Source organism: Delphinapterus leucas, chromosome 19 (assembly GCF_059928025.1).
Source record: "Delphinapterus leucas isolate spDelLeu-1000000601 "Yukka" chromosome 19, BTC_Dleu_Yukka2, whole genome shotgun sequence".
In the NCBI taxonomy this organism is placed as follows: domain Eukaryota; kingdom Metazoa; phylum Chordata; class Mammalia; order Artiodactyla; family Monodontidae; genus Delphinapterus; species Delphinapterus leucas.
Genome location: NC_143147.1, coordinates 60351695 through 60495873, shown reverse-complemented (window position 1 = coordinate 60495873; position 144179 = coordinate 60351695).

Here is a 144179-nt window from a genome sequence, read left to right as displayed (position 1 = left end):
CTTGATTGCCCTGCCCCACTACCCTGAAAGCAGCCAGAGGACCCGAGCCTGGCCCTGAATTGTACCAGTAGCACTGGCACATAGAAGGTTCTCAATAAATACTGAAGGAATTAAAATGTTAGTCTATAATGATAATATATCTATGCTCACACTTATACTTGGCACTGTACACACAAACACACACACACACCATGTACTGCCCCCTAGAGGTGTTCAGTGCTTCAGAGGGTAACACTGGGCTTCTCTCACTGCATAATGAGAGAACAGCAGTATGCCGAATGCTTAGAACAGATATTTTTGCTTTCTTTCCTCCGCTCAGTTCTGCCACCAGAGACCTCTGACTATTGTATTCTGATTCCACCAATGTGAAGCCGCATTTGGGGTGGGGGCAGAAATCGCCTGCTCCCTTTATATTAGGCAAGTAAGAAGCAAATAGACTTCATTTTGGAATCTGGCCTTTCTTTTGGGAGTTGGTATAAAAGATAATTCCTCTCTGAAAGCCTTCCTTTGGCTTTATGGGGTTTTAGATTTTCCCTCGTCCTTGATCCCCACCCCTGAAAAGAGGCCCCTGAAGCACTTGCTTGGCTGGAACATCAGAGATGCAGGTCTCAGGACCCTCTTCTCTTTTACGATGCTGCTATTATTAATGCCTTACATTTACATTACATTCCACAGTTTTCCAAAGCCACTTAAAGGTATTGCCTCATTTAAACCTTCCAACAACCCTGTAAGGTTGGCAGGGAAGGTCCCACCATCTCCATCTGATAGGTAAGGAAACTGAGAGCCTGGGGAGATAGTGACTCACACAAGGTCACATAGGGATCGGCATCAATTGTCCCAGTTCCCTATCTGCTGCTCACGTCAAGACACTCTTTGTTTCATTAACCTGCTGCTTCAGGGGGATGATGAATAAGCCAGAGGGCTACTCTGTAGCAATGGTGTGGTCCCCAGATGAGCCAGAGGGATGAGACGAGACACATGAGGAGGGCTGTTAGGGAGGTATCCTCATTAGAATTTCAGCCTCAGCACTGATTCAGGATGCGGAACTGAATCAGGGATGAGAGAGAGAGCCCTCAGCTGGCATGGAGTTGGCTAGAACTTGGGAGGCAATGACACTGTCTCACATATGGTTATCCATCCAGCTGCCAGGACAGGTAAGTATTTATATTGCAGGCCACTAGTGTCTCCAACTGTGACTACATGGCTGCCTCATAGAAAAACACAGCCAATTGAACTAGCTTTCTACTCCCCTTCAACGGGTCACTGCTTTTTCCTAAGTTTCTCCACATTTGAAACCCCTCGGCAGAATTTTGGACTGGAGGGCCATCTAGAAGATTAGAACAGGCACACCTGTCATCAAATCCCGGCATCAGATAGCTGTACCCTAATTCTGTAGATGCCTTCACTTCCCAGAGAAACAAGGAAGGACACGGGGTGTGAGAGAACAAGAGTTCAGCACCACGGACAGCGACGCAAAGGGGCCTCGGGCTGCCAGCCACCTCCGGAGCTCCAGGCTGGGGGCTGGTGACACGGCCTCCGCTCATCTCTGTCCCATGCCTAGAAGCACATGGCACTCATTTATCACCTGGAAACAGCAGACAGTGCTTATAAAGGCTCATGTCACCACTGATCTGCCTTCAACAAATCTGAAACACGATTGCTTGTCGCTTGTTTTAATTCATTTCCCCACCAGCCCTCTGTTTGAATAACTTCCTAAAGTTTTGTTCATCAGGAGGAAGAGGTTCTTCCCTGGAGGTAGGTAGACTAAGATTTGCTATGGAATAGATCAATACTCAGTACAAACAGCCTGATTTTCTACTGGATAATGATGTGTGTAAGCTTTGCTCAGAGCCCAGTTCACCTTTCCAACCTCACTTGTTCCATGTCAGAGGCTCCACATGAGAGAGAATGGTCACTACGGGACATGCTCAGATTGGGGGATCTTCTTGGAGGCTACAGTTTTACCTGACACCAGTGGCTGGGGCCCGTGAGACGTGCAGTATGCAGATAAATTCTGCCGTGTATGTGCCGCAGGGTCTCAAATGCTAGAAATGCATTTGGAGGAAATCCTGCCTGCCCACAGCAGATTTTCCAGATCCTGGCAACTGGAGCATGTTAAGGATGAGATACAGCTGCCAGGTCTGATTTCTAAAATCAAGATTCGTTTTGTGGGGAGGGCAGGAGGAAAAACTTAATGCACAGCCTGGCAAGGTGAGGGAGGGAGGATGCCTGCCGCCTTGGCCACTTTGTACATTTTGAGTGGGAGCCAATTATTTTCCAGCTTGGGGAAGGGGGAGGGGCTTCCATGAAAATCTGGGATAAGCATTGCCTGACTTCAAAGTCAAGACTGTGGGGTCTGACTAAGATACGGTGCTGAGCAAAGGATCAGAAGTTGTTGGTTTACGTTTTGTGTTATTTGTTCTTCCCTGAGTTTTCAGCCATCCTGCCACTTCACTTGGTTTCCTGACCTGCCCACCCCCAGCCTTCCCCACTGCACACCATGCTATGTCCATCCCATAGGGGACACGTGGGCCAAGCAGCTGCCCAGGGCATGGCTCGGGGAGTGGTCTGGCACCTATGCCCACCCCGGCCAAGAGTGATGGAGATTGTGTGAGAATGGCTATGGTGTGTCCATGTGTGAGTGGGTGACAGTGCTTTATGAGAGTGCTGGGAAGTGTGGGATGCATGGGCAGGTTTGGGGGTATCCGTCTGTCTGTGGCAGGGCAACGAGAAAGTGCAGCTATTTGTAAATAATGCCTAATTTTTTTTTTTTTTTTTTGCGGTACGCAGGCCTCTCACTGTTGTGGCCTCTCCCGCTGTGGAGCACAGGCTCCGGACGCGCAGGCTCAGCGGCCATGGCTCACGGGCCCAGCCGCTCCGCGGCATGTGGGATTCTCCCGGACCGGGTCACGAACCTGCGTTCCCTGCATTGGCAGGCGGACTCTCAACCACTGTGCCACCAGGGAAGCCCAATAATGCCTAATTAATGAGGTTTCACGTAATAGATGTGCCAGCATCGTTCCCAGTAGTGATGGCCATCTCTATTCTTCCACTTTTCAGTTACAGCTTGTGAGGGTCTGGGGGGACTGGGGTGGGGGCGTTGAGTGAGAAGGGGTTAGAGGAAGGCAGAGACAGAAATGAGGTGAATAGGAGGAACTTGCGTTGCATTTAATATCAATTCATTTTGCAGACTGCTGACACAGCCAGATTCCACAGCTCAGAATTTATGGGACTCCCTAGTGCACAGACTCAAAAAGAAAATACAAAAGAACTTTTAAAAAAATGACCTGCCATCAGCAAAAAAAGTTTAAAAGTTTTAACCCCCCCAAAGGTACCAACATCACCACACACACACACACACACACACACACACACACACAATCTGATTTTGATTTTCTTATTTGGTTTAGGGCATTTAGTCTCATTATGTAATAATCACATCATTTGCCAGAGTCATGCCATGTTTCATTACTTTATGGCAGACTTTATATTAGATATATACCCCAAAATGATTAGTATAATGAGAATGTCAGGAAAAGGAATACACTGAAGAAAGGGCACAGTCTCCTGACCTGGAGGAGAGTGGTCCTCCATCCGTCCCCTCCCCAGGGAGCTGGGCTCCTGGGAAAGTGCCTGATGGAAGATTCCATGCCCAGACTGAGCCTCATGCTTCTTCCGCAGCCACTTTGCCATGGCTCTCTCCCTCCTTCTTTCTCCTCCACCACCAGCTGTGGTTCTTCCCCCCGATCTTGGCCAGCGTCTCCATTTCCGGGTTTGTCCATTTTCCTAAAGTGCCCTCCAAAGTCCACTGCCTTTCTTCTCTGGGCATGCACAGAGTTCCCTTTTCTCCCCTGAGCAGCCATGCTTGGGTCCCAGGCTTCCCGACCTGGAGGACTAGAGTCACATCAGAGTCAAATGCGAATGGCTTCCAGCAGATCTCCGACACCCTGGACTCTCTCTCGGGGACTCCGTGGCTGCACCTTCCACAGCTGCCGTGGGATCCCATTGCCAGCTCATCCCTGGCCAAGGTGTCCTCCACCATCCCGGAGCTGTCCCCTTTGAGGTAAAGGGAAGATGGAATCCATCTCTCCAGGGCCATGTGACCTCCGGGAGCCATCCCCGTGGCATCACTGAGGCCCTTCCTAATTATCTCCGGCAAACCCAGGGGGTTCTTGGGAACAGGCTGGGCTATGGCCTCCACGAGAAACAGTGATTGATGTTGGACAAACACATGGAAATCTGGTGGAGCTGTCATCTGTCATGGTGCTGGCCACAGAGCAAGGTGGCCATATGACACAATGGAATGTGTCTTTTCCAGGATGGAGGATTAGGCCTGAGTTATGTTTTATTTACAGCAGGCAGGGCTGGCCAGACTGACCCATGTGTAGATTCTGGCCCACCTGGGGTAACCTTCAAAAAGCTGAGCCTTTGGAATCAGGGACCACAGAAGCTGACAGGGTGACTCAGTGGCCCGGGACGCTTCCTTCCACCCACTCTTCAGAATTGTTCTGGACAGACAAGCAGAAAAGCCCATTTGTCCTACTATATACAATGGTCACACCGAAAAAACAAACAAACAATAAGCATACAAATTACAAAGCAAAGCACGTGCCCAGGAAGGCGTAATGGGTGTTATCGTCCCATTCCGGCAGCTTCTCCTGGCGGAGAGCTCGCCACAAGCAGATATAAAATGCATTTGAGTTAGGTCACTTGAGTCAGCAGTGCTGGAGCAAAACGACAGTAGGAGGAAGATGTGGACAGGCTAAGGCAGTCTGGGAATGTGGAAAACGTCTTCTAGGAGTGGACCGTACATCATTGGCAGTACACCACTGAGTGACACCGTGGAGAAAAGGAACTGTGTCTGCATTTCCCCAGCACCAAAAACATGCTGGGCACTGTGCGCATGCGGGGGGGGGGGTGGACAAAAACAAGTTTGAACAAAATCTGTGTCCAGTTGCTCCCACCCGGGTGGAGAAGACAGGTCAGGAGCCACGGGGTTGTTTCATGATGGGTGAGCACGGAGCCACAGTGACACCTGCAAAGCAGGGAGAAGGGAGGGCGAGTGCCAGGATGGCTTCATGGAGGAGGTGATGTTTGGGTTCAATATCAGGGGACAAGGGGTCTTTGAGGGAGAGAAGGGCATTCCAGGCAAAGGCACAGAGGACAAGCCAACGTTTCATTTGACAGCCAGGGTCGAGAAGATTGTGTCATCCCCAAGTCAGTCCTTGGTGAACATGGCACATCTACAGGGCAAGCTTGGGAGGTATGGAGACCCACCTCTTCTTGTCTCCGCCCCACACTTACACACCCTGAGTGTGAGGTGTGCGGGGATGTGGGGGTTGGAGTGGAAGAGGGTGGAGGTCTTCCATGGGGCCTGTAGCACCACACCATCTGATGCAATTGACCTTGATGGCAGGAGAGACAGGAGTAAACAGCCTGTCCCGGTGGTGCGGATCGATCAGAGGCGGGGTGGCTGCATTTGAGCACCAGCATCTGCTGACGGCCAGGCTCAGAGGCAGGAGGGCAACGCCTGTAATCAGAGAGTTTTGTCTGGATTCAGCATTGTTGAAGAGCTGCCTGCAGCATATGCAGCTGGACTCAGGGAGACGGGGTAGACATAGGAAATGGCCTAATAAATAAGAGGCCGGGTGCAGGGTCCAGGTGGCTGCCACGCAGAGATGCTGAAGAGAGCAGGATGTGCCATTGGGGAGCCATTCCCTGACACAAACTCGGCGGGACAGAGCAATGGCTCACCTGGGTGCGATGCTGATCAGGGTCAGGCCCTCTTATGGGATGAATTATGTCCCTCAAATTCATACGGTGAAGGTCTAACCCCCAGCTCCTCAAAATTCAAATGTATTGGGCTTCCCTGGTGGCACAGTGGTTGAGAGTCCGCCTGCCGATGCAGGGGACACGGGTTCGTGCCCCGGTCCAGGAAGATCCCACATGCCGCAGAGCGGCTGGGCCCGTGAGCCATGGCCGCTGAGCCTGCGCGTCCGGAGCCTGTGCTCCGCAGCGGGAGGGGCCACAACAGTGAGAGGCCCGCGTACTGCAAAAAAAAAAAAAAAAAAAAAAAAATTCAAATGTATTTGGAGACAGGGTCTTTAGAGAGGTGATTAAGTTAAATGATGGCATTAGGATGGGCCTTTGTTCAATGTGAGTGGTGTCCTTATAAGACGAGGACGCAGACATGCACAGAGAGGTGATCGTGTGAAAATACAGAGATAAGATGGCCATCTGCAAGCCTGCAGATGTCCAGCTTCCAGATCTATGAGGAAATATTCAACAGATGTCTGTTGTTTAAGCCTCCCAGTCTGTGGTACTTGGTTATGGCAGCCCCAGCTGACTGACACAGGCCCTGTCAGCTCAGTACTGCTCTAGGAGCACCAAGAATCCAGTAGAGATGGGGAATCAGAAAGAAAAATGGGGACTTCCCTGGTGGTCCAGTGGTTAAGACTCAGCGCTTCCACGGCAGGGGGCGCGGGTTCAATCCCTGGGCGGGGAACTAAGATCCCGCATGTTGTGTGGCGTGGCAAAAATAAAAAAAAGAAAAAGAAAAATGGGTGACATCACTCTAAAATGGGAGCTAGGATCCTGCTAAATTGCAGCTCTGAGTTCCAACAAAAAATATCTTTTGTATCTTAATAAAAGTGAAATTAATTACATTTATACTTTGGGCAAAAATTCTGGGGGAGGGGAGAATCCACCTGTAGGTAAAATGAGGCTAAAACATAGATACAGAAAAATCTACCGAACAGAGTCATTTATGGATGAGACGATCAGGACAGTGGGCGCTCTGCCTGGACAGGTGGAGAAAGCACTTCAGCTAAAGCGTGTATTGTTATTGTTGTCATGTAATTATTATTCTTTTGCATGGTGATTAACCTCTCAAGGTGTCTTAGTCTCCAAACCAGTGTTTTTAGGCTCTGAGGGAAATACCAGGAACCCCCTTTGACTCAAAGCCAGAGACCCTGGTGATTTAAGGGGGAAGTGATATTGGTTTTTTTTGTTTCCAGAAAAGATAAATAGGCCTCAGGAGAGAACAAACTGACGTTTCAGAAGTTTCCAACTTACGTGGCTACATTTATAGACAAAATCCCAAACAGAAGACTCACGCATGTTGGGGTGAAGCATGGCCCCTATTTCCTGCAGTTACATTTGGGGAACAAATGCTTTCTTCCTCACCATCAGCTCCCGAAATCCTGTGCCCACCAGACCACACCTTCCCGGCCCCTGCCCATAGGTAGTTTGAACACATGCCCCAACCAGTTGGTTCCGGCTGGAAGACACTCTCTCTCCAGGGTGGACCTGGGAGAACCCTGAGGGAGCACTCTGGGTCCCAGCCCCAAGATCCAGTTCGCATTATGTCAGGACCCATGGATGTGCTCTAAGCCTTTCAATCACTCTGGCCCTTCTGATTCCCCAACTCATCCGTCTCGGCTGTACCTGGACTTGGAATCTAGCTAAGCGAGCAGTTAATAGAAGACAATGTCCCAGGGTGACATATGGCCTCATAAGCCTCGTGCAAAGTGGGGGCAGGGGAGACTGCCTCCATTGGGTACATTTTTTCAAGACCTAGAGACTTAAAAACGCTCCCCAAACAGACGGGTGAAGACGGTCTCCCTCACAAGGCTTCAGCCCGCCATCTAAAGGCCTTTCTTCTGCAGATTGATTTCACAGGCCTGTGTTTGTGTGTGTGTGTGTGTGTGTGTGTGTGTGTGTTTGTCCTTATGTGTAGGAAGGGAGGTAGAGGAGAACCTCTACTGGAAAGTGTTTCCAAGTCAATTTAGTTCCCATCTCGCCAAGACAGATGAATAGAAATGCACACCAGCAGAGAGCAGAGGGACTCACAATGGCCAAGCGGTGGGAACAACCCCCAGTGTCCATCGATGGATGAATGGATAAATATAATGTGGATAAACACAATGGAATCTTACTCAGCCTTAAAAAGGAAGGAAATTCTGACGCATGCTACAACATGGATGAACCTTGAGGACATTATGCTCGGTGAAAGAAGTCAGACACAAAAGGTCAAATATGGTATGATTCCACGTATATGAGGTCCCTAGAATAGTCATATTCATAGAGACTGAAGGTAGGGTGGTGGGTGCCAGAGGCTGGGGTCAGGGGGATGGGAGCTAGTGTTTAATGGGAATAGAGTTCCAGTTGTGCAAGATGCAGAAGTCCCGGAGACGGATGGTGGTGATGGCTGCACAGCAACATGAATGTACTTAACGCTACTGAACTGTTCATGTAAAAATGGTTAAAATGGTAAATTTTGTTCTGTGTATTTTACAACAATTAAAAATAAATTTTAGGGCTTCCCTGGTGGCGCAGTGTTTGAGAGTCCACCTGCCGATGCAGGGGACGCGGGTTCGTGCCCCGGTCCAGGAAGATCCCACATGCTGTGGAGCAGCTGGGCCCGTGAGCCATGGCCGCTGAGCCTGCGCGTCCGGAGCCTGTGCTCCGCAACGGGAGAGGCCACAGCAGTGAGAGGCCCGCGTACCGCAATAAATAAATAAATAAATTTTAAAAAGATTTGTACGTACACTGAGCTCTCACCGTGCGCCAGGCACTGTCCTCATTCCTTCATATACAATAAGTACCTCTTTTATCCTGTCAACAGTTCTTCTAGAAAGATGGTATTAACCCATTTTATAGACAAGAAACTGAGGTATAGAGATTAAATAAATTGCCCAAGGTCACTGGCTAATAAGAGACAGAGCAAGGGTTCAAACAGGGTGTTTCTAGTACCCGGCAGGCACTCCATAAACAGGCGCTGAAAGAATGAGTGAGTGAATGAATTATGTCAAACCCCAGACTGTTACACTGTTGAACTTGCCCCGGTTTCTCAAGTTTTTGTTTTTAGGGGAGAGGGAGGGAGAGGGTTGTTGGTAGTTGGGGCACCTTTAAAATAAAGTAACTCTAAACATATATATATTTTAACAATAAGAGAGATCATTTAGTTTACTACATGCCAAGTATTGTGCTATAGAGCTAAGCTATCCTCACATATGGTCTAATTTCAACATCAGATTAAACCTATGAAGTTTTTTAAAAAATTTCCTTCATTTAATATATGTGAAAATTAAGACTATAGGAGAATAGTAACCAACCCATAGTCATGTAAGCAGTGACTGGCAAAACCTTAATTTTGGCTTAATTTTGTATAACTACAGCTAAATTATGCTGATCTTTTCTTATAAGTTTTCATATGTTCATACCTAAAACTATAAATATTAATCAAAAATATACCTGAGTGAGGGGTTTTACTTTGGGACTATGGAAATGTTTTAGAACTAAATAGAGGTGATGGTTGAACTACATTGCAGCTAAATTGTTCATTTTAAGATGGTTAATTTTATGTTATGTGAATTTCAACCCAATATATTATTTAAAAATACATATATGATATATATCCATAAACATAAATAAATAAATAAATAAATAAATAAATATATATATAGCCTGAAATTGAATACAAATATACCAGAAGTGTGTTTACTGGTGGCTCATTTGGTATATGGTTGAATAAACACACAACTGCCCCCTGTGGGCACCACTCTCCCATGGCTAGGCCTTGCTCTCTTCTGAATGGTCTAGAGGAAGCGGCGAGCCTGGGGGCGTGGCCTGCAGCTGGACTTGTCAGGGCAAAGATGCTCTTAGGGGAGCTTACAACATCACTTCATAGATGGTGACACCATCATGGACCGCCGCCCCCCGCCCTCCATGCTAAGCCTGTGGACACTAGCCTGCAGGCTGGGGGTTTGGGGCTTTCAAACCTGGTTTTATTAAAAGTTCCTAAGCATTTTCTCTTCAGAGGCTTGTCTGTCTCATTAAATAATAAGTCACGTGGGCTGGGAGCACTGACCTGCCTCACCTCATCAACATCCATTTCCCTTTATCTTTTAGAGAGAAATGATAATTTATTCCTCAGTAATGGTTGCTGGGAGCAGACCACCTGATAAACAGATGTGATTAATAATGAATTAAATTAACATCACCTTTCAGCCGACAGTGGGGAAAAGCTTCCAGAATCTGTGTGTAGGTGCACATATGCATGTGCATGAGTGTACGTATGTGTGAGTGTGCACAAGCACGTGTTGTGTGCATGTGTGTGAGCCCGTGTGCATGTGCATGAGTGGGTGCACATGTACACGTGTACGTGTGTATGCGTAGGCACTACTAGTGTGTGTTCACATCCACACACACATTCTGTGGACCTGAGAAGGACATCCATGAATGAAGGGACATGGATGGGAAGCCAGATGTGGCACCCTCTGTGCAGTCCAGTGTGAATGGGTATTTGATACGTTGTACCTGCAATAATACCCTGGAGGAGCCCATTTCTCAAAGACGCTCTTTGGAGGGTATGTTTGCAGACACCTTTACAATGTGCATAATCATCTCCTAATTCCTGTTTGGAAAATTAATCTTCTGCTTTCTTAAAGTGTGGTGCAGGGTTTTAGAAATAGGGTCAGTGGCTAAAGCCGGTTTTAGTCTTTGTAAACCCACCTGAGGAGACTGGTTAAGGAAATTAGGGTACGTCTATACAGTGAAATAATACTCAATCATTAAAAATGAGGTGGCTATCAGCCTAGAAAGAAGTTCCTGAAAATACTGTCAAGCAACAACAACAACGACAACAAAACCCAGTTACCAAACAACGACTATAGGGTGAAATAAATGTGCAAGCTCTATGTTTGCAAACTATCTGGAAGATAACAAAACACTTAGGTGTAAACAGTGGTTGTTTCTGACAGTTGGATTGTGGGTGTGTGCTCTTCCTTCGTTTTTCTTGTCTGTATTTTCTACAACAAACATGTATTGCTTATGTAATAATGAAAAGGTACTAAGAGATTATTTTAATTTGAAAAGAAAAGAAACGATCCCACTGAAGGTCTTTAGACCCTGACAGCCCCAGGGGAGGATGGTGAAAGTGTTTTTGGAAGCAAAGACGCGGGAGACAACCAGAGAGCCAGCGCTCTTAGCTCCCACTCTGTGAACCTTCGAAGGTGCTGGTGGCTCTCCCAACGAGGTCACCCTGAGAGCGGAATCGTGTTCTCAGAGTGGTTGTGCTCACACCTACTAGTGTCTGTGGGAGAACCCAATCCCTCACCCTTTCATTTGGTTCCTGCCTCACACCGTTTCTCTTGATAGGTGACATACTCATTCCTAGGACACTGAGAGAGTCCCCTGAATTGGGGACCAGGCACCTGCCCAAGGTGGCCCCCACCGTCAGCCAGTGCCTACTCAGCAGGGCCGCCCTCCGCCCACCCAGGGGCCTGAGGCACAGTCAGGGCAGGAGGCACTGCTCTGGTGGTTTCTGACCAATCATCAACTCCCCCCCCCCACGGCCCCACTGCCCAATGGCTGGGGGCTCAGTTCCTGGAAACAAGGCAGACAAAGCACTCAGCCTCTGACCTCACCCACTCACCTTCAGGAGCACAGGGACCCCTGTGAAATTAATTCACACCTCCACCTGTCCGGTCCCAACGGGAGGACCAGGTGGACAGGAGTGCCAGTCACTGAAAGTACCACTTTTACTCTGATGGTCAGTGAAAGTAACACCATGCCTCAAAGGTCCTGAGTGGGATTCGGGAGAGCTGCCTCCACACTTGGCTGAGGGTCTTGGGGCCAGTTATGGGTCTTTCAGACCCCAATCTCCTTCTTGGTCATAAAAGGAGGGAGTTGGACAAGAAGGTCCCCGGCTCCCTCCCCGCTCAGACATTTGACAGCAACTGGACCACAGCAACACCCTCTTCCTACTTCCTTCATATTTCAGGATTAGGAATAGATTTCTGAGAAGGAAACTCCTTGCCAGCTTGGAGCGTGTCTCTCCCCCTTGCACACACACACACACACACACACACACACACCCCAGTGCCACAGCACAACTCCGTGAAAGGCCTCCAGTGTTGACTCCAAACCAAGGACACAGCAAACTCCGGTGACAACGCCCTCACTCAGCTCCCCAAACACTGGGGCTCCTACCCCGGGGATCCCACTCTGTCCTGCACGAACCGCTGCCCAAGGAGGCCAGTCTGGGGCCGACACGCCAACAGTCAGACAGATGTGTTCCTCCCAAGGCAGTTCATGGCCAAACCACTTCCGCATGGCACACAATGAGTGAGGGATCAGAAGACCCAGAAAATGTGAGTCCCAGTCCCAGCCCCCCACAGGGCCCTCATCTGCAGTGGGGGGTGACGGTTCTGACGGGGCTGGGTGAGGCTCAACCATGGCAGCAGATGTAACCATGCAGCGTCACAAGACTTGTCAGCACGATGCTCTGAACTGGCCTCTCAGGAGAGGTGGAGTGTCCGCCTCCCCACCAGGCCCCTTCCCATGGGTGAACCAGCCTGCTCTGTCCCTTGACCAGGTGCTGCGGGTCCCAGAGCACGGGATGGCGGCAGGGAGGCCTGGCCCAGCCCTGCTGTGATGCCTTTCACAGGGGGAAGGGACCGTGGACCAGCAGTTTGTTCCTGCCTCTGATTTATTTTTTTTTTTCCTTTCCACCCACCCCCAAACAGAAACAGATGAGAAACCCTAAAAAATGCCACAAGACGATCAGAAAGGCCAAGGAGATGCAGAGCTGCTCCGACAGGGATGCTCTTTGGTTACAGAAAGACTTTCTGCTTTCCCGGCGCCTCTCTCTCCTAACGAAAGTCCTGTGCCCTTGTCTGCCTGCTCTGGACAGAACATAATTGAAACAGGCTGGGTGGCCACCCCTCCAGCAGGCCTCCGAATTGCCAGAGGGAGGAAGCGTTTGGAAAAGACGCCCGTCAGCGCTTTCTGCCTCCTGGCCCGTCTTCCTCCCACTCAGCCTGCGTGGGCCAGGCAGGCAGCAGGGCGAGCGGCACAGCTCTGAGCTAGACAGACTCCTGAAAGGGCAGGGAGCCTCTGCTGGGCCATTTTTCAGACTTTAATTCCATTGAGTGAAGCTTCAAAAGGCTTTCCGCTCAGTCCAAATTCCCTCACTGCCTTGGGCGAACACTGTCCTCCGAGGAGACGGGCCAGCTGACCGTCTGGAGGCCTGCAGTAGACACCAACATTAGGCTGGGTAGTCCCGTTGTATAGAAGCAGCAACACCCACGGCTCAGCTTTATTACCAACTGACGAAACTGACGGAGTCAAACAACAAGGCGCAAAGCTTTCTGACGCAGCAGCCTGCTGTGGCCATACACGTAGGAGCTGGTGGCAGTGACCTCCCTGAGCCCTGCTCCAAACCTGAAGAAGCACAGATTCTAGGAGTGTCCCTTACAGCACCATGTTGAGAACAAACAAGGCAGGGACTGAACTGTTCCCAGCCCCAGGCCCTCAGCAGTGTTCGCTGATAACCCCCAGCCCAGGACGCCAGCAGCCAGCACGCACCTGATGCTCTCGAATTTCAGCTGTGGGCAGACCCTGGGTACACCCGTCCTTGGACAGCTACCCTGTGTCCGCCCTGCTCTGTTTCCTGGGAGTCCATTCTCCCCATACAAATGTTTCTAACTCAGGCTGAACTGTTCTTGCCTCAGACCCCAGGAGTTGGGGACAAGACCAGGAGGGAGGGATCTGGCTCAGTGACCATCCTGAGGGCCTCGTCCCCTTTCTCTTCCACGTATCGATGAGTCGGCATAGAAGGCCAGGAGCAAAATGATGGGGAAGGGGTGCAGGTAGGAGGGGAGGCAGGGAAGCCAAGGACACCCTCCCTCTCGGTCTCCTCCTAGATGCCCGGAGGCCACACCTAAGCCCCCTCCTCTGCCCCATGCGGATGGCAGCCTTTCCCACCAGGGCCCCCTCCATCCCAGCTCCGTGGAAACCTGGGAGCACTTCTCCACGTTGGTCCTCAGACCCGCCAGCTGCGCACTGGGCCTCTGTAGGGGAGCAGGAAACTGGGGTGAAGGGAACCCCATGCCCTGTCCGGGTTCGGCAGCCACGGCTCTCGGAGAGTCTGGTAGAGAGTTTGGCCCCAGGCCCTCTTTTATATTTATTAACCCACTTTCTCTCTTGGCCTTCGGAGCAACGAGGAAACCTCAGCCAAGGCTATTAATAGGCCGAAGCCGTCCCAGGGGAGAACAATGAGCTCAGACCTACAGAACAGGTGCCAAGCATAATAAAGTTTCCCCAGTTGCCTAAATATAGGTTGTAGTCGCACCGGGGCCCTGACCGTGGTCTGTCCATTGCCACCTAGCCCTGCTCCCCGGGCAGAGCTTTCCGTCACCTGTGCCAGACCAGGCCCTGCCTGGAAAGGACCTGCTGTCACCCACGTGTCCACCCCAGGTCAGACCTGGTGGGTGCCGCTAAGGAAGTGGGGGAGGGGTTCGCAAAATGACATGCAGTATAAATGATGCCTGTAAACAGAGCGTTTAATAAAAAGGCGGTGAGGGATTTATGGGCAACCCAAGGATCATTAAAATTATTTATCTGCTTACCTCCCTTGCTGGCTGATCAGTCTATTAATTATCTATCATACAGTCGCTGATTTGCATTTCAGTGAAAGGACAGGATGAGGGCAGGTGAAAAACACAGAGGGGTCCGGGAACCAAGTGGTGGGGACAGGTGTGGACCCTCCTCTCTACTGACCACAGCTCCCCAGTGGACACCCCTCCAGGCCACATTGCCGCCCATGGCTGTGCCCCCCACCCCTAGCCCCCCAGGCCTCCGAGATGCTCTGGGTTTGAGAACCAGGTCAGGTGGAGCAGAATGTATGCTGGAAGACGGCATTACAGGAAGGGGGCACGCACCTGTTTGCAGATGGGCAGCTCCTGGGAGAGGGTCCCAGCCGAAGGGGCCTGCAGACTAGCTCGAGGGAAACGTGGGCAGAATCTTCCTCGGGCGGATCTGACTTAACCCTGCATTGAAAAGAGAAAACGTGAGAACAAAACCATTTTAATCTCTGAATATCTGGAGTGCATCAGACACATGCTCTCCCGTGCTCTTGATTAAAAATATCACAGGACAGAGTGTCATGGGAACCGCATCCTTTGAACACAGTGAGGAGGAAACATTAGGCTGAGGGGAGTTATAACGGAGTTATAATGAGGCGTCCCCGCTTACCACCTCAAGGCAGCAGATGCTCCCAGCTATGCGGCTCCCCTGTAGTGAGACTCACCATAATGGACGGGTCCCTGGAATGCGAGGAGATGGGGGCAATAGGCCATGGGGTCTGGCTGGCAATGGGCAGACTGATGGTAGCATGGCCCATGTCACCCATTCCCAACTCAGGCCCCAACTCTTTGCTCAGGTCAACAGAGCTGGGTTGGGGATAAATTATCAGCATCACCCCATTACCAGTTGGGGTTCCCCAGCACCAGGCTAGATTCCAGGTGTGTGGGGCTGACCAGGGGCTGCAGCTGGTGCTGACCTTGCAGTTTATCTAGACATTTAACCTCACTCGTCAAAACCTATAGGGCTTGCCACAACCAGCTTTGGGAGCCAATTCCTTGAAACAAATATCTTTTCTCCCTTCCTTCCTTTCCTCCTCCCTCCCTCCCTTCCTTCCTACCTATCTCTACATGATATCTACCATCTATCTATAGCTACAAGATATATCTTCACGTAGCTGTAGATAGATACATACATGCATATGTAGGTAGATAGATACATAGATCATACTGATTCCATTTTTCTGGAGAACGCTGTCTGATTCAGGTCCTTTATCTTGCACTGCAAGAGATTGGCCCTGTCCCCTCACAGAACCAGAAATGTCACTGCCTCTGCCCCCATACTCCACCCAGCAAGCAGTTCCCACTCTCAGGGAAGGAGCTGTGCCCCTGCAGTGACATCGAAGCAGGAGGGAGAAGGAGGCAGCGAGGGTCTAGCCGTCTGCTTGGGAACGAGCCAGGAACGACCTGGCCCTCGTGAGTCTCTGAAGTGACACCCCAGCCCCAGCCCCTGCTTCTGCCGGGGCCTCAAAATCCATCCCTGCCGTCAGAGCCAGGCTCCCTGCATTTGCAGGACAGTCGTCTCCATGCCCCCCTCCTCTGTGCATCCACCCAGCTGCCCTCTCTTCCCCTGCCTGACGATGGCTTCTCAATTCTGATGATGTATCAATAACTGCAAAGCAAAATGCCACAGTTAGCAGCGCTACTGTACTGTTAACTAATCGTTTTTGGAATCGATTCGCAGGGTTGCGTGTGCGCAGCGAGGTGGGCCCACGTCCCCAAGGCCGCTGCAGCCCCCAGGAATTAGGCACACCAGGAAAAGTCCCAAGAGACAAAGAAGCGGGGCGGGAAAGGAAGGGAAGGAGACCAGGAAAAGAGCAGATTTTTCAAAAGATGAGAACTGGAGATTCTCAGCTGTAATACAGAGAACAAGGGGCGGCAAGCTGCACCCCGACTCGGGGCTGAGTGAGGACATGGAGGGCGACAGAACCCTTCCTGGGATGGGGACAGACCCCCCCTACCCCCAACCGCCGGTCCCACGCAGCCCACAAACCTCAGGCCTGGAAACTCCTCCAAGCATATGAAGACCTCAGGGGTCCCTGGGGCTCATGTACTTAAAAGATTTCATTGGCTTAATAAACTGTGTTGTCGCCTCTGCCAGGTCAGTCTTGGGCCGAGCACAGGAGAGGACTCGGGGGGTGCTCTGGGGCTGCTCCAGCCTCCCCGGGGAGGGGAGATCGGGCAGGAGGGAAGGACAGGGGCTCAGGCAGGGCCATATCTCTGATCATCAAGACTCTCAGAACCTTCTTCCTGCTGTAACACGTGAACCCTTCCTGAGATCCTAGAGGGAAACTGAGGCACGGAACCCTTGAAGAGCTCCTCAGCCCCAACCGCTCAAGGCGCACAACCTGCATATTGGCACGTCTTGGACTCAAGTGAGCCCAGGGAACCTGGAGCCTGGAGCCTGGCTTGTGACTGCCACACTGCGCTTGCTCTTGCTACAGTGGCCGCTGGGTGACTCGGTTTCCCATCTGCGATGTGAGCTCGCAGCAGTTAAAACAGCTGCCCCCTCTTGCACAGCACCCCTGCCCCACCCCCCCGGGGCAGGACCATCAAAGGAGGCAGGACAAGTGGGGCCACATAACAGGGGCTAGTTTAGGAAGGTGCCAGAGAGGGGACAGGGGCCTCTGTGCACTTCCTGAGCACGAGTCCCAGGATGGAGCATTAGTGGGTCCAGTGCCCTGGGTTCCACGCATCAGTCATTCACTCATTCATTTAGCCATGACACCCTGGTCCTGTTTACCTCACCTCTTCCCACCCTAGATCCCCAGCAAATTCCCAGGCTGGACCCCAGGGGCTCAGGCCAGAGCTGGGCTGTCTGGGTGTGGAAGGGGCAGAGAGCCCCAGGCAGGGGGGTCCTGACAGTGGAAAATGGGAAAGGTCCAGTGACACCCTCAGAGCAGCGAGGGAGGGAGGGCGTGGCGTCTAGTCTCTTCCTGCAGATAAAGTGCCAAAGCCAGGGCAACTTGGCCTGAGATCTGCTGTTTACTTCACTTGCCCAGAGACTCTGCTTCCCACTGGCAATCCCTGGGGGCCCCTGTGGCTGCAGCATGTCCCCTGGAGAAGGGGGTGCTTGAGCCCAGGTCTTGAGCCACAAGATGCTCCTTGGACGAGCGGACACCCCTGCCAATTCTCCTACCTCTGGGAGCTACCCTGAGGCCAAATGTAAACATCTCCAGACCTCTGTTCATCCTCACCTGCATCTCCACCCCTCTCCCGGGATTGCTTTGAGGGTCCGAGGGTCTGTAGTCCGGCCTGCCCGGGCCTGAAGGCTCAGCAGCCAAAGAGACTTAGAGGGCAGGGAGGGGTCAAGGCCCTACACAGGCTGCTCAGCGTTTTGGCCGGGGAGGTCAGGGGTCATGATCACTCCTGAAGTGGGGTGCAGGCATTGGGGGCCTAACAAGGAGTCCAGACATTGGCAAATGGTTTTCTTAATTTTTTTTAATAAGTAGAACAGTTTCAGGTTTTGCCTTAAATCTTTCCGGGGTACAGACTGCTTTCCCAAGTGGGAGAGTAGAGGGTGGAGTAATCCACAGTTCCCCAGGAGTATGCAGAACCCCAAGCCTGCCAATAAACAGGAAAGGTGTGCAAGAATTGGGAGATTCAGAGTAAAGTAAGCTGCCACCTCAGCTCTCATGTGGACAAAAGGAGACGCGACTAGCAATCTCAGTGAGGGTGGAGGAGACGGCTGGGGGAGCACAGGCAGGTCCAGACAGTTGGAGAGCTGTGGGCAGGATCTGGAACATTCTAAGACCAGCCACTCACAGACCACTCAGGGGTACCATCTCCAGTGCAAGAGGAGATGGGCACAGAGACCCACGCCGTGGCATCCTCCGCGATAGCAACATTTTCCAAACAACCGGAATGTTCATAAAGGACAGAGTGGATAAAGATGAAGCAGTAAATTCCTAAGACAGATTTCTACACAACAGATAAAAGGAGTAGATCAGAAACGCACGGAGAAGCTGCAAAAACACAAAGCTGAAAGAAGCAAGTTGCAGAAAGATGTCACGTGCGTGCACTTTAAAAAGACAAACAGGGACTTCCCTGGTGGTCCAGTGGTAAAGAATCCGCCTTCCAATACAGGGGCGCAGGTTCAATCCCTGGTCGGGGAACTAAGATCCCACATGTTGTGGGGCAACTAAGCCCGCGCGCCACAACTACTGAGCTCGCACACCTCAACTAGAGAGCCTGCTTGCCACAATTACAGAGCCCATGTGCTCTGGAGCTTGCGCGCCACAACTAGAGAAGTTAAAACCCACACACCACAACTAGAGAGAAGCCCGAGAGCCACAACTAGAGAGAAACCTGCACGTTGCAATGAAGACCTATCACAGCTGAAAAAAAAAAAAAAAAAAGACACAGAACTATGATCTATTTATTGTTCATGGTTACATGTGTGCAAGTGTGTCTTCAAGGGACAAAAAGGATGGACAACAAGTCGACGCTCAGAGCTACCTCTGGGTGTCTGTATGTCGGGGGGGATTGAGGCTGGGAATGCAGAGGGGACTTGACCTCCATCTATAATGCTTCATTTCTTTCTTTTTTTTTAAACTATGCAGTATAACTAAATGTTAACCACTGTTAATTGCAGGTAGGAAAATATTATATTTTACCTTAATTATCATATCTCCAAAAAACTTTTGAGACAAGCATGGTTAGATTATAAGCCCCTTGAGAGAGTGAGAGACCCTGATGACGTGTATGGTCACTCAGCCGGTAGCGCGGTGTTTTACACCCTCAGTGACTCAGTAGAATTCCTCGGCCTGGATGGCGGAACAGATGAATGACGCACGTGGCAGTGACTCTGGAAGAGTCAGATCTGCCCTTTCCACTCTCCCTCCATTTAAAGGACAATAAGGTAGTCTAGAGTTGTTTCTTCAACTGCCCACTGAGGTTTTCTTTAGAAACCACCAGCCTAAGTAGGCAGGAAGCAGAAGGTGCTGCATTCTAAACGAGGGTCATGGGTGTGGGGACGTTAAGTCCCCAAATGTTCTGGAGTGTAGACCATCCGTGTTTCCAAGAACTCGAGCTCTCACATTCCTCTCCCCCAAAAATGCAAGGGGAGGGCACAGAGCCTGGGGATCCAGCGGCCGACTTCTGAGCAGAGCTTCGCCACACTGAGAAGGGTGCCATGAGGTCCTGGACGCTCAGAGGGCTTCTCCCACTCCTTGGCAAGCAAACGTCTTCAAGCAGACAAGGAACCCAGAGTGACACAAGAGGGGTCAGCAGGGTGGCTGTTCTGTTATGAGGGGCCAAGTCTGCAAGAGAGCTGGAGACAGGCCAGTCCATGGCCAGAAGCCCATTCGAGACGATTTCCCCCAAGAGCTGCCATCTGTCATCCACCAGGCTGCACATGCACACTTGCCCGGGTCCTCCAGGGCTGGTATGCCATGGAGGGCAGGTGTGTACGGGGCTTGAGTGTGCCACGGTGGGCAGATGTGCCCCCGGCTCTGGCTTTGATCGAACACGGTTCCACTTACAAGCTAGTAAAAGCTGCATGATCAAATTCCAGGTCATTACTCAAGGAAAGGGACCCCTCTGTGGTCACCAGCGATAGTTTTGAACCAATTAAAATAAGCCTGGCGTTTCTGCGGGCTGCCACTGTGCCCGCCACCCCCGAGGTTTTGGAGAGCCCATGCTCGCCATGAGCAGATGCACGAAATGTTAATGGAGGTGCTTAAATGCCACGTCGAGGGGATTCTGGTAAATAAGGCCACATGGAAGAGGCTGGGGGAGAAGTCTCCTGAGCTAACCCTGGAGGAAACTTCAATAAAAACGAGATTGGATTGAAAACAATTCACTCTGCAAGGGATGGGTCTGCTGGCAGAGCTGGGAGGGGTCTCCGGGGGAGGAAAACTATTTTATTTCCCATTAGTTCCCCTTTGCACGTGTATGTGACCCCTGCCGACAGCAGCAGAATCTACCAGGGTGACAGCACCAACTGAGCAGCCTGGGAGAACCAGGGTGTAACTTGCCGGGCTGGGGCACAGAGGGGCAGGCAGTGGTTTAGTGAAGGTGGAGGGTTGGGGGGTTGGAAGACAGCTGCAGGGGCGGCGGTGTCTTGGGGCTGAGAAGGCAGAAAGGCTTTACTGAGGCCTTGGCTTGTGCGGGGGTCACACTATCTGGTAGCTGCTCCGAGCTCTGTTGGGTCCTGTTTCAGGAAGATCAAATGTCACCCATGAGACAAATGGATAAGGTTCCAGAGAACATTGCCCAGCACCCAGGTCAGCAAGTAGATGGAGCCTGGTAAGCAGCCCAAGCTGGTACTGTGTCGCTCAGTGTAAACTCGGAGTCAGCCCTGAGTCAGGGGCAACCCCATTGGGCCGAGACTTTGGTTGCTACCTTGGCTCCCAGCTAAGACTGTCTACTGCTCAAAGTTCTGCCTGATGCAATTGAAGGACCCCCAAAACAAGAAAAGGAAAAGACGTCACCAGGCCAAACAGAGACTCAAGGAGTGCGGGCTGGGGGAAGCGTGCCACACCCCAAGGCCACCATAGTCTCCCTGGCACGCCTGCTTCTGTCAGTCCAGCTTTACAACCAGAATGACAAACCCTGTTCCAGCTAGGGTTGCCAGATTTAGCAAATTAAATTCCTGGACGACGAGTTAAATTTTAAATTTCAGATAAACAACAAATAATGTATTACACTTTTTTTTAGTATAAGTATGTATGATGCAATATTTGGGACATACTTATACTATCAATCATTCATTGTTTATCTGAAATTAGAATTTAACAAGGTATCCTGTATTTTTACTTGGAAACACTAGCTTCCATCTGTCTGACTGTCCAGCCTAAATACACACACACACACACACACACACACACTGACATACATGCACACACATGCACATGTATACCCGCACATCCTTCAAAAAAAGGAAGGAGCTAACACTTCACAAGGATCAACTGCCTGCCTGGTGCTTCCCCTCTGTTCTCTCCTTGAGCCCTCCTCCCATCCGCCTCCCTACCCCCCCACAGCTGCCCCATCATTCAGACAAAGAGACTGGGACACTGGGATTGTCACTCGTCCAAGGCCGCATGGTCAGCAGGCAGCGGGGCTGAAACTGCAGACCCTGGCCATTCTCATTCCAAAGTCTGCACTCTTTCCACTAAACCAGACCCAATGCGTCATATTTTAGATGTTTATCTCCAAACAAAATGGCCATAAGGAAGTTGCTATTGATTCTGCAGTCAAGCCAATGCACAGCATTTGAGGTCTCGGCTCAGGCCCACGCCAAGCTCTGACATCTGAAGATGCCATTACAATCCTGGGAGGCCCCTGGTGGGGAACTCACCCAGGACGGGGTGTGGGTGAGCACACCTGGCTTCCTTTCAGAGGGCTGGTGGTTTGGGTCTATCCGGAAAGCTCTGCTGGCAATCCCGGCCCGAGCAAGTATGGAAAGCAACATTGGTGTGTGTGGCAGAGCATTCTAGAAAAGAGGATCTCTCCCCTGGATACCGAGGAGGGGACAAAACTTGTGCCTTCCTGGGCTGAAAAGATAGACCTGAGGCTGTCTGCAAATTGGCAAGGTGTCCCTGAATGCTTGACTTCCCCTTAACAGCTAGTTGCTTCCCAGGTAACCAGTAAGTGGTTTTGAACCTTGCTATGTGGTTAGAGCTGCAATCCTTTAAAGAAAGAAAAAGAAGAAGAATTGCAATCTTTGATGAGGCCAAGGTGAGTCACAGGGCGGCCCAGGTAGATGAGAGACAGGGAAAGAGATTAGATCTGGCTGACAAATCTTGCCCTTTACAAGACAGTTATCACACCACACACTAACTCCCAAGTCTTAATCACTTGGTTTCATGATAATTTCCTGAGAATGAAAGTTAAGCTTTACCACTTTGTCATATCTAGAAATAATTTTTCCCCCCTCCTCCTTTAAAAACAATTGTCTCGTGGATTGGAAAAACCTCCAGCACATCATTAGTCAGTCTCCCTCCTGTGAACTGCTTGCCTACTATTGGCAAAATTTATGAGAGACAGAAGGTCCTATCTGAGAGCTGTCAGCCAGGTCCTTGTAAGGACTAATTCCTGTCATGAGTGAAAGAAAAGCATTCTGGGCCTGAAGATCTGGGTGGTCCAGGTGTTATTTGCTTACCCAGTGGCCAAGAAGAAACCCAGCATGGGGTTGAGGAGGCCACAAGAAAGAGGAGGAGACCGTCGTGGGTCATCCAAAACTCCAACCCAGAGGACACCACCAATCACATGTTAAAATCCAGAAAACAAAACTGCAAGGGCAAACGAGACAGGCTCTACCTGAAAAGTACAGCCAATGCCTCCTGCTTTCGTATCCACGATTAGCACCTTCGCCCCTTTCAGTTTCCCTTCTCAATAATGCAGTCAAGAGGCAGTCAGAGTACTAATATTGTGATGTTTTTATTATTTGCCTGATGGAGTTTTATTGGAAAAATTTCTGTCAAGTGTTGCATCTTGAGATTTCCCTTGTAAGGAGGGAAGGTGTAGGGGGTCGGAGGAGGAAGCTGCCACTGGATTTTGGCTCTTCTGGGGACAGCCCCCTGTAAGGAGCTGGTTTAATTATAGGCAGGTGGTTGTTTTTTTTACATGACCTACTTCCCAGATGGTTTTCCCTGCATTTCATTTCTACCACAAAGTTTGGGCATACTGGAGCCAGAAAGGAAGAACCGTCAAACCTGTGTTACCCCAAAAAAGGAGGGAACCTGGGAGCCTGGCGGGCCTCAGCAGAAGGCAAGAGACGAAACAGGTAAGAGGCTGGAAATGAGAGAGGCAGGTGAGGGAGAAAGAGCAACAGGGAGGCTCTTCCTGGCCACTCAGAAGATACACGGCAACCTCCCTGTGCAAAATGCCTGGCTGCCAGAGCAGCAATTACCCAGGAGGCCTCTGCCCAGTTTCTGGGTACAAAGTTGAAGATCAGCTGGTTGGAGGGCCCGGGGCAAATTACCGTCAAGAGCAGCCTGGGCTGGCTGGTATGTCCTGTGGTGCTGGACCATTTAGGTGGCCTGTGGCTCCTGAGATGTGGGAAATTTCCCACAAGGCTGTGGTGGGTTTGCTGTCTGACCACTGCAAATGTGGCCTCTGGGGGGTGGTGGCTGGGATTCACTCCCCCACAGAGCCCTCTTGGTGCTGACTCTGACCCAAAGCCACAAGACAAAGAGGCACTGCTGGCAGCCCAGCCCGTCAGCAGAATCAGGGCCCCATTTGCCCCAGCTGGCAGCAGGACCCCAGATCTTCCTGCTTGGCGAACAGACTTGACAATGCTCACTCAGTCATTCTCCTACCTTCAGGCAGAACCCTCTTTGACTGCCCTCATCATGAGAATTGGTACAATTTTTAAATGCTTCCCAGTAAGGAGCTCCCCATGCCCTGTCTCCCTTGGCAAACCAACCCCACTGCCGGAAAAAGTCCTTCCTCTGATCTATCCCAAATCCTGCACGATGAACCCTGAGTTCACTCCCCACATCTTACCCTTGGTGGGTTTGGAGAACAGCAGCTTGCCGCTCTCTGCTGAGTTGCCAATAGAGCCTTCGACATGAAAATACTGCACCTCACAGCTGTGAGCTCTGCCTGCCTGTTCTGTGCATATCTGTCTTTCCTCCTAAAATCTTGGAGCGGAATTGCTACTGTTTGCAGCTGGAATGGCTCCGAGGAGCTGCCCCACTTCTCTGTGTCACAGCATGACTCTCGCCAGCACTAATAGGTAAGTGGAAAATGGATTCCTCACGGTCCTGGGAAGCCACCTTCTCGGCATGTTCAGGGAATTTGGCACGTTCTGCCAGGAGCCCGCATTACAGCACCATCTGGTCCTAGATGTAACTGGTGACACAGCTGGGGGAGGCCATCTCCAGAGGCACTAGGGTCCCCGGAGAGGAAGCCCTCACAGGCCAGCAGTGCCACTGCCAATATCCAGGTGCCATGAAACACCACGCATAGATTTGATTCATGGCCTTTGTTTTTCAGATTCAAATGAGCTGAAGAAACAGGTGGGCTTAAAACTTATCGTGCTCAAATGAGGTGCTGGAGCTCAGGGCACAGATGGACCCCGTCATCTTCTAAAGGCGCATCCCCACCTACAAAGGTCCAGGGACCTCAGGAGCCCACATCACGTTCTCCCTGTGTGAAACGCCAACTCAACGTCAGGGAAAGAAAAACACAAAACCAAGAGGCTCTCTTGCTACTGCAGCAGGTCTTAGGGAGGTCACGGTCACTAGGCCAAAGCTCGGGCCCCTGCCTCCTCTGGACCCTACCCAGACACACCCCCTCAGCCGAGCCAGCACACAAAGGCACTTCAAGGCAAGAGGTAGAAACTTCCATGCCTACTTTTCCCATGGAGAGCAGGTGAGTAAGTTCTCATCAGAAAGTGCTGTGTGTGGGCCCTGCCTTGGCCCGTGTGCTCACGGAGAAGACACGTCAGGCAGATGGAGGGAGAGAGAGAGGCGAGAAGGAAAAACAGAGTTATGAGTATTTTCCAGGTGCAGAGAACCCAAGTGGTGAAGACTAGAGGATGCCAAAGGCTTTAGGAATCTACGTTCTAATTCAGGAGCCAGAACTTACCTTCGTGACTTACTCAACTTTGTATACGTGTCTACAATTATTAAAAAAATGCAAAAGGTGACACAGAAGAATGTCGGTGTAAGTAAAGAAGAGGTGGGTACAGGTAGAGATACCAGGGAATATGCTGGCAAGGATGGTTTCCAGGTGTGCCTCAGAAGTAATGATAAATATGGGGGAGGAGAAGAGAGGGCACCCGACTAAGAAAACGAGAGGGAGAGGGAGAGCGTTTCCACAGAGCCACCGCCGTGAAGCTAAGGCAGGCAGGTATGGTCTCACCGAGACTGCAACGCTGAAGGGCTGGCGGAACATCAATCCATTCAACGAGCTGGTGCGGGCAGCGTGCCCAGGCACAGTTCCCAGCACAGAGCCTGGCACCCAGCAAGCTCTTAATAAAAGTTAGTTCGCTTTCCCACGTGGAGCGGAACCGACTGGGGGCAGTGGATGGAAGAACTAAGGACCTGGCTTCTAAGTGAAACTTGTTTTCCCAGGAATGATGAAATGCACGTCACGCTGTGTCGAAAGGCAACGGCAGGTGAGCGTGATGCCCAAGGGTTGGGATGGAAAGGAGACGGGCCCAGGTAAGCACCCACTGAGACGAGCATCCCTAAGCACGGTCCAGGGGTCTCAAAGCCCCGAGTGCACCTGTGTACACACATGCATCTTCTGGACAGAGAATATCCAGGGTTGTCTTTGGGTCCTTAGAGGGGGTCTGGGACGCTTTGTGAGTTAACCGGCAGTGCTGTGTTTCCAAAGTCCTTTGCCTGGAAGCCCCCTTCCCAGCTCCAGCAATTGCAAAGCACTCAGGGAAGCATATGAGACTGGCTGGCACTGGGTGTGGACAACTGGCCCCATGCTCACTTGTCGCTCACTTGTCGAAGCCATTAGTTTGAAAGTAAGAAACAAGGTGGGGGGGAGGAGGGGAGGCAGTAGTGTGCTGGAGGGCGGGAAGTTGGGGCTGGGAACCAGGCAAGGCTGAGTTCCATTTCCTGCCCTACCTTCCCTGAATGTGGGGCTTGGGCAAAGCTGTCAGGCTCCCTAAACCACGGGGCCATAGGTGTCAAACGGGGATTCTTGTCATTCCCATCCCATTGTCATTGGGACTGGAAAGAATGTGTGTGAAAGACACAGAACACCGGTGTGTAACAACAGAAGATGGTGAGATCAAGATCTTGGTAAGAGAAATATTGGACCAGGACTTTTCAAAGAGGCTCCACAGGCATGGAGAGTCGATTCCAGGAGACAGCATTTCTTAGTACTTGGGTTAAGTCATTGCTGCAGCACAGAGGAGGGACAGTCCCTCTCCCATCATCACCACTGACCCCAGGGCAGGTTTCCCTGGGAGGGAGATCTGAGAGCTGTTTGCTAGGTGTCAACCATATCATCAATTGAGGTTTTAAACCCCTCTCCTAGTCCAGCACGTCGAGTGATGGTGAGGGCAGCACATTTTGCAGCCAAGAAAAGAGCCTGTAATGGCAGCTGCGAGGCCACCAACAGACATTGGCACCCTGTGGCTGCATGTGCCCACCCACCTGGACCCCCTCTCCAAGCCTCCCTGTCCTGGGAGTTCACACCCCATCGTCTTCCTGCGCTTGATGTTGCCAGGATTGCAGACGAAGCAGTGCCCCTACTCAGCGCTCTTCTGCCCTGGCCAGAGACGACTGCTTGCTGAGAGCTGGTGAGAGAGACGCATTCAGCCCGTGGCCGGTGGTGCATGGAATGATGCACCAGCGTGAGCCCAAGCCAGGCTTCATTAGTGCACAGATGCATACAGCGAAGGGAGGCCAATTGTTTGGACAGTTTGCTGTGGAGCTGTCGAGGCAGGATGAGAACTCAGGACCTGGCATTTGCAGGCTATTTGCAAATCTTCAGGTGCCCATTTCTAGGAGGAGCTGAATCACCCAAGTGCCTCTGTGGGAGCTGCAGGGAGAGGAAGCCCACTTCTTGCTGAGCCCCTCACAGGCAGGATGCTGCTTGCTGCAGTGACATAGCTGGCCCCTCTGCTGCGTCCTTCTACCTGCCATGCCACCCACGCCATGCCATCCAAGTATGTGGGGCAAGCCCGGGGACTGATGGGTGGTGGGGTCCCTCTCTGGACCTCCCCTTGGCAATTTCCCCTGGCAACCCCCCCCTTCCTGAGAGAAAGGCATGTGGCTCACCTCCTGCCTGCGGGGGGCAGACCCGCTGGTGGGGGCAGGCAGCTGATGCCGGCAGATATCTGGCCTGTGCCCTCAGCTCTGTGCTCTGAAAGCCTCCCCCCACCCGGAGTTCAGAGCGTCTGGGTGGACGGAGGGAGGGAGGTCCTTGGAGAGAGTCAGGGCTGTGGAGAGGGGAGAGCAGGCAGACTTCCTGCTGCCGCGCAGCTATAACGCACCACCTGGCAGAGCGAGTCCAGCACCTGTAGGGGGCAGACGCTCATTCATCACCCTAGCAGCCCAGTCCTGGCTCCTCTGCCTCTGGGCAGGCAGAGAGGAGTGGGGAGGGCTGGGCAGCTGTGAAATGCTGCCCACGGGCCAAGGCAGGGTCACGGTCCCAGGGACTTTCCTCTGTGTGCAGAGAGGACAAGCCCCATAGTGAAGGCTTGTATCAAGGAAGAAGGTCTGTAGGACACGCAGCCGTCACGTTTAGCACATCAGGTACAACCGCTCTTTGTAGACAACAATGAAGCCTTTCAGGAAAGCTGAAGTCTCAGCCGATCCCCCATCCTAGGCAAAAGGCAACGGCACTCCTGCCCATTCCTTCTGTTCGAGCTCCGGCACAGGGCGGGAGCAGGCAGGAGACACTGAACAAGAACTGGGTACAGGTGAGCTGCTTCACGTGAGCCTCCCCAGGGGAGACAGAGTGATGGGCTCATCACTGGGAATTCCACAGGTGAGGCTGGGCAGCCTGTTGGGTTGGGCCTTCCTGGGCCCATGTGTGGTAGGAAGTTCAGGGACAACTTGGGCCATCTCATCAAAAGATACAGCTTTAACCTCAGAGGAACTTATCAGTGAGCCCAGTAAGATTTCAGGGAATCTACTTATCCCTAAATATCAACTACCCAGTCATTTACATTTCCCCCAACTGGACGGCCCCTTGAGCTCAGTCCTCCTCTCGTTCTTGTGATAGGGACAGAGAGGGAGCTCCTTAGAAAGGTCACTCAAGACAGGCCCCTTCCCAGGATATTACCACCTGCTGTCCCTCTAAAATGAAATAAAATAAAATTTAAAAATAAATGAAAAGAACAACAAAAATATAAGTACAGCTGCAGAGGTGCCTTCTTTGCCTCCCTGCTCTGAGCTCCAACCTCTCAGATATTTACTGTTCGTTCCCCCCTAAATCATTCCTGACGGCTGGACTGCTTGCACTCCATCACGAGGAGGGGCTGTGCGGAGCCGCAGTTCCGTTTAGCTTGCAGAAAAAGGAGCCTCCTAGGAAAAACCCACGCGGGAGCTGTCCGGTGCTGAACTCCTGCGTGATGGACGATTATGGACCATCTGCACTTTCAGAGGGCGATAGATTTATAAGCAGGAGAGACAGCTAGAAGAGTGTCCATTACTATACTCACTGCCTCTTCAGAGATATTCTAATCAGGCATCCTTTCCTCTTGCTGAAAGCCCAGGTTAAAAACTGGCAAGAGGGGCTTCCCTGGTGGCGCAGTGGTTGAGAGTCCGCCTGCCGATGCAGGGGACGCGGGTTCGTGCCCTGGTCCGGGCAGATCCCACTGCCGTGGAGCGGCTGGGCCCGTGAACCATGGCCGCTGAGCCTGCGCGTCCGGAGACTGTGCTCCGCAACGGGAGAGGCCACAACAGTGAGAGGCCTGCGTACCGCAAAAAAAAAAAAAAAAAAAAAGAACTGGCAAGAGGTGAAATCAATTACATATTTCTGGGGTGTTTCCTTCCCAGAGCAAGGCTGTCAAAGGTGCTGGGGGCAAGGGTGTCAGAAGGCTGGGGTGGGGACCGCTGGTGGAGGGACCCTTTGCCTGTCAAAGCTTCCCTGTCGCATTTCCCAGGGCTCCCCGTCTCACCTCGGCTCCTGATTTCTTGCAACTGGTGTTGAAAAGATAGAAGAGGCCAATATGTCTCTCCTTTCTCAGCCCCCGCACGGACCTACTTGAGATTTACTGACAACCAGGAATCGTGCATGGGTGCAGCAAACACACCTGGATCTTCCTGGTAGGCCATGCAGTTTGATATTTATGTGCATAGGGGAGAGGAAAGGAGTGCCTCAGTGGAACCCTGGGTCAGGCGCTGAGCTGGATGCCTTCTGTACATTGATTCACAGTAATCTTATTCCTGTTTTACAGGTGAGAGAACGACAGCCCATGGAGGTGCATGATGGGTCCAGGTCTCCTGCCCAGGTCCATCCAACCCTCCCTAGCCTGCTGCCCGAAGGTCCAGACGGCAAGGCAGAGATGCACAGGGAACTTCTCCCTGCCAGAGGCTGCTGGCCCTCTGAGGCCGACCCCACCCCCCAGCGCCCCTCCAGCAGGACAGCACCTAATGCTTCTCCAGTGAGCTCCCACTCCTTCACATAGCCCTGCAATGAGGAAGTGAACTGACCCCCTGGGCCCCAGCTCCCCAGAAAAGACCCTTTTACACAGACAAACAGTCCCCTCATTTCTACTTCAGAGTTCATTTCTTTCTACTTCAGAATTCACAGAGCATATTGACACTTACCTAATCTGACCACAGCTTTTGCATTAGATAAAAACATTTATTTTTAATCCCCATTTTAAAGATGAGGCAGCTAAGGCCCAGAGAGGTTAAGTGGTTTTCTCGAAGCCACACAGCTAACCAGGAGGCAAGCGAGAATCAAGCCCTCATCTCCTGGCTTTGTGTCCAGGGCCTTTCTGGCCTCTGCCTGCCTTCCCAGGAGGCTGCACTGGGCACAGCCACCCTTGAGAATTTCCGTCCATGGGGACCTGCCCTCTTCCAGGCTCTCCCTCTGTAATATCTGAGCTTCTCTGACGGATCCAACCTGCTCTGGGGAAGGTTAAATCACCCAGCTCACTGGCAGAGCCTTTGAGAACTCACCCTGGGTATAGGCTCTGAGACTCTAAACAAAGACCCTGAATATCAGGCAGTGCCCCCCTCCTGCCAGGACCCTGTCATTCTCTGAGAGGGCAGATCAGGGACCCACGCAATGATGCTCAGCTCAGAAGTATGACCGGCTGCCAAGTGTTCTGGAGTCAGGTCTTAACTGGGGAGAACAGCAAAAGTTCAGCTTGTTCTTTTGTTGTTTTTATTTATTTATTTATTTTAACTACAGTTCTACCTGCCTCACCCTGGGAACTCAGCTGTGGCCTTTTCACCTGGAAAAAGCCTTCTGTTCTTGCCAAGCCCCCTCCATCCCAGTCTCTCATTTATTCCATCACTCACACGTCTGTGCAGACATTGAGGGCAGGACCCTACCTCACGCTGGGAAGTCAGGAAAAGCATTTTGCAGGAGGTTGAATGTGAACTGACCTGGATCTTAAAGGGCATGGAAAGTAGTCAGGTGAGGAAGGAGGGTGGGAGGGCTCTGTCTCATGGATGCAATGTGGCAGGAAGCACAGCATGCCATCCGCGTATGGAGCAGACAGGGGATAAGTTCGGATTGGCGAGAAAGGCAAGCACGCCCCCCCCTTTTTTTTAAATATAAAACCTTCCCATAGGCCTCTTGCTCTGTAGAGTTAGCTACTCTCTGCTGAGCATTCAGGGCCCAGGGTCGCCCCCGTGCAGGCCACCCTCTCCATCACAGCACATCTGATGGAGGATCTGCCTCTGGACCAGTATGTCCAATAGTTGGTGCCATCACCGAGATGCTCTGTGGCTGAGACTTCTCGTTTCATAGCCACTACCACATGTGGTTTTTGGGCAACTGAAAGGTGGCCAGTGTGCCTGAGGACCTGAATTTTAAGCTATTTCATTTAAATTCATTTAAGTTTAAATGGCCACTGTTTTAAATAGCCCAGCTCTGGGGGGTGAGCTGCTCAGACAGCCTCAGGGTCTCACGCTGCCTGACCCCACTGGCCACTGGCTAAGGGCATGTGTGGCCAAGACCCTCACGTTCCAAAGCTTCGTTCTGGAGCCTGAGCCATGGGAGGGGCACGTATCTCTTTCCAGCCTGAGACGTTTTGCTTCACCTGTGAAAACAGCATCCAATTGATGAATGGCCAGTGCCTGCACTTTGTGAAATTAAATTCTTTGCTTGGACAGAACAGCATGGGGATAACCATGGCTGCCCAGGGACAGGGACAGGGCACCAGGGTGCTAGGCAGCAAAGGGCTCAGGATCCTGGCCCTGGCGGTTGCCACATGAGGGCCAGGGGGAGGGCAAGGTGGGCAGACAGCTGCATCAGCAGGTGCCCCAGGCAGTGGCTGGAGGGGAGCAGGGAAGAAGTTAGGAACGCTAGCGCAAGAAAGGAGCCACGCAGCAGGGAGGGACAGTACCCACGCCTGCCCATGGTAACCCAGACCCTGACCCCCAGGCACTGTCACCGCAGGTCTCTTCAGGGCACGTTCACACCAGCTCTGACCTTCCCACCCAGCTCCTCCTGCCTCAGACACAGGAGAATTTATGGGCCCCTGTTGTTTCCAGCTCAGCTCTGCTCTCCATGGAAAACAATTCCCCTCCTGCTTCATTATTATTATTATTATCTTCATTAATGCTTGACAGAATGCACCATCCTCTATGGCCATCCTGAGGACTCCCATAAAGGGCCACTTCCCCAAACCCACCCTCCACCCCAGCCAAACTCCTGCAGGCGATTCCTCCCTCAGTGGCGGGGGGAGGGCAGTTGGGGTGATTAAAGTGCCTCATCCTTCGTGCCTCTTCTCACACAGTAAAAATTACTGCCAATGATATTATATGGTCATGCCGTAAACTCAAATCACCCCTGAGAACTTGCTTCATTACGACCCTCACTATATAATCCTGCAGTTACTCCAAACCTGGTGTCCTCTCTTCCTTCTCCCTGCAAGGAGGCTTACAGAACCCCTGGGGGCTCTAAAGAGCCGCCCCTGGTCCCTGACTCTCACTCACAAAGCCAGGGAAGCCAGAGGCCACCCTGGCCCAATGGCCATCTCCTGGGTGCATCTTTGGGAAATGCAGAGAATCAGAATGAAAACTCAAGTGCCCCTGCCCACTTTTGCTCTAGATTCACTCCTTGTTCATCCCAGAAGGCTCCATCTATGCTCTCCCACCCCTGTTCCTCCTTTAAAGAAGTGGCAGGTATGTTACCAGCCTCTGCCCACACCCCTAAGTCAGAGCCAGAAGAACACCCCTACCACACCTGCCCCCACTCAGAGGGTTGTGGGCCTCTGACTCTCCTCTCCATTTACAGCTAAGGAGTCAGGCTGTCCTGAAAGATGGGCCTTCAGATGAACCGCAGAAACTCTCTGTGTGTGCGTATGTGTATACGTGTGTTCACACGTGTCTATGTGTGTGTTCACTGTCTGCCCACCTGAGGTCAACTCCACCTTGGGATGGACCATTGCCTTCCCGTTCTCCCGTCTCACCTCCCCCCCCATCCCTGCCCTCGGTATCCCATAGAGGGGCCAAGTGGTTGACCCTCATTTAGACGAAAGTAAAGCGTTTATTTAGGGTGTCAGGCTGGTTTTGCTGCTGGGCTGGGGTTTCACCCCTTGCCCTGGATCGTTCTGGAATTGCCCTAAGACCATCCAGAAGTCCCCTTGGCTCGGCCTGGTTTTCCCCACACAGACCCCAACTGTCATTGCCAAAACCCCCTCTGTGTGCACAGAGATGCCCCCTGCTGTGGTTTCCTTTGAACTCCACAGAATCTTGGATCGTCCCCATAGATTCTTTAAACTGACAGGGTGATGGTGTTTCAGGGGATGTTCAGGTTTGATGTCCTCCTCCATCTTTCATAGGTGGGATTTTCAGGGTGGAATGAGGGGTCAGCCATCTCTCTAGCCCCCTAACTCTCACCAGTTCTTGGTTCTCAGACGGGGAAAGCCCAGCCCACAAGGAGGTGGCTGCCGTGCAGTTTTTGGGTCATGAAGTTGCGTGGCAGGTTTGTGCCCAGGGAGTCTTCTCTGGGCTTGAAGGTCCTGCGGTGCCCCCTGCCCACTGTGGCCCCTTTCTGAGCCCACTGTCTCACAGCTGGTACTGTCACTGGTCACTTTGTCTTGTTTTCACTCATGCTATCTCTTGGGTCCCTGGGTTATTTCAATCTAGTGTTTGGTTGTTTTTTTTCTTTCCATGAGTGTGTGTCTTGTCTCATTAACCTGTCTACTTATACTTTTTTAAAAACTTTCAAAGAAATGTTTTTATACCTCACATCTGTATTACCCAGGCTCTAAGCCTCTATTTCCCAATATATACGGGGCGTGTCCACCCGATGGCCTCTTGACACCCCTTCCCAGGGGACCCAGCTCATCATGTGTGAAAAGCAAGAGCTGCGTGCAGGGCTCCTGTTTCTGCCACATGGACTCCCATTCATCTCCTCCTGAGTTCAGCCTCAAAGTCTTTTCTTTGCATTTTCACTTTCCTCTTCAATTCCACCTCCTTCCTCACAATTGGACCCTGGCCCCCATAGCGGCCCTACCTCTGCCCATGCCATTCTGTGCCCATCACCCCGCATCAGCAAGCTCTCCCTGCCCCAGGGCCTGGAGGGCTTCACTGCTTGGAGTCAGAGGGTGGGTTTCTCACCCCCATCGGCCCATGCAAACATTTCCCCTGTCCCTTTCCTCCTGCCTGCAGCTTGGGGTTTCACCACGCACCCGCTCAGCTTATGACTAGACGTTTTCACAAACCGCAGACTCCTGATCCCCAGAGATATTGGAAGCCCCCAGAAGACATGTATGGCGCCACAGGCTTTCCGAATTGAGTTCGTGTTGCTGCCTGTCCGCCATTCCCATGGCTCCCCGGTGTCTATCTGCTGGAGACCATACACATTTTAGCTGTGGTCCTTTGTGGGCATTGCAGGGACGATCACAGAATCCCATTTCCCTTCAACCATAGTTCCTAATGCCCATGTGACGGAGGAGGGTCCAGACAACAGTATGGAGAGTCCCGAGGGGCTCCCGGGCTGGTCCTCCCCAGCCTGGCCTGGTCCCCTCCATAGTGACATCCACCCCCTGACTGACAGTCACTTCTTGCTGTCTTAGACTATTCTGTTTTCAATTCTGTCTCAGGTCTGAGCAATCCTGGGTCCAGACAGGGTTGTAGGCTTCATGAGATGCCCACCACTCACGCGCAGCTCCAGAAGCAGGCTCAGGGCTTCTGGGAAAGTCAGCTCTGACCTCTGGCCCCAGAGGGCGAGGGAGTAGATGGTCCCCCGAAGCCCAGAGCAGGGGGAGACCAGCACCCTCAGTGGCCTGTCCCCACCACCCTTCACCAACCCCCGGGCCACCCCCTCATCCTCACCTGCTGCCATCTAGGTTTGAATTCTGTCTCCAAACTGGGAATCCTCCAGCCATTCAGGACCGGAAGGAACCATCTGTAGCTCTTTTATTTTTTTATGCTGCTGAGCAAAGCAGGGGTCAGGCTGAGCACAGCTGTTGGGAGGTGTTTTGTGATAAATCAATACAGAGCCCAAGGTGGGGAGCAAAGGGGATGAACTGGGAGTCCAGGGCACTGGGGACAAAGGCCAGGTACAGGCCCGAGGCCAGCACCTGAGTTCATAAGTTAAAATGAGGAAGAAGTAGGGGGAGGGCGTGGGGGAGGGAAGGGAGAGTCAGAGAGACAGAGACAGAGAGACAGAAGGAGACAGAGACAGAGAGGCAGGGGGACAGAGACACAGAGACAGAGGAGGGCGGTGGGTTGCAAACCCTATCATGGAGGAGAATGACCCTCAGAAACCCCATTACGATGTGGCTGATCATCTCACAGCCTCAGTAAGGGCACTGTCCATCATCAAGGAGTTGGGAAGAATGTTTTCTCTTCTCCAAAAGTGTTTTCTTTTTCTAAGAAGTTGCCATCCTGGCTCTTCTCATCGAGAAGCCCACGCTGGCCTCCCCAGGCATTGTGAGCTGCAATGGTTTCAATTTCTTTTGTTCCAGAGACACAGAACTGTTTAACTCTCATCCCTTAAATCAATACCTGATGTCATGTCATCCAAAGCCGTTATTTTTATACCAGAAAAAAAAAAAAGGAGACTGAGTAGAGTCTAAAGAAGAGAGAGAGAAGGCAAAAACCACTGCTTAGGAGGCTGCAAGCAAAACTCCTGCTCAGAGCCATCCAACCTTAGCATCACCCAACTGGCTCTGCGACAAAAGTGCCTGCAGGGGAGGCAGAATGAGAAGAGGAAAGATCCTTGGGAAAAGAACGTGCCATGACCCCAGAGGGTTTGTCTGATAGCAAACGACTTCACCCCGAAGACCACACCGACCGTCAGCCCACACACATGAGAGTTCTACCAGGACAAAGTCCTCCACACCTTCTCTGACCCTCTCTCCCGTCTCCCCGTCCCTCTCGCCCTTCCTGTTCCCTGGATCCTTCCCTCGACCTGCAGGCACAATCAACCTCCACAACCTCAGAGGAATCCTTTCTAGGACCTTCCCTCAACGGGAAGCCATCTGTAAATCCCTCGGCTTAAGGGTCTGCAGGGCTGAGACAGCTCTCCAGGGAGGCATCAAGGACCATCACAGTCTGTCCCCAACACATCTTCCCAGTCTCAGTTTCCTTATCTGTAAAATGAGAGCAGTGACAGACCCACCTCAGAGGGTGTGTGTGAGCCTGAAGGTGCACGTGTGTAAACGATGTAGAGCTGTGCCCCACACAGAGCCCATGTCTTGTTCCTGACCAGTCACGCCAACTCGTCCTACGCAGACACGCTGGCTTTCCTCAATGTGCTGGGCTCCTTTGAACCAGTGAACCTTGGGCGTTCCATTCTGTCTGCCTAGAATATGCTCTGCTGGAGAACTGTCACTTGTCCTCCAAAACCCAGCTCAGATGTCACCTCCTCTCTGATACCTTCCTGGCCTCCAAGGCTGTCGGCCAGCCCCTCCTCAAGGCTCCTCGAGTTATTGGTGACGTACGGCGTCTGCCCTGTGCCCAGGAGCTGTACGGGAGGGCTGTGTTCAGTGGACTGGGCTCCGAGGGATGGGGCAGCTGTGTACTGGCTCTCACCTCGCTGGTGCCCAGGGCAGGTATTCAGTTTATGAACAAAGCACATGGAGCTCTGTTTGTTACCCAGGGGAGGTGCCTGGGACAGAGTCTGGGAGAACCGCTGCACGTGACTTCTCTCTTTCACCTGCCGGGGGCCTAGATATAAACTATCTAGAAAGAGAAACAGGCGTGCACCTGTCGTCAGATGCACGGTTTATTATTCACCTTAACATACGCCCGGCCCTGGGCCAAGAACGGCGCCTGTATTGTCTCATTTGATCCTCACTCCAGCCCCCTCAGCAGACGTTATAATCATCACCCTTGTCTCACGGTGGAGGAGACTGGGGCTCTGAGAGGTTAAACACCAGCCAGACTCTCATCCCTGATGCCAGACCCCCCTGCACTGTCCGTGTGCGCAGGCCCCTGTCTGCACTCCCGGGCACAGCGCCCCAGCCTCCTAGGCCTGGCCCCTGCTTCCTGCTGTGGCGTTACCTCCAGTGACGTCAAGGACCGAGACTGCTGTTCCCCAGTGCCCCTGGCCTGTGCTTGTGCTCACAGGCACCGCGGTCATCCTGGAAGCGCCTCCTTCCTGTTTGCTCCCGTCTGCTCTTCCTCCAGGTCTCAGGTCCCCCAAGCCTTCCCCGAGCCCCCCAGACCCCAGCAAGATTGCCTTCCCTGAGTTCCATGCTGCCTGCAGCACATATCTGGAACTTAGAGTCTCCTGTCCAGTATTGGGATTTTCCAGAAATCCTGCCCCGGTTCTTGTTGTTATACTATTCAACTGGTTCTTACAGAAAAAGCAAGACTTGCTATTTCTCACACCGATCGACCGGCACCATATCACAGTGACGCATTTCTCCTCGTCACTCTTACCTGTGAGCTCAGACAGATTCACCTGCATTTCTTCATTTGCCCTGTAACAGCCCCTTCCGTTGTTCTTTTAAATCCCAGTTTCTCAGATGGGACAACTGAAGTCCCAAGAGCTGATGCCCCGTGACCAGCAGCCCATGTAAACAGGACAGTCAGGGCAAGGGGCTTCACGCTCCGGTGTCCAGGCTCCCAGGAGCAGACTCTCTTCTGTGGAGGTGAGCCTCCAGCCCCATCCTCTCTCCTCTGAGTCGGCCCTTCAACTTCACCCTGTCACACAGAACAGTCTGGCCTTCGGGTGTACCGCAAGCCTCTACCACCCAGCCCAGCTCTGCAGGAAATGGGCTCCCAGGGGCAGCTCATTCACCAGGACATCCAGAGGGACATGGCTCTGAACAAGGAAATGCACATAATGAATAACAATGGAGAATTCTCTGGGGCTTTGGGGCTATATCGGTGGCTGCTGGCCTTCAGGAGGCAATTAAAAAGGCACGATAAAAAAGTGAAGTGTTACTATTTCAACAGTCCTGACTCTCACACTGTGGGGAAGATCTGCGTCATCCCAGCGTCTCCTAAGATCAGGTTCAGGGCTAGAACTTTTCCAAGGAGAAACTGTGCTTACTTGGCAAAAATGTTAGTAACAGCTGGGATAGAGCCACAGGTGCTAACAAGCTTCCCTTCATATCCCTAGCACCATCCGTATCTCCGGAACCCCTTCTCAGGGCCTAAGGTGCAGGATCCTTGACAGTCTCACTGAATCGGGGCATCTGCACCCTTGCATGTGAATTGCATGCATAACTTCACACGTTCCTGTGTACACATGCATGTTCAAGGAAAACGCGTTCATAAGTCAGATTAAGAAAATGCACTTGTATTTACTGTACACATTCTCTCTCTCTCTCTCTCTCACACACACACACACACACACACACACACACTTCTTACTCACATCCTGCCTCTGAAAAGCAAAGAAACTGGCAAATATGTATATTCCTTGCTACATGTTCACACCTTTCCCGTGTGTTTGCTGGCACGCCCCTCCAGATACCTTGCAATGGAGTGGAAGGAAATGGGGTTTCATCTTGATCAGCCCAGTCATCCCCTACAATGGTAGCGGCAAGGAACTAGGAAGGTGGTTGTGTAGCTATCCACGACGCTGCAGTGAGCAGAGAATATTTATTAAAGTATTGTGACACTTCTATGACTGTAGTCTGTGAAATTTCTCTTCTTCCGTGGAATTTCAGGGAGATTGGGGTGAGATGGAGAACAGTTCCCGCGAACAGCTTTTCCAGAATTGCATTTGGAGCCGTCGTAACTCACGTCCCTTGAGCCCTACCCCCACCATTATTATCCCAAGAACTTCATTTATGTAAAAGGTGCTCTCCATCTGCATCCATTTTCAGCAGTCTATACTCACAGAGAGGCTGAAATACACCACCTAGTAGTGGGATCCATGAGTATAGACTTGACCATCCTTTCTGGAATTAAAAATGCTACGTGGGTCCCCAAGCATTTCATTACCACGGAGGGAAAATTCCTGTGTGACAGATGCTTTTCCCATGAGCCCTGGATACAAAAAAGGAGCTAGCTACAACTCGCTTTGCTGCTTTTTTCTCTTCTTCACCCGTGGGCTATTATACGATTCTGGCTGTTTGGTTTCTGGAACATTTGGAAAACCATTGGGCTAGGGCAGTGGTTCTCAAAGTGAGGTCTCCGGACCAGCAGCATACGCGTAACCTGGAGGGAAGGTCGAGCAGCAGACTACTGGGCCTGTCCCGGAGTTTCTGATTCAGTAGGTCTGGGGTGGGGTCTGAGAATTTGTATTTTTAACAAGTTTCCATGTGGTTCTGAGGCTGCTAGCCTGGGCACCACAGCGTAAGGAGCACTGACCCAGGGGGACTCAGCCTATGATAGCACAGCCCGTGTTGGCTTGAAAGTTGGGGTCTGGGTCCTAGTTTGGCCCTAACCTGTGTGACCTCAGATAAGTCGCTTGGGTGTTTTCTTCAATTGAGTCACATTTTTTATCATGAGTGAAATGAGCGGATTGGGTTGGATGACCATGAGGGTCCTTTCAACCCCTATGTTCTACGGTTCTAGGCACTGATGAAACACAGCAGTAACCAGTACCCGGGGTACTAGGGGTGACACAGAGCCTGTTTTACTGTCCCCCATCCTTCTACCTGCTCTTATACCCCCTTCTCCCCCCCACCTCCTGAAGCTAAACTTGAACACAGTAGAATCTGTTTTGGGAAACAGGCAGCCGGCAGCTGCCCTGCACGAGCCCAGCTTCCCAGAAATTAAATCTCAGGCTTGTTTCTTTCCACATGGGGAAGGCCTCAGAGGGCTGGGTCCCAAGCTGCCCTCGACACCCTGACCTTCAGAGTCAGTATAAAGATGACACGTGGTCCCCCTCAGGTCTCCCCTGCCGCACGGGGCAGTGTGACTTTACAGCATGTCCCAGCACATCTCAAAAGTGACCCAATCTGGGGTGATTAGAGGGAACCCACACGATGACGAGGGTGTCATCATTGGTGCTTCCCGACATAGGCCTGGCACTCAGAAACCAAGAGACGGAAAAGCTTGCAGTTTTCCATGACAGCCTGAATTTATGAGATGAACGAAAAAGGAAAAGAAAAAGATGAAAACATCTGTAATGAACATCTGGATTCTGTTGCTAACCATGAAAGCAAATTCCCTCAGAGTCAGCATGTTGGAGAGGGCTGGGAAAGGGTGTATTTATAAACAACTGCAATATTTAAATGGGAAAAAAAATGCCCCAGCACCACAACTTCCTGTTTTAAACCCTTTCAGGATGGCGAGGCATTGAGTTCAGTTCTGTATCTGAGCCACAAGGGAGATGGTTATACCCACAAGTCAAGCTCTGGACTCAAACTGGCATGATTACAGCCTCTAGATTTTCGCAGTTGGTTCCCCAAAACAGTCATTTGAACAAAGTGTTAAATGCACCTCTGTGTGTTTGTGGGTGTGCATTCATGCACTCGGGGAGGCAAGCGTGTGCACACATGCACACGGGTGGCTGGGTGTGCACAGTCATTCACACGAGTCCGTGTGTGGGTGTGTGTAGAGTCATGCTCACAGGCGTGTGTACACGTGCGTCTGTGGGCCTGTGCACAATTACACACAGGTGTGTGTCTGTGTCAGTGTGTGCATGTGAGTGTACATGCACAGAAATGTCCAAATAAAAAAGTTTACATATTTATAGGCTACTCTTTTTTTTTGCAGCTTCCTTTTTTTTATCTCCTCACGCTTTTCAACAGCAAGACCCCCTCCACGCCTTCCAATAACTAACAAATCTGTCTCCGAGTTGTGCCCTCCTCAGGTGTAACTAATGTGACTTTAGAGGCGTCGTCCCTGGGCGACCAGAGACTGGGGCGAAGCATCAGGGAGGGGAGTCGGGAGCTGGGTGTGAACAGTCACCTCCGCCCTGTCCTCACTGCCTGTCTCTCGGGCCACCTGAGCTGTGCACACAGGGCATTAAGGATCCATTTCTCAGCCCGAGAAGCGGCTCCTGTCCCTCGGCGCATCAGGGACAGAGCCCGGGATGTATCACCTTCAATCCTTCTCCGGGTTCTGGGCTCTTTGCACAGTAGTCTTCATAGGGAGAGGAGTGGAGGGCCTGTCTGCCCTCACGAGCGACGCTCCCTGAAAATCCCTAGCCAGGGCCGTGGGAAAAACGATTTGCTGCTGGTGGCTCCTAATGTACGGAAATCTCTCTCTCAGTGGATGCAGGTGACGTCCTAATACGAAAGAGCTGAAAGAAATGGAATCCATTTGGAAAATTTCACGTTTGGCCCCCGGGAGCTGGGGCGAGAGGGTGTCCTCGGTGGTCTGCCCCCTCCTCCGGGTCCTGGCGAGTGGGCGGTTTGCCAAACGGGTCACCTGGCATTAGAGGCAATGAAAACCACACACTTCCTAACCTTGTTGTGTGGTTCGTGTTTAGGGCTCTTGCTTTATCAGTTTTTATTTCGTGTAATATTCATCACACTGGTTTATTTATGGGGCCTTCGTTGGGAAGTTATTTTTCAGGCCTGGTGAATAAAACATTAGCCTTTGCGGCTTGTCAGGGTGACTGCAGCTCCTCTGATGTCAAGCTGACGAACTGCCTTTTCTTTTTCCCAACGACTGCACTTTTAAAGAAATTTATTTGTATTTTGTTGGGCGTTTGTTGTTCTTTTCTCTTTTGGCTGGTGGATGTTGGTCTGAGTCGGGTTCTTTTCTGTTCTGATGAAATGCTAAAACCTTCACTTGCTGAGAAAGGTAATACGTCGAGCAGGAGGGATGAGAACTGAAGTCCTGGGCTGGAGGAGAAACACCCTGAGAATCCCACCCCTCAGCGGGCGCCACACTCTCCCAAAGCACATGTTGATGAATGAGGGACTTTTCAGTCATGCGGATAAAGGGCCAGAGCCCCACCCAGAGGAACCATGGGGATGCTGACCCAGCTTCATCTGTAAGGCACTGGGGGCAGGGGTGTGGAGTCCAAAGTCCCAATGAGAGTCCCAGAGAAAACAATCTCAGTACGTTAAAAAAAAAAAAAAGCTAAATGTGGCTTTAAGCAAACTCCAAATAAGAAAATCCACATCTACGATAAAGAAAACTAGGGTGAGAAGATTCACTTTACAATTGGATTGTCATAGTATTTCTCCAGTAATTCTTCTAAGTCCATTTAAAATGTGGATTACTTTACATGACTTTTCAAGTTTCATTGTGAGGAAGGAAGGAAGGAAGGAAAGTAGGAAGGAAGGAAGGAAGGAAGGAAGGAAGGAAGGAAGGAAGGAAGAATCTGGCAAGGTAATGCTGTATTTCACATTAAAGAGTGCCAAGCTTTTCTTTTTCTTTCTTTCCAGAAAACAAGATAGGGGCTTAGAAGACCTCAATCAGTAAAAACCCAGCCAGATGCTGGTGATTCACTAGAGCTTGTCTTTTGGCAGAGGCCTGGCCTGGCCATCTCTTAATTGAGATCAAACTGGTCATCCTCACCAACAGCACAGAAGCTCAGCGGCTCTTTCGAAACCGAAGGAGGAAAATGTGCCTTAACTTCTTGGGCAAGACCACCATTGGGCCAAAGACATCTGCTTCCCTCCTTGGTTCCTCCACGGGATCCAGGGTCACTTGGGCTGGATGCAGATGGATAATAAAGGCTGCCATCTGTGGGGTGTGGACTACACATATGCTAGGCAGTAATCATCCCCACAACCCCACGAGATAGGCACTATCAACCAATCTCACAGATGAGGACGCTGAGGTTCGGGAAGGTCACACAGAGGAGAAAGCGGAGAGGATGTGGACACAGAGCCTGCACTCCTAGCTACTGCACTGGTGAGGCTTCCCGCTCACAATGTTGCCACCCTGAGCAGGACCAAGGGATTGACCCTGCTCCTCTGCTTTCGGGTAGTGATGTGAGATGCCAGGAAGATGCCTGTGACTGGTTCATTTCTATAGAGAAGGAAAACACTAGAAATGGAAAATCAGATCTCTGAGAAGTTTTTAAAAATTGGTTTAGAGAGCTACACGGTCCAATTCAGAGGTGCAGGCAGAAAACGAGGATGCTCACGCACATCAGGGCTCTGTGCTCAGGGACTTGAGGCCAACACCCCCTCCTCCAGATTTCCAGGGCTCAGAGCCTAATGGAGACATGCACATGCATTAAAAAAAAATTCCTTGAATCTTAGAGTCTTAGGTATTCTCAGCTGGCTAGTTTGAGTCTGGGTAAATGAAAAACATCTCGAGTGCTGGTGAGTGCATCCTTAGAAGAGTCCACCATGCCCAGCAGCTTTCAAACAAGCTCCAGGTACTCCTGTCTCAAAGCATCCATTAAAGCAAGGATGACCAAGAGTCTGTCAACTCCTCTCATGTGCTGGAGCTGCTGCCCTCTCTCTATTCTCCTTCCTAGCCCAGTGTCTCAGTAGCTTGTCTACATAGGATTTACCCACTTTGTCACCTTCCATTCAACTCTTCAACCCACTCCAATCTGGCTTCTGTCCTCACCATTCACTCCATCAAAACGCTCTTGCCAAAGTCACCTTGACCTCCTAACATTGTGAAATGTTGAAGTCACAGTCACTTGTTGTCCTCAGACCCTATTTGACCACCCCCACCCTCCTTCTGGAACAATTTCTTTTTTGCGGTTTTGTGACATGATGCTGGTTGTACCTTGGCTCTAGGGCTGATCCTTCTTTGCTTTTTCTACCTGACTCTAAATGCTGGAGTCCCTCAGAGCTCCAGTCCAACTGCTTTCCTTCTTTAATCACGGTATTCCTCTGGATCCTTGTGTTTCTTCAGGAGTCGGTCTATTTCTTCTAAGTTGTAGGATTTATTGATACATGCATAGGGTTGTTTGTAGTATTTCCAGATTATCTTTTTAATGGCTGCAGGGTCTATAGTGATATCCCCTTTTTCATTCCTGATATTGGTAATTTGTGTCTTTTCTCTTTTAATCTCTGCCAGTCTTGCTAAAGGTTTATCAATTTTATTGCTCTGCTCAAAGAATCCACTTTTTGTTTCATTGGTTTTTCTCTACTGCTTTCCTGTTTCAATTTCATCCATTTCTTCTCTTTACTATTTCCTTTCTTCTGCTTGCTTTGATTTTTTTTTTTTTTTACTTTTCTTTTTCTAGTTTCTTAAGGTAGGGCTTAGATTATTGATTTGAGAATTTTTTTTCAAATATAAGCATTTAGTGCTATAAAATTCCCTCTCAGTGCTGCTTTAACTACATCCCACAAAATTTGATATGCTGTATTTTCATTTTAATTCAGCTTTAAGGGTCTTTTAGTTTTCCTTGGAGACTTCCTCTTTGATCCATGAATCTAGAAGTGCCTTCAAAAACTTTCCAAATGTTTGGAGATTTTCCTGTGATCTTTCAGTTATTGATCTCTAGTTTGATTCCATTAAAAACAAAGAACATATTCTGCATGATTTCAATTTTCTTACATTTGTTGAGGTTTGTTTTATGACCTTGGATATGGTCTACCTTGGTGAATGTTTCCATTTGGAAAGAATGTGTATTCTATTGTTGTTGGGATTAAATGTTTTATAAACAACTATTAGATCTGTTGGTTGATGGTATTGCTTGGTTCTCTTGTATCCCAGTTTACTTTCCAACTAGTAGTTTTATCAAATGCTGAGAGTGGGATAGTGAAGTCTTTAACTGTAACTGTGGATCTGGCTATTTCTCCTTACACTTTTATCATGTTTTGCTTCATGTATTTTGAAACTCTGTGCTTGGTGCACATACATTTGGGATTGTTATATCGTCATACTGTATTGACCCTTTTACCGTTATGTAGTGTTTCCTTTTGTCCCTGGTAATTCACTTTACTCTGAAGGCTAATTTATGTGATAATAATATTGCCACTCTTGTGTTTTAAAATTAATGTTTGAATCTTTTCCCACCTATTTACTTTCAACCTACCTATATCGTTATATTCGAAGTGAGTTTCTTGTAGCTGCATGTAGTTGGGTCATTAAAAAAAAAAATCCACTCTGCCAACCTGTCTTCTAAAAATTCTCATTGTTTTAAACTTTATAAAAATAGTACAATGCTCAGAGTAGTATTTGGGAGCTTACTGTTTTGTTTTTTAAACTTATTATGTAGCTCAGATTCATCCATATTGTTGCATGTTGCTGTAGTTCAGCCGTCTTGATTTCTACATAATATTTCATTGAATGAAAAGACCACTGTAGGACTTCCTGGTGGCACAGTGGTTAAGAATCCGCCTGCCAATGCAGGGGACACGGGTTCGAGCCCTGCTCCCGGAAGATCCCACATGCCGCGGAACAACAAAGCCTGTGCACCACAACTACTGAGCCTGTGCTCTACAGCCCGTGAGCCACAACTACCGAGCCCTCATGCCACAACTACTGAAGCCTGTGCACCTAGAGCCCGTGCTCCGCAACAAGAGAAGCCACCGCAATGAGAAGTCCACGCAGGGCATCAAAGAGTAGCCCTCGCTTGTCGCAACTAGAGAAAGCCCACGTGCAGCAACGAGACCCAATGCAGCCAAAAATAAATAAATTTATAAAAAAAAAATAAGAAAAGACCACTCTCTCATTCATGGGCATTTTGGTTGTTTCTAGGTTTTTGTTATTATGAGCAGTAATTCTACAAACACTCCTGTACATGCCTCTTACTCTTAGACGTATGCAAATATTTCTCTTGAGTGTAGATGGAGGAATAGGATTGCTGAATCATAGGGTATGGGAATGTTCAAATTTGAGAGATAATGCCAAACTTTCTTCTAAAGGGTCTGAGCCAACTTATGCTTTCCTGCAATGAATAAAAAGCCTAATGATGCTCATCCTTTCTGACATTTGGATCTGTCAGACTTTTTAATTTTTGCCAATCAAGTGGGGGTTAAATTCTTCTCACTGAGGACGTGATTTACATTTCCCAACTCCCTTATGAGGCTGAACATCTCTTTTTATGTTCATTTGTCGTATATTTCCTTTTGTGTAAAATTTTTGTCTTCTGCCTTTTTCTCTAATGGGATGTTTTGTACTTTTCTTCTTGATTTGTATTGGTTCTTTCAGTGTTCTTGATACTAATCTTTTGTCAACTGTATGGGCAGCTAATATTTTCTTCTAATTTGTAAATAACCCAAGATCCACCTATATTTTCCTCTAAGAGATTTCTGACATTTAACTTCTTGTTTCAACCTGAATTGATTTTCAAAATATGATGTGAGGTAGTGATCCAGTTTCATAATTTTTATAGAGTAATGACACTATTTTTTCCAACTCATTTTATTAAACAACGCTTCCTTTAACCAATGATTTGAAATGCTATGTCTATCATAAACCAAAATTCCATGCATCTGTTTCTGGGAATTTGGGGAATTGATCAATCTTTGTGGCAACATCACATTGTCTTAATTACTAGAACTTTGTAATGAGCCTTGATATGTGGTAGGAAAAGTACCCACTCTGCACTCTTCTCTTTAGAAGGGTACTGGCTATTCTTGGTCCTCTACTTTACTGTATAATCATCTTGCCAAGTTCCATGAAAAGTTCTGTTTCGATGTGGACCAGAATTGCATTGGCTATAGTCAGGATAGATCAATATGGGGAAAATGATATTTTAATGATATAAAGTCTCTCTTTCCTTTATTAGAACTCCTTTACTTACACTTAGTAAAGGTTTATAATTTTACCTTTATAAGTCTTAAACATTTAAAAATTTATTTTTAATAAAAAAATAAACATTTTTATTTACAAATGTACTTGACGTTTTCTGATACTATTATAAATGGCATTTTCTCATTAACTGTGTTTCCTAGTCTGGGTTTTTTTTTTTTTTGCTGCTGGTATATAGAGTATAACTTATTTTCATATATTAATCTTACATCAGCCAACTTGCTAAACTCTCCAATTTCTAAAAGATTTTATGTAGATTCTTTGGGACTTTCTATGTAAACAACCATATCATCTGAAAATAATAACAATTTTTTCCTTATATCTCTAGTTTCTTTTTCTTCTTCTATTGCACTGTCTAGGACAATGTTTAATGGGAAATTTTGCTATGACTTCACATTTGAATGACAATTTGGTGGCATATAAAATTCTATGTTCTAAGTTCTTTTTCTTTTGTACTTTGAAAATATCACCCCATTGTCTTCTTGCATCTGGTGTTGCTGTCCCTATGATTCTGGTTCTTTGTATGTGATCTTTTCTTCCTCTCTGGAAAACTTTTAGATCTTTATCTTTTTTGCTCTTAAATTCATTGTAAGTGTGTAGGTTTGATTCCCCACCCCACCCCCGCCCCCCCCATCTTTCCTTTTTGGCAATTTAATAAGATCTTTTCAATCTAAGACCATTCATCCATTGTTTTTAATCCCAGAGATTTTATCTTCACATTTTCTTCAAATATATCCTCTGCTATATTTTTCTTTTTCTTTTTTTGTGGGACTTCCATTACTCGGATGTTAGTACTTTAACTTCTTTCTTTCTTGGGTTATAGCTTTTAAAAAACATTTTCTTTGTGCTTTTCTTCTTTTATGGGGGGCAGATATATCAAGCTGGTCCTTCATTTCACTAATTCATTCTTCAGCTGTATTTAGTATTTATCCCCTGCACTGCTCTTTTTTTTTTTTTTTTTTTTTTTCTTCAGTACGCGGGCCTCCCACCGCTGTGGCCTCTCCCGTTGCGGAACACAGGCTCCAGACACACAGGCTCAGTGGTCACGGCTCACGGGCCCAGCCGCTCCACGGCATGTGGGATCTTCCCAGACCGGGGCACGAACCTGTGTCCCCGGCAACGGCAGGCGGACTCCCAACCACTGCGCCACCAGGGAAGCCCTGCACTGCTCTTTAACTAAAACATTTCAATACTTACACTTATGCTTGGTTATTTTGTATATTTTCTTGTTCTTGTTTCACTTTGCTTATAACGTCTTCTATCTCTTTTAGTATGTTTATTAAGCTGAATTTTAAAATTGGTCTCTCTGTTCTAGTATTTCTGCTTCTGATGGAATCTGGAATGATCTGTAACACAGTCTGTTGCCTTTTTTTTTTTTTTTTTTAATGCATGTGCTTCTCAAATGTCTTGTTATTTTGCCTGTGAGCTCATTTCCCTCTGGTGGAAATCTGCTACTCTGCCCTGCAGTGCCTCTGGAGGAAAGCCAGCCCAGGGAACCCATGTGACCTTAGGGGTGGTGGTGGATGCTCTGTCACCGGAGAGGCTCCAGAAGATCATATCAATCACCCTTCACTCCACCAGATTTCCCCTTAGGTCAGAGCTGCACCTTCCCCCCCTCCAGAGAGAAGCAGCATTAGGATGAGCCCCCCTCCACCCCCACTGCCTTATCCTGCAGTAGTATGATCTCCAGGTAGTCTGCAAGGAGAGTGGTGGGAAGTGACTGCTGAGGTCAGGTGGTCCACACCTGTTTTGCTTGGCTCCCCATGAGCACAGGGCTCTTTGCTGTTCTGATGTTAGGCCACCTGCACATGAACTCTGCATGGCCACAGGTGTGGGGTGTGGCCACAGGTGTGGGGCAGGCCCTGTTTGTCCCAAGGCAATGGTAGCAGGACCTGGGATAAACCAGAGCAGATCCCAACAGTCCCCTTCACTCTGCGTTTTCCCGCAGCTCTGCTCAGCTACCTCCTGCCCCCAGCCACAACCCCAGCCTCACGCACATCGATTTCAAACCCGTCTAACCCCCATCTCATCAATTTCCCTCTGTTGTTCCCCAGGGGTGATTTTGGCATAAGGAGTCAGTGGTTTTGCTAGTTAAGCATCAGAACCAACACCAGGCTTCAAAAGAGACGTGTCCAAAACAGAACTCTTGACCTCCCCGCTGTCCAGGAACTTCTGCTCCTCCCTCTTGTCCTCATCCAAGTAAACAACCCTTCCAGGCAGCTGGCTGGTCACCTCGAATGGAAGGCCAGCCTTGCCCGGTCCCTTTCCCTCTTCCTCTGCATCCAATTCACCAGCAAGTCTGGTAGCTTCCACCTCCAAAATGTCCCACCACGTACTCCATCATCACCTCTGCATCTGAGGCTTGGTCTTCCTCTGCCCTGGCTGCTGCGTGTTTCCTGACTACATTCCCTGCTTCCCCCTCACCTCTTCCAACGGACGCTCACAGGGTAGCCAAGCTGATCTTTTATTTAATAAGTTTATTTATTTATTTATTTTTGGCTGTGTTGGGTCTTCATTGCTGTACGCAGTCTTTCTCTAGTTGTGGTGAGCGGGGGCTACTCTTTGTTGCGGTGTGTGGGCTTCTCATTGTGGTGGCTTCTCTTGTTGCAGAGCACTGGCTCTAGGCGTGCGGGCTTCGGTAGTTGTGGCACATGGGCTCAGTAGTTGTGGCTCGTGAGCTCCAGAGTACAGGCTCAGTAGCTGTGGAGCATGGGCTTAGCTGCTCCGCGGCATGTGGGATCTTCCCGGACTGGGGCTCGAACCCATGTCCCCTGCATTGGCAGGCAGATTCTTAACCACTGCACCACTAGGGAAGCCCCCAAGCTGATCTTTTAAAACACAGACCAGCCCTGTCATTCCCTGCTTAGCCCCTGCACATGCCTTCCACGGCACTGGGGCTGCAGGGCCAGGCACTGTCCTGCCTATGTCCCCTACTGCCCATCTCACGCAGCTCTCTCCTCCCTGTCCACCCGGCCACATGGGGCCTTTAGTCCCTCTAACTGTTGAGCTCCCTGTTGCCTTGAGGCCAGTTTCTACTTCTTCGCGCTGTCCTGTCCCCACCCCTTCACCCAACTCCTACCCACCCATCAGGTGCCTACTGAAATTTCCCTTTCTCAGAAAAGCCACCCCTGACCCCTGACCCAGGCACATCCCCATGACACCCCCGAGCACCTGCACCCTTCTTTGACCACGTTTACCACTCTGTGAGATTTCTATTTATTTGTGTGACCGTTTGTCTGATGACTGTCCATCCCACCTTTCCTGCTGTTGTCCAGTGTCCAGCACAGCCCTGAAATACAGGGTTGTCCATGTCCATCTGGGTCACACTGCCCACGGAAACTGAGACAACCAGGACAGAGTGGCCCAGGCTACGGGGCCCACGTCTGCCGTCGTTGCCCTCTGCCCCAGGTGCAGTCATCTCCTGTCCTTGGGGGAAGTGTCCTTACTCATCCTTGGTGTAGAGGGAACCACGCCTGCCGGAGCCTTGGCCCCGTTTCCAGATGGGAGGCCAATGGAGGCACAGGCCTGGGGAGCTGGAGAGAGACGGGGCATCGTCCCCTGTCTACAGCATTGCTCTGGTAGCTGCATCCTCCTGCCCCAACTCCACCACACAGCCCCTCCTACTCGGCACTTCTGATGGGTTACTGGCTCCGGTGACCCACTCCCCACCCCGCTGCCTCTGCAGCCCTAGGATTTGAGGTGCTGTCTCATTGTCTGTGTGTGTGTGTGTCGTTAGTAGACTTCATTTTTTAGAGCTATTTTACGTTCACAGCAAAACTGAGCAGAAGGTACAGAGATTTCCCGTAGAGGTCCTGCCTCCTGTCTCCACACACAGCCTCCCCCATTATGAAAACCCCACACCAGAGTGGGGCATTTGTTACAAACAATGAACCTACACTGACTCACAATCCTCACCCGGAGTCCACAGTTTACATCAGGGTTCACTCTTGCTGCTGTACATTCTGCGGGGCCAACAAACACGAATATCATGAGTCCATCCTTACAGTAGCCTACAGAGCAGTTTCACTGCCCTAAAATCCTCCATGCTCCAACGTCATCCCTCCCTCCCTGAGAACCCCTGGCAACCACTGATCCTTTTACTGTCTCCATAGTTTTGCCTTTTCGCTCTTGGTGTTTTGAACGTTCTCCTCAGAGAGAACCTTATTTATGAGTTCTTAGCAGACTCACAGCACAGGGATAGAGGAAAGAGAGGCCGGTGTGTGGAGGTCATCGGAAGACGACGGAAATAAGGGCAACAAAGCAGACAGCAAATTCAGGGCAAGGGACAGTCCCATCTCCTCTGCTTCCAGCCTGTGAAGAGAAGCCTCCTCCAAGACGCTTCTCCCGGAGGTGAGCAAGTGCACGACGCTTAGGACCCTCACCCCTTCCCCTCCTCTCGCACAGGGGTTAATTTCCACATTGCACTGTTAATCGTTATTATAATTATTTTTCTTTCCATAGCACTGAAAGTAGCTTGACACGCTCTGCATTTTTGCAATGTATCCATGATCCTTTGAAAGTAAAATTAAAGGATATAATTAGCTAATTTAATAGAGATTGCACTGAGTTCGCCACCACCTAATGGCCTGCCCCCCTCCCCTGCTGCACGGTTATTAATGGGTGTTCCTGCTAACAGCCCGCCCCATTGATAAGGGCTCATCCCATCGGCCTCGCCTCTTCATGTCCCCACATGAGGTCATTCTGCTTCATGCATTCCACCTCCTCACGCACTTCCACACAGTTTAACACAGGACCCTGAAATGGACGTGGTGTATTTTTCAGGTGGAAACATACAAAGTAATAACTCAAGAAACACGGGGTGGGGGGCAGTAGGGAAGGAAGTGTGGGCAGGGGAGGGAAGGGCCCCCGGATTGGAGCCGACTCTTCCCAATGATAAAGTGGCCCCACGAGGGAAGACATGAGGAGCTGGACTCTGAACAAGTATGTGCATTTCTTCAGCTGCATCAAGCCCTTTGGAGAGACATGTCGTTTGCCAGGGGGATTGAGTTCTGTTTGCAGGCCCCCAGGCAGGAGTCCTATTGACTTCACCAGGCAAGCACTTCCTCTCTGCTTGGGGTGCCCACCACATTTTTCTGTGCTCGAATGGAAACCCAGGGGCCCCAGTGACTGCAGAGGAGGCCGCTCTCCAGGTACTGCTGGCTGAGGAGACATAGGCCCCTGGACCACTGATTTCAAGTCACAATGAAAACTAAAAAGCTGAATATGCCCAAGTCCGTTGATGAACTGTTTTTTTAAAAATTACGTTTCTTGTAAGTGCAAGGAAAATTCCATCTCTGCTAAATGTCTTACAGGAGGCAGAACAAAATTATCTAATATGTGGTTTAAGAAATTTCCTGCAGTGGGACATCCTGGCTTGCTGCCAACTCCAAATATTACTGAGTCTTTACAAACTCCTCCCTCCCACCCGGAACTTGAGTGTAAACTTGGGGATACAGCTTTGGGGCATTCACCCCAACTGAAGCTGAAACTCAAGCGTCTTCGGTTCTTGACTTTCTGCAAGAACTTAAACAAGAGACCTGTCCCATCTGTGGTCCAAGCGTTTCTGTCTTTGAAACTGAGAGATGTGTTCTTCCAGAAACAGGAAATGCTAGCAGACCTACGGACTGGGTGGGAAAGAGATGTGTGCCCCAGGGACCCCACTTGGGCACTGCCGAGGGGTGCCTCTCTCGAAGGGCACGTGCTTGTCCACTTTGAAATGAGAAAGTTCCTATTATTTTTATGCCACTATGAAAAGACATGATATAGCGGCAGGTTTGAACAACCATTCAGAAAAAATCAGTTTATTTCCTGGAATGTGATCAGAGACGAAGATTAGAAAACAGACCAAAAGTAAGAACTGGTTGGGAATTGTAGGGAAAAGTTCAGTTCTCGGGACTTCCCTGGCGGTCGAGTGGTTAAGACTTCACCTTCCAAAGCAGGGGGTGTGGGTTCGATCCCTGGTCGGGGAGCTAAGATCCCACATGCTTCACGGCCAAAAAACCAAAACATAAAACAGAAGCAATACCGTAACAAATTCAATAAAGACTAAAAATGGTCCACGTCAAAAAAATCTTTGGAAAAAAAGTCAGTTCTCACTTCCCAGTTAAAAAGTGTTACAAGGGCAGACCAAGTCCTTTTCAGCCAGGCCCCCGAGGCCTGAGCACCAGGCCTGGTGCAGCTGCCCCCTCCTTCCTCAGCTAGCTCCTGTCTGGCTAAGGGGCTCCCAACTGCGCACAGATGGGACCCCTCGGCTACTTGCCTCTTGCTCGAGACGCTATTTTCTAAAGTGTTCACCTGAGTGCTCAAAACAGAGACTTGGCAACTGCACCTTGGGAGCAGGTTCTCCCCCCAGTGACATTCCTGCTCTGATCCAGCCCCACCTTGGCCCCAGGCCCCGGACACTTCCACACCTGCCGGCCACAAACACATCCTCCCCAGGTGCTGTAGCTGCTGCTCTGGAAAACGTGTGCACATTTCCTAAAACGCAAATGCAAGCAGGCTATAAATATATGTAGTGGTTTGTCTCTTTTGGGCAGCACCTGGCTGGGTGCATCCGTCAACACATCATTTAATCCTCTCAACAACTTTATTTTATGAGTGAGGAAATCAAGATTCTGATATGTTAGGTGGACTTAAATTTACTCTAAATTTACCTCTGTAAAGGTGGTCCCAAGAGGCTCAGGGCAAGAGGGGAGGGGTGACTTGGCTGATAAACAGTACCTCCCTGCTAGGGCCGCCAGATTTAGCAAACAGAAATGCAGGATGCCCAGTTACATTTGAATTTCAAATTAACAAGTAATTTTTAGTATGAGTATTAGTATAAGTATGTCCCAAATATTACACAGGACATATTTATGCTAAAAAAATTTTTTTTTTGTTTATCTGAAATTCAAGCTCAACTAGGCATCCTGTATTTTATCTGGGACCTACTCTCCCCATCCTCCCCCCTAAATTCCAAAGAGCGTATTTTTGTTGAAGGTGAGGCGTTAACCCCTGCAGGATGGGAATGGTACTCATCGCTGGCTGCTAAACTCTACACGAGCAGGACTGTTATACTTGAACAGTCCGGTCGACATTTTTTGACAGAGGGAAAAAAATAACCTCTCCATACAGACAAGGTTGGCCTGACAAGACTGAGCTGAGGCAGGGCCCGTTCTGCCACGTCTGCGCATCTACCGCATCTGGTTCTTTGGGTCATTCTTATTTCTTTATATATTTTTTTCATGTTGGCAGCCAGTGTCTAGGTGACTTGGGCTTTCTGATCTTAATGCACCTTAACTAATAAACCATTTTAAGTACACTGAGCCAAAGAAGAAAAATATTTAAGGATGCTGGGAATTTCAAAGGGGCATGTAGACACACTTTCAAAAGCCCTAAGCACTAGGTAGCAAGAGCAAAACAAGGATGACTGCAGTGAGATTGGAAGCTAAGAGAATGGCTGGTCAGCCTCAGTAGGCGGGGAACCCTGAGCCTGGCAGGGAGCATGGGTCAGACGGCCACCTGAACCTCACCAGCCCAGTCCAGTGCCAAGCCCTGGGGCTACCCCTCAGCCAGGTTCTACAAGGGTGCTGGACCAGGATGTGAACAGCTCTCTTGATTCTGCATCTTCATTGAACTAAAACCCATGCGATCGGCTTCAGAGACGATGAAATGGGAAAAGCTCTCATCAGTGCCAGATGAGTGGTTCCTGGCTTGGACTCAAAACCCCTATTACAAAATCATACCATTACAAAATCGCAAGGAAGAAGCCAGGAGATTTCCCTCCACCATCTGTTAATTTATAGGGTTATTGGTGTCAGCAATTTAGGAGAAGGTAAATTATATCACAGCCTCACTCAGAACTCTGCCGTGGAAGATCAGAAATGTAATCACAAATTTTAATTGAGAAAAATTGCTCTGGATCAAATTCCTTGTGTGTGTGTGTGTGTGTGTGTGTGTGTGTGTGTAAGAACCAGATTAAATTATGTGTTTTGGGGGTGCGGGAGAGGAGTGGCAATATGAGTTTTAAATTAGTTGTGATAAAATCGAGGTAAGATTGTAAACCGATTTGTGTATTGTGTATTGTGAGCAATTATTGGGAGCAGACGTCTTGTCTGGGTTGTTCCCGCTGAACACAGGAAAATGTCAGCTTTTGGTCACAGGGGGACGAATTCCCCGCACACACATTAGAAAAGACCCACATTTGGCCCCTAAGGTTTAGAAGACGGTGACTGACAGCCGTTCCCCAGTCCACCATCCAGACGCCCCCACCCCGTGGACGGCAGTTCTTCCCACACAGTTTACCACCCCCACCGTTTCCTTGTCCCCAGGTGACAGTTTCTGTCAGTCTCTATACTGACCCACCTGTCAAGGGGGTGACCTATGACCAATCCATGGCTCCATTCAGCTCACACAGGCCAACGTTTCCCCTCTGCCTTCGGCATACAGAAATTTCCACCTCCTTCCCGATCAAACATCCCTATGGTAATTAGGAGACTCCCTCTCAGGCCACCCTCTTTGTCAATGGAGCCGTGAGGATTCCCAGGCCCTCCAAGCCCCACACAGCCCCACCTCCTGCCCCCAGAGCCCACGTGTCCTCTGGGCCCCAGCTCCTGGTGCAGGGCTGGCCACCAACCGTGCACAGCGCAGCTGCCGGGACTTCCGTCCAGGGTGGTTCCTTCCTCTCCTCCTCCCTACTTCCTCCCTCTTTCATTCTTCCCCCTCCCACCCTTTCCCATTTTCCTGCATTTCTTAGTCTCTGGGCTGAGGCTATGTGTGTGTGCACACGTGCGTGCCCGTCGGCGGGTGAAGCTGTGAGCACTTGCTTATTTATTTCGAGAAGGAGAGGAAGTTGAGGTGTTGCTGGTTCTTGCCATTTCATCTTGATTTAGTCGTTTTTATATGGCTCGCAAGGCACATGCAGATTTCTGTTTCTTTATTTGTTCATTAAAACTTCAATAAAAACGTTATAAAAATGTCTTATTTTGGTAGTTAATTGTCATTTCCATTTTAATATGCATATGCATGCAGTGTCTGCTCTCCCCCGAGATTCCCCGAGCTTCTCTAAATAATACAGCTGCTGTGGATGGATGAATGTTCCCTGCCTCTGCGTATCTACTCAGTCGTCAGAGCCTGAGGGCCTGCCCCATCACTTGCTCGCTCCTCAGGCCAGTCGGGCGATGGCTAACCGTTCAAATCCTGCCACACTTGGGGGTCTTTCAGCCCAAGGCGGGGCAGCCCGAGGAACTTTCTTTGGTTCTCAGATATTCTCTCACTTTCGGGAAAATGCACCTTGCCCTCTGCATTTTTCTGAAGTCAGAATTATCAGCTCATCGCTACTTTAAATGAGGCGCTCCAGGACTTGGCTGAGATCCCCAGCCCGAGTCCAATGAGGACAGTGGGGAAGGCAGCGTCTCCAAGAGCTAAACAGGCCCCGAGCTCCCAGCGCAGGGAGAGGATGGCCACCAGGGGATGGGGAGGGGCGGGCATGGGTAGCACCTGCACTGGGCCTGGAGCTGGGCTGCAGGGACGGTGCCAGGCTGCAGGCGAGCATGCTGATGCCAGCTGGACATTCAAGGGGAAACAGGAGCCTTTTATGTTCTGTGTGCGGAGGCGCCCAGAGGCCGCTTTTCCAGGCTTGAGATACCAGATATGCCTGGAATATGAGCGCCGGCCCGCTGGGTGATTGCTCCCTGTGACCGAGCAAGCTGCTGGCGCCACATCCCCTGCACCAGCCCTGACATGAAGAAAAGGTGACTCAGAAGCTCTGCCACCTGCCCAATGCCGCCGATCTGGTGTTTGTTGCCCCGGCGTATGGGATAGGGGCCTAAATGCCCCCTTTCGTGTCCCATTAGCTCAGAGGAGGTGTCTTTGGCTAATGCAGAAGCATCAGAGAATCCTCAACGCCTGCCTCTGGGTGTGGAAACGCTTCTACCCTCTGAGACCCCACAGAGTCCAGGGGACCTGCTGGAGAGAGGCTGCATGCTGCGCACATCTCACAGGGCAGAGTATCATCGGCACTCAGGGGAAATTGAGAACCACGTGTAATTAAAGACGCAGAGGAGTGATGTTCATACAGGCTGTGGGGTGCGTGGCAGAGACTTGAAGTCACGTAGCAGCAGGTCCTGCCTCTGAGGAGGCATCTTGTCCTTCTGAGAGTGACCAAGGGTCCTGCAGCCCAGAGAAGGGTGAGTGACGTTTGGTTTGATGTGCCAAGAACTGAGGGACTCGTGAAAGTGCAGATGCGCTGTGGACAGAGACTCCCGGAATACTCGAGGATACGCAAGGGATTCCTGCAACGTGCAGGCAGATGTGGTCTGTCCCGTGCAAGTGGACGGGGAAGGCAACTTCAGCCAGGCTCTCCAGATGCTAGTGCCTCTGAAAGGTTGTTCCCAGCCATGACCCCACCAACTGCCCCAATGCCTGTCTTCCAGGCTCTTCCATCTGGCTACCTTTCTGGCATCTCCTGAAAACCCCACAGGAGTCTCAAACCCAATGTGTTCAGAATATGACTCCATCTCCCCTGCCCGGTTCCTGCCCAGGCTCCCTCAGGGGTCCCCGTAAACAGCACCCCACTCACCCAGTGGCTTAAGCCAAAAATCTGGGAGGCTTGATTTTCTTGGTGCTATCAGGTGATCTCAGAGCCCTTGGACCTGGCTGCCCCACCCACCCAGCAGCCTGGGTCCACTTTAGAAAGGTAATCAGGTCTCATCACAGCGGCTCCAGTGGCCCTGACCTCCCCTTACACCTCCCTGGTGCCCACTCTGTTTTGGCCACTCTGCACATCAACTCAGAGCCTCTGCTCGGCCATTCCTGCTGCCCTACTGTGCACTTCCGCCTTCACACGGCCGCTCCTCTCCACGCCCCCCTCCAAGCCCCAGCTCAGACGCCACAGCCTCAGAGATCCCGTCCCCTAGGAAATGGCCCCAGCCCCCCACCCTCTTGGATTCTTGGGACAGCATGTGATCTCTGGGGTCCTTCACTTGTTTGTTTAAATGATCCCGTGTCTAGAGGTGAGCTCTGGGACAGCAGGTGTAGTCCTCTGCTCCATCCCGTGCCCGGGGCAGGCCCGGCACAAAATCAGCACCGGTTACCTACTGGCTGATGGGATGAATAAATCCCAACTCTCCAGTTCCTGTCTGGGCAGCTGTTGGCCCAAAGCTCAGAAAGGCTGCCCAGGGCTGGGAGGCAGGTGCTCCCTGAATCAGGACGGGATGGCTGGGCTGCGCAGACCCAGAGTGAGGACAAGGGGAGGTCTGGAGGGGCAGGGAGTGGGAAGCAGGGCTCTGAACATAAAAGAAGAGAAAACAAGATTCCATCAGTCCTGGCTGTATCCAGTAGACCTGGGAGTGGGGAGGCTTGTCTCCTGATTTTTGCTGAGCCTAGATGAAGCCCACTCACGTCGAATATTTTAATTTCCACTCTGAACACACGGTATTTCTGGGAAAAATTCTCAGCTCCTTGCTCTTTTTAGCTCCTTTTAAAGAATCACTTTGGTTTTCTCCAGTTTCATTTTCCTCCAAACAAAATACTCACTCCAGCAGAACCTAAAGGGACAGCTGTAACTATGGGGGAAATACAGCACCCCCTCTGACGTTAAGGAACACAACAAACTCCCAACCGAAAGTCCACTGAGAAAAACGAAAATAGGAGGCTGCCTGGGCGTCAAAAAATCACAAAATGAAACTGTTAAAGAATAAAATCATTAAATGCCTGTGATAACACTTTATTTTAATGGTACACTTAATTCATACTTAATTCCAGTGGTGCCCCAGCAGCGGTCCCCTCGCTCCCATACGAATGCCAGATAAATGGATTACGGCGAGCGGAGAGACAATGAGGGCTTTGCCGAAGCCAGCTCCCGGCAGATGAAGAAGGTTGTAACAATATATTTCCTATACATGAATCACCAGCACATTTGATAACACCTTCTGAAAAAATAAAACTGAAGGAATATATCTTCCTCACACTGACAACGTAGATTAAACAGTTTTGCCCCATATTCTATACTTACATCTGCTATCTGATTTAGAGCTCATGAAACCCTCCGGGTAAGGAGGCCATGGTCAGAACCCAGCAGAGGCCACAGGGATGGGGCAGGGAGGCTTGCCAGGAGCACAGCTGCCACACCTCCACGTGGCCCGTATCCATGGAGACAGGTCCTCTCCTGGGTACCACCCTCTTGCACCAAAGAGGACGTCAGCATCAACTGCAGAAGTTCTGCCACAGCACAGCTCTGATCAGGACCCATAAGGCAAGAAGGACCGCACTCAGGGACACTCCTGCCCACCGTGACACACACAAGAGGGGTTTGTCATAGCTGCTAGCTGACTTGCACTTTAGAGGAACCACCTGCAACTTGGGATCCCTGTGCCGAAACCAGCACTATGGAAAGCAAGGAGGTGTGAGTTTGCAGGCAACAGAGCAAGAGTGAAGCATCCCAGTCTCTAGTAGAACTAACTAGATGGCTGACAGAAGCAACCCCAGGACCACCCTGCAGTCCAAGCAGTGACCAGGCACTGTGCTGGCCTCCCTGACAGGTGGGCCAGCCACCTCTCAGGCACCGTCGTCAGTAAAGCCGACACTTCACACGTGTGAAACTGACAGCACGACGGGCCATTGGCATCGTGGGTTGTGGCTCTATCTTCCCCAAGCTTTATTTTTTCTTGCAAGTATTTAATTTTAAAGGAATGGGTGGACTCCAGCGGCTTATGCCTGCTCAGGAAGTGAGCTGTTACTTTATGGTATATTGTGCTAGCGCCACATCTCGATCTATCAAAGTCAGTCTCCCCAGAGCCCGAGAAATCAAAACATCATGAATAGAGTGCCACTCTCCAGCTCCCACTGTCTGCCAGTGTGCGAGCCGTCCTCCCAACACGCAGTGTTTTATTGATGCCTCCATCGCACGCAGTCAATGCTGGCCTGCTTCACCGCCAGCCCAGCATCTGCTCAATTAGAGTAGGACAAATGCAGGGATGCACCAGCATGTGGAGAATATGTACATGGAGCTGGGAGGCTTCTGACCCCAGGAACCAGCCGGGTCGACCGTCCACACTGGTCCTCCCTAGTGGGCACCCCCTCTTCCCTCACCTCCTCTCCCTCCTCCTCTTCTCCCTCCTGTCCTCCTCTCCCTCCTCTGGTGCCCTGATCTTTGCCCACTGCCCGATTCTTACTCAAAATGCTAATCACGTTGGGCAGATCCACGTGTTTGTCACCCAGCATTACTGACCACCAAATGTGGGCCCTGGGCTGCAGGTGCCGGGAGGGAGAGAGAGGAGAAGACAGTAAATAGAAGGCAGCCCCTCCCTGGCTTGGAGCTCAGGTGGTGTAGGCAAGCTGTACTTGAGTGAACAACTCGAAACAATCCCTCCAGCAACCTTGCCCGGGGTCCCGGGGAGGAGAGGATGGAGGCACCGTGCACCTGTGTGGAGAAGCAGAGGGAGGCATGGCTGGTGTGCACCGAGGCAGGCGGGCAGGGGGCTCTGCAGGCCACAGGAGATGAACCAGAGCTACCCCAAGGACGCCGGCAGCCCGCAAACACTTTAACCATCGTGCTGGGAGCGGGCACTGAGATGGCCCCCAGGCAAACGTTCGCCGTGACAGGGTCTTCTGCCTCCACGTCTGTGACGCCCTGGGCACATCTCTGTGTGCATTCAGGGAGGGGAATTAGCTCCAGCCCAAGACAAACAGCAGTGAAGATGCACGGACTCCTGAAATCCTCACAGGAGGTTCTCAGCACATGGGAAGAGGAGTTTCAGTGTGATTTGTGTTCATTTCCTACTAATGAGATGGGAGGTGTGGGGACAAAGGTTCTCGTTGATACTATCCTCTATCACGCGTGAACTGTCTCTCCTTCTGGGGCCCCACTACGTGGGTTCTCTTTCAGGACAACTTTCCTTCTTTCCACACCCACACTCACCTGTTCTCTGGAAGGATCAAGCCTCACATAAAGCAACGGGAGCATGAAGCTGGAGGGGGCCGCCACCCTCCCAGCCCAGGTACTAGCAGCGCCACAGCCTCTGGGATGAGGATCAGAAAGCCAGCAATCTTTGGAGTAGTTTGGCCTCCCCAGCCCCATTACCCAATGGGGAGGGGCTCAGAGGGGAGGTCCACTCATTGGGCATCTGCCACGTGCCAGCACTGACGCTGACACTTGACCAACAGTCACGCTCGCCCTGCACGGCCCCTCTCCCCAAACTCCAGATGTGCACTTTGGGGGCACAGCCAATGTCACGGTAATTAGTGTTCAAAGCTATTTCACATGCAGCATGCCCGCCACCACAGTCTGGGTTCATTCTGCCCCCGGCAGTGACTGTTAGAGCTCAGGTGTGTCCCCGCTGCTGACACGCCTGTATCGTCTCCCCTTCCTGAGAGCCTTTGGCCAAAGGCTCCTGTGCTCTCCTGTGTTCCAGCCCAGGGGTCTTCTTTTGTGGCCCTGGGTGACCGTGTCAACAGCATTGGAATGAGCATCTATCTTTGTCTCCTGGCCTCGTCCCTCCTGCCCCACCTTCCCCTCCCACAGGAAGCCCGCGCGGAGGGAGGATCCACAGCATTAGAGGAGGTGGTCTTGGACATCAACGAGTGGGCCCTCCAGGACCGACGGACGTTCCCTTCACTTGGATGAAGTCCGGGGTCCCCCCACAAGAGAAGGCTCTTGATCCAGGAGAGAATCTCACATCCAGGGCCTCCCTGGGCTGCACAGGTGAGGGGGCAGCCGAGGTCAAGCCCCTTTCCTGGTGCCCCCTGCTCCTTGGTCACACGTGATGCTCACCCCCCCAAGGTGTCTCGTCAGGAGCAGAGCTAGGAGGGTTTGAGAGGGAAGAAGCAGCAAAGAGGGCGTGTGTACATCTGAGGGAATCTTCCAGACAGCCTTCCCATGGAACCGAAGTTTGGGAAGTCACCGCCACGTGGTGCCCCTCATTTCCCTGGGACGTCAGAACCCCTTGCTGGTGCCTCAATTCCTGCTTATGGGGCTGGCCTGCTGCCGCCCAAACAGCGGTGGCCAGTGTGCAGAGCCCACCCACCTTTCACAGGACCACTCACGGACACACACCCTCCTGTTCACACTCACGCATCCAGGACGACTTCATGCACTCCCACACTCACACAGGCACAGTCACACACTCTCACCCAATTCTTTTGGAAAAGCTTGAGGAAACGATTCAGGCTCTCAGTTCTCAGTACCACGCACTCTCCGTGCAGAATCTGATGGCACAGGTTAAGCCGAGACAAGCACACTGGGCTCCTGGACTGCGGCGGCATCTGCCCTCCCCTCACCATGTGAGTGTGGAGAGGGATGGGCATGCGGGCTCAGGGATGGAGGGCCGGCGGGGGCCGGCCTGGCCGGCTGGCACCTCTCCTCCTGCTCTGCACAGGGGCCCCGACTCGCACGTCTGCCATGAGGGGCAGCCATGGGCCCCGCGACCCCGCTGGGCAGATAGGCCCACGTCACCCTGCCTGGTTTGGAGGCAGCTGTTAGGTTCTGAAGGGCTCTGAATACCCTGTAGCTTCAAGGGAAATAAGGAGGCCTCCCTCTGATTTCGTTCCAGGGGAACCCAGGGCCTCCCTTATTCCTCAACACAACGCCGCTCCCCGCCGGGCCGAGAAGCTCTGAGCCAGAGCCGGCCTTCACCTCCACACTCCGTAGTCCCCTAGCCAATCAATTAAGTGTTTGATCCCAGAAGGCACCCCTTGCGGGGCCGAGACACTGGATATGAAAGGGGAAATGGAAACAGCGGAGCCCACGTGCTCATCACCCTCCCGGGCGCCCAGCGGCCTTCGGGGATGGGGGGCACTGAAATATGGGTGGGGGATGTGTGACACCTCCAGGCCAGCCCGAGGGACCCCCGTGCTCTTTGTTCTTCTCACAGATGTGGACATCATGTCAGATTCCACAAAATGGAGGGAACTGGGGCTCAGAATCCCCAGCGGGAGCAGAGGCCCCTGGTCAGGAACGCTCTTTGGGAGTTTCATGTGACGAGTAAACTTCTGTTGCGTTACGCCACCAAGATTTGGGGGGTTTGCTGCCCCAGAAGAAAGCATTTCCCCAATTAATACAGAAACAATGATAAAATAATTGAAGGCGTTAAGTGGGCCAAGGAGACCTGTGCATCAACCAAAACCCACAGGCAAGGTTCAGGGAGACATTCCTCAAGACGCTTTGCTCGGGGCTGGCACAGAGCACGTGCTCACCAAATACCAGTGACCATTATTATTAATTATTATTATTATACCCTTTCAGCAAGTATTCCTCCCTCTGTTGTAAAAGGCTACTTCAGGGCTTCCCTGGTGGCGCAGTGGTTGAGAGTCCGCCTGCCGATGCAGGGGACGCGGGTTCGTGCCCCGGTCCAGGAAGATCCCACATGCCGCGGAGCGGCTAGGCCCGTGAGCCATGGCCGTTGAGCCTGCGCGTCCGGAGCCTGTGCTCCGCAACAGGAGAGGCCACAACAGTGAGAGGCCCGCGTACCGCAAAAAAAAAAAAAAAAAGGCTGCTTCACCATAGGTTGCCCCTCCAGACAGTGCCACTTTCTCCCAGATTCTGTTCATTGCCCCATGCAGCACAGACCCTATGGTCCCCCCTCCAGTGTCTAGGTCCCCCCAGGTCCTATGGCTCCTCCTGGCCCTATTGCTTTGCCTCTGTGCGAAGGGTGCTCCACAGGCCAGGCCTGGCCCAAGCTCCCATTCATGGGATCCTCCAGCCCATGCCCCATGTCAGGATGAAATCCTACAGGAGCTGCCCCAGGACCCCAGGCCCAGCCACGTTTTCCTGGGGATGTGCTTCCACCCACAGGGGCTGGGAAGGAATGGAGGAGGCCAGACACACTGCTCCAAATCCCACCCCTAACACAGAGAAAGGGAGCGCTGGGCAAGGGGCATTTGCCCACCCTCAGTAGGCATCAGGAGGGACCAGAGGACAGCTGAGTGTGGGCGCTGGACTGGCCATGGATACAGTGAGAGCAGGTGTGATGGTCTGAGCGTTTTTCATCCCCACCCCCAAATTCATTTGTTGAAACCCAACCCCCAAGGCAATGATACCAGGGTATGGGGCCTTTGGGAGGTGCTTAGGTCATGAGGCTGGAGTCCCAGGAATGGGCTAAGCACCCTCATAAAAGAGGCCCCCAGGAGATCCCAGCCCCTCCGCCACGTGACCAGGGTATCCCAGGAGAGAAGCCGTCCCCCGACCATGCCGGCTCCCTGGTCTCAAGACTCCAGCCTCCAGAGCCGTGAGCTATAAATGCCTGTTGTTGATAAGCCCCCTGTCGGTGATATTTTGTCATTGCAGCCTGAATAGACTAAGACAGAAAGCTAACCTAAGTTAACGTGAGTCTGTTCCTACATTTTCTTCTGGTCAGAGTGTGGGAAGTTGGATGAGAGTGAATCAGCGATGCAGAGACTCAGGGTAGAGAAGGTGCGGGGTGCCGGCTGCAGGGGTGGAGCTCAAGGGGTGAAGAAGATGGAGGGGCTGGTGGGGCCTGGAGCCCCTCTGCCACGGCGAGAGCCCAGCCCCTGGAGAAGATGGGGCAGGCTCGCCTGGACTTTTATTTGCTCGTTCGAAGGGGAAGCTTAGTGTGAACTCTTGTCCGGCAGATCAGAGGCCTGGTCTCCAAAGCTCAAAGCTTCCTAGTTTTGCGGGGTGGGGTCACCGCAGGGCTCGCACCCTATTTCCATGTGTTGTTTATTGATGCATTGGCCCATCCAGCTGTGTTCCCAGGTGTAGCCCACATCGACTCACAGCCCTCCCCATTCTCCCCCCTCCATGGCCCCCATACTCTCTCACAAGCGGCCCCCTAAAATCCTAGCCAATCCCCACTTCCATTTGGAGGAAAACCCCCGAGAGAGGAGGGGACTGGCCATGGACCCAGCCCACCTGCTTGCCCTGCCTGCCGAGGGCACTCTGGAATATCCATGGAAGGAAATAATTTGCCCAAAGCCTCTGAATGACAGACAGCAAAGCCAGCCGCAACCCCACCCTCACTGCATCCTGAGCTCTTGAAATAGTTTCTTCTAAGTTTACGCAAAATGGGTCGGAGGGGCCAAAAGGGTGCTTGTTGGCACAAGCCTTTGGGGCTGAGCAAATACTCCACCGGAGGACTTGACAACACAGGGCTGGTCTGACTGTGGCCAGGCCGTTCACAGCCTGAACAGGAGGCTCTGCAATGGGGTTGGTGTCTCCCCACGACCCCAAAATGAGGCCCGCCTGGAAGGACACATGTGGGACGACGGCCCACCGGCCCCTCCTCCCTCCAGATGAACCGGCTCCTCCCTGCCTCTGTTCTGTGATGGGTTTTAAGCTCACGGTGGGTCTGCCTCCTCCACACCAGGCAGGTCCCAGGAAGACGGGGCTCTGGAGAGGCAGTGTGAGGGGCTGCGGGCAGGTGGCAGCGATGAAGTGGAGAAGGCCGGGCCTCCTGATGCCGGGCTCCCCCTGCTCCTGAGCTGGGGCAGGGTGGGGTGGTGAGTAGGGAGGGAGGGGCTGGTGCGCCGGGCGAGAGGGGACAGGGGGCTCTGCGTGCCAAGTGCCAAGACCCTCTCCTTTGGAAAGGACGTGTTTCCATGCAGAAACATGGTTTGCTAACAGCCGAGAATTAAGAAAACTCATTAAGCTAATTAGTTGCTGAAGAAGACTTAGGCCAGCAGATAAAAACTGGGAGGAAGGGCTTTGAAACACTTGCTTTACTTTAAATCGCACTGAGCAACGAGAAAATGCCCTCACTGACTGCACCCAGGTACACGTGAGGGAGGGTCTGCACACACTGACACACACACACATGCATGCAGCCTTTTTTTCACATTTGCAGGATTTGGGGGGGGTGGGTTGCTATTTAGGTGTGCCCTGCTTTAAGAACACCCCATATGAAAACACATGAATTCAATAAAGAATGATGCTTTGCATCAAGCAAAAGCATTGTTTTTTGGAAAAGACTTCTGGCGAGGTTTCTTTACAGACTTAGCTTCCCTCAGTGCATTGAAAATATGATTTGATTTAAAGGAACTCTATTTACATACAACATCCCATAGATCCTCCACCTGCTTCCTGGAGAGCCACCGGCCCCCTCAGCCCAGGGCTTCCTTCTCTGAACAGCTGCAGGCTGCTGCTTCCTCCTCCCTCCTGCCTGCCACAGCTATACCTGGCTCCCTTCCCCTAGTTCCTATCTCAGGCCCCTGCAGCTCTGCCAGCCAATGCCCTGCTCGTGTCTCTCTGATCGCCACCTACTTTCACAGCCAGGCCCCCAGCCCCAGGGGGCTCCCCTTGAGCCGTGGAACCACCTCCGTGCCATTGAGAGACACTCTGTGTTCCCAGAGTAATGTGACATCCCGGGGACTGGGGACACAGCCCTCCAACCCATCCCTAGTCATTTGGTCAAGACAAGGTTCTCCCAGGAGAGTATGGAGACGGTGCAGGGAAATTGTTTTCCACACATTGATTATAGGTCAACCCACTCTGTGACTTGTGGAGGGGCAGGGTGAGGAGGGGATGGGAGGGGGGGATTTGGCCCCTGTCTCTGAGAAGCTGCTGGCCCAGTTGGGAGATAGAAAACACACACTCGTACATCACACACACACACACACACACACACACACACACACACACTCACACATGAACACAAAGCTGTCTCTTGATGGCTGGGCAAGTGGGTAAAGTGATCACAGGGTGGGTAGGCAGGGGCTCTTGACAAAATGACTGGGGTTGGAGGGCTGTGTCCCCAGCCCCCAGGGATGTCACATTACTCTGGGCACACAGGGTGCCTCTCAATGGCACGGAGATGGTTCGACGGCTCAGAGGGAGCCCCAGGGGGCTGGGGCCCTGGCTGGGAGAGGAGGCAGCAATCAGAGAGAGTGAGGGGGACTGGGGGTCAGAGCTGCAGCTCCCAGGGCCACACTCCTGCCCAGAAGAGGGTCACAGAATCCCTTAAGCTGCTCCAGGCGAAACATCTGGTCCCGTGACAAAACTCGGCTTCTGGGGCATCACAGTGGTTACGAGCCCAGACTCTGCAGCCAGATGCCTGGGTTCCAAACCTGCCCCTGCCCTGTACCAGCTGTGTGACCTCCAGCAAGTTACTTAACCTCTCCGGGCCTTCATTTTCTCGGCTGTAAATCGGGGTAATGGTTATGTGCCGCTCACAGTGTGGACGAGGATTTCATGAGTTATTCCGTGTAAACCCTTAGAATTGTATCCGGAAGGTAGTGCGTACTCAATACATGTTAACAGCAATTATTACCCTGATCATTCCTGGGTGTGGAGTCCACATGCACCACAGCCCTGCCCTCTCCCCGACGCAGGGTGGTCCTTTCTCACCTGGGCAGACACACCTTCCTTCTTTGCTCTCATAGCCCCAGGGCCAGGAGCACACCTTCCCTGGCTTGGTCTCCACCCCATAGTCCTGGCTGGAAAGGATGCCTGATCCCCACATTTTATTTTGGGAGGACAGAAAGATCAAGTTTCCATGCCTAAAGCTGCCTTTCTAGCCACTGTGGCACCAGCAAGCCAGGGAGGATTTGGATGAAACAGGCGAGGAGGTGGAGGGGTGGGAGTGGCAGGGACCTGCCTGGACCAGCTCCAGGACCAGCAGGACCCTCTCTTGGCTCAGACTGGGGAGACCGGAGCTGCTGAGATGGAAAGACGCCGGGGCTCAATAGGAAGGAACACCCCGCCCCCAATGCACACATAAAGCCAAGAGTTCAGCTGAATTCCTTTTCAAAATATTGTAAGAGAAGTAATATTCCACTGTGAACAAACCAGCTCAATTAAATTACCAGTGGCCTCCCTGGCCTCCTACTGCCACCTCACCCCACCGAGCAGAGAGCCAGGCCCTGGGGCAGGAGACGGAGCTACTGCACAGGGGAGGGGCTGGCAGGTGAGCACGTCATCTTCAGCAGGTGGGGAGGGGCAGCAGGACAGGGCCGTGGAGATCTCTTTCCTCTGTTCTATTTCTCTGCCACCCCTCTGCCGCGGGTCAGCCTGAGCACAAAGACAGTAAAGATGCCTACTCCTTTGCACATTTGCCTGCAGGTCCATTTCCACATCCCGCGACCCCGGAGGACAGGGAGCTTTCTTGTGAATGTGACACCCTGGCACCCCACATCGTCTCCTCTGTGGTCTGGGCCGTCCCCAAACCTGGGGCCCAGACACCGCCCCCCACCCCAACCCTGGCTTCAGTGATGGTGAAACTCACGGTACTTTCTACCAGGTTGTTTGTCGAGTTTGGGGCTTTTTGTGTTGTTTTCCTAATAGTTTTTAAAGAAACTGCAGGGGAGAAAAAATATCCCTGATCAAGCATAAAATATTCCCCTCCTTCTAAAAACTCATTTCCCTAATTTGGCTATTTCTGTGGCAAGGCTCCAGACCTCCACCACCTGGCTGGTTCTGCCTGTGTGTGTACACACAGATACAGGTGCACGGAGACACACACACATACAGGTACACAGGGACACACTCAGATACAGGTGCACGGGGGCACACACATACATGGAGACAAACAGACACAACTACACAGAAACAAGCACAGAGAGACACATATATACACAGACACACATGCTCACACACACACACACACACACACACCAAGTTATGGCCTTTTTCTAGACATTAAGTTGCAATGAAATACCCTGTCATTGACAGTGTGACCCACCAGAAAGAAGACCAGAAAATCCGAAACTGGGAAATCACTGTTTTTTCTCAAAGATGTTAAGACTCAAGCTGGGATAATCATGGTTACCGTGCCCTGGGTCCCTGCCCTGCATACACACACACACACACACACACACACACAGAGTGTTCAGCAATTGCTTCTCTGAGTGATGTGACATTCTTACCAAGGCTCTATCATGCCCATTTTATGGGTAAGAAAGCTGAGGCTCAGGGAGGCCAAGTTGTTTCCTAAGAAACAGAGCTGGACTTGGAAGGCAGGTCTGCCCACTTAGATTCAAGCCTTTCAACTGCTCCAAACTGAGCAGGAAGCTCCAAACTGGGCAGTAACTGGGAGAGGGAGGATGAAGGGGGAGGGGACATCCAGCTTCTGTGTGTCTGCATTGAAATGGAAGGGTTCTTGGCGTCCTGTAGTTCCTCCATCTGTCCATCTGCTCTCAACCCCCTGGGGAACTCTGTAGGAGAAGCCTGAGGCCTCCCGGGGTGTGCGTGACCTTAGGAAGGCAATGGACCCAACCTTCTCATCCTGAGCCGTGCAAACTCGCCCTCCAGAGTTCCCCGCTGTGCCCTTGGCCACTGCCCTGGTGGACAATGGCTGTTGGGCAATGACTTGGAGATCTGAGGACGCTGGGCTGTGCTAATCTCCAGTGCCCCAGCGTGAGAGCAGGCCACTCCTCCATTAGCCAGACCCAGGAGGCACGGTGCCAGGGCCCACGAAAATGTTTTACTTTCTCTTAAAACCAGAATAAATAAATGAACTTTTAGATTGAGGACAATGTTTCGACATATCATATTAATATATTCATCTTACACCAATGCAGTCATAAAATACAACTTTTAATATTTTTTTATGGAGGAAGGAGCCGGAGCAAAAGCAGGAGCATCCAGGGCCCAGGAGTTCTAACGTGGCCCCTGTGAGCACATGGCTGGGAGGAAGCGTCCGGGGCCCCCTCCACAAGCCGGAGCCCTGGAGAGCACCGTGCCTCCCCTTAGCGGCTCAGCTTCCATCACCACCCAGAGCACAAAGACTGAACTCCATCCTGCAGGCCCAGGGAGATGAGAGTGGGGCCTGAGGGGGGCTGGGGGGTGATGGGTGGCTGGCTCCCTTCCCGGAACGTTGCCAGAGTGAGAGAAGCAGGCGTAGGACCCACGGAGGAGATTTCACGTGGGTGATTCACGAGTCGGACGTAGGCCTGCCCCAGACCATAATTTTTCTCCTAAGAACCAGTGGAGGAGATATTAAAATAATATGACAGAGAGCATTTTAAAAAATACCGCATTTGCCAAGGCATGAGGCTCACTGGGACACAACCTTTGGCCACCCCTCTGGGTTGGTTCTAGCCTTGGACTAGCATTTTTCACGCTTCGGGGTCTGACAGCCTGGACCAAGCTTTGCCAGGCACCGGTGCCAGAGGCCAGCAGGGAGACAGGGAAGACAGGGCTCCCTCCTGTAATCCCAGCCTCCACCAGCCCCTCCCTCTCCAGGCCGCGTTGCTGTGTTAATGCCTCTCTTTTACACAATTACCCCGAGTTTTTCAGAGCTGCCCTAATAGATAACATTTGCTAGTTGCAACGTGCTGATTCTTGCTCTAGGTAACCCCGAGTGAGAAGAGCCTGGATCCTCTCCCGCAGGAGCTCAGCGCCCACTCACCTCTGTGGGCTGTTGGCCTCTGCTCCCTGCCCCCAGAGCAACAGGCCCTGTCCAGGCTGCCCAAGACTCAGAAAGAGCTCTGGACCTGACCGACCCCGGGCCTGGGTCTGACTACGGGAGCATGAAACTCCAGGGATGGGGTGGGGGGGTGTACTTCTCACCAGCATCTACCCCAAACTGACCTCTTTCCTCAACCACCATCGTGTGACAACTGCCCCAGGGCATGCTTCTCTGCAGTCCAAGATTCACTGATTTGCTTGTGGCCTTCAGCCCCGGGGGGTGGGGATTATCTGTTTTGTTCATGGATGTGCCCCTGGTGCTAAGCACAGGCTGGTGGGCCGCAGCCAGGACACCATCTCCTCTCCTGGCCTCAGGACAAACACTGGGGGTGGGGGGATGAGCTGAAGTGGAGAAAGGCATGAGTTCTAATTCTACTTTGTGTTTATTGTGTCTTTAATCCTCACAAGTCACTTAAGGGAGCTTCACGTTTCTCCATCTTTATTTACACTTTTCTCAATTTTCCAGATTTTCCTCAAGAAGCGCGGGTGATTTTTTAAAGCAAACATCACTATCACTTTTTTTTATTTTTTGCGGTACGCGGGCCTCTCACTGCTGTGGCCTCTCCCGTTGTGGAGCACAGGCTCCGGACGCGCAGGCTCAGCGGCCATGGCTCACAGACCCGGCCGCTCCGCGGCACATGGGATCTTCCCGGACCGGGGCATGAACCCGCGTCCCCTGCATCGGCAGGCGAACTCCCAACCACTGTGCCACCAGGGAAGCCCAACCACTATCATTTTAATTGAAGAAAATAACACCCTTGCTTTTAGATGGATGAATAAAAATGTGGGTGTGTGAGCAGGGGCCCTGTCTGGGATGGGAGATTAGGAGCTGGACACTGGTTCCATTGCTGCCCTCGGGGGCTGGGGGCCACACGGCTCAGACCCTTAAATCGCCGATGGACCTTCTTGCTTCCCTCTAAGATAGATTTCCAGATCCAGGCCCAACTCCAGGAGATTTCCTGATTTCAGGCCACCAAGAAGCCTCCTGGTTCCCACTCATGACCAAGCTTGTCACACGCCTGAGGACTACAGATTAGTTCCTTGAGCCTTGAGTCGTGGCCTCCCCCTCCTTCCTCTTGGTAAAGCTCCCCTCTGTCCCCTCCCCCGTACCCCTGGCTCTGTCACCTGTTTCTCTTCTCAAACTCTCCCCTCATCCTCTGAGTCCCTCTGCCAGCTGGGCTCCCTCCACCTGCCGCAGCTCTCCCCTTCCTCCCAGGACCCCACTGTCATCATTTCTGTCTTTCTCCCAAATCTTCAGCATCAGTAACCCCCCCCCCCACAGCTTGCTACCCCCACCTAACAATTCTTAGCAAAACCCCTCATCTCCCAACGCCCCTCCCCCAGCTGCCAAGCCCATCTCCCGCACTTGGGGCAGATCTTACAGCAGAAGAATTTAATTGCATGTCAAAATTAAATCTCTTTTGATGACGAACGATTCAACGACGGCTCTGCCTAATCAAATTAACAAAGTCTTTTTTGATTTTCAATTATCTTCTTCATGGGCACACTTTTACCAAGGCTCCCGAGATGGCACCGACAAGCTGTGCATACACAATGAGGACCCCTCACCTGGTCATGCTGACCACGGCCCCAAGCTGCCTCCCTCCCCACCTGGGAGGGAGCTGCATGGCCTCCCAGGGCTGCTCAGAGCCTCCAGGACCACCCTGAAGCCTTTCAGTGCCATGCAGCCTGCAATCCTGGGGCCTGGGGCCGCTCTAAGCAGGGGGTGGCGAGGAGATGTTCCAAGTGAGAAACGGGAGAAAACCAGGGCGGGCTGGCACCCAGGGGAAGGAGGCTGGAATTCATTGAGTTGGAAATTGCAGACGCATTACCCCAGCGATGGACCACAGTTGTCCAACAAGCTTTCTGCAGAGCCAGTTGTGTCCATGCACCCTCCAGGCAACCCTGTACCTGCCACACTTTCTGTCCACCTCAATTAACACTTGTGTCTTTTAGTCTCATTCTACTAGGATCTACAGCCATCAACAGTCCTGTGTGCCTCTGCCGGTGAAGCAGCACTGCCCGGTGGACATATAACACAAGCCACAGATGTAACCTTACATTTTCTAGAAGTCATGTTGAAAAGGTAAAAAGAAACAGGTGAAATTAACATTAATAATTTATTTCATTCAAGCCAAGCTTTTGAAAGGGCAGATGAGGAAAGAAGGCTCCAAAGCTGGCCCAAGAGTGCGTCGGGGTAACAACACCAACCCTGATTTCACCGTCACCACTAAACATACTCAGTGTCAAGCCTCGGTGCACAGATCACTTCTCTCCAGCGGACCCTGTTATCACCTCTACAGGTGAGCTGTCAAATGGCAACACCCAACACATCCCCCCCAAGGATCCAGAAAGATCGCCGTGCACACACACATTGGGACCCAACAAAACACAAGCCCTCGCTGGGCTTTAAATATATTCCCTGTGTTGCTCTGGACCCACCTTGCCACCAGACTTGGTTCCTCTGAGGCAGTTGTGCTGCCAGTGACTGAAGCAATAGGGGCAAACGCTGTGCAGTGGGCACTCAGATATTTGATGCTGATGGAAGACAGGGAGGCTTTTGACCACATAAGACTGGCAGCTCAGGCTTCCTGCTTGTGTCCCACCAATCATGTTACAGAACAGCCTGAATCTTGCCATGACAGTGGCAAAAAAATGTGTGTTTTCCCAGAGGCACACAGACTTGCTTGGGTTTGCTTGGTTCCAAATGAGCTTGCTGAGGAACCAAACCCCGTGCAGCCACCAGCATTCCTTTCTCCTCACTAAAGACCTTTCCAAATTGGCCCAAACCACAGTTTCACATGCTTTTCTGAGGCTTCAGAGCTGGCACCCTTTCAAACAGCTTCCAAAGCCATCCACCCAAAGCAGTCCCCGGCAGCCCCTGCCATGAGCATCTCCCCCTGGGCTCCGTGAGACCTGATGCCAAGGGAACTGGGGTGCCTGAACCCCGCCACCAGTTTCTTGAGCATTTGAGGGTGGAGTCCAGGCAGAAAGGAGCAGGGGAGCCCAGGAGAGGTGGTCTGAGTTTCTCTGAGCTGGTACTGAGGTTTGAAGGTGCACAGGCCAGGATGGCTAATCTGAATGGCTGGTTTCAATTATCTTAATGATTGATTTGAGCTGTTGGGACTGTATTTTGGGGCTGTGTGCGCACATTTCTAAAGCATTCAACCTCACCCCCTCAAACACACGCGCGCGCGCGCACACACACACACACACACACACACACGCACTCACACTCAGAGTGTAGAATCAATACCACTCTTCACCAGCGCCCTGAGCTCCAGTATCTGATTACTGTTCATCCTGAGACCACTGCACAGGAGAAGATGGGAACGGGGCAGAGGTACCAAGTCCCAGAGTCTCCCGGGGCCTCCAGCCCCGTCCTCCCCCCGTCCCCTCTCTAAAGCCCAGTCCCCAGCTTCCTCCCCAGGGTAGCAGTGGCCTAGGAGACCTAGCATCTCTGGCCACGTGGCGGCCCCCTCCCCAAGTGGCCTGGAAGCAGCGAGGGCACCCCCGCCTCCTGCCCCTCCCGGCAGCCACACGCCAGGAAAGTAGTTAACTGCACCCAGCCTCCAGCACACAGACTTGTTTGATCAAAGATTCACTTGGTTTTCCTCCCCCTTCTGGCCCAAATTCGTGGGCTCTCTTGAAAGAGAGATGAAATTTCATCGCTGAAGGAACACACCCCCCTGGAGGAATCCCACCCAGATGGCTGGTTCCTGCTCCAACTCGTAAAAAGTGCTCCTTGTAGAATCAGAGCAGAAACAGCCCCGGGGGTTCCTGGGCACTTTCCGGGTGCCCCACCAGGAAAGGACTGGAATTTGGGGTTTAGAATTGGATGGGTGCCCAGAGCCTTGTCAGCCGCAAGGCCCAGGGGCTCAGCACCACCTGCTCCTCCGTCCTCGGGGCGGCGCACACCGGCCTGGGGAGGCTCCCCGAAGGGCCTGGAGGCCTCAGCCGCCACCTTGGGTCTCCCAGGCCATGCGTGGGCGGAGCCGTTGCTGGGCCACAATGGCACGAGGGCTCGGAGGTCTCAAACGCGCTCAGGCGCGACCTCGGCAGAAGAGGAGGCTAGAACCAGAGGCTTCAGGGAAGGACACTCCCCCAACTCATGGAGCCTGTTCCTGTTTCTTCAAAAACATATTGAAAGGGTTTCCAGCTGTGTCCAGATGCTCTATCTGCAGGCTCCTTTCCTTCCTCACCCAGGCCAGGCATTATTCAAAGAGAAGATGAGAAAGCTGGTGGGGAATTAAGTGCTCTGGCTGCAGCCACACTGCCCCCGATGGCCATGGCCAGCCACATCCCCGCAGGGAGGCAGGTGGCAGTTCCCCAGGGGCACCTCTTGCCATGCCCCCTCCTGCCTGGGCCCCCCTCCCCGCCAAGGCCTCTGAGCCTCACAGGCAGCTGGTCTGTGACCCCTCCTACCCCCACCCACCCTCCAGCCGCCACCTCCAGCCTTGATCCCCTTCTCCTCGGCAGGCAAGGAGTTCCCTAACTCTTCCCCACCCGGTCCTCTAATCCCTTTAGTGTAGGGGCCTCACTGCCCTGAGCTTCCTTTGCCTTTTGCAATAAGCATTTCAGAGGGAGCCCCCAGCCCGTGGGCGGGCGTGTTGCACAAGTGTGTGTGAGGGGCGTCCCACACCAGCAGGGGCAAAAGGGCCTGCAGGTTCCCGGCCTCCTCCAGGGACGAGGTCAGGATGCCCTGGGTGGGTGAGTGTTCACACTTGCCTGGCAATAAGCATCCCCGGAGGTGGAGGGCGCAGTCCCACCCCTGTCTGGGAAATGGTGACCATGATCCTCCACAAGTCCTGGCAGTAATCCCTCCCAGCACTGGGCTCCAGGCTGGTCCCCACCCGGCCCATCTGAACTGCAAGCCAGACGCCCAGTTTGGAGGCAGCTCCACGCTTGGCCACCCGCCTCCTCCGGTCTCCTTCCCACTTTCCCGGAAGGAGGGGAGAAGGAGGCAAGGACCAGGAAGACAGCACGGTCTGTAGTACTGTCGGCCCCTTCTCTTTCTCTCTGTCTCATATGTGAGACATCAGGGCTGCTGGGGGCAGTAAGAGGCGGGGAGGGCTGTGACTCCAGGAGGGAAAAGCAGGCCCAGAGCCCCAGGAGCCGACAGAACACACAGACGGAACAAGGGCCAGCGCAGCCACCCTGGGACTTGCCACTTGCTGCCATGTGTGGCCGGCCCCCACCTGCACTCCGGCCCCTGACATCGTGGGCCTGCCCCTGGTCCAGCCCTCATCCTCCAGCCGGTGGACTTTCCCACCATCACACTCAAAATTCTCAGCTGAGGGCCACTTACGTGCCACCCATCAAATCAGAATGTTTCCCCCTAAAGTTCACTCCAAGGGGGGATAAGATGGCCCAGGTGAGGGGAGTGGGAGTCTTCTGGATTCTGACCCCATCTGACTTCGTCTGTCGGGTGGGGGCAAAGCGTATGGCCTCCCGTCTCTGCAAGTCCACTCTCTACACCCATCATGGTCACAGGTGCTGTGACCGTGGGGTGCGTACCGAGGGGAGGAATTAATTTGGAAGGTCAGGGTCCCCTTCCTCCCCCTCCGTTGCTCCTCCAGGGGAGCACGAACAATAGGAGAGAGGTGGTTGGGTTGATCAAGTCATGGGTGGCAGGGTCCAGTGAGGGTCGGTGGGTACGGGACACATGGAGAAACTGGGGGTGGAAACACGAAGGTTTGAGTACCCCCGGGATGAGGTCTCAAACAAGCGATGGCCAGGTCTCCTCCAGGACGCAGCCCCCCAGGACCCCTCCCTGGACTGCACTGGGGCCGAATTCTCCTCCCAGTGGTCTTTGGGGTTATTTTTAATTTCCCCCTGTCGCAGTGTGCTGGAGCTAGTTCACGCTTTTCAGGAACTATCTGAGCTGACTGACAGCAGGTGGGTCGCCTGAAACCAGTCAGCCGTGGTGGGAGTATTTACACTGGGGGAATCAGCAAATGCTACAAATCAAGGCAATCTTTTTTCCCTTTGGAAGAGCCTGTTGTTAAACCTTTACTCTCACACCGCTGCCCCTGACTCGGAACCATCATCGGTACCACAGGAGGGCTGTTAAGCCACAGGCGAGCTCGCAGGGTCCACTCCCAGCGGGTCGCATTCTGTAGGCCCGGGTGGGGCAGGTGGTTTGCGTCTAATGAGTTCCTGCTGGGGCTGATGCTGCTGGTCTGAGGACCACACTTGGGGAAGCGCTGTTCAAGTTCAGCGTGGGCTCATTTACTCAACGGCACCAAAGCAAACAGCTCTGAAAGAGAGGGGACACAGGGGCAGGAGGCCATCTCCAAACACCGAAGGGCTGGAAACACAAGTTCTCTATGTGTTTCCAAATCAGAGCAGCTTTCAGCTTAAGAGAAGGAGGTCTTGGAACAGATGGAGCCAGCTACTCCACCTATCAGGCCATGAGCTCCCTGAACCCGCCAAGGATCTGGCTGCTGGAGGGGAGACCCAGCGTCAGGAAGGCGTCTAGAATATTCTAAGTCTCATCCAGCCTACAGGAATCTGTGCCAAATCTAGACCCTGGAAGGTGCCCCGGAGTCCCTCCAATGCCGAGTCCGTCTCCTCCCCCATCTTGTTCTCCGTGGACACGTCAACACCACCATCCCAGGTGGATTTATTTCAGTGCTGCACTTAACTTGGTTTGGCCTGAAACATCGCCCAGACCGCTGCTCTCACTGTGAATGCCGCGCCAAGGCCAGGAGATGGGTTGAATCTCCTCTGCGGCTCAGCCTGAGAATCTAAGGACGCCTACCCACGCTGGCTCCAGGAAGATGCCCTGCGGAGCCCAGGCAGGTGGACGAGCCCTCAGCGCACCACCCATTCTAAATTAGCCCGGAGGCAGTGGGGCTGCTTGTTTCCGTCAAGACGCCTCAGAATGAGTCTCTGGCGTGAGCCGTCTCTTACCCCAGGACCAGCTGTGGGGGGGAGGCCGCTGAACCTCTGGGACCCCGTCTCTGCTTCCTCCCTTTGCCTAGCCCTTCCTGTCTCCACAGCTCCCAAGTCCTGCAGGGTCTTCTTTGAAAGTCTCTCTCACTTTCTCTTCAGATCCTCTCCCCCAGGAGATCCCAATCCCATTGGAGCCTCCACACCTCGCATTGGGGGGTCTTTAACTGCTCCTAGGCAGGGTCCCAACACCTGGCTCTCTTTTCTCAGACATGCCCTGATTCATTTCCCTAAAACTGTCGCTGTCATCACATTGCCCTCCTCCTCTCTGCCTTCAGTGGCTCTCCCACTGCTGCAGGAAGAAACCCCAGTTCCTCAGGCCAGCCACTGAGGTCGACCCCTGACCCCCATCTCAGCTCCGAGGACTTCTCACCTGACACCAGACGACAAACAATACCTGAAGGAGAACTGGGGCAGGTTCCCTGACTCTTCTGAGCCTCAGTTTCCTCATCTTAATAATGGGTGTTCTAATAACACCTCCGCTGTGTTATTACTTAAAATGTCAAGTGTGTGGCTTCTCTGTCTGACTGCAGCATTGCCACCTCTTTAAACTGGGCTCAACGCGAACCACACAGGGGTGGGATGAGTTCAGAAATGGAGCCCAGACAACGAGGCATGTGTGTGCATCTGTGTGTGTGTGTGTGTGTGTGTGTGTGTGTGTGTGTATGTGTTGGATTGGGGAGGGCTTTGGGAACACTGGGCCCTGTGTGACAACCGCAGTGCACGTGTTTGGGGCAGCACACCTCATTTATGGACATGAGTTCCTCTGGAAAAGAAGGGGCTGGACGGAAGCCCCTTGGGTCCCCCCTCTTCTTGGATCCCAAGTGCACTTGTCAGGTGGCAAGAGGTTTGCGAGAGGACATGTGCTGCCACCTGGTGGAAGAAACTTGCACAGCACGCTCCCCACCAGGGCTTCCTGCCGCCCAAGGCAACACTTGCGGTGTGAGCCCCGGGGTTGCAACACCGCCTGGAACTTCATGCCTCTGCGTGGCCTTACTCTCCCGTAGACTCAGCATCTTCGTCTGTGAAACGGAGCTAATAATCGTGCATCCGTGTGGAGTCGTTCTGAGTGTGAACTGGTATCACATATGAAAAGCACTTAGGTCGTTGCTGTGTCTGCAGTAAATACCCAACACGGGAAAACTACTGTTACTTTCTGAGATTTCGAGGAGAGAAACAAAGAGATGTTCTTTAAGCCCCATGACTCTGTCGGCCTCTGGGTTTGTCTGTTGGCTTCATCCTCTTTCTTTTCGCCATTTCCCAAGTGCAAACTCAGAGAAGCTGCTGGGTGCACAGACTGTCCCCACGAGGCTCGGCCGCTTACCAGCTGTGCGATCCTGAGCAAATTCTTTCATCCCTATGCGTCAAGGAGCTGTGAGGGTTTATGAGTTAGTTCTCGTGAGCTGCTGAGAATGGGGCCTGGTTCACGTGAAGTCAGTTGTGAGGTGCTTCTCGGTGGTCCCTGGGGCTGCTCGTATCTCCTGGCTCAGGGTTGGGTTGCCCACCCCACACCGCCGCGGGACTTGCTTGCCAATGAAGCGGCAGATGAGGGGGCCACTTCTGGTGGAAGTGTTCAGGGCCACCACACTTCCTTTTCCAGGAATCAGGAGGCGGTCACTGTGTGAGCCTGGGTCCTGGGACGTGGTGCCACCAATGCAGAACCACCCAGCTGACCCGCAATGCAGTGTGAGTCAGAAACAGCCTGTTAACTTTGATTTGCATCATTTGTTACTGAGCATAACCCAGCTTATGTCGACCGACACACTTTTGTTCCTCCAGAGCTTCTGAGAAGAAATTATTTCCTCTCATTTACCTTAACATAGGCTCATTAAATATGAATAAATATAAATGAATGAACACACATCTTTCCTTTCCCAAAACTTAGAATACCAAGCCATAGTACCAGTGAAATTTGCAATTCAAAGTACATCATGAACTATGACATGAGCAAGAGATGAAACAAAACAGAGTTTCACAGTGTCTTTCCTGAAAAGGCCAAAAATCCTTTACAGAGAATTGATTTGGGGTTTCAGACCTGGTACCCACCTATGAGATCCCCTGCCAACAGCAGAGACAAAAGCCTAGGGGCACCTCTTCCCCCCCCCCCACCTAACTTATTTATTTGAAGACAGGTGGCTACCACCTATCAGGAGGGAGAAGCTGAATAAATACAGCTGGTGAGAGCCCCACGATGTGCTCTCCCTTTGCTGTGGTCCCTGGCGCCACCTAGTGGCTCTGGTCAGCACTGCCTGGAGCCCGCGGCCGCCTGCTCCTGCCAGGGCCAGAGCGCGCTGCATGCGACCATCCCACACATCTGACTCCCCTGGACACATGAAGGGAAAGGACAAAAGGCTCGTGATGGAAAAACAGGATGTGGCCTGAGGATGGCACCAGCCCGGAATGGAAAGGAGGTCACCACCTGTTCTCTGCCGTGAGTCACTCAGACACCCCTGCAATGCAGAGGGGACCCTGAGGCCGAAGCCAGGCAGAGCCCGTCTCCACCACTGGGCCGGAGGGCTCACAGGCCCGCCGAGTTCTAGGCCCACCAAGTGCAGGTGGGGTTCGTGTGGCTTCCTAGAACAGAGCCCACTGCAAAGCCCCCCAGGATCTCACCTCGGTGCTGGGCTGAGAAAGGAGCAGCCAGCAGCACGGGCCCATCCTCTGCTGTCCACTTGGGGTTGCCAGACAGGGAACATCACAGGCCTCTCTGGAAGGAGACAAGTGGAACCGTGTCCACAGCATAAACAGATGGCCTTGCCTGAAAGGCCCGGGTCACACAGGTCGTCTTTCTCCAAGTCCTGCACATCGTGGCTCCAAACAATGGAGCCCCACTTCCTCAACTAGACACGGGCCACCTGGGGCGGCAGCCATATCCCCTAGGCCCCTGATACCGAGGAGTCCCTGGCACAGGGTCCTGCTCACTGAACGAGTGGCGATGGAGGGAGAGGGATGGGAGAAGAGCCACGACGGGGGGCACAGGGGCATGATCGCCTGGAGGGTGGGTGGGCAAATGGGGAGGACTCCAAATGTCCTGAAGAGGACCAAGGCCAAGTACAGCATCCCAGCACATCCTTAGTGAGGGACAAACCGTCCCAGTAGCACCGTGGCCGCCATTCACTGGGCTGTCAATGCAACGTCTCATTCGACCCTCACGTCACCCGCACGCGGGGGATCCAGGCTACACAGTTTTATTTCCAACCCTCATAGAAGACACCAGCCACCGTCGAGGGTTGGCACAGAGCGGGCCAGCCCAGAGAGTCCTAATGGTGTCCGGCTGAGGGGTGAGCTGCAGCAGCCTCTGTCTTGGGCAAACCACGTGGCTCCTGGCCTCAAAGGGCCACTTACTTCAAGGGACAGGTCATTCAATGCCCGGAAGGAACAACACAAGCCAGCCCACCCTTAGGATTCCCACTTCCCGGGAGCTTGCTATGTCCCTGGATTCCTGCTTGAGTCCACCTGTCACATCTGTGAGCGATTCACAGCACCCTCCCACCTTTTACAGGTCAGATTCATCCTGGGATCCACCGTCCTGAGTCAGCCTAGGCACCTGAGCGAGAGCCTGGCCCCGCTTCACAGGGGAGAACAGGGCCCTTCACAACTGACACTGGCAGCTGACACATGTCACCACTAGTCATGTGGGCACTGGTCCAAATGCTGTCTGTGGGTTCACTCCCCCAACCCCAAGGGGTAGGACCACTGTTCTCCCATTTCAGAGAGGGGGACAGGGCAGGAGTGCTTTGCCCAAGGTCAGCAGCACTAAGTGGTCGATGAGATCACAGGAGCCGGTGGCCCGGCCTGGGTCTCGGCTGCCCCTCTAAAGTGAGGCAGGGAAGTACAAGAATCCCCCCTTCTAGCTGCTTCGTGAACCGCAGGGGCCGTCCAGACCCTCACCTGCGATCCTGCCAGGCCGTGGCTAGGGCTCAGCAGCGCCAAAGTCCCGGCACCATCAGGCCTGGGGGTAGAGTCACTAAGGAGGTACTGGGGGCTTTGTCAGCCACGGGCTTCCTGCTCCAGCATCAGGGTCCAGCACAAGCAAGATGAGGACAGACAGACTCCCAGGCTCTGGGGAGCGAGTTCAGAACCCAAGCCCTGTCCAGGACCGTCAGCACCTCCGGAGAAACCGCCGCATCTCCACCTGAGATGAGAAAGGCTCCTTCCTCCCAAACCCACCTCCACCTTCTTGGCACAGCTGCCGGCCACCTAGACCACTGGGGGAAAGGAAAACACCCTTTCTGGGGAAGTTGAGCCTGTACTGGAGGCGGGGGTGCTGCTGGCATTTAGTAAGCAGAGGCCAGGAGAGCCCCCTACCAAGAATGGCCCGGCCCTAGGTGTCAGTAGTGCTAAGGCTGAGAAATGTAAGCCACCCAGAGAAATGCTAGTACATATAATAACAAGAACAGCAATGATCAGTACAGCTGACACAGTGTTTCCTAAGGTCCAGAGACGACGCTAGGCATTTCCCACATGTGAAATCATCAACCACAATTTGTGAGGTGGATGTTATAGGTTGAATTGTGTCCCCTCGAAAGATACGTTGAAGTTTCAGCCCCCTGGTACCTGGTGAATATGATGTTATTTGGAAATAGGGTTTTTGCGGATGGAATCTGGTTAAGATGAGGTCATTAGGGTGGGCCCTAATCCAATATGACCACCGACCTTAAAAGAAGAGGGAAAACACCGTGTGAAGACAGAGACGCAGGGAGAAGACGGCCACCGATGACAGAGGCAGAGATTGGAGCGATGCGCCCATAGGTCAAGGATTGCCAGCAGCCACCAGAACTGGGAAGCCAGGGAGGATTCTACCCAGAGTCTCAGAGGGAGCGTGGTCCCATGACACCTTGATTTCAGATTTCTGTCGTTCAAGTGCGCCAGTTTGGGACTTTGTTAAGGCAGTCCCAGGACACTAATACAGTGGATAATCTTACCCCCATTTTGCACAAAGGGAAACAGGCACAGAGAGATTCAGGGTAGTTCTCGCGCTCCCTCGGCTGGGAACTCCTCACTTTAGCCTCTCCGACTGCTCACATTTCTGATCAGAACATGAGCGTTTGCATTTAGGTTTTGTGGGGGGTTCAAGTTATGATTGCGATGGCTTCATATGGAGGGTTGTGTTGGGTTTTATCATTTTGTTGCTGTCGTGCAGGAAGAACCCTGAACATCAGGGATCATTAAATGGGGCAAAAATCCCACGTGGTGGCCCTGCAAGTGCCTAGTGGACAGAAGGAGAAAGGAAGAAATCTCCCTTTAATTTTGTGGGAATAATGCTGTTAACGTGCTAAGTAACATCCCTGATGACAAACAACCTGTTCTCTTGTGTCCTCATTGTGTTTCCACTTTGCTTTCTCAGGGGCACATAAGCCAGGGCTCATCCCTGGAGAACGACCGGCCCAGCTGGTACAAGGAATCTTCATTTTCCTTTAAGTGAAGTTTTCCTTTCTCTCTAATGTAGGACAACCCAACTCCAGCTCCCGGACCACAGAGAGAGTTCACCAGTGCTTAGAAAAAGTCCCAGACCTCCAGACCCGCCCGCCCCTCGGCTCGACCCGCAGATGTGACAGAGGAAGTAACAAGGAACAGCCGTGGATTCCGGGCCTCCGGCCACACTCAGTGTCACCAGTGAGATAGGGACTGGAGTCCCTGGGAAAAGGGTGTGGAGCGGGGAAATGTCTGACACTGAAGATACGAACCAAGGGATCTTAAAAGTCAGGCTCGCTGACTTTAGGACTCCCCATAGTGTGGATGGAGGCGAGTGGTTGGCACCAGGACGGAAGAAGGAATAAAGGACCCCAGAAGGCAGGGACAGACTGAGGGAAGTACAGGCATCCCTCAGTATCCACAGGGGACTGGTTCTAGGAGCCCTGCAGACACCAAAATACACGGATGCCCAAGTCCCTATATAAAATGGCATAGCATTTGCATATAGCCCACGTATACCCTCCCGTATACTTCAAATCATCTCTAGATTACTTATAATACCAGATACAATGTAATACTATGTAAACAGTTGCCAGTGCAAAGCCAACTCAAGTTTGCCTTTTAGAACTTTCCAGAACCTTTTTTTGCCCAAATATTTTCCGTCTGAAGTTGGTTGAATCCGCAGATGTGGAACCCGCAGATAAAGAGGGCCCTGACTGTAGAGTGCGCCCAGAGGGACTAGGCAGATGTTGTGGAAAGCGGGGTGTCCCCATGTCTCCACGTGGAGTAGTGATCCCCTCTCAACAGGGCCATTTCACAGGTAAGCAGTCCCTGCCTGTAGCAGCTACTGCCCAGACACCTGTTGACTGGGGCAGGGCCTCTTCCAGGACCCCTGCCAGCTCCTGACCCACCCTGACCTCAGAGGGTCTCTACATTGGAGCCAAGCCACCTCAGAAGCCAAAATTAAAGCCCACTGCCTATGCTCCTGACCTGGGCCAGACCCCCCAAAAGCCGCCCCCAGATGCTGCCACGTGGGGAGGGCACAGTCTCCTTGACACCAAGAAAACCTCCTCCAGACGAAAACAAAACAAAAACACATTTTAAAAACCTGTCCTTCCACAACAGAGAAACCTGGGTGCACTCATTTTTACATCTGCAGCCATGAAGCCTCTTGAAATGCTGCTTCCATAATAGCTGGCCAGATTGGGTCCGCCCCAGGGTCTGGTTCTAGAATGACAACGATTCGGCAGGCTGATGAATTCATACCCAATGTTCAAACAGGAAGATAAAACCTTAGGAACTCTGTCCTCCGGGCTGGTGGCTAGCCTGCACCACCAGGTGGCGGAACATGGGTACTACTGCCCGGAACAGGTAGTTAACTTCAACCAAAACAAGGAGAAAAGAAAGGCAAGAAAACCAGTCAGTCCCAAAGGAAAGACTCCTTCGTGAACCATGGGCACATGCAATCAATCAGTCAGTCAGTCAGTCAATAAATCAATCAGTCAAGAACACCTTTAGAGGGTCAACAAAATGCAGCAATTTTTTCGAGTTTATTAATGGTGTGATTTGGGGCCTCTGCCTGCAAAAGGCACGCTCACAGAGCTTCCTTCCTTGCACAGGTGTCCTGGAGTCTCCTGCCAGCCTGGCTTCTTTAGGGAGCGAGGCTCAGGCCACCAGGTGTGGCCTCTCATCTCTGGAGGGTTCCCCAGATCTTAGCCACCCAGAGGGCCCTTGGAGCATCCTATGTGTGTTCCCATCGGAGACCTTGTGTTGGGGGAAGAGGGAGGGGGTGAAAATGAGAGGAGGTGACCTAGATTCCTTTTCTGTCCCTTTTAAAGCAGAGGACACCCAATACGGTCCCCAGCTCCCCAGCCCATCTTCATCCCGCCTTCCAATCCCAGTGCTGGTGTCCGAGCACTGCTGACCCTGCTCCGTGATCGTGAGCTTCTGGATGGGGTGTCAGTCTATGAGCCCCAGGGCACCTGGCCCAGTGGGTTATGGGCAGTGCCCACTCAGACACTGTCATGGGACTGAAAGCCAGCCTCAGATGCGGTGGCTTGACACACCAGCCCCAGGCCCCCAAAACTGCTGGCCTGCCTGTCCTGAGATGGAATTTGTCTGGGAAAAGGGGCCAGACTGCTGGGTGTATACAGATGAAGAATCTCCTGGGACCCTGGCAGTGTCCAGGTATGGGAGCATCTGGGGAACACAACAACCTGAAGGGTGGAACCCATAGTGGATTGAACTGTCTCCCATCCCTCTTCCCAAAGGATAATGTCCATGTCCTAACCCCCAGGACCTCTAAACTGGATCTTATTTGGAAATAGAGTCTTTGCAGGATGTAATTAAGGTAAGGATCTCCAGATGAGATCATCCTGGATTAGGGTGGACCATAAGCCCAATGACAGGGACAGAGAAAGGAAAGGGATACTTGACACCAGGGAGAGGGTCATGTGATGACATGGGCAGAGATGGAGTGACGGGTCTACCAGCCAAAGAACGCCAAGGATAGCCGGCAACCCCAGAAGCTGGAAGAGGCAGGAAGGATCCACCTCTAAAGTTCAGATGACACCTTGATTTCAGACTTCTGGCCTCCAGAACTGTGAGATGATATATTACTGTAGTCTTCAGCCACCCAGTTTGGGGTAATTAGTTACGGCAGCCCCAGGAAACTCAAACAGGTCTCATTCAGGTGACACCCTCCAGGTTACCTGGATAGTGGCCACCTGGGAGTCAGGTGCCTGAGAAAGAGCAGAAGCAGGTGACTTGGTGGGCTGCCACCTGGAGCCCAGGGTAGAGGCCCTGGGAGAGCCTTGTGCCCTCAGAGGCTGCCATGCCAGCAGCACTGCTCAAGGAGAAAGCGGGGTCTCTGGGGAGGGATGAGAGGGAAGGGGGTGAGGGGATGGGGATCCACTTGGCAGCTGCTCACGTTTAGTCTGCACCTCCTTCGTCAGTGCAGGGGAAACAAACGACCTGCGAACTGAGTGAGAAATGGTGATTCATTACCCCTGATGTGTGATGATGGCTTAATTATTTTTCTAACTGGGGAGAGCCGCTTTCTGACAGCAGGTGCAAATGAATTCTCCACTGCTCTAAGGAGTGACTGGCCCAGGACAGGCAGAAAACTGGAAAACCTAATTAAATCGGGAGGCTTGTGAAATAAATGGAGCGGGGAGTTTGTTTCCTTTCTGCTGACAGGTATTAACGATTCCTGGAGAGGCTGTGAGGGCTCCTGCCGGAGGGGGCGTGGGGGACATGGAGGGAGGAGGAGCCCCATGGGGCGACAGGACCCCGGCTGCACAGGAAAAGGTCGGGGGGCCTGAATGCTGGAATGCGGGGATATTTTGGCCATGAATGGGAGTCACCTTTGACTCAGTTTCCTCGTCTGTAAAACAGGAGGCTGGACAATTGGAGGAGGCAGGGGCGGATGAGTGCCGGTGGTGGGACAGAACCCGGGTGCACCTGGCATCTGACTCCAGAGCACGGCCCGGCGCTGGGGTCTGACAGTGGTCCGGATCCGACACCTCTCCCCTCTGACCTGGGTCCAGTTTTTTCAGCCTCTCTGAGCCTCAGCTTCCTCATCTCTACTACGGAGCACCCACGGTGCCTGCCCCTGCTCCAGGATGGCTCCAGGCTGTCGTGAGCTGACGCACGCAGAGCTCTCGGCAGAGGTAACTGCACTGGACGTGCTCAGCCAAGGGAGCTGAGCCACCCATCAGTCCTCATGCAAATCGGAGGGGGGCAGCCCCTCCCAGGGGCTCAGGCTTCCCCACCTTTCAGGTGCCCTCTGCATGGGTCCCTCTGTGAGTGTCCAACCTCCCCACTGACCTCCTGGTCACTCACCCCTACACACCATCTCTGTCTCCAGCCGATGAGAGGCCTGCCTGGCTGTAGTGGAGACATCTTGACAAGAACTTTAATAGTTGTGGGCTTCTCTCTTTCCTGACTTCTGGGTAGGGCCTGTCCATCCCCCTCATGCCCCCTCTCCCCGTCTCCTGCCCTCTGGCATCATTTAGAGGCAGAAGCTGCCCAAATCCCCTCTCTTTCAGCACTGGCTCTTGTGTACAATTTCAGGATGTTACTGTTTCCAGAGTCCTCTCCTCTAACAATCCTCCTGCCAGGTGAGTCCCCCTCCCGACCCCCGACCCCTGCCCCCCTACACAGATGAAGGACCACAGGAGACTTAGGAAGGAGTGAGGGGAGAGAGGAAAGATTCAGAGCTGAGACTGGGGTCCACTCTGGGCAGCTGGCTGGGTGGGACACGGAGGTGGGAGCCCTCACTGCCCCTCCAGCCTGAGGGGACTCTGCTTGGGGCAGGAGGGATGCTCAGAGCCCTGGAGCCTCGGCCTGAGTCCTGGAGGCCTTAGTGACTTTGGTGAAGACAGACATCGCCAGGTTGCATACCCTCCCCTGCTTGCCGCAAAGCCCTCTGGGCCCAGGCATGCTGCTGGAGGCCAGCCTGTGAGGGGCCAGGAAGGAATCCGTGTGGGTCCAGACCTAAGCCCTGGGTCCTCTCGCTCCACCCCCATCCAGGCCACCAGCTTCTCCCACCACCCGGCTGGTTCCTCTAACCACTCCCTGTGCCTACGTCTGCTCCCCTGCTTAAGAACCATCCATGGCTCCCCGTGGTCTGGTATTTTGAGATTCACCCAGCCCTGACTTTCAGAGACTTTTAAAATCTGCCTGCAACCTATGGAACCCCTAGTTCCCCCCTCTGTTTTATCCAGCCTTGGTCTCCCCACACACCCCACACTGACTCCGTTTTTGTAGCCCTTGTATAGGGACACCCTGCCCCCTCCTTGCCATCCCACAGCCTCCAGCCACCTTATCTGGCTGGTCTAGCCCCCCCTTCACTTTTCCATCTCCGGAGCCCAGCAGCATTCCTACCAAACACCAAATTTGGGTCAATTAACTCTTCCTTGTATGGCTATTTTGACCTCCCACCTAGTCTGTAAAATCCCCAAAGACAAGAATCATGGGAATTCAAAGAAGTAGATTGTCTCAACCCCCATATCAGGACCTGACACTTGGTCTAGACCCATAGACATACAAGTAGCATTTGTCTCAGAAACTTGAGGACCTGCCAGCATCATCCCACCCATGGCACCCATCATGGAGCCGGGACTCCAGAAACACGTGTGCATCCAAGTGCTCACCACAGTGAAGCAAGTTCCTCCCAATTTCCCCCAAAACAGCCCTTTACACACTTATTTTGCAACTGATTTTTTCCCCAACATTTTATCATAAACGTTTTCAAACACAGGGAAAAGCTGAAGGAGTTTGTAGTGAACACCTATGTACCCACTGCCTTGAGTCTACCACGAGCATTCTTCTCCACTTGCTCTATCACATATCCATCCATCTCCCCATCCCTCGGACCATCTCCATCAACATATTTTATTATTTTTGATGCCTTGAAAATAAGCTGCAGACATCCATATACTGCCCCCCACACACTTCAGCATGTTTATTTGCTCACAATTTTATATTTATAACTATAGTTTAATTTGCTTACAATTCTTTTTTTCTCTTAGGATTAAAATCTACACACAGGGCTTCCCTGGTGGCGCAGCGGTTGAGAGTCCGCCTGCTGATGCAGGGGACACGGTGTTCATGCCCCGGTCCGGGAAGATCCCACGTGCCACAGAGCGGCTGGGCCCGTGAGCCATGGCCGCTGAGCCTGCGTGTCCAGAGCCTGTGCTCCGCAACGGGAGAGGCCACAGCAGTGAGAAGCCCGTGTACCACAAAAAAAAAAAAAAAAAAAATCCACACACAAATGAAATGCACAAATCTCAAGTGTCCCATTGGATTGTAACCGAGCAGGACCGTATAGGGCCTTCCTGGGACAGATACCCCTCCACGACCTCTGCCTGCCTCTAAAGTTTGTAGAAAAACTTTAGTCTCCTAGGCCTTCCCTGAGTGCCAAAGAATAAATTCAATGAGAGAAGTAAGAAAATGCAGAAGCAAAGGAAAAGTCAAGTAAGACAAAATAATAATAGTTTAGCCATTAAACAAAGTCAAGGACTATTAGTTTCTCCTTAAGGGCTATAGATAATATTCTGAACCATAACCTTTGAGCTGTTCTGCAGATACTGAAATCCCACCAGGTGGAAGAGGTTAACTGTGTGCTGCCCACAAGCATGGAGACCCCAGAACAGTTGGAACCAGAAAGTTGATGATGTTGACTCCCAATTACCTCACCTCCAACCAATCAGAAGAATGTCCACAAGCTGATCACACACCCCACAACCCACCTCCCTCACCCTGTCTGTAAAAACCTTTCCCTGAAAGCCTTCAGGGAGTTTGGGCCTGTGAAGCACTAGCTGTCTGGACTCCTTGCTTGGCTCCTGCAATGAACACTGCACTTTCCTTCACTACAACCTGGTGTCAGTAGATGGGCTTTCCTGTGAGCAGGCCAACTGACTCAAGTTTGGTTTGGAAACGGGATGAGTTTGCCAAATGCACATGCCTGTGGAACCCTCACCTGCCAAGATGCTGATCATGACCCACCCCCCAGGAAATCTCCTCACTCCCTCCTAGTCACTCCGGCTCCTGCCCTCAAGGGGGAAACACCACTGATTAGTTTAGTTGGTTCTAGAACTTCATATAAATGGAATCATGCTCTTTTGTGTCTGGCTCTTTTCATTCTACAAAGTGTTTTTAGGCTCATCCATGTTTTTATGTGTCTGAAGAGTCACTTGCTCCTTTTCACTGTTGCATAATATTCCCTGAATGACTGTCCCAGAGGTAATTCGTTTTTGTCCCTATGATGGACATGTTTCCATGCCTGGGTTCTTATAAATAGAGCTTCTATGAACATCCTTGGTTACCATCCCTTCCTTGAGAAATTTTCTCATTCCTTCCTTCCCACCTCTGTTTCTCCAGTGGATGTAAACAGATGGAGAAAGCAAACTCCCCCCCCACTCTTTCCCCTGGCTGCTGACGTCTCTAGGAACAGGATTAGGCCACAGGCTCTGGGGCCACAGCTCCTCCACTGTGGGGCCCTGACTCTGCCCCACATCATTCTCCACTTCTTAGGGCTGGAAGGTTCTGATTGCTCCCCCTGAGACACCCCTATTTTGTGTGTCCAGGAAGGACAGCCAACCTCCTCTTCCCAGGGCCAGTGAAGACCAGGCCTCTCAATTGCCCTGTTTCTCCCACCAGAAAACCTCCACTTTACTTCCAATCACAGGGAACTGTGGAAAGGGAGAGGTGCCCCAGGATCTATGTAAGGATGGTGCCCTCATTTCCTTTCATGCCTACACATGTCCTGTGATCATCACGGTTAACTTCCTGCTTCACATCTCCTGAAGGCCATGACCGAACTTCAGAGAATTGTCTCCACCGAGTGATAAGATTTGATTCACAGGTTCCTGGGACCACTACACACTTGCTTGTGTAGGTGGCTTGTCCCCTCAATGGAAGAGTTGATGCCAATGCTACAGACTGAATATCTGAACGACTGTGTTGTCCCCTACCCAATGTATATGTTGAAATCTTAACCCCCAATGTGATAATATCTGGAGGTGGGACCTTTGGGAGGTGATTAGGTTTAGGTGAGGTCATGAGGGTGGGGTCCCTGTGATGGGATTAATGTCCTTATAGAAAAAGATCAAAGCTCTCTGCCTTGTCAGGACACAGCAATAGCAGAGGTTCACAAGGCAGGAAGAGGCTCTCTCCAGAGACCAAATCAGTCAGTGCCTTGATCTAGACCTGCCAGCCTCCAGAGCTGTGAGAAATAAATGTCTGCTGTTTAAGCCGCCCAGGCTGTGGTGTTTTGTGACAGCAGCCCGAGCAGATAAGGAAACCAAACAATTGTGAATGTTTACTGAGGACCTACTATGTGCAGGGCAACATTCCGAGCATTGTGGGAAATACAAAGAAATACAAGATGCAGGCTCTGTTTTCCAGAAGCCTATGCGCTAACAAGGTAGAGCTGCGTGAACTTCCACACGAGGCTGTGCGGAGCCACTGTTGAGTGACAAAAGTGAGTTGTGGCTCCATTACACTCACCTACATCCATGTGTGTCTGCCTGTATTTAGGAAAAATAACAGCACACACCTCTTGAATTAACAAGTGAATCAGCCCTGCTGTTCAAAGAGGTTCCTCCCAAGGGGAGGATGGGAAGGAACTGGGGGCTTTCCCTCTTTATGTGGTGTGCGTCTGGACTGTTGAAATGGTCAGTGAGCTCCTCCTACCTTCTTTTAAAGAAGGATGTAATTTCACTAGAGGTGGAAGTACACAGTCGTCACAATGCAAGACATGGATCAGGGCCCACGTTTGGCTTGGATTCACACCAGAAGGCGAGAGTGGTTTGGGGGATAGAAGTGTCCCCTGGGATTGGGGGCCGTGGAGGAGGGAGGACTTTGCAGAATCACAAAGGAGGAGGGAGAGTGAGATGAGAATTCCCTGGGGTGGGAGACCTCCAAGAGGGTTTTGTAGAAGGAGCCCTGGGCACAGGGTCTTATTTGCCGAGAATTGAAGAAATGGGCAATCATTCCTTTATTCACTGACCCTATATGAACACCTACTACGTGCCAGGCACTGGGCTGGGGGGTCAGAATGCAACAGTAAAAAGATAGTTCCTTCTCGTGGAGTTGGCTAGTGGGAGATGCAGGTATTGATCTGTTTACGGCCCGGGCTCTGGCTGCCAGCACGCTAGCGGCACCAGCCCTCAGCGAGGGGGTTTGTTCTCAAGGCCTCCGTTGTTTATCTGTGAAGCGGGGGTGGTGGGAGTACTGGCCCCGGGGCCATCGTGGGGATTAACTCCGAGGCTCCCTGAGTGCCAAGCAGGTGCCTGGGCTGGGTGAGCTCTCAGTGGAAGTGGCTATTAATGGTCTCTCCTGTTGAGTAATACTTTCTTATTTTATTTGAGGTGAGATTCACATAACACAAAATTAACCATTTTAAAGTGAACAATTCAGTGGCATTTAGTACTTTCACAATGTTGCATAACCGCCGCATCTACCTAATTCCAAAATGTTTCCATTGTTCCAGAAAAAAATCCTTTATCCTTTTTCTGCAGTTTCTCCCCATTACCTCCCCACCCTCCAGCCCCCAGCCCCCAGCCCCCAGCCCCTGGCAAACACTAATCTACTTTCTGTCTATGGATTTGCCTATTCTGGACATTTCATATCAAGGGAATCACACAATATGTGATGTATCGTGTCTATCTTCTTTTGCTTAGCGTAATGTTTTCAAGGTTCATCTATGTTGTAACAAGACCTTTATTCCTTTTTATGGCTGAATAATATTCCATTGTATGGACAGACCACAATTTGTTTATTCATTCATCTGTCCACAGACATGTGGGTTGTTTCCACCTTTCAGCATTTGTGAATAGTGCTCCTACAAACATGTGTGTTTCAGTTTTGACGGGTGTATATCTATCAATAGGAGCGGAATTGCTGGGTCATATTGTGTTCCTATGTTTAATCTTTTGAGGAACCACCATATTGTTTTCCATGGCTGCGCCATTTTACGTTCCCACCGGCAAAGTGTAAAGCTTCCAATTTCTCCACATCCTCCCAACCCTGATATTATGTTTGTTTGTTTTTATTCTGGTGGCACATGAAGTGCCTGCCACTTTACCTACTTGACCTACTGAAATCCATAAGTGATATGCAGGGGGTAGCTGGCATGATGCCTCTTGCCCATATGGAAAATTCTAAGCAAGAAGTGAAGAGCATGGGCAGGCAGCTGGTGAGTCTAAAACCCCAGAGCAGGTGGGCCCGAGGCCTGGGCAGCTGGGGTTCAGCCTTCTCCGCAGACTGGACAGGCAGGCCCTGGACACCAATCTTGTGCTGTCAGCCTGGGACTTGTGCACTGGTGAGGGCGGGCAAGTGGCCTGCTCTGGTGTCCCTGTGTCTGCCGCCTTCCTCTTCCAGCTCAACCTGCGTTCGGGATGCCGGACAAAGGCAGCTTCTGAACACTGAGCCCTCCGGGGCCAGGCTGCCTCTGGGTCAAGGTCCTCCAAGATCTGGGTCCACCCTCTCCCCACAGTCTTAGGCTGCCCCGACCCAGTGGCGTCTGCCTGCCCCACTGAGGACACTACATGCTCACTTCTGCCACGGTGCATCGTTCCTGGCAGCGTCCCCAAAGGCCCCCAAGGTTCTGGGCCCCTGGAATCCTCGAATCTTCTCCAAGTTATTCAACCAAACACAAATCAAGGTGCTTCTGTGAGGGGATTTTGCAGGTATAATGAAGGTCAGCTCAGCCTGCAGGTCCCAGCTCCAGGGTGCCTGACCTCCCTCCCAGGTCTGCATTAGGTCTTCCTCCTTAGGGAACCCCCAACCCCTGACTTCCCCTCACCTGGCCCCTCTTCCTCTGTCCTGTAATCACTGCTTGCCTGTTTGCAAGTCTGTTGCCTTCCCCATCCCACCCACCCAGTGAGGCTGTAAATCAATGAGGGCAGGAGCAGAGTTGGATTCTCTTGTGTATCTCCAGTCTCCTGTGGTACCTGACATGGAGCTTTTGTTCATTCAACCATCCATTCATTCACTCATTCATTCAGGCAACAAGTAGTTCTTGAGTACCTACTATGGGCTAGACCCATGAATAAGCCAAACCCAGGCCTCCCAGAGCCCTGAGGGAGCCCTCAGGGAGCCCTCAGGGGCTGTTGCTGAACAGATGAATGAATGAGCCCTCACAGTGGGGCCAACTGAATGAGAAGCATGTGTGTGGGTACTGCTGAGTGTGTATATATATGTGATGCAAGAGTGTACATGGTGTGTATTTATATATGTACTATGTACGAATGCGTGTATTTGTGTGAGTCTGTGGTGTGTATGAACGTGTGTGATGTGCATGTGTGTGTCGTCTGGTTCATGCCGACAGTATGGTGGAACCCTCAAGCCCCTGTGCACCCCAACCTCTGGCCTCCCCATCAATCAGACTTTCATAATCACACTCACCGAAGCCAGAGAAAAAGCCACCTCTGCCCCATCTTTCTTCCACTCCCAGGAAAAGGGAAATTTGGACTTTTTTCCCGAAAGGCTCTGCCAGTTAAAAAAAAAAAAAACAAAAAACAGGGGAGGGGGAGCTGCCTGGAAATGTCACTTGCAGATGGAATACAAAAAAGAGAGAGACCAAAACCAAAACCAAAGCCAACCCAGACCACCAGACCCTCCCTATAAGGAGAGGCTGCCGGCATGGTCCTCAGCAGGACGGATTTCGTGCAAGGTGCCTTCTTACCCAAGCTGAGGACTGAGGGTTGTGCTCTCTCAATTCCCAGGACCTAGAATCCAAATTCCCCAAAAGGAAGGGTGCTGAGCCTCTTGGGGGTAAGGCCAGCCATTGATCTGGCTATCCCTCAAGAACCCAAAAGGCACTCAAAAATCTTGGTGAGATATGGGGTGTGGTGAGGGACTGCACACAAAATGAAGCCCCATCACTGGGGGTCCACAGACAGGAACATGTAGGAAGCTACCAAACGCCCCATCTCCCACGCAGGGGTAAGACCAGCAAGCCCCATGCTCTCCACATGGCCGGATCACACATGGGAAGCAAGTTTTCACCTAGAGTAACGGAAGAAGGCTCTCAGTGCTGGCAGAGCCATGACAATAGAGATAGAGGACCAGCTTCTTTCCCCTTTTTGGGTCCACACCTGGCGGTGGGTGGGAAGCAGGAGGATGCTAGGCAGCCGGCAATAAGCCCACTTGGGCCCCTAGCCCGGAAGCACTGGCGCCTGCAGGCCCGCCTGCACCGTCCCGCTGCGGCCTGGCCAGCAGCCACTCACGTTGGCTTCCACAGGGCACACAGCTGCCGCGCCATCTGCAGCACAGCCGGCAGCCCCGGGCCCTGTGCCCTCAGCGAGTGGCCCTTGCCAGCCTTGCGCGGGCTGGAGGTGGAGTCGCTGGGACACGCCCAGCTGCCCTGAGCAGGTGGCTGGGGGGCTCTGGGGAGCCGGTGCGGTGGACACAGTGGCGCTATGAAGCTGTGGGTGGGGCAGGCGAGGCAGTGACCTCTCGGCAGGGACTGCACGAGGCGGGGCACAGAGGGGAATGCAGGCTGAGTCTGAGCAACTGGAAGGAAGCATCCACAGCCCCTGCCTGCCTCAGCCATGCAGTTCCGCCCAGGGCCTGCTGAACCCCACAAATGCTCAGACGCCCTCCCAAGCCCCCTCAGGGCCCCACTCCTGTCCACACCAGGGACTTGCCAGCAGTACCTTCTAATGAAATGCAAATCGGCAATTGCCTTGTTGAAGTACAAGAGGAAAAAAAATCACTGTAAACAAAATCTCTGTCGCCATGGAGATCATTAACAATAGCCTGCCCACCCTCCCTTCTTCTTTCCCAGTAATGTACAGCTGAGTTCCTTCACACCACATTATTATTATTTTTTAATTATGAATAATTTCCTCCTTTCCATAGGAAGATGGATTAATGCACCGAACTTTCCAAACGAAGCCCCCCTTTAGGATGTATTTCAATACACAAATGAGTTTATGTTACACTTAACCCCTTCTGTCCCACTTGCTCTCCCCATCTGTCTCTGCCTGTCTGCTCTGGGGTCATGCCGTGGATTCCAAGAATGCAAAGGCGGGTCTAGGAGGAGCCAGGCCAGGCTCAGGGACTGCTGCTGGGGGAAGCAGACCCCCAGAGAGGGCAGGCACCACAGAAGAGGTATGTCCGGGGGAAGGACCACACACCACGGGTTCCCTCCTGCTGGAGAACAGCAGCCTCTGGTCCCAGCTCACGGGTGCAATGATGAGACATGACGTCTGTCCATTTTGCCCAGGCAGCTCCTAAATACCCAAGACTATGATAAGCTACTGTGCAAGACCTGGCAGTGGGGTTTGGACGGAGCCAGGGAAGCAGGAGAGGTCGGCACGGTCCCACCCTCTGTCCCCAGAGGGCTCCCAAGCCACTGCTGCCCCCAGCTGCCAACACACAGGAAGCCCCTGCAGCCACCCCCATCTAGGAGAGTGAATGAAAGCCACACCACAGTCACAGCTGCCAGGTTGCAATTTCACCTGCAAGGACCTGAGTCAGGGGCGCACAGGCTACTTCCAACGCTACTCAGAAACTCGGGCCGCACCGTGCCACCCGCGGGGACTGCTGAGCTGGGGTCCCAGGGCTGAAGACAGAACTGGGACAGAACCTTTGAATTATTTAAAGCCCAGATAGGTTCCCAAGAGGCAAACCTCTGGCATGCAGAATTCCACCCAGTGTGGGGCAGGATGCAGAGTCTGGCGTGAGTGACTAAGAGTGTTTCCTCTTAGGGCAGTCTGTGTGTGCCGGGGGGAGGAGAGGGGGACCACGGGGTCTCTGAGCACGCTGCAGACCCCAGGAGGAGCCCCCTTATGCTGGAGCCAGCTCCTGCCACCTGCCCAAGTGCAGATGCCCCCAACCTCCAGGGGTCTTTGCTCCCCAGGGCTCCCAGAGGGGCCTGTGCCTCCTTCCAGCCCCTTCTCCTCCTTGCCCTGGGAGAGGAGAGAAGCGCCATGAACTCACCTGCAGGCGTCACCCACCCAGCTCAGGGGGAGAGGAGGGATCTGACCGAGGGGAGGTGCTCCTCGTTGCCTGATTTAACCACCACCACCAGCAAAGTCTTCCATGCCCCCCGACGCCTCCCTGGCCAGCACCCCTGGCCAGCTGTGCAGTCTTTCCTGAGGACTCCAGAGAGGACACTCAGTCCTGTCACAATCCCCTCCAGAGACCAGCAGTAGCGCAGCCTGCTGGGTGTTGAAAAGTAGGCATCCCCGCAGCCTTTCTCAGAGAATCGTACTCAGCCGGGGCAGTCCAGACTCAAAATCAATGGGCCACCTCACATCATTAGGGCGGCTGTCATCAAAACACAGAAAAGAACAAGTATTGGCAAGGATGTGGAGAAGTTGCAACCCTTGTGCACTACTGGTGGGCACACAGAAGGGTGCAGCCACTGTGCAGAACAGTATGGCAGTTCCTCAAAAAATTAAACATAGAATTACCGTATGATCCAGGATTCCTCTTTTGGGTACATAACCCCAAAAAGTGAAAGTAGGGACTTGAATAGATGTGTGTACACTGGTATTTATAGCAGCGTTATTCACGATAGTCAAAAGGTGGAAGCAACCCAAGTGTCCATTGACAGATGAATGGATAAGAACATCCATACAACGGAATATTATTCAGCCTTAAAAAGGAAGGAGATTCTGACACCTGCTACAACACGGATAGACCTTGAGGACATTATGCTACATGAAATAAGTCCATCACAAAAGGACAAATCCTGTATGATTCCACTTATATTAGGTACCTGAGATAGTCAAACTCACAGAGAGAAAGTAGGATGGGGGTGCCAGGGGCTGGCAGAAGGCATGGCACGGTCCCACGCTCTGTCCCCAGAGGGTGGGGAGTTAGTATTTAATGGGGACAGACTTTCAGTTTGGGATGATGAAAAGAGTTCTGGAGACGGATGGTGGGGATGGTTGCACACCAATGTGAAAATACTTAATGCCACTGAAGTGTACCCCTGAAAATAGTTAAAAGTTTAGTTAACAGTTTTATGTTCTTTATATGTTGTTTTACCACAATTTTCTTAAGCTAAAAAGAAGTCTCTGGGATGCCCCATGCTTCCTCCACTGCTGACTCTCCCCTCTTACACACACCCACCCACACACACGTGCTTCCCAAGCTAAAAGTCAGCCAAGGTCTTTCTACAACAAAAGAAAGTACCTGTCCTCCTCCATTCTTTCGCCATCGGAAGTCCCCTAAAGCAACTTTGCAAAGAAGGATCCAAGCTGGGTCCAGCTGATCTTGTGACAGGAGGCACTCTGGTGGGAAAGCTGCTCACTGGTGCTCCCCTGGTCTGATCAAGTGACACACAGTGTGTGTCAGTCCAGTGCCTGGTTTTTGTGGTTGAAAGCAAGAAGGACACGCCCACAGACCTCCACGTACATCAGGGGGTGGCCAGACGTGTGGCTCAGTCCCCACCAGCATCCCAGCTCTGGGCTGCTTCTTAGCGAGGAAGACCAAGAGAGAACCTCAGAGGGGGACAGAGAGGGACAGAGGGGGACAGAGGGACAAGATGCTGCCAAGTGTCCACAGTGTCCTGAAGTCTGGGTGGCAGTCCACTCCGCTCAGACCGCTTAAGAAGCCCTTGGGAGAGGGGTTGCTGCCCACAGAGTGAGCGAGGAGATTGCACAGGTGGGGTGAGACCTGGCTCTTTTGGACACAGGTCGGCCTTGGGGGTGGGGGCTTTAGCTGGGCCAGAGCGGCAGGTTCCAAGGCCATGGAACCCCTCTCTGCACTAACTCAGATCGGGTCACCACCCAGCTATGAACGCATCATCCTTCTTTAATCTACAGCAATCCTACTCACATTCTGCTAGACAACTATGTTTCATGAGCCCTCGGTTCAGTGTGGGTGACATGGTCGCTGGTGTCGGAGGCCTGGGCTGCCCAAGCTCCAGAGGAACAGCAGCATTCCGCGTCTTCCGAACACCGTGATTCACAGGAACGTCCATGGCAGCCAAGCAGCTACCCGCCTTCATTTCCCCTCACGACACCTCCCTGCGTCTGTGGGCTGCTCCGCCACACATGCGCACACATGTATGTACATGCAATCCTGTGTTTCAGGCACACGCTGCTGTGAATGGCTCTTCTGTCACCTCAGCTGCTCACTAAGATTTATTTTTCCCCTTGGCAAGCCGCTCCCTGTGTCAGGATGCAGCTCTGTCTACACTTGAACCATCCCCAGTGAGCGCAGACGCTGCGTGCACCCCCAGGAGTGCAGAATTACAGCCATCAACCTCCCCCTCCACCCTATGCCAGTCGTCCGCCTGCAAACGGCCATCAGAGGGATGTCCCGGAAAGCTGAGGACACACAGAGCCCCACCGTGGCCAAGACCTGTGTTTGCAGGTTTCATGCAAATGTAGGAGCTCAGACCAGAACTTCAGAAAATGCACAGCAAGCAACAGGTGTTCTCCAGCTACTAACAGCAGACACCTGTGTGCTTGTGCATGCACGTGTACGTGTGTGTGTGTGTGTGCGCGTATGTGCGCCCGTATGAAATCCAGAGGCACTCGGGGCCTGTCAGCACACAACGCTGTACTGCCTCTTTTAAACAACACAATCTTGGAGAAGCCTCTTAATCTCTTACCCACAACGTCTTCATCTCCACTTGGGGGAAGGCGACTTACCTCCCTCCCACCTGCGAGCCCCCTCACGGAGTGACTGCCGGGGTTCAGACTTGACGTCACACGTGAAAGCACTTTGGAAAGCACCAAGGAATTTGAAGGTGTGGTTACGTTTGTGCGAGTTCTGGATGCCCCTCCCACCCCTGCTTCCTTCCTTCCTTCTAGTGGGATCATTAGATACAAGGTTAACAGGCGGGTTGCTTTTAGGCAAAGCTGATGTTTAAAAACACCAAGTGGGATGATTCACTTCACAAACGGTTCCTCGTGGAAATGGAACAGTCGCGAGCGCATTTTAAATACACTGCCATATTTTATCTATAGGGTTTTCAGAACATATGTACAGCACAAAGTCGGGGACTCCCAATCAGGATACCTCCACACAGCTCCGGGCCGTGGGAAGGAAAGCAGGAGTCGGCAGCCCCAGGACAGGCTCAGCGGGGTCCCCTGGCAGGTGTGGCAGCTCCCTTGGACTTCTCCACCCTGGGCCCTCTCCGGGCCCTCTCCTGCCTCTCTGGGAAGGGTGACGGGGGCCTGCCCACACACCCGGAGGAGGGTTTGGGGGTTCTCCACAGCAATTAGCCGGGAAAGCAAAGCTGAAGCCCCACATTTCCTACTTTCCTGGACTTGGCCCCCTGTGCCTCTTCTATTGCTTGACTTTAACTGGTATACTTTGGCTGTAATAAACCATACCTTTCTGAGTTCTGTGAGTCCTTCTAGTGAATTATTGAACCTGAGGGTGGTTTTGGAAGCCCCGAACTTGAAGTTGATGTCAGAAGGGTGGGTGGTATAGTGTGGCTACTGGCTGTAATGGGATGGGGCCCCTCAGTTCCTGCAGACAGGAACTGGGGGCTTGCATGCAGGATGTCACCCCATTGGCCGAGCCACAGGACCCCTCCAGGCCCATGGGCTACACCCACCACGCGACATCACCGCCCAGCCCCTCAGCTCTGAATAAAGCACGATGTAAACAGTCCAAAATGGGAGGGCTGCGCACGCATCCCTTGGACATGAAGCCATAGACGCAAACTGACAGTGGCTGGTCCTGGGTACCAGGCAAGGCCACAGAGGTTGAGGACACAAGGAATGTGGGCTCATTGCCCCAGCACAGGGACCCCAAGGGCTTCTAAACCCTGTGCATCTGACATGCATACCAAATGACCAAGCAAGACAACATGACCCAAGGCAGCAACCAGCAACATTTCCTCCTCCTCCTGTGGGTGGTGGTGGGGGGGGTGGTCTCCTTTGAGGCCAGAGGAAGAGGAGGATGGAGAGACAGGGAAGTGAGAAGACCAGGGAGGTAAAGCTGTGGAAGACGTCAGTGAAGATGGCCCCTGAAGCCCGGCAGCTTGAAAGAAACCACGCCCAGCTTCCCGAGTTTCTCCATCACCCCACAGCTCACCCGCCCTCGGGAGCCACCCCACATCTGCACACGGTCCTCTTACACAATTTTAGATCCTCTCTCAGAATCACAGGAGCCTCTTTCTCACTCCCAAGGCAGAACTGGAATAATGAAAACAATGAAAAAGCAGAGGGAAAACTCCCCAGTTTTCAAACTGGTGTGGCAAAGTCCAAATCATGTAATCTCAGCTCATGAGGGCTTGTTATCCAGGACCCCAAGTAGAGGGCTCTTCTGTGAGCCCCTCGTTCCCCTGTGAGGCTCCCCACCCACCCTCCAGGGGCTTTTGGGGGGTGCTGTCGAGACGCCATTTCTGCCAAGAGTTCAATTGTCGTGTATCCATCAAAGGCCAGGCCACCATCAGGGGCTGAGTGATGTACGGAGCCAGCTGCGCTGAGGGCTTTATGAAAATCCCACCCGGATGCGATTAGGAGAAGCGTGTCACACTTTAGCTCATGTTCTGTTATGGGCAGAGGCAGGACTTGGAGTCTTTGGGAGCCCCAGGGAGAAGGAGATGGGCCGGGAGGGAGAGGAGAGGTCAGGAGAAGCCCCACTGGAGACATTCTGGAGAGACAGTCGAGGCAGCGAAGCAGAGGGAAGCCATGTGCGGAGCAGCTGGGATTAGGCTGGGTGCACGCAGACTCAAGGCTCTCCCAGCAGCGTGACATGTGCTTTCCTTAAAAATCACCTGGCCCGAGGGCTTCCCTGGTGGCGCAGTGGTTGAGAGTCTGCCTGCCAATGCAGGGGACACGGGTTCGAGCTCTGGTCTGGGAGGATCCCACATGCTGCAGAGCAACTGGGCCCATGAGCCACAACTACTGAGCCTGCGCGTCTGGAGCCTGTGCTCCGCAACAAGAGAGGCCGTGACAGTGAGAGGCCCGCGCACCGCGATGAAGAGTGGCCCCCGCTCGCTGCAACTAGAGAAAGCCCGCGCACAGAAACGAAGACCCAACACAGCCAAAAATAAATTAAAAAAACAAATCACCTGGCCCTCCTCGCAGCCCTCCCCAACTGGGATATGTCTGACCCTCCATCACACCACCTCTCCCTGTATCCGTGCACATGGCCCCTCCCTGCTAAGTGTGCAGAGGGGCGGCCCTCACATGGGTGGTGCCTCCAGGAAGTGGGGTTCACACCCCCACCCTCGCCTCCCCAGGGTTTCCTGCCCAGGCTGCCTCCCCTCTGCCCCTTCTCCACATAGTTTTGGTTCCCGTGTAGCTGATGGGTAGAAATGCAACCCTGGGAAGGGTCCCCAGAGCCCACCAGAGTCAGGGCTGGGCCAGGCCAGGTGGGGCAGACGTTGGAGTCTTGGCCTGTTTCAGAGTTGCATATGGTGCCCCGTGCTAGCTCCAACCTGTCTGCGTGCCCGAGCTGGGGACCTGGGGCTCTCCCTGGCTCCTGTTTCTCCATCATGATCTGCCATGATCGTGTCCCCACAAAATTAGTATGTTGAAGCCCATCCCCCAATGTGACTACTTGGAGATGGGACTCTAAGGAGGGAATTAAGGTGAAATGAGGTCATAAGGGTGGGGCCTTGACTGATAGGATTAGTGTCCTTATAAGAACAGACAGCAGAGAGCACTCCAGCATAACCCTCACACAGGTGCACAGAGGACACATTCACCCCCACTCATTCCTACACGCCACATGGGTACATGCTCACACACAGGCACACACTTCCTTGAGGCTGCTTTGCCTCCCAACTGCTATTTCCACAAAGGCAGCTAATGGCAGGGTCACACGGCCCAGGACGTGGTGCCAGGCCTGCTGCCCAAGGCAGACACTTCACCCGATGTGGCTGCCACTGAAACCACTGTGTCTGCACGGCCTCTGACGGCTGGGCATCCCAGCCTCTCCTTCCTCTGGGAGTGAGCCCAGGTTACCTCTCCCACTCAGCCTGAAGAAAGGCAGCCGCAGAGCAGCCGCCACCACATGCCTCTGCCTCCTAAACTGTCCTTCTCTCTGTCTCTCTCTCTTCTTCCCTCTAACTCAGCCCCTGCAGGTGCCTGGTCCCCTTCGAGGTCCCAGAGTGGCACCCCCAAACAATCCCATCCCCACAGTCATACCTGGGAGCTTTGGTTTATGCTGAAGCCCCTGTGGACGTGGAAGGGCCACCTGGGGGACACTCATCACCAACTGAGGCAAGGGAGGGGCGTATGCCATGATGAAGCCTCAGGAACCAGCCGCTCCCCTTCAGAGCCCACCCCTGGCCGCCCTCCAGGCCTATGGCCACCCATGCCCCACCTCTCACATCCAGCCGGCCACCAGGCCCTCCCAGACTGGTCTCAACCGTCCACTTGTCCCTCACACAGGGCTTCCCCCAATACCACTTACCCATGCCCTTTCTCCTGCCAAGAGGCCTGTCCACTTTCCTCTGTTTATCTAAGTCTCCCCTTCTTTAAAAAAAGATCTGCTCACAAAAGCTTCTCAGACAGCTTCAGTGGTCAGGGACCACATTCTCCTCCAAATTCAGGGGCACAATCATCCACCTGACCCCTGACGTGACCCATGACTGTGGAGTCCACGACACGTCAGATCCATGGGGGGAGACGACATTCTCGCCTGTTCCAGCTGGCTTTCCCCAAACGAGCAAACCCTCAGACATCCAGAATTCCCACCTGGCTCTCCTCTCTGCTCCCCGCCTCCTGCCTCCCAGCAGCTCTCCCCCCAGAGACCCCCCCGTCCCGCTGTTGATACCAATAGCACCTCTGCAAAAGCAGCCAGTGGGTGCATGTGCACGTACACCATGCGTGCACACACAAGTGGACGTGCACGTGTACGCACACACACACACGAGCTCATACACACGCGCACACACACTCACTCACAACTACTGAGGAAGCCCTCCTAGCAGCATGGCTCTTGCACGGACACCAGAGAGGGGCTGGTGTTCAGGCACCAGTGAAGGTCCTCCTTGGCCCTCGGTCATTCCAGGGATGGCGGCAGTGACCGCTCTGCCTCCACAGGAAGCTCTGATCCATGCCGAGGGCTCTAGGACGGTCAGCAGCCCCATCCCTACCCTTGGGCCATCCCCTGAGGGGGAGACGGGCAGCGGGAAATGGGGAGAGCAGCCTGGTACGCAGAGGGAGCAGCAGGTAGGGAAGGTCAGAAAGAGAGAGGATGCAGAAGTCTGGGGCTGCGGGATGAAGACCACGCTATGGAATTGGCCAGATTTTCTATCGATTGTCACTTCTCATCTGGTCCTGCAGGCAGCGGCGGCTTTACTAAGAAGCACAGCGTGGGGCAGGCTGCCTGGGGCTGTGAGGCCGGATCCCCACGAGCAGAGCCTGAGGTGCAGGCCTGGACCAGGGAGCAGATGGCCTTCCCGGTTCACCCCCCAACATCATCGTTGTCTGCGCCCCACATGACAACCTCCTTCCCAGGTACCTGCTCTGAGCCAGGTTGAGATGCTGACCCTCATTTCAACGGTTCTGCCACGGAGAATCAGCAGCTCCATTTTACGGATGACAAAACTGAGGCTGGCAGAGAGTCATCTCGTTGGGGTCACACATTTTGTGAGTGGGAGCCAGGATTTGACTCCAGCTCTGTCAGGTTCCAGAACCTGTGATCCCTGCATTTTTTTTTTCTTTCTTTCAGGAGGAAAGGGAGGGTTTAAAAATTAAACACAGCCTTTCATCTAGGTACCCACGCTTCTACTTAACCCAGGCCCTGTGCATGAATACTTGACCTCGACCTGGGAGCTGGGGTCTGTGAATCTAGAAGGGAAAGTGGTGGGAAGTGGGGGAAACACAAAGGTGTGGGCCTCCAGCACCCCACACCCCACCAGATGGTGCAAACAGGAGGTGCCCAGTGATGGGATCCTGGCACTTAACCGGCTCCCCTGGAGACACACGACCAGCAGGGTTTCCCCAGCTTTATATCAGGACAGTAGGGGCAGCTTCTGGCTTTGGAAATATTTGATTCCAACAATGGTCCAGGCTCTGGGAGAGTCACCGACGACAGGAGGAAAGAATCTTAGGAGACTGAGCCTGCCTGAAACATCTTTGAAGGGAAAAAAAAACCATGTAAGAAAAAAGTGGAAAATAAAGATTCAAACCTATGCCTAAAACCTTCCAACACACCGATAAATGGAAAACCACGCCTACACTTAAGGAGTCTCTCCAACCCACAGTTTATTTAACTGTCCTTTTCAAGGGACTCTTAATCAAAGGTGATTTCAAAATCAAATATACTTGTGAAAGTACTTTTGTTCCAAGTAAAGTATAAATATGATTTATCCTATACTATGCTCAACAAATGCTATTTCTCATCTGCCAACAGACTCCTTCGTAAGAACACGGGGCACGGGGTCAGGGCTGACGTGCCAACACACGCACGAAGCACTGAATTCCGATGTTGCCTGCAGACGTCAGCCTAGCGACTCACGTTTGCCAGAAACACGGCGGCAAGGGGTCAAAGACTGGAAATTAGCTGGTATCTGCAGCCAGAAGGACAGCCTGGAATTTCCCAGATCAAATCAGAGAATCACTCTTTACAGCAAAGTATAAAAACTTTAAGTCAGGCCTGAGACCATACTCGTAAGTGTTAGCTCACGCAAACAGTGGAGGAACCCAGGGCCGAGATGACAAAACACTGAGTGTGAAATAGAACATGTATAAACATACGGGCGATTCTCATTATTCCTGGACTGATGTTCTATAAAGTTGCCACCAACTCTTAATTAGTGAACACGAAACCATTGCTCCTGGGGGGTTGCCTTCCTGCGATCCTCTGGCCATGACATCTTTGTCAGCCCATCAATACATGATCATCTGAGCCATTTTAAGCGGACAGTTCAGTGGTGTTAAGTACATTCAAATCCGTGTGTAGCCATCACCACCATCCAACTCCAGACCTATTTTTACCTTGTAAAACTGAAACTCTGTGCCCACTAATCACTAACTCCCCCTTCCCCCTCCCCCAGCCCCTGGCACCCACCATCTACTGTCTGTCTCTGTGAACCTGACTCCTCCAGGTCTCTCACATGAGCGGAATCAGCGTATTTGTCCTTTTGGGACTAGCTGATTTCATTCAGCATAATGTCCTCAAGCTTCCTCCATGTCGTAGTGTGTGTCAGAATTTCCTTCCTTTTTAAGACTGAATAATATTCCATTGTGTGGATGGGCCACAGTTTGTTTATTCGTGCATCCGTCGATGGACACTTTGGTCGCTTCTGCCTTTTGACAATTGTGAGTAACGCTGCTATGAATATGGGTGTGCAAATATCTCTTCAAGACCCTGCTTTCAATTCTTTTGCAGAAGTGCTGTTGCTGGTGGAGTGCTTTTCGTTTGTTTTTCATAGAAAAACACACATGGAGCTTCGCTTCATGGGCCAGGCCACAGAAGCCAGCTTGGCTCGTAGAGGAGTCTGACAGATGTCAGACTTCCAGGATGGTGGGGAGTCTGTGTTTGTTTCCTGGAGGCACACATTCATTTTTAAATGGTCACTAATGGCCCTTTATTCCAGCACAACCTGTTCAGCTCAAAATATTACCTTATCTGTTTGAAGTGGAAACAAAGGACAATTGATTAATTTGTTAATTATTCTTCCCTCCTTCCCACGCACACCAGGATCAAAGGCCCCACGTCCCAGAGGTGAAGGGAACAGATTCATTTACTGATGAGGAACCAGGGAGATGCCCTGCGGCAGGGGAAGGAGAAAAATAAAAAAGAAAACATGGTACACGGTTTCGAAAGGAGAACTAATTGGAATGATCCTAGAAGATCCACCGGCTCCTCTTCTCGGTGAGACAAATAGGTCTGTAGGACAAACCCCACAATTTGCGAGGCTGGCTCACTACAGATCTGTACTCTACGCTTAGCTTGGTAAATGCATACAAGATGTCCTTAAGGAAAACATCCACAACACATAGCTTTGGGGATTTCCTCTCTTGCTCCCCCACCCTCTCACTGATTAACCAGTCTCATCCGGCTCCCTCCCAGCCCACCCTCCAGGTCACCCTACAGGAGATAGGCACCTTCCACCGGTCGGTACTGGTGAGGGCGGCCAGCTGGCCTGTTGGAGCAGTGCTTCTGCAGAGACAGCAGGACACTCAGGTGCAAACAGGGACACGGTGAGCAGCTGCTCTTCTGTCCCCTGCCTCTCGGCCAGGATCCCTCTTCTGCATCCCCACCTTCACCCCAGTGACCCAGGTCTCAGGTCAGTCGACCTGGACATCCTCCCTGGGCAGTGTCCAGGGGTGGCCCCAATTGTTCATGCCCCCTGCCATGTGACTTTGGAGTGCCTTCCGTAGATGTGGAGTGCACTTCCCAACCCTGGACCTTGGGCTTGACCAAGTGACCTGCTTTGACCAGTGGGAGGTGAGCTGATGTGATACAAGAAGAGGCTATAAAGGTGTTTGTGGGTTGGGTTCGTGCCTCCGCCATGGCCAGCAGAACTCCCCTGAGAGCTGCTGTCCTTCGGCCAGCACCCAGAATGAACCCACACAAGCAGGCCTGAGCCCCCCTCAGAGCAAGGAGCCCACAGCTTGAGCAGAAGCACCCCGCCAAGCCCAGCCCAGCCCAGCCCAGATCAGCCGGCACCCAGCCAATATGCAAGAATGGCGTGACAAGAATACAGATGGTTCTTGTTATTCGTGGAGTTCAGTCTAGAAAGTCATGGCTAACCCTTGGTCCTAGGGGAAACACAGGACCCTGCTCACAATGTTTTCATCAACCTATCAATACATAAGCCTATTTTATGTATGTTTCTGTTTAAAGATGCCTTATCTAACACAGGTTGTTGACTCATTACATCAAGTTGAGGGCCAACAGCACCGTTACATGCTTGAATGAAGCTTATCTAAGGCGTGTTTTCTCCGTAGGGCACATCGCATGCAGCCTCCTGGCGCTTAGGAACAGCAGACAGCACTCCAGCACTATGCTCGCGCCATTCTAACAGAGAAATCACCAACAAAAAGCACAAAGATACAAAAAGTGTGGCACTAAAATGTTTCAGCATGAGAGCTGAAATAAGAAGGCAGAGCGTCACCTGTCCAGCCTGAGAACACCTGCACAGATGACTCAAATTTTTCGATGTTCTGCACATGTCCGCAAATGACCATGAAAGTGCCCTTCGTATTGATTGGGGGTTTACAAAGAAAGGTTAGCAAGGGGGCACATCCGCAAATATGGAATCCACAAATAACGAGCATCAACTGTAAATTATTATCGTTTTCAGCTGCTGACTTATGGGGTGGTTGGTTAGGCATCAAGAACTGACTGCTACATGTGATGAAGACCCAGGGGACCCATGTCCTCAACTTCCAAGATGGGAAAATATAGAATTGTTGAAAGCATTAGGACAGGCTGAAGTCCATGAAACAAATCAGGGTTCTCCTGATTCTTCAACAGGGTAAAAATCCCAGTGTGTATATCATAGTACGAAATAAAAGCCTGGCAGCCCTCTTCCAGACAACGTGCCTCTCCCCCGCCCCTACACGTTACAGCTGTGTTACATCTGTCCGTGGCCCCCAGTAGATCTGAGAACAGGCGGAGAATGTAGAGAGCATCCTCCTGTCCTCAAGGGGTTTCAGCATCCTTGGTGTTGCCTTGACAACAACTAGAGAAGAGCATCTTGGCAGCTGCTCTCCTGCCCATCAGCTGGGGCGTTGTGTGCAGGTTTTAGGATTTGAAGAGTCAGGAGTTTGGGCGGGGGTGGTGGTGGTGGGGAACACCAGCATGCCAGCCAGGTCCTCTTAAAAGAAGCTGGACCAAGGGGCTTATTACTGCAGGACCAGCTCTGCCTGCAAAATGCAGATACTTCCATGCTGAGAGACACTGAGAAAGGCTTCTTGCCGCAGGACACCAGGCTGACAGTGAAAGCCGTGTTCATTTTTTGGATGTTACGGAATCAGAAGGGCAATAAGCAGCCCCGTCCATTCAGAAATAACAAACCTGGCCAGAGCTAGGAGATGAAAGGCAAGCCCACAAAAGATGAGCAGCCCACCTTCATCTTTGTGACCTCGGCTCTTTTCTGATGCCCCTCAGAATACCCAGATCGCCTGAAACCAGGAATAGCTTGAATGCTCCCAGCTGTCTTTGGCACCCGTGGTTCTGACTATCTGACTTTGTTTAGGGGATTAGCTGAGAGGGCAAAGGGGACCCAGATACATTCTGTATCTGACTTAGGAAAGAGCGGATTAAAGTAATGTTGCTTCAAATCCATATTGGTCTGAACTTTAGGGAGAGCTGGATCTTGGATGGGGACAGAACTGCTTCTTCAGAGATGGGCTTGGGAGCCGTGGGGTCAGGTATCAGCCGAGTAGGTGGAATCCTCAGGGAAGCATATGTATCAGTGTTTCCCACCCGGCAAGGTGTTCTTGAAAATAACTGATTATGCAAGGGGCACATTCCTCGTTTCCCAGGGCCCGGCAGAGCCAGGGAAGGAGGCAAACTTTCCTGGGAGCCTCCTATGGGTAAGATGTGCCCCTTGTATCTGATCTTCTCCTCCACCCATCTGAGGAAATTGGCTCTTAGTCTAGAACCTCTGTCTCGCTGGAGATGGCATATCACAGGGGATTCGAGCTTGGGCTTGAATACCAGCTCAGCCATATATCAGCTGTGTGACCTCGGGCCGGTGGCTTGCCCTCTCTGTGCCTCACTTAACCTATCTATAAAAGGAGAATGACAGCAGCATTCACTTCATCAGGGCAGTTGTGGGGTTAAATGAAGCAATTCAAGGAAAGGGCTTAGAGCAGAGCCAGGCACATAGTAGGAACAAATAAATGTTAGCCACTAGGCTCAGCCCCCAGGCCCTCCATGCCTGGTCCCAGGTCCCCTCTGGCTCTGCTGGTGTCAGCGTCCACATTAGCTTGTGAGTGCTTGTTTACAGGTCCTCTCTGCACAGGCAATTCTTTATTACTGACATGTGGCTTGTCCCTGACAGCCTTTAAATCCCAAATGTCTTCTCTCTGCCACCTCTCACATCCCCAGTCACCTCCTCCCACCTCCCGGCTCTGTGTACTCAGAGAATGCAAAACAATTTTAACATTGTTCGAAGCCAAACATAATTAGGAAGGTAAATCTATAACAACAGCTAAATCACCTAACACATTCCAAATCCAAGGAAACGTCACTGGGGGATGTCTCCGGGTCTCAGATGCTCCAAATCACAAAAGTGACGGCCACATTTTCCCCTGGCGGACCCCTGCCCGCCCCTGAGCCCTCCCCAGCAGCCTGCACAAGAACAGAACTGGTTCCTGGCTTCCGAGGGCCAACATGGAGTTCTCCATATCAGGTGGGTACACACAGCAGATGGATTCTTCTAGAAATGTCAGCGACCACTCACTCAGCAGGCGGCTGCTGGCCATTTGCTACGTGCCAGCACTGTGTAGATGCACAGGGCACAGTGCTGCCCAAGAACCACCGGCTCTGGTGAGGCAGGGGGTCCATCAGCAACTGCCCTAAGCTCATGCAGCAGCCCTACGTGCACAACAGATGCGGGAGGGACGGCTGACTCTGAAATGTGCATGTGTGCACGCACACACAAGCGTGTGCAGCTACGCAGAGGGGAGCGGCCTTGGGCCTGCTTAAATGAAGAGTAGGGTTGGGAAGGGGGCAAGGAGGAGGCCTGCTGGCAGAGAGCACCCTCAAAGTCCAGCCTCTGTCCCATTTCGGAGCCCTAGTCCATTTGTGAAGTTCAAGTACACCACCTCCCTTTGCTGCCTGCCCCTCCCATCCAGCGCCCTGGTGATGCTTTTGCCTGGGGGCAGCGGGTTAGCAAGATTAGGGAGGGTTCTTGCTGGAGCCACCCTCTTCCGCCCTGGGCAGCAACTCTGTTAGAAATGGAGATCCCCAGCCAGAAAAGTCTAACTTGAGATTTGGTTCTCATTTCTGTGCCTGGGTTATCTGTGACTTCAACCCCCAGGCTACCCTGGCTCTCCTCCTTCACAGGGACCTTCGGAAGCACAGGGCATTTGAGCCCTCCCACCCCCACCCCCGCCCTCCCGTCTGGATTCTCCATGCCACCCTTGCTGCCCCCACCTGTCCCGCAGACCTCCCTGGACTCTGGGGCCACCCTGATCTGGGAAGAGGTGTGGCGTGACCTCGGTTGGTCCCAAATGCCTCAGAGGCAGGTGCACTGACTGGCAGCTGCCCATGTGAATACTGTTCATTCGAACCTCCGGGGGACAGGGTCACTCTGCCCACCCCCTCCTGCAGTCCCTCCTTCTCCAGAATCATAAAGAGATGATTAAATAAATAATGATTCCATATATACATGTCAGCACACGGTATTTGTTTTTTTTTCTTTGTGACTTACTTCACTCTGTATGACAGACTCTAGGTCCATCCACCTCACTACAAATAACTCAATTTCGTTTCCTTTTATGTTTGAGTAATATTCCATTGTATACATGTGCCACATCTTCTTTATCCACTCATCTGTCGATGGGCCCTTAGGTTGCTTCCATGTCCTGGCTATTGTGAATAGAGCTGCAATGAACATTGTGGTACATGACTCTTTTTGAAATATGGTTTTCTCAGGCTATGTGCCCAGTAGTGGGATTGCTGGGTCGTATGGTTCTGAAGAACCTAGGGGCAGCACAGGAATAAAGACGCAGATGTAGAGAATGGACTGGAGGACACGGGGAGGGGGAAGGGTAAGCTGCGACAAAGCAAGAGAGAGGCATGGACATATATACACTACCAAACATAAGGTAGATAGCTAGTGGGAAGCCGCCACATAGCACAGGGAGATCAGCTTGGTGGCTTGTGACCACCTAGAGGGGTGGGATAGGGAGGGTGGGAGGGAGGGAGACGCAAGAGGGAAGAGATATGGGGATATATGTATATGTATGGCTGATTGACTTTGTTATACAGCAGAAACTAACACACCATTGTAAAGCAATTATACTCCAATACAGATGCCTAAATAAATAAATAAATAACGAGCACAGGGAGGCAGCTCTGGCGCGGGAAAGCACTCGGCACCTCTGAGCTGAAGCTGCTCATTGCTGCTCATGCGGCCTGACACCAGGCTCTGCGGTCACGGAGAGAGGCCAGCCCAGGGTCAGGAGGCCCTATTCCCAAACACCAGGCTCCCCAAACACCCCCACCCAGAGCAGGCATCTAGCCACGTTCCCTGAAACCCGCATCTCCAGGCACAGGGGTCTTCAGAAGGCATTTGGCCTGGTTGCCTTGTCCTTTGGGGATCTGGGAAATCATTTGTTCCAGTGGCCAGCACACCGCTCCTTCTGCACTGAGCAGACTTGGGATGACACATGCCTGCACACACACGTGCACGCACACACAGGAAACTCCATGTTTAAAAGCAAAACCACCCACTTCTGTGATGCTGGATGGGGTTTGTCTGTGGGGCTCCCGGCATGCCAGTTCCTGAGAGTGGGTCCAAACCCCACAGGCACAGCAGGCCTGCAAGCACTGGCTTTTGTGTCCTATCTCCCTCTTTCCCTTTATCCAGCCCCAACTGGCTCCTCCACAAAATAAAATTAAACATTAAATAAGATCCCCACCACTGTTTTTAATAGAACGGTCTAGAAGTATCTGGAAGCAATCCATTACCCCTGCCCTCCAAGATCAAATGATGAGCTACCTCCCCTGTGCGTGGCCAAGGCCCGATGCTTTCCCAGCTCTAAATGCTAATCTCCTTCTCCTAGATCTCCAGAAACAGCTGGAAAATCACCCCCACATGGACATCAGCACAGCCAGGCTGCACAGATGTAGGCTCCTCTCTTCTCTGAGCCTTCCATCTCCCTGAGCCTGGCCAGGACCACCAGGAGTGAGGGAACAGGCTAGCCGGGAGACTCATCGAGGTGCCAGGGGAGGCTGCTTGTGTGGTGGGACCTGCGCTTTCTCCCTGCCACCAGATTCCGAGTCAGACATCATCATCGATCCCTAGGCTCTCGCCTCCTGTTCCTTTTTCTTCTCTGCCACGACTGTCACTTATATTTCCTCCAGGAGAGAGGGATGGCGGGGGGGGGTGGAGGAGAGCACAGGGGTGGAGATGGGGTGGAAGGTAAGGGGTCGGGGGAGTTTGGAAGGCATTGCCTCAAACTCCCCGCAGCAGTAACAGGGAATGAATTCAGGGTGTGGAGTCCCCGCTGCTCCGCATTTCGACGTGTGGGTCTTGGGGCAGGGAGCTGGGGAAATCTGTTCTTCCCCTCCTCCCCAAACTGCCTTCTTTACAAATTCCCAAGTTCTGATGATTTTAATTTTACGGTTCACATTTTCTCCCAGCAGAATCCTGAGATGACAAGGTAGAAAAGTCTGCCTTGATTAACTGTCCCTCTGGCGCTGAGGCAGGGCCTGGCGTGATAAATAGCAGGAATAAAACCGAGAGAGGCGTGAGGCAGGCCATCGCGGGCCTGGCCATAAATCCTTGCTCTGATGGGGCCCGAGATGAGCTGGTTATTTTCTGGAGGGAGCTCGGCCGGAAGCAGCAGCTCACAGAGCCAGCGGGCCTCCCTGAGCCCCCCCTTTCCTCTCTGGCCCCAGGGCCCCTCCCCGCTCCTAGCTCCCACGCAGTGGATACTGGTTAAGGAAGACAGAGTGGAATCGCTCTATTGTGTCATTGATTCTTAATAAAAGCAGGTAACATGCCGCAAATCTGACAGTTATTTCATTTCTCCTCTCCTCTGCCCAGATGTCCAGAAACTTCCCCCAAGGGCTCTGTCCAATGAGCAATGGCGGTGACGGGTGCCTGGCAGAGGGTGGGCCCCGGGTTCTGAGAGGTTTCCAGGCAGTCTGGGCTCTCTTCCCTCTTCACGCAAGCACACAGTGCACATGCGTGCACACACACACATGCATGGACACATGCGTGCACGTGAGCACATGCACATAGACACACGCACACTAAGTGTACTCGTATACTTAGCACAGTGCCTGCGTACATGCGCATGTGCACAAACATACATGTACACGCCCACGCACGCACACGCAGGCACACACACATATGCACAGGCACACGTGCCCGACTAGCCAGAGAAGAGGGACAAATGAAGCCTGAGCTCTGCTCCCAACCCAGCTCTTTAGTCTCTGCTGACCTTGAGTCTGACACGAATAAGCTGAATGTCCCAGGAGTGGAAGAAGGCAGGTGTGTGAGGACAGAAAGGCAGGAGTAACATCAGAAAAGGAGGACAAACAGAAGGGCTTAGAGGAAGAGGGCGCGTGGGTTCCCATTAGACCATGAAGAGCCTGAGCCTTGAACACCCAGGCCAGCAACGACATCCCCCACCAGGCACACCAGGCCTCCTGGGTCGGTCTCTGTCAGCTTTGCTGGAATGACTGAATGTAGCTGAAGCTCTATGTCATTTATGGCTGGAGCGAGGCGTGCCGTTTACCTGTTCACAGAGTCCATCTGGGCTGTAGGAACAGCAAAGAGCTGAGAATGAGCCTCGCACTGCTGGGGTGTTTCTAACTTTTTCAGAGCATTATCACAAATGGGGTCTCCTTTGGGTGGCATATTTCCTATCCCCTGTGACTCTGGAGAGGACGATGCCATAGTCCCCATCTCATAAATGAGGGGCCTGAGAGGTGGTTACTTGCTCAGGACAAGCCCCACTTCCTGCCTGACCTGCCGGCCACACCTGGAACTGTCCACCTGGGCTGTCCAAGCCCAGGGTCAGGGCAGGAAGCTCTGTGACATCCTAACCAGTTTCTACCAGAGCAGCTCCTCTTCATCTTGTCAGCAAGGGCTCCCCAGTGACTTCCTTTTACCCACGGAATCTGCAGCTAACTCATGTCTGATCCCTGGACCACGTTCCCCCCATAGCCCACCCACTGACATGGCTAGAGGCTGACCTCTGCCTGCTGCTCTGGCTCCCCCAGCAAAACTTGCTGCTGGAGGCTCTTTGCCTCAGACCCCATCCCTGTGGATGACAGGGGCAGAGCCAATCCCACCTCCACCATCAGCATCTGAATTCCCACTTCCGTTCACGGCCTTCCTTCAGACAAGGGTTTCCCCCCTCAGGAGCTTCCTGCTCTCCCACTACCAGCAAGAGGGGCCTTAAAAACTCTCTCCAGGCCCAGGCCCTGCAAGAGGAACTGAGGCAGAATTCCAGCCATCCACAGTGGGCTGCAGCTGAGCAAAGGCTGGGCAGAGGCTCCAGCCCTGAGTTAGCTTCTTGGTGGTAACACACCCCAGGGACACAGGGAGGGGCAGAGGTACCAGAACTCCAGGAAAGGATGTCAAGGAAACATCCGTGGAGGGAGAGACCTCATCTGGGAAAGGGCTGCAGGAGTAGGGGTCAGAATAGCACCCAGGGCTTCCCTGGTGGCACAGAGTCCGCCTGCCGATGCAGGGGACGCGGGTTCGTGCCCCGGTCCGGGAGGATCCCACATGCCGCAGAGCGGCTGGGCCCGTGAGCCATGGCCGCTGAGCCAGCGCGTCTGGAGCCTGTGCTCCGCGACCGACGGGAGAGGCCACAGCGGTGAGAGGCCCCCGTACCGCAAAAAAAAAAAAAAAAAAGAATCGCACCAAGAAGGAACAGGGGATAGGGGAGGGGCTGGGCCAGGCTTTGGACTAGGCCCCCAGGCCCAGCATGCGCCTGCCTCAGGCTGGAGCCCAGTGTTCCTGGTTGTGTTACCTCCCTCTCAGAGCCTTAGAGTCTGTAGTGGGCTGGATAGCATCCCTCCAAAATTCATGTCTGCCCAGAACCTCTGAATGTGAACTCATCTGGGAAAGAAAAGTCTTTGCAGATGTAATGAAGGTAAGGGTTGAGATGAAATCATCCTGGGTTAAGGGTGGGCCCCAAATCCAATGAGAGTGCCTTCTAAGAGACAGAAAAGAAGACACACACAGAGGAGGGGGCCACACAACAATGGAGCAGAGACTGGAGTGATGCGTCTACAAGCCAAGGGAAAGGAGCATTGCCAGAGGCCATCAGAAGCTGGAGAAAGGCCTGGAAGAGTCTCTTCCTCAGGGCTTCCAGAAGGAAGCAGCCCTGCCCACACCTTGATTTCATACTTCTGGTCTCCTGAACTCTGAGAGAGTGAATTTCTGCTGTTTTAAGCTACCCAGTTTGTGACCAGTTCTTCCAGCACCCCCAGGAGCCAATACAGTGTCCTTTTCTGAGAAAGGATGGCCGTAGCTGTAATGGGCTCACCGGGTGGATATTGGGTGAGACATAGAACTGCACCAAGTCCTGACCGCCCAGGCCTCAAGCTGGGCCGCGAGCATCACAGGGCCTTCACTGTTTGTCAGGCTTATTTGGAGCACTTTACACACACTATTAACCCTCACAGCCTCTCTCTTGAGTTACGCTCGGCTATTACCCTCCCCATTTCACAGAGGAGGGAACCAAGGCAGGCAGCTCAGTCAGGCCCCGCACACCCCCTGGCAACACTGCCTCACCTCCAGTCAGGGGGCCACATGTCAGCCAGCGACTCCAGGAGGTGGGATGAGGGAAGGATGAGTTGGGAGGGAAGAAGGAACACGGGCAAGACTGGAATGGCAGAGAGAGGAAAGGAGGCTGGGGAGCCTGCACACCAGACCCCTTTGCGCCTTCAGGGGTTAATCAATTTCTCTGACCTCAGCAGAGGGACCAGGGACCCATGTGGGTTAGGGACCTGCCAGGACACGCCCACCTTGTCACCTACCCCCACAGCCTGTACATCACCATCACTCAACGCCCAGCAGTCACTGCCCAGCTCATACCTGTTGGCAGGACTTGTTCCGAGCTCAGCGAGGCTGGCGGATGGCCGGGCACGTCTCGCCAGCTGTGAACTCACTTCTCTTGTGAGAAGAAATCTACAGCCACGGTGCCGACAGGCTGAGCACGGTACCCCATGATGTCCTGAGTCAGCACAGAGCCCCACACGTGCGGTCACCTCTGAGCCGCACAACCAAAACCCTCTGTGCCCGACCCCAAACCCCCACCAACCGTCTTCCCACCTCCCCACGGGCGCCCAAGGCCACCAGGAGCTCCCCACTCTCCCCTGATGTGACCTGTCTTCCTGCCCAGATCTGACCCTTCACAAGCCCTGTGCCTGGGTTTGTATTTTACGAGCTTGTATGTGCTCCCAAACCAAAGATTATCTATAGATACCGTAGAGTATCTGAAATATATAAAGAGTACATAAAGAACATTTCCTCGCCCGCTCAAAAGAAATCCTGTACCCATTAATAGTCACTCCCTACTCCCCACACCCCCGCTCCCTGGCAACCACTAACTGCTTTCTGTCTCTCACGATTTGCCTGTTCTGGACATTTCGCATCAATGGAATCTCACACTATGGGGCCTTTCCGTGGTGGGCTTCTTTCACTGAGCATTACGTTTCAGGTTCCATCCATGCTGTAGTGTGTGTGTCGGGACTTCATTGCTCTTTATGGCTGAATAATATTCCACTGGGTGGATACATCACATAAGGTTGACCTGTGCATCTGTTGATGGACAATGGGCTATTTCCACTTTTTGGCAACTGAACAGTGCTGCTGTGACGTGGTGTTTTCATTGGTCTGGGCTCTATTAGGGAGTGCATTTTCTTATAAAGAGGTCCCACTGCCCCGAGGCAAAGCCATATGAAGCTCAAGACCTGGGAGCAAAGGATCCAAAATGAATTTTCTAAATGGAAGCAGCCTCAGAGAAGGATCGATGGGCCTTGGCCTTTAGAGAGGCGGCCAGAGCTCACCGACTCATTTCTGTATTAAACTCATCCACAGACCCAGGAGGGCTGCCTCCACCTCCCCAGCTCACAGTAGAGAGGTTCCCAGCACTCAACACCACTGACAGCTCTCCCGTTAGGACCACCTCTCCCCCCACCCTTCCTCCCCGAGATTTCCCTCCCCATCTGCATGAACTTGGGGCCCATGCAGTGTTTCCCCTGAACAGCCCATCCCGCCTTCGCGGAGCACAGTCTATGTCCCAGCAAAGTCCAGGCAGGAGGTCTGAAAGTTACCCACGCGTGGTGCATTCCAGGACTGGTTTTGCTCCCCTGTGATATTTGGTGATGCCTGGAAACACTACTGGTGGTCACAATTGGGGGACACTACTGACATCCAGTGGCTAGAGGCCAGGGATGCTGCTAAACATCCTACAGGACAGGCCCCCAAATGAAGACTCTCTGGCTCCAAGTGTCAGTAGCGCTGAGGTTTCGAAAGCTTGCCCTGGAGGTGACAGCTCCTACGAGGCCCCGAGTGCCTCAGCTGCCCGGCCAGCCAAGCCCAGAGCACCCTCACCTAGTCGGAAGCCTATGGGGACGGGGGGTAAGACAATGCTGCCTCAGCTGTACTTCAAGGACACAGATTTCCACTCTTCCAGAAAGTTCCATAGGCTCTTCTCCCAGCTCCAAGCCCAGCACAGGTCTCCCTGCTTCCCCTTCAGGCAGCAGAGCGGCAGATCCCTGGCCAGGAGCCACAGGGGCTAAGAGGAGAAGGCTGGTGTGGTACCTACCAGGTCCCACACAAACTCCCCGCACCCCCATACCCAAGGCCAAAGCCCATCTGGGGTGAAGGCAGGGCCACTTTGACCTGGGCCTCCCCATCAGACACTCCCCTCCCTCTCTTGACGTCTCTCAGAAAAGCCTGGAAGCGCAGTCACTGCCTTCCGCGTGTGTAGCAATTGCGTGAACCCGTTAGCAGTAAACACTTAAAACAGCTCAATTTTTGCAACCTGCTTTCCGCATGTCACCTTTTTTTCAATCTATCCAAGCCTCTGTAAGTGGATGAAGCTCCAGCTCCGGTCAGCTTCTGACAGGCCCTTGAGCAAATCTCAGGGCTTGAGCTCGGAGCCACAGGGAAATCAAACTCACAGCCTCAAACCGCGGCTCCGACTAACGTTCCGCAAACTGCCCCCACGGCCACGCAGGCAGCTGTTAGCCCTCCTGTCTGCTGGGGCGAGGGAGGTGCTGGTGCATGCCCCCATTCTACAGAAGGACCCACTGGGGTGCAGAGAAGTCAAGAAGCTGGCGGAGAGTCAGTGGGGGACTGAAGGGCTCCAACTCAGGACCACGCCCCACAAGCCTGGCTTAGCCACTGTCCTGCCTCCTCACCCCTCACGGGATTTTGCTGCAGCCGGTGGAGAAGCAAAGAGCTTCTGCTGTCCGTTTGGCTTTGTGCGGCCCACCGCTCAGCAAAGCATCTGTGGCCAGGCTGAAGGCCAGCCAGGATGGGCCCTGTCTTGGGTCAGATGCAGCTAGAAGAGGGGATGCGAGTACTGGAAGGTGGGGACACAACTGGGGCAGAGGAACTAAAACCAAAACCTGGGACAGTGAAGTAGGTTGAATTGTGTCCCCCAAAAGGATATGTCCAAGTGCTGCCCCTGGAATCTGAGACTGTGACCTCATCTTGGAATAAGGGTCTTTGCAGATGTATTTAAGATGTGTCTAAGGGAAGAACCTCAAGAGAAAATCATCCTGGATTAGGGTGGGTCTGAACTCCAATGACCAGTGTCTTCATAAGAAACAGAAGAGGAGGAAGAAGCAGAGCAAAGGTCAGATGATGTGGAGGCAGAGACTAGAGAGACACGGCCACAGGCCGAGGATGCGGGGGTCTCCAAAAGCTGGAAAAGGCAAGACAGATCCTCCCCCAGAGCCTTCAGAAGAAGCGCAGCCCTGCCCATATCTCAGACTTGCAGCTTCAGGACTGTGAGAGAATAAATTCCTGTTGTTCTGAGCCCCCCCGGTTTGTGGTCATTGTTATGGCAGCCCCAGGACACTCACTCAACACAGACATGCTCAGGGACTGGGGTGAGGGGCTTCCTCTTAAAGCATTTCCCAGGGCAGGGTCGGAATCAGGAACCTGGTCTTGCCACGTGCGGGGAGATAGGCAGGCCCACCCTCCCTGGCTGGTTGGTAGCTCCAGCTTACGGGAGAGCAGTCACCAAGACCCCCTCATGGAGGCTCCCCCACAGGAGAAACGCCCAGAGTGATGGGACTCTGGGGTGTATCAGGCTGCAGTTGGCGCTCTGGGCGTTGGCAGGTTTATTTTGCCAGCCTCGCTCCTCCCATGGCCACTTTTGTGTCCTTCTGCCTTAGCCACTGGATCGAGGCTGCTTTGCCAGATGGTGGGGGTGGGTACCCAGGAGGCTGGGACCCTCTCCCGGCTTCCCCTGGGTTCCTTCCCAGTGAGGAGGGGGAGAGCAAATAAAACCTCCCACGCTGGTTCCATGCTAGGAGGCAGGGGAGGAGGCCGTTTCTGGCAGTGTTCCCTTTGGTTTCCATGAAGAAAATTAACATTTAATTACAGTAGGAGCTGAAAAGAACATATCCCGGAGAAGGCTGTGGGGACCTGTCACTCACCTCCCGTCTCCCTTCCTCTCTCCCTCCTTCCCGCCCACCATCCTTTCTCCCCAAAGCCCATGCCACCCCATGCCATCTCCGTGCCAGCCCCCGCCCCTCCCTCCAATCACCAGTGACACTCAACCCACATCAAGGTGAGTCAGCAAGAATTCCCCAAGCCCTCCCCCAACCCCACCCCAGTCACTCCAGCCCAATTTATTGAACAAAAACTGTTCAGAAGACTCCAACATCTTCCACCCAGAGATATTTCAGCATTTTGCATAATTGTCAATTAAGATCCGTTTCCATCATTCAATTATGGATGAAGATTCCTATGTGCTGAGCAGCAACCTGCACACACAAACACACACACTTTGTGGATCTGGGAACCCGTAGACCCTACAGAGCATCTCCCTTGATGGACATTGCCTTTTGGCCCCAGCTCCGGGTCAGCGTGCACCCATGTGTGCACATGCAGCCTCACACGTGGACACAAAGGCAGCTGTGTGGCTGGCAGGAGTGGACTTAAGGGTTAAAGTCGCGATGGGCTGCGCCATCCCTGCCACCATTCAGTAGGGTCAGCACATTTCCGTTATCCAGCCGCCCGCTTGTTAATTAATCACTCATTAGGCTAATCACAGCTATCTCGTCTCCCACTAGGGGGGAAGATGTTAGCACAGTGGAATGCCAAACCCAAAACGCAACTAATGGGGCTGCAGGAAGGCAGAGGGAGAGGGAGTGGGATGACAGGAAGTTTCTAAAACTGAGGCGGGCGCTCACAATCAAACGGAAGTCGTACGTGTGCAGGAGCCCTCCAGAGGGTGGAAGCCGCCCCCTGGCGGGCAGCCACCGCAGCCCCGCTCCCCGTCCTCCTGGGGCCCTTTCCCATTTCAGTCCTAATCAGTTCCCATCTCAGGCTGTGGACTGAGACCTGGGCCCTGGGCACAGGAAGAGAAAGAGAGCGGGCGCCCCGCGGGGACCGCAGGAGCATCTCTCTACAAATAGAAAGACAGTCCCCAGATATTAATGCAGATGTTTCCATTGGAGTCCATGTGGGATGTAGATCCTGGGAGGGTGACTCCAGGGAAATGAGTCACCCCAAATTCCAAGAGGAATTGCAAGTTCATCCAAATCTATGGCCCGGAGGAAGAAGACAGGAGAAAAACTACTAGCCACTTGCCATGACCCAGGCGCTACGCTAGAAAGAAAAGGACCCTTTTCCCAACAAAGCAGCACAGCTCTGTGCAGACCCATTGGGGAAACAGCTTCAGACAAGGTGTTGTTTTTATGTCACCAAGACTAGTCAAATGCCTATGTCCGAAGAGATAGATCCTAAGAGGAGAGAACAAGCAAAACCCTTGCTAAAGAAACAAATTTAAGAAGTAAAACCTACTTTGAGAGAAGCACAAACCAGGCCTTGCTAAATGAGGGCCGGCAGCCTTCAATTAGAAGCTGGTTCAGCATCTTCGAAGAGCACCAACTACCCCCCTCTCCAGCATGAGGAGCCCCAATTGCTCACCTAAAGCCATGTCTTCTCCCCAGAAGTTTCCACCCACAGATATGCTAAACGCTTCCTGCTGCCTGTTTTGCTTCATTAGGGCTATTTGCTATCAAAATGCACAATTATTAGGGGAGTAATGATGTTTAGGTGTATCATTTGCAAGAAATTAAATCTAAACACCTGGGTAGTAAATGAGGGAAAAAGATATTAGGAAATTTGGTTTTAAGTGTTTATGCTAATTTATTCAACTCAGTCGAGTGTAATCAACCCTGAACCCCAGGAACTGTCAGTGTGGGTGACAACTGCAGGCAGAGACGGGCTGGGGAGAAGTTATCACGTTGCTGTGCTCTGAGGCCAGAAGACAAGCACACCAGCCTCGCAGAAGCATCATCTTGGGGACAGGGAGGAAGCTGGAGAAATGTGTGTTCAAATCCTCCTGGGGACAAACCCGCTCACCTTGACTGCAACTCAACCGTTCAACCTGAATCATGGGGCGATGCATGCCCTTGGATCAAATCCGCAAGAAGGAGACCATCTGCTGTCCAGCGGGGAACCCGGGAGCCACCACTGTAAGTTAAACTCCATTCAAGAGGTGCCACGGGGCCCCGGAGTTCATGTCCCAGCTCCTCGCTTAACGGCTGTGAGATCCTAGCCAAGTCGTTTGATCTCCTCAAGCCTTCCTTTCCATCGTTTGAAAAATGGCGATGAGAATGGCACCTGTGCCGTCAGGTGGTTGTGAGGGTTGAATGACAGTGTGTGTTGGTATATAATCCTGGGTACAATGACTGACACATAACAAGAGCTTAATAAACGGAGTTACTTCCATGGGACCCTATCCTCCAGGCCCAGAGAGTCCCTCCCATCCAGTAGGAGCCATATTGTCTACACAACCTATAGGGTGGCGAGGGGCTGACACTCTTGGTCCCACGGAGCTGAGAGGGCTTTCTGCTACATCCCCTGTGGATCTGGGGGTGGCTCATGGAGGAGGAGAGCTCTGAGCCAAGCCTGGAAGGTTGGTAGGATTCTGACTGGTTGGAATTCAGGAGAAGGACGTGGTGGAAAGAATGGGCTAACAGAAGCGCAGAGGTGGGACTTGGCAAAAGGCTTCTTTGGCAGGAGAGGGGATGTTCAAGGAGGAAGCAGGAGACAAATTTGAGTCAGGGTCTCCCAAGAGGTGGGAACTTAGTATCTTAGGGGCAAGACTTGCCCTATGCCTCTTGTGTAGATGGGCAAGAGGAATCCTTTGCTGAAGGGGAGCACAGTGGTCAAGGTGGAAGGGATGGAGAGGGTATGTGCCTGGCAGCTGCAACAGGAAAGGAAGAGTGCCAGCGGAGCGCCCAGAAGGTGGGGTACAGCTAGCTGTGTCCTCCCAGCCACGTCAGGACAGACGGCTGCTCGAAAACAGATGTGGGTTTGAGCAGGGCCCAGGGCACTGTCTTGCTTCCGGGAGGTGTTCCCTTGTCCCTCATGGCACCTGGCCCCCCAGCTACCTGGGCCACATCCAACCTGCAAACCCACCCAAGAGATGTGCAGCTTTGAGCAAGTTGCTTCATCTCCCTGGGTGTCACCTGCCTCGTGGGATCGATTTGAGGATACAACGCATGAGTTTCTGCAAGAGTCCCCAGCCCATGGTCGGGGCAGTGTTATTTACTAATGTTACATAAAGTTAGAGTGAAAAGCTAGCAGACCAGGCATCTGTTAGATGTCTGGTACTGGAGCTCAAGAACGCAGACCAGCTTTGGCCCGGCCCCCAGCCCCACTGCCCACGGGCCAAGTCACAGCGATGGGGTCTCCTGGGGGCAGCAGCCTCGTCTCCGTGTGACAGGATAAGCTTGGGGCTGGAGGCGTCTCCCCACGTCTTAGCCGGTCACAGTGACAGGAAAGGGTGCCTTCTCCTCATCTCGGGGTAGCCGACGGGAAGTCAGCGGGAGGTGGGAATATTGAAACAAGCATGGCAACAACACAGAAGAGCTGGAAGACTGCCTGCTACGGCCCCGAGAACCCGGAGAGCTTTTGCCTGTGCTGAGGTCATGGAGAGAAGGTGAGACCGCAGGTGTGTGCAGTTGTGCAGACATGTGGGGCAGCTTAATGAACGGCTGTGACCGGCAACCTCAGTGGCTTGGCTGACCGACAACAAGAAAGAGGAATCAACGCAGCCCCCGGCGGCTCATTTCCACCATCCCATCGGTCCTGGACAGACAGCAGGCATGTGTCCTGGTCTTGGGGTGCAGCACCCAATGCAGGAAGCGCCCTCCCAGCCCACCACCCAGGAGTGCATTTATTAAGGGCCCCCACCCCAGCCCAGGGGTGGGTGCAGTAGCCTTTGCTCTCTCCCCACCCCCAGCATCAACCTTATACCTCTCAGCCCCTGTGTGCCCTCTGACCCTCTCACCCTTGTTCTCCTACAGTCAGCCTCGCTCCAGGCTGAAACTCATTCACTCCAAGCCACAGTACATCACTCTCCTGGCCCAGCCGTCTCTCCTCAAGGCCTTTCTCCCCAGCACACCCCGAGAAAGCCAGCTGAGTCTGAGAGGCGTGGGGGTTCGTCCTACTTCCAGCCTGGCGCAGCTCCGCCCACTGCATCTCCCTCCTGACCCCTTCCTGCCCCTGCCTCACAGCACTCCCCCCTTTCCTGTGGGCCTGCTGGCTGTCTCCTGGGGTCTGTCCCTCTCCCGCCTGGCCCACCAACCCCACACCCCCTGACTTTTATTCTAACCCCTACTATACCCCCGAAGATCCCTGGCTCATTGTACAATGCTCCCTAGGTACCTTCAAGCAGAAAGGGCCTAGTCATTCTTGGCCCAAAGAAGGAAGCCAAGGGAAGAATTCTGGGACAGTCTGACCCTGTGTATCACCACACAGGGAATAATGGGAGTGATGCAAGGAATCAGAGGCTCAGAGAGGGTAAGTGATCTGTCCAGGGTTATACAGCGTCTCAGCAGCAGACACTCAACCCCACCCAAGGCTCCCAAGACCTGCTGCCCACCAAGGGCACAGAGGGCTCCCGCAGCCAACCCTAGAAGCAGTCATTGGAGGGTCCTGACTGCAAAGACGTGGAGGATGCTCTGATGATCCTCACAAATGTGTCAACATATTTAGCTTCGATTCCTGGCTGAGGTTTGTGTCTTTATAAAATAATGGCATCTCTGAAACTCACTGATTAATGTATTAAAAGAATTGGAAGGAACAGGATCTGAGGCAAAGGGACCAGTTAGGAAGCTTTAGCAGTGTCCAGGTGTCCAGGAGAGAGGTGCTGGGCTTCACTGAGGGCCAGTTCCCACCTCCGGAGATGAGTGGCCATGTCTGGGGTTGTCACGAGTGAGAGCAACTGTTCCCACTTGAATGGCCTCTGCTGAGTCCCCACTGCACGTCACAGGCACAAACCCCTCTCACCTGCATCTCCACGCCCTTCACAACGGGGGTCCAGTCCCGCCTTGGCAAGTCCCCTCCCTGTTCACTTCACCGTCTCTCTCAGTCTCTCCAGCACAAGCTCCTGTGAAGTCTTGGCACAGGTTGGTCCTACAGCCTGAACTACCCCCGCCCCCAGCCCTGCACATCCTCCCCAGCCGCTTGGCACAGGGTCACCTCCCCATTCTAAATGCTCTTCCTCCAGTTGTCTTTAGGGACAACTGTTTCCTTTAGGGCCCTTACAACAGCTTGTAATTATATGTGTGTAGTATCGATCTAGGTATAGTCACAGGTGCTGGACATAGATGATATAGATGTAAATATCAATGACAATGGTATGAGTACAGATAACGGATGCTACAGACATGGACCCCTTGTTTGTGGCCACTTTCCTCACCAGATTATCAGCTCCCCCAGCACAGTCCATGCTTGCCTTCCACTCCTCAGGTCTGTGCCTGGCACACGTCGGGCCCTGGTTATGCTTTCTGAGTGCACGGGTGGATGAGGGCCACAGAGCCTTGCATGGCAGTGGGGAAAGGGCTCCGGTAGAGGCAGAGATGTCAACAGACAGCTTTCACCTCTATGGCACAAGTGGCCACAGCATCAGGGAGCTGTCCCCTTGCTGGAGTGTCCAGGGGGCAGGGGGTGTCTTAATACAGCTCATGAGCAGGGGGACGGCCTTTCCAATCTCTGCAAATGTCACCGACTTCCAGAGATCTGTGAAATTACCCATCCAAGGCACGTGGCCCTTAACTCCTTCTAACATGCCTTTGTGTCCGTTTCAATATCTCCGCTGGCTCTTTCTGGGAAGGCAGCGCCTGCGGGTCACTGGCGCCCTCTGCTACACATGGCTCCCGGGGCCTCCGTATTCGGGGAACGTCAAAGTGTCCAGTCACCCCTGGCGGCAGCAGTACCCGGGGGCAGAGAGCACCACTGATCTCTGCTCCCAAACAAGATGCCCTCCCCTAGAGCAGACCCCTCCCCTCTCCTGTCTCCCACATGCATAGTCTCTGCAGACCCCAGACCTGGCGGGCTCCGGAGCCGGAGCCTGGGATTCAGGTCCTCGAGCTCCTCCCTCAGCGCAGTCCAGCCAGCTCACAGGGCTCCTGGGGACGGTGGCGTCACCTCCAGGGAGCCCGGCGTTCCGGGGCCAGCTGTGGAAGTGGGGGAGGGGTGGTACTCTCCCTCCAGCTTGTCTCGGGCGAGTGGGTGTGGGAGCAGCTACAAGAGGAGCGGCTGTGCCGAGCATTAGGACTCTGCGCCTCACCACCCACTGATGCCAGGCTCGGTGTTTCTCCAGGAAGCGGGGAGTCCCGGGGATCTCAGTGTGGTCAGAGCTCAGAGGGGCTGATGGCATGCGCGGTGCCCCACCTGGAGAGGAAGGAGTCCCGAGGAGAAGATGGTGCTCCTCTTGGCAGGAGGACACTGGGGGAGGGGTGGGCTGTTCTGTGCTCCTGGGGAGGCCACGTCCACCGCCCTCAAATTCTAGAGACTTCTAGACTCCACCCCCTCATGGTGGCCGCATTCCTAAAGCCTGATAATAAGGTTCCTCAACATATCGCAGGTATTGAAACACCTGTTGCTTGAAGGTGGGACGTTGAGATTATGGTGGGGGGACAGGTGGGAGGGGTGGAGGGGTTATGGGATGCGTGGTCACAGTTTTATTTCCTCAGTCAGCTAACATACTGTGAGTGCTAAAAACCTCCCTCTTTCACAACAGCCAACTGTCGTCCATCAACAGATAAATGGATCAACATTGTGTGGTCTATCCATGCCGTGGAATACTATTCAGTCACGAAGAGGAATGAAGTACTGGTGCGTGCTACGAAAGGCCAGATTTGATTCCACTTATATGGAACGCCCAGAACAGGCAAGTCCATAGAGACAGAGAGTGGATTGATGTTTGCCAGGGGCTGCGCATGGAGGGCCGGGGAGTGACTGCAGATGGGCACAAGGTTTCTCTTTGGGGGGATGAAAAGGTTCTGAGACAAGATAGAGGTGGTGGTTGCACCATACTTTGAGTGTACTAAAGGCCACTGAATTTTCAACTTGAAATGATTCTAGTTAACCGTACGCTATGTAAAATTTACCTCGATTTAAAAAAATCGGACCCCTCTCTGCCTCTCCTATTCCCTCTGAGTACAGAGCTTCATCCTCCCCAACCCAACTCCTGCAGAAAATTCCAAAAAGGACTCTGGTCCACCCTTCACCATACTAATACCATGGTCAGCTTCCCAAAACCCAACCTCTTCAGGTCTAGCTGCTGTTCTCTCCACAGGGCACACAGAACCACCGCACCAGAGCTCCACCCACCCAGGCTCCTTGCTCGTGCTCCAGCCTCTGGCACTCCTCTTGAACAATTGTCCTTTCTTACCTCCATGCCTTTCCTCTGTCTGCAGTCGTCTGTCCACCTCTTTCTCCCCAGGAAACTCCTATGCATCCTTCAAGAAAGCTCAAAAGCCCTTCCACTGGGCTCCCAAAGAGTCTGTTGTGCCTCTATACAGCTCTGCCCTCACTGCGAGGGACGGATACGCTGTATCCTCCATGGGACAGCAAGCTCCTCCAGGGGAGGGGACACGAACCCAAGAACAAGCATGATGACTAACATCTTTTCATTCCACAAATACCACAGGAGGCCAAGGATTCAATGAAGAATGAATAAAGGAGGCCGGCTCAGCCCATGAGGACCTCTGATTCCCACAGGGAAATAGTCTCTCGTCATTCAGATTCTTTCCGTTCAGCTTCAAAACACCCCAGCCCTCCCATCTTCCTGGGAAAGTGAGCCGAGTTGGGAAGGGAGAGGATGAAGATGGGGAGGTTACTTCTACAAGTTCCTCCTTCTTTGAACCCTGACAGCATTTCTCCGTGGAGCTACGCCATTTAAGAATTAGAGACCACGTCTTTGTTTATACCCTCCACCCCTTGTGAAGGGCCCCCCAAACCTCCTGGGCCTGGACCCTCCCTGCTGCATTGTTTCCCCATGGTAAGTGCCACTTGCTGGAGTGATTTGAATAGCATCCCCCCAAAACACACGTCCACCCAGAACCTCAGAATGCAGCCTGATTTGGAAATGGGGGTCCACGCCAACATCATTTTACGGGCCTTGAGATGAAAGCTCCCCAGTTTAGGATGGGTCCTAAATGCAATGGCTGGTGTCTACATAAGAGAATAGAGAGGGAGGTCTGGGCACAGAGATACAGGGAGGCAGAGATGGGAGTGATGCAGCTACAAGCCAAGGAATGCCTGGATTCACCAGAAGCTGGGAGAGGGGCCTGGAACAGACTCTTCCCTCAGAGATTCCAGAAGGAACCAACCCTACCAACACCTTGATCTCAGCCTTTTGGCCTCCAGAACTGTAAGACAATACATTTCTGTTGTGTTAAGCCGCCAGGTGGTGGAAATTTGTTATGCTAACCCTAGGAAACTAATACACTTGCTAACATTCCAGATAATTTACTGGTTATGTTCATTATTTGTCTCCACTTTCCAGGATGCACATTCTATGAGAGCAGAGATTTCTGCCTCTTTATCCACCAGTGGGTCCCAAGCTCCTAGAACGGTGCCCACCACATGGAGAGAGATGAGTAATCATAGATGAGTGGATGTTGCACCTGAGCCCGAACCTCACCCAGCTCAACCAGCTACCAGCTGTGTGACTGGGCAAGTTCCCAGACCTCTCTGAACCTCAGGTTTCTCTTCTGTAGGGCACAAACAGTAGCAACCACTTCCCATGATGCTGTTACAAAGCATAAATGATTAGAAAGGCTTATAATGTGCCTGGTACAGAGTAAGCCCTCAAATGTTAGAAATGGGGTTGGAAATGGAGTCACTTGAAAGTAGATTAACAGTGGTTCTCAGCAGGGGCAACTGTGCCCCCCACCCCAGCTCCATGTCTGGAGACAGTATCGTCACACCCGGTGGGAGGGGCGCTTGGGCACATAGTGGGTGGAGGGGTGGAGGTGAGGAAGGCTGCTCTACATCCTGCAGTGTCCAGGACAGCCCCCACCAAAAAGAGTTTATCCCGCCCCCATGTCAATAGTGCCCAGGTTGAGAAGCACTGATGTCAAGTCCAAAATGGTTTCTGGAGTGGAAGAAGCAGGACATCAATGCAGAGTGAAAGCCCAGACACAGAGTGATACACGGGGTTTGTGCGGGGCGGGGGGGCGCGATGGCAGGAGGCTGTGTTTCTAAGGTGAGGCCAAGACCTGCCTCATTGGCTGCCATCTTGAAAACTCCCACAGAATTTCTCCAGTCTGAGCATAGCGGTCATCTATCCTGTACTTCTTCTGGAGGCACTCAGTCCACACCCACTCCAGGTGGAGGGAAGACGGCGGGGAGGAGGCTCTCTGATTATTTTGCTACTTCTCTCACCACTGCCATCCCCGCCACCATCAGTAGCACCAAATTTTCATAGGGCTGCTCTACAAAAACAAACTCCTCCTGGGTTTAACCCTGAGGCCCTGGCAGCCACCCATTACAGGACTCTACTGCGGCTTCACTGGACCCAGACCAGGAAATCCAGATGGGGATGCATAGGAGAACTCACCATCCCTCTGCTCTGCAGTGGGGTCTCTGCAAGACAGTGACACATTACGAAACTTTCACTCCCCCTTCACCACCACAGAAACCAGTGTGTTTCCTCTCCTCCAAAGCACTTCCAAAGCAGTGGGCAAATTACCAGGGAGATGTTAGCAATGGCCTGGAGAAGAAAGGAGCGGGCTTGCCCGATGTGTCACTCCCTCGAGCCCGCCGATTTGGGGAAGACGCCCACTAAGACCAAGAATGGGTACAAGAGAAGGAGCCCACGTGAGCCTTAGCAGAGCAGGGACCTTGGCCCACAGCGGAGTCTGCCAGGCGCTGGGCCCCCAATTAACCTCCAGTACATATGTCAGGGCGGCTGGATGACAGGCAACAGATCCCCCCATAGACATCTGCCTGCAGGAGAAGCCGCTCTGATGCAGACACTGGGGGACCACACAAGCTGGGTACTTCGCTCAGGGAGTAGGACGGAGGGATGAAGTGGGGGAGGCAACTCTTTTTATAGCAAGCAAACAAACAAACTGTTTTGCTTTAAGAAGCCAAAAAAAAAAGAGAAAGAAACAAAGAAATGAAGAAAGAGAATGTTTCTGGAAGCGTAGTGAGCCATTTTGGTTAGAGCTAGAGGGGAGGAGGGTTCGGAGCCAGGCACGCTGAGGCTGGGGTCTGCCCCAGCCCCCAGAACAGCTGAGCGCAAGGCAGGCCAGTGTCAGCTGGCCCACAGCCTGCACTGTGTGTGACTCATCCTCACACTCACAGAAGCCTGGGGAGTGGGGGAATCGCTACCCCAATTTCACAGGTGAAGAATACAGGGCTCAGCCAGTTGGTGAGGCCACCAGTCAGTGAGAGGGAGAGCAGGATGTGGCCCAGCCCCGAGCCCCCCCCCCCGCCTCATCGGCCGACTGACCGACCGTGCTGTCCTGGGGACCCCAGGGTCTCTCATTCCTGAGCAAGCTGGGAGAGGATCCCTCCCTGACTTCCCTCTCCCTCATCCGCCTTCCCCGTCACCTCCATCCACTGAACCAAGAACTGATTCAACGTACTACAACTGGCCGAGGCCTCCCAAGGCCATCCCCCCAACCCCCCCAGACTCCAGAGCCAACACTGTGGCCTCCCTTCTTTCATCCCTTTCTTCTGTCCACGTAGACACCAGAGCTGCTCGTCAGGGAGAAAGCTCCATCCCATAATAAACAGTATGAACTATTTATAACCCTGAAAACATCTTTATTATTATTTTTCTTCCCTCCAGAGACAATCTCGCACAATCCTGCCCAGTGCACACCGCGTGGACGGCAGGGCCGCGGGCCGGGCGCTTCCTCCAGCCCTGCCCGCCCGGGGAGCAGATGGCGGCATGGGTGTTAGGTACCAGCCTCCTGGCAGTCCGAACATCTGTTCCCGTTAGAAAATGCTAATTGCCATCAATCAGGACAGCACCTACCCACATTTACATGCAAGCGCATACACGCGCTCTCACACACACACACACACACACACACACACACACACACACACACAAATACATCGAAATTTCTCCAAGCGCAACACTCCCTGCATGATAACTAGGTGGTTGGTACCTTTGCCACACGGAGGCCAGCGCCTCCCCATAGGCTCCACCTGGGCTGCGCAGCCTCTCCAGGACCTGCCTTGGACCCACAGCAAGGAAGGGCGTTAAGGAGTCCCTCAGTGGATGGCTGGGCTCCAGCTCCCATGGCCTCTCGTCTGCCTGCCTGGGGGTGGACACAGCATCACTGGCTCTGCACAGTGGGGGTCAGGTCACCTGGACAGAATGCCTGCAGAGACCAGACGTTCCTTTGAGCTCTCCTTCTCCATTTGGCTGGGGCATCTACATCAGTGACCTCTCTCCGAGCAAAGGTTCTGGGTGCCCCATACCTCCCAGGAATAACCTAGCCAGATCTTTCAGTCCAGAGGTCTGTTCCACTTCCAGATCTGGAGGGTGGTCCCCATGTGCTTGTGGGGAGATGCTCTGCAGCACCGTTCACGGCCTCGAGGCCAGCCTCCTCTGAATGTGTGTTGCACCCCATGTGCTGGGACCAGCTTTTCCTGCCCTCAGGTGTCAGGTGGGACCTCGCCCTTGCTGCCAGCCTCCATCCCCCAGCCTGGGGCCCTGGGCTTCACTAGACCTGTGGACCACAGTTTGACTGACACATCTCCCACTTCCCCAGACCCCAGTGATCTGGAAGAGTCCTGGGGGCCGGGGGGCACGGTGCTTCCCACCACAAAGCCTTGTCCTCCTGAAGGAGCACAGACCCAGGCTGGTCCCCTCGTGGGAGGGCAGTCTGCAGCGATCCAAGATACTGACAACAGGTGACTCTCTGCCCAAGTGTGCAACCTGAGGGCCCCAGTGCTTCCAGAAGGTGGGCTTGGAATAGCCTGTTATATAAGGAGAAACGAGCATTCTCCTGAGAGCCCTTCCCCACCCCACCCCCCAACACACACGCACACGCCCTGAAGAAAGCAAGCATTTTTGCTCTTTTCCTCCTGTGGCAGGTGCTGCTGCTGTTGGGCCCAGGGACTAGTCTGAGTGGTCAGCTCAGATGATTGAAGGAGCGGTGTCCATGTGGATCTAGGCACCAGGTGGGAAGAAGGGACTCCGGACACAGCTGGCAGGGGACCTCCTGACGGTGTAACATCACTGCCACTTGTGAACCCCGGCACGGGGCTGCCTTCACTCCCACGGTGATGGGAGGAGGCGCACAGCTACGCAAGACAGTTAGGAGAGGCCGGCAGGTCACACTTGCTCATCTGCTCTCATTCCCCAGTGTAGGAATTTCCAGAGAGAGCAGAAAATAAGGAGCTGGGCAGGGGCACGGAGGAGAGGAGGAAGGAGGGAAAGGGCAGAAAACCTTACACAGGCTCCGAACACCTTTTCAATTGTTCTGTCTTTAGGAAGGTCCTGAGAACACACACGGGATGCTGGGACATGGCCACGTGATGTCCACGGAGCATGTTCCCATTGGACGTTGGGTGCCAGGACTGCTGTCCCCACTTCCTGCCCTGCCTGCCTGAAATAGAAAGGTTTAAAAAACCCACCGAGCAACTTCTGCCCTGGACGGCTCCCCATCTGCCAAGGTGGGCAGCAAGGCCTGTGTACACCTGTTCACCGAGCTACTCTCCCCTCCAGCCCTGTGGCCTGCGGTCGCCAGCATCAAGGGGAATGTTACCCTGGACCTGTTCCATGCTGGGCTCCGGGAGCTGGTATGTGGTTTCCCGGGCTCCACTTTAACTGGGCTTGTCTCTGTTCAGAATTCCGTGTTTCTCTCCACTAGGTCTGTGAGTGCTCGGCGTGGAGACCTTGAGCAGGGTCCCCAGGAAGTGTCCTGAGACTGGACCCCTCTCATCGCGCTCTCCCAGCCTCTGTTTTCTCCTGCAGCTCCCAAGCACGCCTGGCCTGTCTCCCACTCAGGAGCCTGGACTCAGGCCCTGGAGGAGGTCCTTCTCCAACCCCAGGGACAGTGCATACTGCCGCCTCCTGGCCCAGCACCTGCAGCTTCCCCTGCAGTACCACTCAGTCTGCGTCCCTTCCCTGTGGAGATGCAGAACGCCCCCTCGACAGGTGCCCTCTGGGACACTGGGGATGCAAGGACCACGAGCACACCAAACCCGAGAGCTAAGTCCAGTCCCTGGAGCCGTCATCTGGCCCAGTTTCTCAACCCCAACTGTGGGCATCTGGGGCCGGGTCATTCTCTGTTGGTAGGCACTGCTGTGTGCACGGGAGGATACTTAGCAGCTTCTCTGGCCTCCAGCCACAAGATGCTCATAGCCTCCCCTAATCGCGACAATCAAAAACATCTCCAGACATTGCACGGTTGCCCCCAGCTGAGTCCAGGGCTCTAACCAGAAAGCCTTACAGGTGACAACCATAACCTAGGTGGTCGTGCTCTCCTGTGGAATGGACAGTGTCAGGGATGGTGGAAGGCAATTCGCCCTGCCTGGGAGGTCAGGAGGGCCTGTGAAGGCCTCACAGAGGGGATGGCAGCGGCACTGGGCCTGGAGGAGGAGCTGGACATTTACCAGCTGTGAGGAAGGGCAGGGCAGGGAAGATAAGAACAGAGAGGCAGCAGTGTGGGTGGGGCAGCGACGAGGGAGGGAGGGGCCAGAGGGGACAGGACAGATCAGGGGCTAGACCTTGAAGGCCTTGGATGTCACAACCAGATGCCACATGTCACCGGTCAGTCCTGATCATCCTTCCAGGAGTCTCCTTGGGCACATTTCCACATCCGCTCCACCTTCTGCCTGGCTTTCCTCCCCTCCATCCTCATTTCCCACTTCACAGCTTTTCTGCCTCATTGGTTGACTAAGGCCTGAGAGCTGAGAGAGGCCCTAGTTAAGCATGAAAGACTGCAGAGCAAGGAAATACTCCCACCCCTATAAGATAAAAAGGGATGAAGTTTAAAAATCAGCTTTGTAATAATAGTAAACAATGAAAATAATCAGTGACTTCCAGAGAGGGGGTGGGTGGGAATAGATGGATGGACGATGGATGAATGGATGGATATACACATACATAAATGGATGAGAGATACATGGATGGGTGAGTGAATGGATAGATAAATACATGATTGATAGACAGATACATACATACATACATATGTATACACATATACAGATAGATACATGGATGGATGGCTATATATATATATATATAGAAAGAGAGAGAGAGAGAGAGAGAGAGAGAGAGGGAGAGAGGGAGAGAGAGAGGGAGAGAGAGAGATAGCAAAACAAATCCTGCATTTTTTCTCTGTACATTCTCCTTTGGGGTTCATTTCAGAAAGGTTGGCCCAGGGCCCTGATGTGTGGTGGTGGCTGAAGAGACAAGTGTCCAAGCCTGGATTAATTCTCACTGGGCAGCAGTGAGGTGGTCTGGATCTGTGGGGAGCAGGCTCCGGCCCAGGGTTCTGCTCATCTCTTGGCAGCACCAAGGCCCCATGACTCTCCCTTTCTGTCCTGCAAAGCCCCTCCAGGCCCTGGGACCAGCCCTGAGCTGAGATGGGCTTGGAGCAGAGTGCCCACACTCCATGTCAAGTCCCGGCCCTGCCACATGACCCTGCCTGGATAACTGTGCCCACATCCCTGTCTTAGTGTCCTGCCACTGAGGGCCTGGCCACTTGCTCTCAGACCTCCCAGCGGGGAGGAGGGGGCTGCTGCTTGCACTCCCCAGATCTCTGCTGTATATGTTGGTCTTTGGGTCTGATCCCACCCCAAGCACACCAGGGGCTGCATGGAGCCTGCCACACTGGACTCCCCACCTCTGCCCACAGCTGGATACAGCCGGATCTGTGACCCCAGGAAGCAGGTTCCTTTCAAGGTCCCAGGGCTGCCTGGTGGGTTCCCCCTCCTCCCAACAGGAAGTGATAATGTGGGCCAAGGATCGTTCCACGTAAGGGGGAGGGCAGCTTGCTGGGCAGAGACAGGAGAAGATGCACGAAGTGGTGGGGGAGAGAGATTCAAGGTCCTCTGCTTACTGAGGTATACCTCCAGACCTGGGCTCCTCCCACAGAAATGCACATCTCACAGGGTGCCCTGAGGATTAAATAAGAACCCAGTGTGAGAATTTTGCACACATGTGTGGGTTGTCCTGCCAACCACAGTCTGTATTTTATCAATCTCTGTACCACCCTATTCTTAGCTCAGGGCCCACAGCACCAGGCTGTTTCCTGCCCTTAATGTGCTCCATAAACGTTGGAGAGTGAATACTTACACACTTGGATTTCATCCTAACTATGGATGTCACCAGCCCAAGAGACCACCCCACCCTCAATGGTCAACATGGGTGTGTCTGAGACAACAACCCACACCCAGTGGCCAACATGGGTGTATCTGAGACATCACCCCACCCACACAGAGGAAAGAGTAGAGATTGTTACCAGCAGATTTGGCAGGCTGGTGGAGGTGGGGTGGTGATTGGGAGTGGGGTGTCTTCACTCAGTAGCTCATCTCTAGTGCACTGGGCCCTCTGTATGAAATGTCATAGCATTATATAAAGAGGCTCATCAGATTTCACAGGTGATGGTATTAAAATTCATCTAATCCAATCCACGCCCCACCAACACACACGTGCACCTCACGTTAGAATCCCTTCCCCCACATCCCCACCAAGTGCTTCTCAAACCTGGGCACCACCCCCACCCACCGCCTTAAGCCCCTCAAGGAAACATGGTGATGAGATGGGGGTAGCTGAGTAAGCATATATAGCATTTCTAAAGCGTTTCAGCCAAAGTACTTTAGAGAAATAGGACTGTTATGTCACAACCAACAAGAGCATATTGTGGATGAGACGTAAGATCTGCATGAATTTTTAAGATAACAAGACATCAAAGAAATGTCAGGTTTCCTTGGACCCCTTCTGGCAACAGACGCCCAGTCTTTCAGGGGCGCAGGTTTAATATTCCTGCCCTTTTGGAGTCTTCAGAGGAAAAATTCATACCTCCAGTGAAATACTGTGTGCTCTCTATCATCCAAGACAAGCCACTTAATCTCCCTTTTCCTGAGCACAGCCTACCGCATACAGGTGCATGTCTACCTCTGGGATGCACCATCACATTAAAGAAATTATAACCAGTCCTTCCTTTAGACTCAGAAAACGAGAAAAACTCACTCAAATTAATTTCTTCATAGAAGATAAAATAAGGCTTGTACCTGCCTCAGCGAAAATGCCTCCTGAAAATGCCTGCCTTTACCACCCAGTCTGGGGCACTTTGTCATGGCAGCCCAAGTAAACGAATGCACCCTCACACATGACCACATTCCCAAACAAGGATGCTGCTCTGGGTACACCAGTCAGCCACAGAGCTTATTCAAACTTCACCAGTTTTGTGATCTGACTCATGTATCCTCTGTATCTGTGCTTCTCAAACTCTCTGTGGCAAAGAACTCACTGTTTTACTTCTAATTTACTGCAGACCTACATTTTGGGTTTTTGTTTTTTAAAGCTATAAAAGTGGGATTACTGGAAGAATGGAATAAAAAGACATACAAAATACAAAGCCCAATTTCTTATTATTAGGTTCAGTAGACACAAAATTGGACAGAAAACTGCTCTTTCACATTGGCTGTAAAAGGTTCTAAATGAATACTTCCATCCTCATCTTGCAGAGACCAGGGCAGCAGCTCACAGGCAGGCACTGGTCCTTGGACCTCACTCTGAGTAGCTCTGATTTGGATCCTAGAGACACATGAGCCAGTGTTGTCACCAGGGAGCAGCTGTGGGATCAAATTCTAGATGGCCCCGTGCTAACCATTCCTCTGTAGCTCAGTTTCCTCAGGGAACCTAGCTTACAGGGTCATTGTGAGGATTAACAGAGATGAGGACCTTGGCTAAGATACCTGAAACATGTGTCAGCTGGACCAATATCCAAGCCCCAAGTACTGCTTTAGAGGCTCCAGGCCCAGGGGCGTCTCCCACGTGAGGCTGTTTCATGAGTGTGCTGTTTGATCTTTGTTGAACTTGGGTTTGTCTTCTGATTGCTTCCAGGTCCTTCCGGGATGCTGGCATCCTGATGAACCCCCACTGGTAGCTGCAGGTGGCCACACCCTGCGAGCTTCCTGCAATTCCAGCAGTTACCCAGCCACACTCAGCGACACAAGGTCACTCAAAACACCATCTGTCCATGCGTCACCTCCTCTCCCGCCTCAAGGAAAAAGAGAAAAAGGATTCTGTTCCACCTCCATGTTTTCTCCCCCCCCGCACACACCCCCCACTAAAGTTAAGCTTGTCTCGGCCTCTACTTCTAAATGAATTTTTCTTCCTGAGGCATTTGCTGACACTCCCTTTCTGTTCTTTGCCCCTCAGAACACCGATGTCTTTGAAAACACCAGGCCTGGGAATACTTAATGTATCCTTGCAAATCGGATAAAAAAAATAATTTTCTCCCAATCCATAAAAATCCCCACTCATCTGTTTGCCCTTTGAGGGGAGTTCACTGCCACGTCAACGCAGAAGAACAAAGTAAGGCTTCTATGGAATCAGACCCAGGGGCCTAGGCCGGTGCCCGTCCGGCAGTGGGACCAGCAAGCACACGTCAACTTCTGGGTTAGGTCGGCTCACAAACCCTCATGGCCCCCAGTAACCCATTTTGAATCTCGCATCAGTGGATTTGTACAAATCCATGTAGAACCTCTCACACCTCTCTGTCCGGGACTTCTCCTTGAAGTCCGAAGCCCTTTACAGGAACTGCACGTGATGCGTGCACAAGCGTGTCAGCATAGCACGCTGAAACACAAAAACCTGTCCCTCCCTCCTCTCCACGCACCTGCCTGCTGCTGCTCCTGGTGATAATCTTTTACAGCTCGGACCAGGTGACGTGGCCCTGATACCTATGGCCCGTAATCTCGCGGGAAGATGCACCACGTGCACATGAAGGAGACTGCGGACGGCGTTTCCGTTTTCCGAGGAGGATGCCCCACCCATGTTGGACTTCTGTATCCGTAGACTTCTGTGCAGCTGGTACCAGGCCGTTTGCAGCCTCAGCTCCCCCTCGTCCCCTGATACCTTTGTTCCTTTCTCTACTGGCCTCCCCCAGTCCTGGATTCTCACTCCCGCACTTCATCCTCCGGTAGCCTGCTGCGCTCCTCAGGCTTCAGAGCCTCCACATTTCTAACCCCCAGCGCTGCTACTTGCCAACCACCTCCTTCCCCCGAGGCCTCTCTCCCTCACCTTCCCATCCCTTCCTTTGGGCCTCCCAAGCCTCCAGGGAGACCCTCACTGGCCCGGTTCTGAAACAGCTCCCAAGACGTGCGTCGGGAACTGTTTACTTTTAGTCCGCTCTCAAGACCAGTCTCAACAGTGGACTGATGACACAGAAAGGATCTCAGCCAAAAGCACCCGGCACTGCTGCCCCCTCTTGAATTACAGAGGACCTATGACCTTGGGTTGGGGTTTTCAAGAAGCCCCTCTTAATAGCTTGAGGGTTCTGGCCTTCACTTCCTAATTGGCCTATGGGTACATTCTTATCATTGTCTTTAAAATGACTAATGATGGTACTTCTGGGCAGGGGACAAGCAGAGTTCACGGTGTCTGGGCTCACCTTTCTCCCCAGTAGTCTTGGCGGATACAGTAGGTAGAATTGTGTCCCCCCAAAAGGATATCTTGAAATCCTCACCCCAAGTACCTGTGACTGTGACCTTATTTGGACTTAGGGTCTTTGCAGATGTGATCAAGTTAAGAGGAGGTCCTCCTGCAGTAGGGCGGCCCTAATCCATAGCCGGAGTCTTCATAAAGTGAGGGAAACTTGGACATACACATACATACACAGAGGGGCACGGTGTGTCAAGACTCAGGGACAGACAGACACCGAGGGGAGAAGTCACGTGGTGACGGAAGCAGAGACTGGAATGATGTGTCTGCCAGCCAAGGAACGCCGAGGGCTGCCAGTGACCACAGAATCTGGAGAGAGAACGGGCCCTGCTGGCACCTGGACTGCAGACCTCCAGCCCCCAGAAGTGTGAGAGAATAAGTATCTGTTGTTTTAAGGCCCGCCGTCCTGTGGTCCTTTGTTGCCACAGCCCCAGGACTCTCCCACAGAGCATCTGAATCTGGAGCCCCCCCCGCCACACACAGGTTCCCCATCTCAAAGCCCTGGGCTCTGATGAGACGGCTGCCAATCCCTGCCACTCTTCTCAGACTATTTCCATCCTGGGAGCAGCCAGCATTGCTTCCCTTCCAGCCCCAGAGCTGAAGCTACATCTGGAAACTCTTCTCAACCTTAATTGTTCTTAATGCTTTAACACACTGAGTGACTAATGGGCTCTAATTGGACAGCCCCGTCGCGGAGGGGGTGCTCTGACAGCGCCCTCCGCCACCCACCCAGCCTCCTGGGTTGCTCACTCCCAGAGTTCAAAGGTCACCAACAAAAAAATACCGGCCTGTTCTCCCATTTTTAAAAAGATGTCACACCAGTGCCAATAAGCGGTTTCATCCTTCAACCAACAAACATGAGGCAAAGAAAAGGAGAGCAAAAAACCAAAAGCAGATGGGACAGCATATCACCAGTGCCACCGAGGTTTGTGACACCTGTCTTGGACAGAAAGAGGGGTTCTTGGAGGCAAACCCGGCACTAGTGAATGTTAAAGAGGCTGGAAGATTCCAGCCACAGAGAAACAGGGTCCAGGCCTTCCCCACGCAATCAGAGGAAAGGAGAGGGGAGAGAGAGAAAGAGAGACAGAGAGAGAGAGATAGGGAGAGAATGAATATAAGGAGAGGGTTCCAGACTCTTCCCCCTTCCTCATGGGCACATCCCCAGAACGTGTTCTAGTAGTAAATGTTCAGAAGGAAGGATTAAAGCTGACCTCAGCGCTCTCCCAAGTCTTCTTTTCCAAACACATTTAGCAACAGAAGAGCAACCACAGGTATTTCTAGAAAGACTCATCTTTCCTTTCAAAAGCTGGCTCAAGCTAAAGTCTTCAAATTAAAATATCAGGCATGAGAAGCAAATAAGACGCCTCTGCAAGAAGGGAGAAACACCAGCCTCATCGTTCAGGTGCGTATTACCTGTTCCACCCAGCAGCCACCGGGACTTCCTCATGCGTGGCAGGAATGTAATAACTGCAAGTGTCAGAGAAACATCCCATTAGCTTCTGGTGTAACTAGATAAAGTCACGCTCTCCCTCTCCCCACCACCGGGGAGACATTTACCTCGATGCTCTAGAAAGCTCTGTGTGCATTAATATTGCTGATGCGGGCAGGCTTTGCTACGGCTTGGCCCCCCGAGGGTGCCATGTGATGGATTCCAGTTTAACAGCTTTTAAAAACAAGCAGACAAGAGACGAGCGTGATGGATGATGCAGGAAGCACGCTCATTCGGGAATGATTTATGGGAAGTCGCATGTTGCCGCTCAGGGGTCCATCCCCTAGGGTGGGAACTGGGGTAGACAGATGGGTTCTAATATCGTTGGCGGGGGGGGTGGGGGGACAACAGCCTGAAGTGCCAGCTGCACAGCCACGACATGCTCATGCCTGACCCAACACGCGTGGGGCAGGCCCCGCTTCGGCCACACGCTCTCCCCTGTACTTGAAAAAGTGCGACTGGCCCAGCCCAAAGCCATTCTTCTTGGGTGTGGACTTTCCCTTTCTCTCGCCCCTGCAGGTTTTAGGAGCACCCTCTGAGGGGCCAGAGGTCAGAGCAGAAGGCTTTGTCCATCTCTCAGCTCCAGAACAAAGGTGCTCCCCCACCCCAAAAAACATCTGGAGAAGGAACAGCCAGCTGTGCCCTCTGCTCTGTCTGAGTGACCGTGACGCACAGCACCGAGGGTTGGAAGGAGTCAGACCGTCCAATGAGAGTGGCGACGGGGAGGGGAGAGAGAAAGGGGAGGTTCGCGGATAGAAGAGTGTGTGATGCCCACTGCGAGTTTCTGTTCTGGATACTGGCAGGCGGGTCCTGCCCCGTTGGTCTGGAGCACCCATCTGCCCCCGGCTTCTGCCTCTGCACATAAGAGACAAATCTCATTTTGCAGCAGATAAATTTCCACCCATATTTTTAATAAGGACTCAGAACTTACAGTAAAATCCAAATCAAATCCATATTTAAAGGTTGAGCCTCAGAATGGGATCTAATTTATGGGACCCTTTCCAAGGCAGAGGAAGGGAGCCAGGGATGGAACAATGTCTTGGGAGGAAACAGCTTCCTCCCGTGCCCTCCTCTGACCCCTTCCTGCCCCCACCTGACCCCAGGGCTCCATCAAGGATGCGTCTGCAGTGATGGAGAGCTACACTAGACAGTCCCACATGCGACAGGAGATGGAACAGCCCGTTCACCAGAGCAGAAGCTCCTGCGTGTCCTTCCGTGCAGTTTCTCCATCACTGATCCCAGAGTACCCCTAGGGAGCACTTTCTCCAGGCAACCTTCCACTGCGAGAGGGCATGGAAGACGTATATACGCAGGGGCTCCATACGTGCCTGTGTTGGCGCCTCTCCCCAGCACCGTCATCCCCCAAACCTCCATCCCCCAGGTCGACTTGTCTCCAAAACGCCTGTTCCTGCTGCTGGTGATTAAGTCACGGATGAGGGGGCCCCTGGGGGAGAGAAACCAGATGGGATGCCTGCTGCCCCATGCCTCATTTTCTTTTCAGACCTCAGCTCTGGAAGCATGCGGGCACCTGGAAGGTGGGTTTGGCAGCCCCCTCTGAAGTCTGCATCTGGATCCCACTGGGGAGAGTGGGGGCACCGCCACTGGGTGGGAGGGTGTCTGCAGGGGCTCAGCAGCCGGCACGCCTGACCGCTGATCAATGTGCCTGGCCCTCTCCCTTCAGACCCACCACCCACCTGAAGGTGATCAGAAGGTGATACACAGAGCCCAGCTGCCTCTGCAGGCTTCAATGCTGCTCAGGGTGAACGGGACGTGAGGGTCTTCTCTTTGATGCTTCTCTCCCCTGGACTTCACCCCACTGGAAGGGAGAAGACCCTTGATGCACATTCCCTATTTCATAACTTCAAGCATGCCTTCGGAAGCCACAAGGGGACAGAAAGGGCGTGTGTACCCAGAAGCCGCTCCGGGTGGAAAGGAGCTTGCGTAGCCACTCCTCTGAGCCCCAAATTCCCGGCCCTGCCATCGGGATCGGCCAGTCTAGTGCTTTCAGCTTCCACAACACCAAGGATTTACCTTCTGAGGAGAATGCTCGTTCTCAAACCCACAGAAAGGTGAGGCTGGGGCCTGCAACTTCCTTCAAGGAGGCAGCAAGGAGAAGTACCCTCCGAGAGATCACAGAGCTGATCCACAGTCACCTGCCCTCAGGATGTGGGCACTCTGCTGCCCTTCCCCCAGGGACAGAGCCAGGTGCACTTGCTCAGAACCAGGAGCCTGAGGTTAAGGGGATGGTGCATGACCCTAGGGGTTATTTGGCTTACACTGAGGCCAGCCCCAAATCATGTGTCCAGTGAGGGTGCTTCAGAGAGCTGGCAAGGCTGGTATCTCGGTGCGTGCAGTGACGAAGGGGCTGCGGAGGATGGCGCCCTGGCACTGGTTTTACGGCAACGCTGTGAGGAGCCCCAGAGAGGAAGCTTCAGAAGGTCCTGGGGGATTGAGACTTTCTGATCGGTCATGAGGACTTGCCCCTCTGTCCCAGTGTGGTCTGGGGCATATGTTCTTCCTTTCCGGGCTCTCTAAGTGGTCTCCAGTGGTTTAGGGAACGGAATGACAGCATGATTTCCGCGTAGAAGAGGGGTTGTTCAACATACTCATCTCCAACACGTCCCCAGACCCACACCTTTCTCATCCCAGGTCCACGGCACGGTCACCCCTCCCTGGGAGAAGGAGCATCCTCCTTGCTGGTCCCCCTGCTTCTGCTCTGACCTCCCTTCCCTGTTTGTCCCCCACCCAGAAGGCAACGTCACCTTCATACAACTCAAATCAGGTCATTCATCCCTTGCTCAGAGCCCTTCAATGGCTCCTACCATCCTTAAGACAAAATCCTTAACCCTGACCTAAAAGCTTCTGAACGTAGCCTGGTCACTCTCTACCTCACCTCCTTCCATGCCCTGCTCACCCACTCCACCCTGGCAGACCGGCCTTCCTGCTGCTTCTCCAATGTGCCTGTGCGTCACTGCCTCAAGGCCTTTGTATTTGCCGCTGCCCCGCCTGGACCTCTGCCCTCAGAGCCCTGCCAGGTCACCTCCTTCAGCCTCTGCTCACGCCAGCACCAGGGCCCGCCCTGGCCGCCTGTATGCTCAGCAGCCTCCACGCCTCTCAATCACCCCCGCCCACCTCACCTTCTTCACAGCCGTGTCCCTACCTGACGTTGCTCTAGATAAGCATGTTTACCCTCCACGTCCCCGCTAGAAGACAAACACTACAAGGGCAAGAACTTGGTGTGTCTCCACTGCACCTCCAGACCCACACCAGGGCTCAGCACCTGGAGGGGCTCAGGAATGGTTGGATGACTGAATGCAGACCAGTCAGTGGACCCACCAGCCCACTGAAGAGAAGGACCCAAATGCTCTGAGGCAGGAAGATAATCGATTTGCATCACGAAAAGAACACAAGCAGTGCATTCCTGGAGATCCACCAGTGTCGTCTGTAGAATCTGATTCCACGGATTCTAAAATGGGCATCTCTTAAGGAGCATTAGAGAGACCAGCCTGTGTTCTGGTCTCTTTGCCCAGAATTCTTGTTGGCATCTTTCCGATTACAGGGTATGGGGGCTCTGGTCTTTCCTGCCCTGGATGACATGGACCCACCAGCTTTGCGCATTTTCTCAGCAGGGAGCGGGGCTGCACGGGTGTAATAACGAATTTTTCTGGTTTCTGTCCCTGGTACCTGAGAGGTAACCTCTAAAACCTGTGGAATTCCTGAAAGATGGGAGTGCCTTTTGTTATTCAAGTCCCTTCAGACCACAGCTGACTTTATGCTAACCAGGTGGCTCAGGTAGACCCTCAGATAGCTTCAAGGAAGGGGTACTGGTTAGAGGTTTGGTATTTTCACTTCCCACCTCAGGGGAGGGAAGAGTTGCTAAAGACTGAGTTCAACCACGTGGCCAATGACATAATAAGACCCCAGTAAAACTCTGGACACCCAAAGCTCGGGACCTTGGTGGTTGATAAACCATGGATGTTCTGGGAGGGTGAGCTGCCCTAACTCTATCGGGAGAGGGCATGAAGCTCCAAGTCTGTCCGGCACCCTCCCAGACCCCTCCTATGTGTATCTTTATATAATAAAACTAATTGTAAGTATAGCACTTTCTTGAGTTCTGCAAGCTGTTCCAGCAAATGATCAAAACTGAGGGGGTTGTAGGAACCCTCGAATTTGTAGCCAGTGGTCAGAAGTGCAAGTGGCCCTGAGACTTGCAGCTGAAGTGGGGCAGTCTTGTGGGAGGACGGGCCCTAAGCCTCTGGGGTCTGCCAATAACTCTAGGTGGCGAGTGCCAGGGTTGAAGTACAGTCCAGCCACTGGAGGGGGGAACAGGGCAATCACTGAGTGCCCTCTAGAGCCCGATGAAGGCATCAGAGCCCATCACTGGTTACAGGGGAATGTGCGCAGCAGGACACGGAACCGTGCAGGGGAGGGTCAGACCCCGACCTTGGCCTCTAGGCATTTTGTGCTGACACTGGACAATGGACACACACCCTGTCCACCTTCCTTCCTGGGATAACAACTTCGCGGCCAGGCTGATGGATTTCAGCAGCCACTCCTTACAAAATCCCACCCAAGGCATTCCTGGGGATCTGCTGATTCTCCCTATCCTACTCCCTGAAGCCACAGAAGACACCACAATCAGCAAACCAGAGCCAGCAGAAGAAGGTCCCTTCAATTCCCTCATGTAAAATAAAATCGCCGCATTAAGATGTTTTTCCACCACAAATGCAAACTCCGAGGATGGGTGTGGTGGGCAGGTGGCGCCTTACCTGGTAGTGGAAGGTGAGGTCTGTTGTGCGGTAGCAAGGAGGCCCCCTGGGGTTCTTTCTGGAACTCTCTTGGGGTGGAGGGTTACTAGGGAAGGCGAGTACCAGCAGGAAAAGCTTCAGGATCTCAGAGACAGGCTTCCAACCTGAAGGAAAAGAAAAGAAAAAAGGTTAAATGCCTTTGGAGCAAACATCCGTTTTTTGATATGAATCAAACATTGGTGTTAATAAACAAGAGAAGAGAGAGCAGCTTCAAGGCCAGTTGGTTGCCACCAGGGATCACACCCCAGGGGAATAAGGGGAACCTTGTGGAAAACAAATCATTAGAACCCGACTGCTGCCTGGGGTGCGACGTCCTCTGCTGCTTGCCCAGCTCTCTTGCTGTGGAGCCCTGAGCCCTGCAATTCTTTGATCCCTCTGTGCTGGTCCCAAACCACCTTGTCTCATGCCCTCTCCTGCTCTTACTTGCCGTCTCACCCAGTTCAGATTCCAGGACCTATCCCTGCCACCACCGCGGCAAGTGCCTTGTCCCTCTCTTTTTAACAGATTCCTCAGGTGATTTCACTCTCCTGAGGCATCCCTCCAAAGGTGTCCTACTTCACTGGGAGGAAACACCCAGATTTGCCTGCAAGCCGGGTCAATCCAGGTTTGGGGACTCTGAAGCGTATATGATTCAGGGGGCTTTCTAAGAAAATAAGACAAGATGGTGGATGCAAAAGTAAGATGCAGGGTCTTACACGGGGCCCATGGCTGCATAACTTCATGGTAAATCCTCCTCTACCCACAGGACCCTAAGCAGTCTGGCCTCCTGCTGCACCACTGGCCCCTCCTCCAACCATTCCCCACCCCCTGCAGCCCCTGGGCCTCCTGGCTGTCCCTCCACACTCAAGCACCTGCATCCCCCCTACATCAAGCCTTTGCACCAGCTGTTACACGGATAATTTCCCAGAAATTATCGAATCTGGTGTCACACAAA